The sequence below is a fragment of the Dreissena polymorpha genome, chromosome 16, assembly GCF_020536995.1.
Source record: "Dreissena polymorpha isolate Duluth1 chromosome 16, UMN_Dpol_1.0, whole genome shotgun sequence".
Classification (NCBI taxonomy): domain Eukaryota; kingdom Metazoa; phylum Mollusca; class Bivalvia; order Myida; family Dreissenidae; genus Dreissena; species Dreissena polymorpha.
Genome location: NC_068370.1, coordinates 49,261,505 through 49,364,539, shown reverse-complemented (window position 1 = coordinate 49,364,539; position 103,035 = coordinate 49,261,505). Strand labels below are relative to the sequence as shown.

Below are 103,035 nucleotides of genomic sequence, written 5' to 3'. Positions count from 1 at the left end.
GAATTACATGTGTATCGTGTTATTTCTTGGAATTTGACACAGCGTTTGTAAAAATAATTGCGATATATGTACATTTCCAGAAAGGAAATTCATTTCTGCGTTTAATAAGACCAAGTTCATGGAAATCGCTGAACAATTGATGATGTAATGGCTGTTCAAAGCGATGCTCCCTTTATTCGGGTCATTTTGAGTTGAATACCTTGTTATATACATGTATATAGATTTGATAGTGAGAAATATGTTTTCAGAGATATCGATTTTTCGCTTTAATTTGATAATTTTTCATAAAAAATGATGTTTTCACTAATTAATATCATAGCCACACGCTAACCACATGTGTATTGGACAACTTCAATTGAGTTGTTTTTTTAGACAATCCCCACATTCCTGAATATGGGTCACCACATGTCCGTTATTCACTAAATCCCGAGTTGCAGCTTTCATTCTTATTTTATATGGTACGCATCACTTTGGTTTCTGAGCGTTCTTACTTTTGTTAAGGACACATAATACTAAACTATTACATCAATGAACATTATGTTTACCAAACAAAATCTCCAAAATTCAAGAAACCATTCGTCTGCACTTTTCCTGTCGTCACAAAAACGGTGCGTACATAACGTAACATTGTTTTGCTTTCGAAAAAAGAAACAGTTGTAAACATTGACACACGTCAACAAAAACATTAATCGACTTGACAATGATAGGCTTTTTGTATTCAATTCATATAAAACTATAAATCTTAACATAAATAAAAGTATTTTGCAAGAAACGTTTAACCTATCCGTTACTCACTAAAATCCGCTATACACCAATCGACTGTATCGCTTTCCGTATATTTCATTTTAGTGAGCTGAGGTGTGAAAAATACATGAAACATTCCGTTTAATAACCTTCGCGCTTGGGTGTCAAGAAAAAAATCATGTTCATACATTTACCACTCAACTTCGAACGTAAATGTTAATATTTGACAATATACCGAAATTAAGTTTAAAAAACGCCGTCTGAGTTGGGTTTTTTTTCGAAAGTTTTCATGTTCATGATATTGATAATATGATTTGAGTGCTTTGGGAACATTACCTATGCGTTTGAAAATCGGGATTGATGTGTCAATAAACCCCAATTTGGGGAAATAGTGTTACTAAAAATTAAAGAATTTCTTGCTAATGTTATTCAATCGAAACGAGTATGAAAACAAATCAGGAGAAATATTAATTTAACTTAAAAAGTATTCTTTACACTGAAATCTCTTTATTTATTAACTTTCAAAACTGAAACTCTCAATTAGGGATTCTTGGACTAGAGTGGTAAAACAGGTATGCTGTGCCATTGGGAATGCATAAAATGAAAGCTGTCAGTGAAGTTATATGTCATTTTTTTGTGATATGTAAATTTTCTAGAGATTTATTGTTTATTCCAAACTCAAGTGTTACGAAAATAGTTTTATCTAAATATGATCAAGATTTCATGTTGTATAACTTACATGATTTTTTTAAGTAATGCTTAAAACCTGCCTTTTTATGTTTTTGCAGCTGTATCTCAAGGGCTGTTTAACCTGTTTTACCTCAAATACGAGAAAGATGCAAAGTTACAGAGTTCAGAATATTGGTTTGCTCATATTACATTATTTCTGTTGTAATTAAGCTTATATATCATTGTTTAAAGTGTTTTTACTCACAGGATTACGCAAACCAGTAGCATATAAGATATATCATTTAATCTGATTCAATTTAAATTAAAATGCTAACTTTTCAATAGCTGCTTGCAATGTTGAAATAGTAAATGGACATCGACCCTGTTGTAAATTGTATTTTGTAGGATATATATACAATGTTATACAACTTTCGACAACTAGTATGTTTTATATTACATAATTTTCATAAATAAAAACATCGTGTATGATTGTTTATGAAATAGGTCCCTGATTTAGAGTTGCAGTGACACAAAAGCTATTCCCATCGAGAATTAACGGTAGTACTAGAAAACAGACTTGAGTACTGAATTGTCACCTGCTCTGTCTTAAACATGCAATTCTGAAAAGTACAGCACTATTTTGGATTTAGGATTTGACACGATTTGCCATTTCAACCAATATGTAATTAAACGAGTTCAGGAAAAAAGTAAGTGAGCATTTGGACGAGTTTATTAAGTCATGATATGAAATGACACCGTGTGTAAGAATTTTTTAATCATACCAATACATCGATACCTGTCTGATATGACGCGGCCTGATATATTTTTTTTATCCTACAGCTAAATGATTTTATAGAACAAATACGACTCATAAAGAAAAGATAAGGTTTTCTCCACGGTTATTTTTAGATAAGGTTTATTCCACAGTTATTTTTAGAACATAGGGACTTCTTTTTTGGCCTTTCACCCCTGATTGCGTCATTCAGGTTATTGGGTACGCAGTCGTTGGACGAGTTAACGAGTGTGTGTGTTTGCGATGGATTATTAAGAGGATAAAACACGACTGAGCCGGGCCGAGCAGTGATAATCGGCCCGCAAGAAGCATAACGGCCCGAGGGCTTTAGCGACCTGGGGCAGATTACCACTGCCCGGCCTGGCTCAGTCGGGTATTTAACGTCTATAATATATATCTTACTTTTATACTACATTAAAGATGGGCACAGGTTTAGAGTCATACAATCATACTATTTTGGTCCTTTACTAAAATTTATGAAGAACCAGCTTTGCGTACTTATATTTTCATTGAATTGATTACGCAATTTATGACGTATCTCATGTGGCGTAATTTAAATGACGAAACAAGCTAGACACTTTGGTTTTAAGAACAACAACAATTCGGACTTGGAAGGTTTTTATTTAACCGTTAAATATTTTTAAGCATCGAACGATTAGTGTGTGTGTTTACGATGGATTATGAATGTGAATAACAGTGTTTGGATATAAAACTGGAATCAAATTGGTGAGACTGCATTTTCGATTTCGTTAAAATGTCGAATGTACTCGAATAACGCGATGTTTTGTTGAACAATTGATGGATTAAATTTTAGAAGAGTATCAGTGAATTGTTCTTTAACTGTTCGAAGGAAATCGATGTTGAGTTAAAAGGGTAATTTCTTTGATGAATAATTCGTTCCTTTGTCAGTCGATCAAAGAATGTCTATTCACAAAGAATTGCCTGTTTGCATCCAGTGTTTTAAAATGGAAAAGATGGATGGCGATGATGAAATGTGTCCAGAAATTTAATTCGTCATGGAAGCAAATTAAACTTTACGAAAATAAACATGGTTAGAAGATCAACACAACTTCACGTAGGTTTCTACACATTTTGTAAATTTCAAAATGGCAGCCATTTTTGTTTTCGGTATTTAACAGTGATGAAACCAGAATTGTAGTTTGAACACAACCATCTGTGTTCTACTTGAATGTGTAACATTTGGAACGCTGCTTAAATTTGAATCGAGGCGTATAGCGATATTTTGTCTCGTTACTCTTCTTTTGCGTGGAATTCTTAAGGACTATTTCGAGTTCCGTGAACGGGAAAGATCACAATTAATATTACTACGCAATGTAAGATTCAGCTATCATAATGTGTTTTTGCTTATATTTTATAAATTAAAGACTACTATTTTTATTGCATCAGAAATAAATTAAAATAACAAAAAATTGTAGGATAAAAAGAATACTATGTTAGTGTGATTGTGTACTTAAATATGACATTAATGATTTCTGCAGTGAAATAACAGCAGTGGAAATAAACAAATCACAGGTGAAAATAACACATTTTCGGAACTACTTTTTCTATTTTTAGATTATATGACCTAATCAAACATATATTTTTTTATGATCACGACTGAATTAAAATCGATATTTCATCGAATCTTACAAATTTTCTTTCTATTTTATGCATTTTTTCACTGTTTATTGACATTGTAAAAGAGTTTAACTGGAGAATTTCGCTAGAATAATGGCGTCAATTTGTGTATTGGAATGTATTGAGACACGCCACGGGAGAAAGGGTAACTTTTCAGCGAAAGGAAAACAGCTGGTAATTACTTTCTTGAAAAAGGGGCATTAAAGAAACAGAAAATTTGTTCATGTCAGTGTAAAATCGTTTGTTATTTCACGAGTGATCATAGAAAAATAATATTTGTTTTGATTACTCGTGAAATAACAGACGATCTTACAATGACATGAACATATATCCTCCATATATTTTGTACGTCAACGTCATGATAAAAATAAAAAGTTGTTTACATGATGGCATGACGTCACTTGACGTTGCAAATTCATGTCCACACAATAACGTAACGCGTTTAGTAAGTAAAACAAAAAACAGATACTGATAAAAGTATGATTGCATTACATAGAATACAAGATAAATTAGAATCCTTCTTATAAGGATGTTCCTCATTCCAGCCTCATATGACTAGTTATTAAACGGATACAAAAGTATAATAATACTTCACTCAACGAATAAATAAGTCATCCCCCCACCCCCCACCAGCACCAATAAATTGACTGCTTACGAACCTCTCCATTATTATGTACAAACATTAAGATACTAGATCACAACGGCACGATGTCGTTACTGCACTCCGGGCGTCACTCTTGTATGGCCTCTACAAATTACCAGCAGCAAACTGAAGTTTGATTCGATCAAGACTGCTCTAGGTCGTTTTATAACACGAAAACGCATGTCAGGCGACATTAACGCGTGCAGATTTCGAGAAAATCAATGCGCTGATTTTGTTTTGTTACTCTCACGTCCTTCCCAAAGCATCTGAACACCAATAAAGCAACGAGCCTTTGCCTATTAAATTGACGGCGGATATGTGATCACATTTGTTTTGTCTGCTGTTGTTGCTTTTGTGTTTACATGTGTATATCGATGATATTGTTTTTCGAAGTCATTACACCATTTCGTACTTACGACATTTGCGTCACTGGAATTATTGGACTTATATATGTGCCCGCCCTTGCAGGAACTACATGTGTGGCCTTTCTTTAATTAAGGTATTGTGTTTATAAAAAATAAATTCATTTAATATCACCAAACATTAATATCCATTCCCCCCCCCCCCCTCACTTGTCGAATGCGTTTTTTTAGGGGCGAGACACGAATTGGTCACACCATGATTTGACGTTGTTATCGTGTCGTAGGTAGCCCAGACATGGACGTCAGGTCAGTAGAATGCCTTCCATCAGCCCCGCTCAACAAGTCCATATAGACGCGACCATGAGGCATTCATCTGAGGCGACCAATCCAACGAAGGGCCTCCCACGACAATCAAGCGATTGACTATAGCGCGTTGAAGTTCCATGACAATCAAGCGGTTGACTATAGCGCGTTTAAGTTTCATGACAATCAAGCGGTTGACTATAGCGCGTTTAAGGACTTTTGTGACGGGGCTTCTTGACGGCTTTCCTAACGTTTGATGTCTCGGGAAGATGTCGAGTTTATTCTTGTGGCATGCATGGGGAGTCCATGCTTCCCTACAGTTGTTTAATGTGAGTGGAGACAATTTGCAGATAGGACTAATGACGAAGAAATGCCCTTTAACTTTAAGGTTGAAAGGCGTTTCGTGGATGGTTATTTTTCAACTTTGTTTTATGGTCTGTGTCATGCCGTTTACTCTCTTTTGTAGATATGTATTCCAATACAGTACTCCTCGCAAAATTAGGGCAGATGACTTAATAAGCTTAAAGATAGCTGAGGCCGTCTTTCGTGTGGGTCGTCAAGGCTGAACTCTCGGCAAACAACATTTCACATATCTACCGGTACTCATATATATTATATGTACGCGGAGGCGGGAGATGTAGAACGACTTTCCATCAGTCCTGATTTGAACGTAGATTCCTCTGCAGGTCTTGAATGCGTTCTAAAGAAGCATTTATACGACTACAGTCGAAACTGACCTAACGGCCACCTGAATTTACCGGTCACCTGCAGACAACGGTCAGTCTGGAATCCCCCGACGAAAAACACTCTATATTACACTTGAATTTAACGGCCACCTAGTCATTACGGCCAACGGCCACTATATTCCACTCCGAAATTCATGTTTGACCTGAAATCAACGGTCACGCGTCAGTCGTCTCGAGTCGCGAAAATTCAAAACACAGCACATCATTTGTCTGTCTAATTTTGCGGTTAAAGCGTCTGAAAGCGGTAATTGTCTTTTGATATTATAAAAGCGGCCCGCTGAGAGTAAACAAATAATAAGGAGTTGAGGAGGTTTCTTTTCCAGGGATAATTGTGGGGGTATCTTCAAAAGAAAATATGTCAGAGTTTGTGACACGTTTAAAGTAATTAACGCTAATTAAATGACCGCTAATTAGTACATTGTTCTTACAACATTGAGTATCGATTTAAAAATATTCAAAAGAAAATATGTCAGAGTTTTTGACACGTTTAAAGTAATTATCACTAATAAAATGACCGCTTATTAGTACATTGTACTTACAACATTGAGTATCGATTTTAAAATAGCATTTGTGGATCATTCTTTAGAAGAGCTTTCTAGCGTACACAATATTTGTTATGTTGTACGTCAACGTCACGTGACAAGCTTTATTTACTGAATGATCGAGATGCATGAGTAAACAATTATACTAGCGTTGATAAAGTCATTGCTTAGTTTAATAACAATATGAAATTATATCAATCTATAAGATATTATTCTGTATTATTCATGTAAGTAATTCTGTTATTATGCTTAGTTAACGGCAAGGACTGACATGTATGTATGTCAAATGTGATCGGAGCAAAGACACAGCAATGGTTTATCCCGCTGCCTACAAAGGTCACTGATTTTGTTCCTGTTAAAGATAATTATTATTATTATACCGGATTTATATAGCGCCCTTTTCATGCAAGAGTGGACGTTCAAAGGCGTTCAAAGGTGCTTTACATAAGACCAGTTGACGTATCGCAGATACGAATACATTTTGCAAAACTTTTTCAAAAGAAATTGATCAAAACTACTCAATTATACTATAATACTACTCTATGATACTATAAGTACTACGTAAAAACATGCACAGTAACCCTAGATTAGATTAGATCAACAAGACACTATAAAACTACCCTATGTGTATAGCTATAAGACAATTAATGAAACCATAAAATCTTAAACATTAAGTACTACGTAAAACAACAAAAAACATGCACAGTAACCATAGATTTGAAAGATCGGCAAGACAAACCACAGACAAAACAGAGACAGAGACAATGGTTACGTCAGGATCCCATTACCACGAGTCCACAACCCCCCAAAGGAATAATTATGCTTCCTTTAAAAGGGTAAATTCAAGTTCATGCTGATTGAGACAAGGGTAACGTCAGGATACCATTACCACGAGTCCACAAACCCTCAAAGGAAAAATTATGCTTCCTTTAAAAGGGTAAATTCAAGTTCATGATGATTGAGATTTTATATAATGAATTGAATAAACCACTGCTTATATTGCATAAGATTAAAGGAAGAGGTGAGTTTTCAGTGCCTTTTTGAATGAATTCAGTGTTAAAGAACCTCGAATGTTTGATGGAAGTGAGTTCCAGAGTTTGGGAACAGCGTACATGAAACTTCGCTCCCCGTATGATACGGATTTAATCTTCGTTGGAATCACTATATGAAGTCGCTTCGTTCTTTGATCTTAAGTTTCGCCTTGGTTCGTAAACTTCATGTAGGTTTTTCAAATATACAGGCGATTGTCCATTTAAGGCGTTGAAAGCATTGGTAATTATTTTGAAGTGGAATCTTGGGAGCTGGGAGCCAGTGTAATTCTTTTAGGATCGGTGTTATGTGACTATAGCGGGATGTTCTTGTGATAACACGCGCCGCAGTGTTTTGAACATTTTGTAGTTTCTTGATAGCTGATGTTTGTGTTCCGTAAAGCAGTGCATTGCAATAGTCTAGCCGAGACGTGACAAGTGAATTGACCAATGATTTTGTGGCAATTGGTGTAAGATATTGCCTGATGTGACATATTTGACTAAACTGACCGAAACATGATCTACTTATAGCATTAATATGGTGTTCCATGTTCATTCTTGAATCAAACCAAGCACCGAGATTTCGAACGTATTGCGATAGTTTAATTGTCGAGTCCCCCTACTTTAATAGTTTACTCATTTACGTACTTGGCGTTGTTTTGACTGTATTGTTTTAATGAAAATTCAATACTGCTCCAGCAGCTGGAGTTTCACTTCTTTATATTGAAAGTACTATGACCTCGGTTTTGTCGGTGTTAAGTTTGAGCATATTTGTATTCATCCACGAGATGATATCGTGGAGGCACTTTTCAACTCGATTTAGTGTTTCGTCTTGGGCTGCTCCATCGGTGGGTTCAAAGGAAAGGTAGAGCTGCGAGTCATCGGCGTAGAGGTGATGCCCGCGTCCATGTTTTTGCAAATTTCCCTAACAGTTTTAGTATACATGTTATAAAATTTTGGGCCTAACACAGATACCTGCGGTACGCTGAAGATCAGCAGCACTGGTTCTGATACCTTGCCTTCAATGCTCATCGTTTGGAAGCGGTCAGATAGGTAGGAAGCTACCCACTGTAGTGTTTTTTCAGCAAAGCCAAACTGCTGTTCGAGGCGGTTTAAAAGGGTTATGTGGTCGATGGTGTCGAAAAAGGCAGAGAGATCCAGCATAACAAAGACAGTGACCTTTTTCTTAACTAATGATTGTAGGACATCGTTTTGAACTTTTAATATAGCTGTCTCTGTTGAGTGCAACTTCCTGAATGCAGACTGGTTTTCTTCATTTAAATTGTATTCTGTCAAATGTTCATCTATTCTTTTGCTGACAAGCAAAGGTGTTTTTTTTTATAAAGGTCTTATACGTGATGTTTTAAAGGATCTTGGCACACTTGCTGTTTCCATCGAAAGATTGATGATTTTTGTCAGTATTGGTAGCATTTCAGTTTTGCATTCTTTCAGGAGCCAAGTTGGAATAGGGTCAAGCTCGCAAGATTTATTTGGGGACTGCATAATGCTTTTTTCAACTTTTTCCTCAGTTGTCGGACGGAAATGTGTCAAACTGCATGTTTCTGCTGTAGGGTTATTATCATTACTCTGTTTTGAATTTGCTTGAGATGGGGAATGTTCAGGCATATATTTTCTGATACCTTCAACTTGATTTATGAAAAAAAATATTGAAATCTTGTGCTAACTCATCGGATGTTTTGCCAGACGGGAGAGCTATTTCAGATGGGCCATCTAGTAAGCGTTTTGTGATTTTGTGCATGGTCTTTTGATCACGGCCACAGGATGTAACTTTATCTGAATAAAAATCTACGCGTGCTTGTTTCAACATTTTGTTCTTTTTGGCGTAGTGGTTTCTATAAATTTCATGATCAATAGTGAGTCTCGATTTTAGCCATTTTCTTTCCAAATTTCGTTTGATATGTTTAGCGTCATGAAGCTCATCTGTGTACCACGGGCAAGTCGGCCGCAAGGTTATAGATTTGGTTCTTAGTGGAGCATGTGTGTCAACCAAAGATGAAAGTTTAGTATCATAAGTTTTGACAAGGGTTTCAGGGTCATGTATATTTTCAAATTGTATTTCTGACTCTGTGATATCCTGTTTAAATGTTTCAATATTGATCTCTCGTAGTTTCCGAAAGGTTACAGTATTTCTTACCGGAGCTGGTTTTGATGCTTTTGCATTAAAGATGACGGCATAATGGTCTTTCGAAATGTTTCCTGAGCCGACTGAAAGTCCAGGATCGGTAACAATACGTTGGATACCGTATCCACAGTGTCCCTGGTGATCACAACGTCCAGAGTGTGTCCTCGTACGTGTGTTGGCTCTTTTACATGCTGCATCATACCAAAAGAATGGAGTATGTTATTGAATTTTAGAGTATCTTTATCAGACGGATCGTCAAGGTGGAAATTCAGATCGCCGGTCAAAATGATGTTTTTATCTGTTGTTGCATATTTTGATAAAAACTGGGACCATTCCTCCTCTAAGAAAGTACTTGATTTCAAGCCATTGTCGTTTGATTGAGGTGGTCTGAAGATTATAGCCAATCGTAGAGAGTAGTCTTTAATCTGTACACTACAGTCCATGTGTTCAAAGGTAGTTAATTGTTTGTCTTTAGTTGAAGTCAAGACTTTTATTTCAATGCTAGTCTTGGTTATTAGAGCAACTCCGCCCCTACGGCGACCACTGGGACGTGGTACATGTTTTATTTGGTAGCCTTTAGATAAGAGCTCGGTAAAGCAGGTTTTATCTGTCGATGTGCCAAGCCAGATTTATGTTATAGCAACAAGATCAAACTCATTAGTTGATATAAAATAGTTGAGAGACAGGGTCTTGTTTTTTACAGATCTATGATTTATGTTGCATATTTTGATGTTTTTCTGCCCGCTAACGGTGAATGTAGTTTCAATTTTGACTTTTATAAGGTTATCATGAATGGTCGTCTTTACCATGGTAGGTACTTTCTCGCAAACGACGTGGTAATGGTAACATGCCATGGAAATCACGCCTGTAATCCCGACTCGTACTTATCAGGTCAAACATACATAGGTAAGCGGTCGCGTCATTGCGATTTGTCTTACGCTTTGTATATGCCACGACTATGAGTATGAAACTTGGAATACAGCGGCACCTGTTGCAATGGCTGCGATGTCGTTTGATTTAAAGGGACCTTTAATGTTTTGGTAAATAGACCAAGTGGGCAAAAAAAAAGATACATATATATTCGTTTATAGCTATGATATTTGCGAGGAAACAGTAATACTGACATTTACCATGCTCTAAAATATCCATTATATGCAGCTTTTGACGATTTAAATACCTAAACATAATACAGCGTTACAAACACGAAACGATTGAATAATTTGGAGAGACGTGTTGTTATCGTTATATTTTGTGACACTACGAGGATTGCTGATATGAAGTATAAAATACACCACTCACATCATGAGCAGGGTTTGTCGAGGTGTTTACGCGCTAGACATTTACTCCTAGGGTCAGCGGTTTGAGCCCATTTGAGAATTCGCTTTTATTTATTTCTTTACTATTATTCTTGTGTTTTTAACTGGAGTTATTTAGTTCTTATGCTTACATTTAACAATTAAAAGCATTTAATGACACACTTTAATACATGCCCAAATCTGTGAAAAGGTTCCTTTAAGGCAAAGTTACAATGTTTTCGTCTTGCAAGTTTTCAATCGGGAACCCTCGGACAATTCCGCCATAAATGCGATCGGTGTGGTGTAGCCACTTTCCGAAGCGTTCCGATTGGCAAGTTTTATGTAAATTGCCTTGTTATCATCCTAGACGACGAATGTGTTCAGACAGGCACTGGAAAAGTTTTCCCGTTGTGTCCGAGCTAAATCAAACCAAACAATATCCGGTATATATTTATTGTCACAGAATAACTGTTCAAACTAATCAACTGTACAACGATATTCATTTAAGACTTTATATAAATTAAATCTGTATGGAACAGTCGATGCAAACAATCTGCTGTATACGATAATGTTATACATACACGAGTCTATAGTGCTTTCTTTTTAAAACAATTAATTCCACTGAAGTTTACATTTGGCATTTGTTGATAAAAATTGCTATAACTCGTGCTTGTACTCAGCCAGAAGGTATTATTGATATTATGAGTAAGCTACTATTATAAAGGTAAATATGGAAGAACGGTAATTCATACCAAAAAAGTAATACGTATCATGATGGCTTACTTCCCCTTGGTTATTTCCAGTAATCACTGCCGCCAACAAAAAAGTTTGTTCGGAAAGATTTTTGCGGTGACCACTTCGTGGATACCCATGTGTGTACACCAGCTTAATTTATACCGTGAATGTTGTTGAGGACGGTAATTTGATATTTGGAATTCTTAGAACTAGTAAGAATTATGGCTTTATGATATAGCGGAATGCCCACTCATATTTAACTGGCTCATGTAACAAGGAACGAGGGCCCCAGTTCTATTTAACCTGATACATACTCGTGAATATGTTAGAGGGTCTACATAGCCCTGTAACAAAATCTCTACCGCAATGTAATAGCGTATCCAGTCCTGTGAAACAGCATCTCCACTCATATGTTACATGATACCCAATGATATACTATAGCGTGCAACGGAATTTCAACGGCAACGGAATTTCATTTATCCTACAGCTAAATGATTTTATAGAACAAATACGACTCATAAAGAAAAGAAAAGGTTTTCTCCACACTTTTTTTTAGATCAGGTTTCAGCCCCACTTATTTTTAGAACATTACGTAGGGACGAGTTTTTTTTGGCCTTTCATCCCTGACCGTCATTTAGGTCATTGGGTACGCAGTCGTTTAACGAGTTTACGAGTGTGTGTGTGTGTTTACGATGGATTACTATAATATTATGAATGTGAAAAACACAGTGTTTGGATATAAAACTGGAATGAAACTGGTGAGACTGCATTTTCGATTTAGTTAAAATGTCGAATGTACTCGAATAACGCGATGTTTTGTTGAACAATTGATGGATTAAATTTAAGAAAATTGTCAGTGAATTGTTCTTTAACTTTTCGAAGGAAATCGATGTCGAATTAAAATGGTAATTTCTTTGATGGTTTAGTCGTTCCTTTGTCAGTCGATCAAAGAATGTCTATCCACAAAGAATTGCCTGCTTACATCCAGTGCTTTAAAATGGAAAAGATGGATGGCGATGAAGAAATTTGTCTAGAATTTTAACTCGTCATGGAAGCAAATTAAAAATTACGAAAATAAACACGGACGTGGTTATAAAACAACTTCGGTGAGTAGAACAATAATTTTATGTAAGTAAGTATAAAGTGTGTAAAAAGAAGAGTTGTTTAAAAACTAAAATTAACAATATCGGCGGGAACAAATGCTGAATCATGCTTCACGTAGCCACGGTATGTGTCTACATATTTTGTAAATTTCAAAATTGCGGGAGCCATGTTTGTTTTTTGGTTTTTTACAGTGGTGAAACAAGTATTGTAGTTTGAACACAACCGTCTGTGTTCTACTTGAATGTGTAACATTTGGAACGCTGATTAAATTTGAATAGAGGCGTATAGCGATATTTTGTCTCGTTACTTTTCTTTTGCGTGGAATTCTTAAGGACTATTTCGATTTCCGTAAACAGGAAAGATCACAATAAATATTACTACACAATGTAAGATTCAGATAATTTCATGTGTTTTTGCTTTTATTTTTGGAAAAAATTAAATAAAACAATATTGTAGGATAAATAGAATACTATGTTAGTGTGATTGTGTACTTAAATTTATCCCACTCGTGTCAGAAAGGCTTACAAGGCTCGGCAAGTCTCGCCCTGTAAACCTTTCTTCACTCGTGGGATAAATTTAAGTACACACTCACACTAACATAGTATTCTCTATATCCTGAGTAACGGCCGGGATCGACATCCATGTAAAAAATGTTAGCAAGCAGGCTACCAGATCACAAGACATATACCGGCATGCTCAACGATATTCATTCCCATGCAAAAGGATCACCGACGTGTATGTATCGGGATCTCCACTTGGTTATGCTTCATGGTCTCGTCCCATGTAGGAAACATGATGTTTGCTAATTTGTAACAGGGCCATCAATTATGTATAACTGGATTTCATGACTTCATTCATTTCACATTTGAACAACGATGTCCACTCCTTTGTCACATGATGTCCATTTCAATGCCAAAGGATCTACTCTCCAATTACATCATTTCAACTCCTATGTAACCGGATATCCAACCATGTGAAACGGAATCGTCACTCATACGTGACATTGTCACTCCTGTTTATCTACATCTCCACTCCTATGGTAGATGCTCCGCACAGCCTTGTAACATGAGATCTTTAACGTGCACTGATTTATCAAAAAGCAGCATCACTCATTTATAAGTATGATATTAACCCATTTAAGCCTAGTGGACTCTCCCATCCTTCTAATTTGGGTCAATTTATTTCCAAATCCCATCTGGGTCTATGCTGTTTGCCAATGCCTTTTTTCTAGACGCTAGGCATAAATGGGTTAATATCGCTCATATACACGATTCAATTCCCATTGTACAGTAAGGCCAGTCATAGGAAGCCGCACACGGATGTCCACAAATGTGTAATATGATCTCAACTCTTATATATGAAAGGACCAGAATCTTCACTTGTTTGTTCTTTGCAACAGAAAATGAATAAAATATGCGACATAATGTGCACTCCTTATGATAAGGGATCACCACCCGAATGTCACAGATTCTCAACTACCATGTTTAAGGATTTTTACTCCTAAATAACAGTATATGTTTCGGCGCGATCACCGCCACTTTATCCAAAATGATCTCCACTCGTAGGTATCGTAACCTCAACGTATATGCTACCTGATCTCAACTCCTTTATGCAACAGGTAACAATAACTGTGTCATTACTTGAAACTTGTGTAAAGGAATCTTTGAAACGGGATCTCCTCTGCTCTGCAACAGGATATCCAACACGTTTTAACACTGCAACTCCTATTAAACTGGAAAGTCTATATTATTTTTGCCAAGGGAGGTCTATCTGGCAAGTTTCATTTACTGGGTTATTTGAGTTATCTCCATTGCATTTTACCGCAGCTACAGACCACTGGATTAAAATAGGTTACGTCAAGCACTTGATCAGCCGTTTGGAAATTACTAAAAATGTTATTCTCTCGATAGAAGTGTTAATGTGTATCAGCTCTGGTCGTATTACTATTTTGAAACGTCTTCCTCCCTAGAAAATGGGACAAATTGTACTGTTCAAACATACGTCTAGCTTATTTTTCTGTAGACAAAGAAAAAGTATGGTTGTTAACCCTTTCCACTTAGATCTTGACGCATTGGTAGTCACATAGGAAGTTAATTTCTATAATAAAAAAACTTTCTTACTAAATTCAAGTTTTAAAGGCTTCATTCACAACCCTTAGATACTGATGAGCAGCAAACAGCATAGCACCTGAACAGACTGCGAGTTACTCGCAGGCTGTTCTGGTTTATGATGTTTGCAGATAACCATTTTCACTTTGCTTCTGAGAGGGAAATGGTTAATGTGTCTAGTAAACAGTTCGAAGAAACAATTCCCATCGCTAAGCTTTGTTAAATAAAGATCTGATGTTCATTGCTAATTAATCCATTAACATTTATTTGCCTGCCCATCGTTCACAGCACAGAGTGAATTGGCAGATAAACGACAATTAAACTGCGATTAATATTGCTTACGATTATCCCTTGAATACCATCTGAAGGAAATAAACAACACATTTACATCACAAAGTGTATTTACGTCCCTCATACCAGATTTGGCTGAAATGTTCACAAATAATTTCGTCGAATAAAACTGCGAATGATATGAGTAGCTGAAATGTCCTCAAATAATTTCTCTAAATAAAACTGCGAAATTGTGCGCGTATAATGAACAAAAATAGCTTCCACTGATCACAACTGCTAATAAGCCTTTCTTTTTCAGAGTCGGATGTTGCATGAACAAATCGCCGTGTGATTGTGCTTACATTTTAGAATTAATAGTCGTCTAAAGAAATCGCTTTTCTTTTGCAATGTAGCAATAATCTAAACTATTTCCTTCCAGAGAGCGCTTAAAATCGCGACTAATCGATTAATAAATTGCATCCAGGCGAGCAAATCAAGCAGTGCCCTGGGCCAGTAATGCTTTTAGACGGGACTCCGACAAATTATTCACTACTGATCGAGCGTGCCGTGATATACCGATAGAGCTGAATCAAGAGGAACATTGACACAAAAATTACAATCCCCCAAAACGCTGAAATTAATTTACTAATTGCAAATAAATGGTGTCGTGCTTAAACCACTCGGATTGCTTTATAGAAGTCGGGATAATTTGCGTTGCCGTCACCTGATGTGAATTTCTGAGAATTACAGGAAGTGCAGAACAATATGTTTACGATATCAAAGATCACCGCTTTTTTGTTTACTTCTGTGGCTATTTCTTCCATGGTGCCTCGTGGAATCGAAAAGTCCTGGGAACACGTATGACAAAATGGCCATGCTGTATGTACACCAAAAATACGATGACACAAATAACGAATTTATATAATTACATTAATCGACCAACATGCAAACGATTTTGAAGCGTAAGTTAATATTAAAATATTTCACTGTTTGCCAAACAAATAGTTCGCGGGCTACACTACATTCCGATTTGTCGGCGATGATGAAACGTACTTTCCGTGACTTGGAAAATGACATTATTTTGTTTCTGTGTTTAATTTGATTTTCGACGTTTTCAACAACATTTCAGTCCTTCCAGTTTAGAACCTTTCAATGTGCACGGGAGAGATAATTTACCAGTACTAAGTGCACATATGTATGCCAATAAATAAGACGCGTTCTGAGAAAACTGGGCATAATGCATGTGCAGTCTGCACAGGCTAATCAGGGACAACACTTTCCGCTTTTATGACATTTTTCGTTTAAATGAAGTCTCTTCTTAGCAAAAATCCAATTTAGGCGGAAAGTGTCGTCCCTGATTAGCCTGTGCGGACTGCACATGCTAATCTGGGTCGACACTTTACGCACATGCATGCTGTCCAGTTTTCTCAGAAAAAAAGGCTCAAATGACTACTGCCTTAGAATCGGAGGTAAGAACCCTACTTAAATCAGAGATAAAAGAAGAATGACCGTAGAAAGGATTTTTTACCAATCCGTACACGACTTGTGTGGGCGGGGCGGGGATCGAACCCGGGATCCTCGGCTTTGTAGTCGTGCGCTGTACAAACTGTGCTAGCCTTCATCAAATGTATTTACATGTTCGTAGAAGCTTTAATATTTTGAATAGACATTCATCCTAGTACTTAAAATATCGACAACAAGGTATTTGGGTCATGTATTTTAAGGGTAAAGTGAAGGATACACTTTTTTCTCTCTCCAATTTATATAACAAAACAATGCAATATCTGTATACTTTTACTAATTTTGATTGATGATTATCTCCATACAAACATGGTTTTATTGAGTGGGTAATCATAATCAGGGGTGTCATTTTGCTTACGAACATTGTTTAACTGACTTGGTAAGCAGGAGTGTCATTTTGGTTCTTGAAGCGGTGTGTGTCATGGGTATGTTCTTTAGTAATCACGTAAAATCACAAAGGTATTAAAGTTGTGACGGTAAGTGAAATACGTGTTATTGTAATAACTGAGAAACAAAGAAATATTGTTATGACGTTAGAAACATTGGAACTATGGGCATGACGTTGTAAATCATAGCAAATAAAGTAATGACGTTGTATTTAATAACTATAGTCATGAATTTGCCCGACATAGGTACGACAGTAATAACATTTTGACATAGGTACGGTTGTAATGACGTTGTGTGACAATGGTACTATAGTAATTACGCTGTGTGACATTGTTACTATAGTCATTACGTGTGACAAAGGTACTTTATTCATAAGGTTGTGTTACATAGGTTCTATAGTCATGACTTTGTGTGACATAGGTACTATAGAAATGATATTGTGTGACATAGCTATTATAGCAATGACGTTTTGAAACAAAAGTACTATAGTCATGACGTTGTGTGACAAAGGTAGCATACAAATGACACTGAGTGACATAGGTACTATAGTAATGACGTTGTGTGGCATATGTTTTATTGTAATGACGTTGTGTGACATAGGTACTAGAGTCATGACGTTGTGTGGCATAGATACGATAGTCATGACGTTGTGTTACATAGGTACAGAGTCATGATGTTTTGTGACATAGGTACGATCGCCTTGACGTTGTGTGATTTAGGTACTATAGTCATGACGTTTTGTGACATAGGTACTATTGAAATGACACTGAGTGACATAGGTATTATAGTAATGACGTTGTGTGACATAGGTACTATAGAAATTACACTGAGTGACATAGGAATTATAGTAATGACGTTGTGTGACATAGGTACTATAGTCATGACGTTTTGTGACATAGGTACTGTAGTCATGACGTTTTGTGACATAGGTACTATAGTCATGACGTTTTGTGACATAGGTACTATAGAAATGACACTGAGTGACAACGGTACTATAGTTATTACGTTGTGTGACATAGGTATTATAGTCATGACGTTTAGTGACATAGGTAGCATAGAAATTACACTGAGTGACATAGGTACTATAGTAATGACGTTGTGTAACATAGGTACTATAGTCATGACGTTGTGTGACATAGGTACTAGAGTGATGAAGTTGTCCGACATAGGTACTATATAAAAGTGTTCTGTGACAAAAGGCATGGCGTTGAGTGGCATTTGTACTTTATTCATAAGGTTGTGTGACAAAGGTACTATAGTAATGACTTTGTGTGACATAGGTACTGTAGAAATGAAATTGTGTGAGATAGCTATTATAACCATGACGTTTATAACATAGGTACAATAGTCATGACATTGTGTGACATAGGTACCATAGGAATGACAATGAGTGTCGTATGTACTATAGTCATGGCGTTGAAAAACGTAGGTACTATCGTCATGACGTTGTGTGACATAGGTACCATAGGAATGACACTGAGTGACATCGGTACTAAAGAAATGACACTGAGTGTCGTAGGTACTACATGTATAGTCATGACGTTGTCTGACAAATGTACTCAAGTAATGAGGTTGTGTGACATAGGTACCATAGAAATTACACTGAGTGACGTAGTTACTATAGTCATGATGTTGTGTTACATATGTACTAAAGTAATGACGTTGTAAGACATAGGTACTATATTCATGGCGTTATGATAGATAGGAACTATAGAAATGACAGGGAGTGAAATAGGTACTATAGTTATTACTTTGTGTGGCATAGGTACTTTAGTTATGACGTTGTGTGACATAGGTACTTTAGAAATGACACTGGGTGACATTGGAACTATAGATAGTTATTACGTTGTGTGACAATGGTACTTTTGTAATGACGTTGTGAGACATAAGTATCATGTAAATGACAGTAATGAACATAGGTACTAAAGTGACATTAGTACTATCGTTATTACATTGTGTGGCAAAGGTACTATAGTCATGATGTTGTGTGACATAGGTACTATAGTCATGACGTTGTGTGACATAGGTACCATAGAAATGACACTGAGTGTTATAGGTACTACATGTATAGTCATGACGTTGTCTGACAAAGGTACTCAAGTAACGACGTTGTGTGACATAGGTACCATAGAAATTACACTGAGTGACATAGGTACTATAGTCATGATGTTGTGTTACATATGTACTAAAGTAATGACGTTGTGTGACATAGGTACTATAGTCATGACGTTGTGTGACATAGGTACTATAGAAATGACACTTGGTGTCATAGGTACTTTAGTAATGACGTTGTATGACATATGTACTATTGTAATGACGTAGTGTGACAAAGAGGCGTTGTTTGACATAGGTACTGTCGTCATGACGTTGTGTGACATAGGTACTCAAGTAATTACGTTGTGTGAAAAAAAAACTATAGTCACAACGTTGCTTAGCAAAGGTACACTAGTAATAACGTTATATGATAAAGGTACCATTAAATGACACTGAGTGCCATAGGTATTATAGTAATGATGTTATATGACATAGCTACCATAGAAATGACACTGAGTAACATAGGTACATTAGTTATTGCGTTATTTGATATAGGTACTATAGAAATGACGTTGCGTGACATATGTTATATTGTAATGACGTTAAGTGGCAATGATACTATAGTCATGACGTGTGTGACAAAGGTACCATAGAAATGACACTGAGTGACATAGGTATTATAGAAATGACGTTGCGTGACATAGGTATTATAGTAATGACGTTTTGTGACATAGGTACTATAGAAATGACACTGAGTGACATAGGTATTATAGTAATGACGTTGTGTGACATACTATAGTCATTACGTTTTGTGACATAGGTACTATAGTCATGACGTTTTGTGACAAAGGTACTATAGTCATGACGTTTTGTGACATAGGTACTATAGAAATGACACAGTGGTATAGGTATTATAGTAATGACCTTGTGTGACATAGGTACTATAAAAATGACACTGAGTGACATTGGAACTATAGTAATTACGTTATGTGACATTGGTACTTTTGTAATGACGTTGTGAGACATAGGTATCATGTAAATGACACTTATGAACATAGGTACTAAAGTGACATTAGTACTATCGTTATTACATTGTGTGGCATAGGTACTATAGTCATGATATTGTGTGACATAGTTACTATAGTCATGACGTTGTGTGACATAGGTACCATAGAACTGACACTGAGTGTCGTAGGTACTACATGTATAGTCATGACGTTGTCTGACAAAGGTACTCAAGTAACGACGTTGTGTGACATAGGTACCATAGAAATTACACTGAGTGACATAGGTACTATAGTCATGATGTTGTGTTACATATGTACTAAAGTAATGACGTTGTAAGACATAGGTACTATAGTCATGACTTTATGATAGATAGGTACTATAGGAACGACACGGAGTGAAATAGGTACTAAAGATATTACGTAGTGTGACATTGGTACTTTTGTAATTACGATGTGTGACATCGGTATCATGTAAATGACACTAATGAACATAGGTACTAAAGTGACATTAGTACTATCGTTATTACATTGTGTGACATAGGTACTACAGTCATGACGTTGTGTGACATAGGTACTATAGAAATGACACTGAGTGTCGTAGGTACTACATGTATAGTCATGACGTTGTCTGACAAAGGTACTCAAGTAACGACGTTGTGTGACATAGGTACCATAGAAATTACACTGAGTGACATAGGTACTATAGTCATGATGTTGTGTTACATATGTACTAAAGTAATTACGTTGTGAGACATAGGTACTATAGTCACGACGTTATGATAGATAGGTACTATATAAATGACACGGAGTGAAATAGGTACTATAGTTATAACGTTGTGTGGCTTAGGTACTTTAGGTATGACGTTGTGTGACATAAATACTATAAAAATGACACTACTGACTGACATTGGAACTATAGTAATTACGTTGTGTGACATTGGTACTTTTGTAATGAGGTTGTGTGACATCGGTATCATGTAAATGACACTAATGAACATAGGTACTCAAGTGACATTGGTACTATCGTTATTACATTGTGTGGCATAGGTACTATAGTCATGACGTTGTGTGACATAGGTACTATAATCATGACGTTGTGTGACATAGGTACTATAGAAATGACACTGAGTGACATAGGTACTTTAGTAATGACGTTGTGTGACATATGTACTATTGTTATGACGTAGTGTAACAAAGAGGCGTTGTTTGATATAGGTACTGTCGTCATGACGTTGTGTGACATCGGTACTCAAGTAATTGCGTTGTGTGAAAAAAAACTATAGTCACAACGTTGCTTAGCAAAGGTACAATAGTAATAACGTTATATGATAAAGGTACCATTAAATGACACTGAGTGGCATAGGTATTATAGTAATGACGTTGTGTGAAAAAGGTACTATAGAAATGACACTGAGTGACATAGGTATTATAGAAATGACACTGAGTGACATAGGTATTATGGTAATGACGTTGTGTGACAAAGGTACTATAATCATGACGTTTTGTGACATAGGTACTATAGTCATGACGTTTTGTGACATAGGTACTATAGAAATGACACTGAGTGACAAAGGTACTATAGTTATAACGTTGTGTGACATAGGTATTATAGTCATGACGTTTTGTGACATAGGTAGCATAGAAATTACACTGAGTGACATAGGTACTATAGTAATGACGTTGTGTGACATAGGTACTACAGAAATGTCGTTGTAAAACATACGTACTTTAGTAATGACGTTGTGTGACAGAGGTACTATAGCAATGACGTTGGGTGACATAGGTTCTATTGTAATGACGTCGCGTGACATCGATACTTATCATCGACTTTGTGTGACATAACTTATATGTCCACTTGGGCTTTTTGGCCCTCCGGATGAATTGTTTAATAAATATGTTGTTGTATGACAATGCTGTGCACATTGACCGTTCACAGGCAGTGGTCCCAGCTTTATTCTCATATGTGTTAATGTTGTTTTGTATTGTGCTGTTGTGTGTTTTGGCAATTGGTCACTTGCCTTAAATAAAAGACCAACTAATAGTATATAATGAGAATGCAATGCTGCTCCAGCAGCTGGAATTTCACTTCTTTATATAGGTACTATAGTCATAGCATTGAGTGACATAGGCATAGTAGAAATAAAGTTTATATAATTAATATAGCCACAACCAAGCATGACAAAGTACCCATATTAATAACGCTATATGACATCGGTACTATGGTATGAACTAGAAATTATCTTGTTTGAAATGGGATCGATGTTTAGTTTTACCTTAATTAAATCTTATGCGAAATAATAGTATATTACAAACTATTATTAACTACAATTGACATCAATCTACGAAATATGAATCCAATTCATACACTGCTCTTTTTTCTATTGTATCACGTATTTGATCTATTTTTTGTGATACTTGTATGTAAATTCCAACAGATTTCAAATTCATCTATCAATTTTCGTGAATGTTGTGGTTGTAAGTAAAGTGGTATACATTCTGGTATATATTGATTATGAAACTATATCTTACAGATGTAAGTAGAACGTGTGCAGCCTTTGATTTCTCAGCAATAAAAATGGAATTGTCGCTTAAGATGTAATGCGGCGCAATACAGAATCCGTTACAGATTTAAAAGCCATTAAGAGTCGATGCGTTTGCAAATTTACTGCTAAGGCATATTTGAAACGGTATCTGATATTTAATACATAATATTTAATACACATTTCATATTGAGTGGGTTAGAATGAAATTTTTTAATTAACATTTAATAATCTACACTGCGCTTGATTCTTTTATGTCATTGGACGGCAGCGTAGCCCAATCCGAGCTTATTTCTGCGGCAGTTAATACGCTACTTTCCGCGAGTGATTCATATTAGACTCAAGGATCAAAAAGGATTATAGCGGGAAATTAGCACCGAATAACAGGAAAATTCTCTAATAAACTTGTTGACAAAGCATCCATTATTAATGCCACGGCGCCATCGTACGACATACAGCAGGACAGACCCATTTGCGGCATAATTTACGGCAATGTCCCAGAATTCTCTGCGGGGATGCAAGTAAGCTTCTGTCCGAAATCAGAGCTATTTACGGATTTTAGTAGCGCAAGTCGAAAAGCTGGCAAACATTATTCTCGCAATTCTCAGTAGGACAACGTCCACAAATCGGCCTAACTCTCTCAGCTTTAGACGCGACCGAGAACATTACTTTGAGAGTCTTGTGGTGGTATTTGTAATATTGATCCTTCCAGTAGATTTATGTTCCTAATAAAACCCCACAACCCGCAACAATGTCCGTTTGCTTTTGTAGAGTCGAAACTATTTCTTAAAAAACAACGTTTCTTTGAAGTCCAGAGTCTTCTGTGGACAAAAGGCATATCATATACGTATAAAAACTGTGAAATGTTGATACTAATCGCTAAATCATGATCTACAATAAAATCTGCTTCTCCATGCATCTTTTAAACGCATTCTAGAGTCAGGATAAGCAGTGTACATGTGGTTGAGGTGCACAAATGAAAAGCGAATGGCGCTTTCACTCAAGTTTGCTCAATTTCATGAATCGACACAAGCACGTTGCAAACTTAAATAAAATACCAAAGACCCTTTTTATTTGGAATTCATAAGGCTGTTACTTTAAGGCTCGACGGTATTTCCCCTTTATTACAGGCAGTTATTTAAACTCTAAACGTTCCATGTTTCCGTTAGATAAATCCAGAAACGATTGTATATTGATAAACGCCTGAACAGTAAATGTATATAATTAAAAAAATAATATATTATCGATCGTTCCTCTATTTTGATTCGAACAGATCTTTTTTAAATCGCCATCAGAGATTTTGTTCATATCGACAGTCACGTAATCGATAATGCGCTTACGTGGACCGGTTCTGCATGCATATTTCATTCATAACAAATTAACTACTACTGATTTACTAGTACTGATACAGCTTTGCCCGCGCGCGTTAAGTGCATGTAGGAACAACTTTTTAAAATGACAACAATTAATATTCAGCGCTTGTAAAATGGAAACAGTTGTTTAGCAACCATTTTATGAATTTGTATTAAAATATTATCTTATTTTTTTTAATGTATCACTGGTATTGCTATTTTAATGGAACGATTATCTTCTGTTAAATACACGTACAACTTATTAATATAATATAAAATCCATAATTTTCTTGAACAACTCATACGTGTTATATTAAAATGTCAAATACTTGCAAGTTTGATAATTTCACAATCGTATTGCATCACGTCAGAGCGTATCGATTCTTGATAAACTACGGTCATGGATCACCGCGAACTTTATAGGGAATCCGATCATGATGATCGTGTTGGATCGAGACCCAATCATGGATTCATTCGGAACGTTCCAAAAGGAACGTTTAGAAACGCACCTGTACTGGAGATCACGCCGTTTCAAATCGTATTATCTGTAATTGCTACATTGCGAAAAGATTGCAACATGTAACACAATAGACGTATCATTACGTCTGGTCACACATGATGACACATCGCATCATATCAAAGCCTTTATTTTCAGAGAAAGTCCGCGATCTGTTGTGCAAAGCATAAATGACACTTATAAAATTCAGGTATAAATATACAGAAGTTTTCCAGAACCTTGTATATTAGATTGATTTCAAATATTCATAAAAGCACAACGTTTCCGCACTACATCGTCTCCGGTTTCACGTCAGGGAAATGGCTAGTCATCTTTTTAATATAAAGTCAACAATCTTTCAAGTATTATCTTTTCATATTCAGCAATAATCTAAAGTTCTGAAAGGTTTTAATTGATGGAAAAGACATTTTTTCTATCATTTATCGCCCATTATTGTAACTCAGCCGAGATCGGTTTACCCGGGGAATTCATCGCTGAAGTAGTCACGCTAGCCGATAGCTTAATCAAGCGCCGCTTATTTCACCTGGGATGATGCTTGAATTGTTGTCCTCATCAAAGAACAGTCCTCGAACAAAAATTGCTACAAAATTGAAACAAATATACTAATGGCTTCCAAGATTTTCCCGGCCGATAATTCATTATCCGGTAAAACAAGCATGCCACAGTCGGTGCCATCGTATTGAATTGTTCGTGATAATCGCAAAATGATTTCCAGCATCATTAAAGCGGACGATAAAGTATAATTATTTCAAAGTGAATACGGACACGAAGCCTTCGAAGGATTCCGCTTTCAATTCGGCCACGTGGCAATGTCGTCTGCTTCTCAGGTAAATCGGCGGGGTGACACGAAAATGTCGTCTGTTGTATACACGCGGAGCGTCCGGGGGGACGTGCGGGTGGGGTGGGGACTGTGGGTCGGGGTTGATTGATTAGAAATAATACCATCATAAAAAAAAAATAAAATAATCAGTAAGATTACAACACTCAGTTTCGTTTCTGTCTTTGTATTTCTTTGTTGAACTTTATTGTTCTTAAAATGGTTGGGTTACCGTATTAATGAAATTTCAATTAACACTTAATTGACTAACAAACATGCGCACAGAGCTGTATTAATTGTTTAACTGTTTAATCGATTTTAAAACCGACTAGATATTGAGGTAAAACAAAGAGCGAAACACTTTAAGCATACCGTAAATGTTTAAACCTTAATATCTAACTAAAATCTATATAAAAAAATAATTACACGTATGGAATTATGTTCTTTTGAGGGTAGATGGATTTGTTCGGTACACGTTTGGCAAGTTCGAATAAAATCAGTTATACTGCATCTGAACTAAAATGTCATGACAAATAAAGTCGATGGTCTCGCATTACTTATGTCCAAGCAATAGCGTTATGATGACTATTATTTCACTTCGCTCTAGAAACAAACAATATATACTTAATAGTATTATGTATCTATCTAATTATATTGTAGACATGAAAATTTTCTTGTTCATTGGTAAAGATTTTCAAATGATATTTCTTACACATGTAGACATGAGCAATAATTTTTTTACACGCGTGTTCTATGACATCTCATAAAATACCGGGAAAAGCATTATAAAAAAGTTAAAAACCTTGTTGAGAAATATACATATTTAACTTTCCTTTATATCAACATACAGTATGTCCACGAGCAAAGACGCCACATGAGTGGGGACTACCGAACGCAGGCGCCTGCTATGACGTCATGAAGCTGCAAGATGTGGCCCCTGGCAGGGTTGGATTGGTGGGGATATCTGGGCATGCGTGTGTTTGCAGTGGATCCTATATGCGTGTGTTTGCAGTGGATCCTTTATGCGTGGGTTTGCAGTGGATCCTTTATGAGTGAGTTTAAAGTGGATCCTGTGTGCGTGTGTTTGCAGTGGATCCTTTATGCGTGGGTTTGCAGTGGATTCTTTATGCGTGGGTTTGCAGTGGATTATTAATGCCTGTGTTTGCAGTGGATCCTATATCCGTGGGTTTGCAGTGGATCCTTTATGTGTGTGATTTAAGTGGATCCTTTATCCGTGGATTTGCATAGGATCCTTTTTGTGTGTTTGCAGTGGATCGTTTATGCGTGTGCTTGCAGTGGATGCTTTATGCGTAGGTTTGCAGTGGATCCTTTATGCGTGTGTTTGCAGTGGATCATTTATGCCTGTGTTTGCAGTGGATCCTTTATCCGTGGATTTGCAGTAGATCCTTTATCCGTGGGTTTGCAGTGGATCCTTTATGCGTGTATTTGCAGTGGATCCTTTATCCGTGGATTTGCAGTGGATCCTTTATGCGTGTGTTTGCAGTGGATCCTCTATACGTGTGTTTGCAGTAGATCCTTTATCCGTGGGTTTGCATTGGATCCTCTATGCGTGTATTTACAGTTGATCCTTTATCCGTGGAATTTCAGTGGATCCTTTATGCGTGTGTTTGCAATGGATCCTCTATGCGTGTGTTTGCATTGGATCCTTCATCTGTTGGTTTGCAGTGGATCCTTTATGCGTGTGTTTGCAGTGGATCCTTGATGCGTGTGTTTGCAGTGGATCCTTTAAGCGTGTGTTTGCAGTGGATCCTTAATCCATAGGTTTGCAGTGGATCCTTTATCCATGGGTTTGCAGTGGATTGTTTATGCGTGTTTTTCCAGTGGATTTTTATGCGTGTGTTTGCAGTGGATCCTTTATGCGTGTGTTTGCAGTGGATCCTTTATGCGTGTGTTTTCAGTGGATCCTGTATGCGTGTGTTTGCAGTGGATCCTTTATGCGTGCGTTTGCAGTGGATCATTTATGTGTGTGTTTACAGTGGATCCTATATGCAAGTGTTTGCAGTGGATCTTTTATGCGTGTGTTTGCAATGGATCCTATGTGTTTTTTTGGATTAAGATGTCGTTTTTACAATTTAATCGCGCCCTGTGAAAACAGGGCTTAATGCATGTTCGTAAAGTATCGTCCCAGATTCACCTGTGTAGTCCGCACAGGCTAACCAGGGACGACACTTTCCTCTCTCTTTTACTAGATTTTTGTAGAGAAGAGTCTTCTTTTAAACGTTAAATCTTATAAAAGCGGAAAGTGTCGTCCCTGTAGCCTGTGCGGACTTCACGGGTTAATCTGGGACGATACTTTAAGCACATGCATCAATACCCGATTTCCCAGAGCGGGCCCAATTGTTTGAGAACAATTCGTGTAGGATTTGCATGATCGGAGTGAACGTTCCCACCAGGCTCCTAATAACAAACACTAAATTTCCTGTTAAACCTATTTGTGCTCCTCGTGCGGATCGAGCCATGTACCTTCCGGTCGCAATGCGGACACCCTTATCATCATGCCATGTATTCGTGTATGGTGGACGAACCAGTTATCGAACACCTAAGAAATTACGTTAAATTTCCTTAAAATTGAAACACTAAAAATGACAAAAACATTTTGTTTTAACAAATGACTAACAGTTCAATCATTGAATGATTTATCTGTAAAGTTTTCCAGCAAACTTCCTTCAAGAATTTATAACAATGATTCCCTGGTTATTGTCAACTCTAGCAGACAAAAAAAATGGCGGCCGATGTAAATATGACCTATTACCCGACACTTCATAAATACTACTCCAGTATATACAAAGTCACATGACTATCACGTGACCCGGACTCGGCGAAAAAATCTGCGTCTGCTTCAATCAAAATTGCAAACGGAAATATGCTTTTTGTTGTGAAAATGTACGTTTTAATAAATGCATTCAAAAAGTAATAGCAAAAAACACATAAAACGGCGTAAATAACAATAAATGCATCCCTTTAACCTGTTTTTGGCGCATTTGTTTCAAGCTAAGTAGGCAAGTAGGTCATGGACTTCATGTGCGACCATTTGTTTATTAATGTGACGTCATGCGCACTTTTGCTCATGTGCATACAGAACCATAACGAAACGTCCGATAATAGGGGCTGTTCGATAACAGGTACTTACACGATACTGTGACATAACTGTCAGATGTTTTCTCAATAAGCGATTTTCCAAAGGTGATTTACTTACCACCAGAATTCTTCCCATTTTTCGCAGTTTCTACGAAAATCAGTTAATACTTTGTATAGGTGTGTACAAACTGTTGTGTGGGAAAATCAGATATCAACACCTACCCATCCAGATGTAGCATCATGTTACAAAACCACCCGGGATACTTCTCACGTCACCATGGAAACGGAACGCAAAATTATCGTCCGCGAATGATATTTAATCAAGAAAAGCAAAGCACCAGGGAAAATCAAGCTTAAAATCGATGGCTTATACCTGGTACCTATAATTTGTCGCTACCGCTAATTACCCCGGTAAAATGAGCCGCTATTTGTCCTTTAAGGCACGCGGCACATGTGGCCAGGATAATTAGAAACTAAGGAAAAGTGCGTCCGCACCCTGTGAAGAGGGTTTTGATAAAACAACCGGGTCCAGTTTCTGGAATACTAGAATCGCAAAGAGTGACATATTTTATGTTCATGCCAGGTAGCTGATTTAACTTTGTTGTTATGCTAGCGCACGATAGCGTATACATGGACGACGAGACAAATGTTCTGATGAACCATCTGAACCCTCTATTTCTATTATTTGCCGAGTTTTTGATAGGAAGGTGATCGGCACGCTTTTCTATTTAACCCATTTATGCCTAACGTCTAGAAAAAAAGGCCTTGGCAAACAGCGTAGACCCAGATGAGACGCCGCATGATATTCTAAATTTAGAAATAAATATACTAGACATCCCTAATTTTGGAAATAAATTAATCCAATTTAGAAGGATGGGAGAGTCCGCTAGGCATAAATGGGTTAACATCAGCTGCTGGGAGGTAAACGGCCTTAGAACTAGCAGCGTGCGACACTCCAACCTCGAAATTTCCGCTCCAAATGCTGACGCACTCACTAGAAATCGCCGATGGACCCTTACTATTTTTCTGACATGATCCACGGCTATGGGCCTCGCTATGGAAAAACAGGGCTTAATACATGTGCGTAATGTGTCGTCCCATATTAGCCTGTACAGTCCGCACAGGCTAAAAAGTACGAAACCCTAAGCTTTAATGATATTATTAGTTTAAAGGAGTTCTCTTCTTAGCGAAAATTCAGTTTTAGGCGTAAAGTGCCGTCTTTGATTATTCTGTGCAGATTTACCGCAAGTGCATTAAGCCCGTTTTTCACAGAGTTTGGTTCATATTTACTAACAATAGGTAGTTATTTATAATCCCTAATGATCATGGAATGTTTGCATGAAAATCTCGAAATATTATGCCATACAAAACCACACGTTTAAAGCCATGTAACTGGCAGGTTTAATTACAGCATAAGCAAATGCGAAGTCATCAATGTTCTATCAAGTCAGATAAAGAACATAATTGCAGGATCTGTGTCTGTTAATTTGGAATGTGTATTGTTCGATCAAATGCTTACACATTTAATCATTAAATAATTGCTTATTGGAAGATATTTTTATCATAAATGTTCTCTTGTTTCTTACGGATTGTTAAACAAACTTATATACTTGCTTATTAAAAAATCATTTTAATGCATCTTTGGTTCCAATAAAAACCGCTAAACGTTGTTCCAATAGTTAGCGGATGAATTTTGTTTTCCCGGTAATTACAATGGAAAAAAATCCTGGGCCATGTTTTGATCGAAATAAGTTTCGATGTCGCGTTGTACCGGTATTGGCAGATACACACGATTTTGATTTTTTACAAGATAAACTTCGTGTGTTACATTTTAAAGCACATGTAAAGACGGACGTACAGGATGTGAATTGCGATATTATTTTAATAAAGCGTTCGAGGTTCTCTCTCTCAGGTCGATTAATGTGAATAGAAACTACCACCGGAAGAAGTAAATGACCGGTCTTTGCATGCAGTTATTCTGTACTCGTACAATTGTGCCCGTCAAAAAAGTAATCAGGCCAAATGATTACCGGTATTTCATAAGTCACGAAGTTTAGCAACTAATCTTGTTACAGTATCGGACCGCAGCTCTACACCTTTCACACATCCTGACACGAGGCGTTGAAATCCGAGGCAGCTGCGAGGGGACAACGTGGACGACAAGCGCCCCGATATTGAGCGGCGAGCTTCACACCTCGAGCGCGGTGCGTGCGTCAGCGGCTCACGGGTTTCTCGGGACTCGATAATGATGACTATCACACCCGATGCCGATGGCAGCTGAAAGCACGGATGAGGCTTCCCGTCGCTGCCTATCCGGTGTGATGTTTCGCAAATTGTCATTTCAACAGGCCCTTGGTTGTTCCGTGGCTACCCGCGTCCAACAGGTCCTGTGTAAATTTAAAAATAATGAAAATGAGTTTACATTCTCGTTGTTGTTATAAATGTTGTTGTTTTTGTCGTTGTTGGTGGTGGTGTTGTTGTCATCGTCGTTGTTGTTGATGTTGTTAAATCATTTAATGGGAGAGAACAAATATTACAGGATGATGTGTCAAAAAGAACAGGATTGGACAATTTAAAAATACTAATTTCTTTATATTGAATATTCCGAAGAAAAAGAAATGACTTGTTTTAATAGCCTGACACAGAAATCGCACAATTCTGTTTTTTCCGGTTTAAAATTAAGTAATTGACACGCATATGTCGAAGGCACACAAATAATGTTTAAGAACCAAACTTGATTTTACCATACTCGAACATTCTATTTCATACTTTTACAATTAAATCTACATAATCTTTTAACATTATCATCCAAGTTTCTTTAGCTTGCAAGGCGACCGCGACAATAAGCATGTGTTAGTGCCAACTTGAAAATCGTTCCAAAAATAAACATATTTTCCTTAAACAATTATCAAATCAACTAGATCACCTTTAATAAGCATGTTTTCGATGACGCATTTTTCGCATTCGACAGTTTGTTAATAAAACAGTGGGTGGATTGTTAGAATGAAGAAGAAGAACTGTTTTGAACTCAGAAATAGTTTTCCCTTTCCTATAATAACCTATGTGTTAATCAATGACTGGGCTATTGTCCTACGTTTGTTTCCATATCATTTTAACTGCAATACATTATCTGAAAATATGCGAGCAAAATAACGTAGTTCGAAGTATATGGAAGTTTCGTTTATGTTTGCAACATGTTCGTATCGATGCATTTTGACTGACTTTCTGTAACTCATATCGTGATTTTTAGTAGCGGCAGATTTAATGATCAATTAAATCGGAACGACTGCGACTGTAAAGTCAGGGCCCTTGATTAAGGATCAACTTCTTTTTATCGCCTATGTTTGTACCTTTCAACTCTGTTTACTCATATTTTTTAAACGACATGATGTACTACGTATTATTTTATGTATTCGAATTACAATTTCTAGTATATGACACATATACTAGTGAATGGATCTAGCGACGTCATTTTCCGATAACCCGCTGGAACTCACGAGTGACACTCGACAATTACCTCCCCTTTTGCACCGGTATATGCAAATCGGATATCGGAAAATGAATATTCAGAAGGTGCTTCGAATGGGACAAACACCGGCGACAATTCTGATTGGCTCGCTGCCATTGTCATTGTCCCGGTAACGCAAAATGCTGACAAACCGGGCGAGGCACTTGATAGAGCTCTGTATCACCAAGGCGACTTGAAGCGGCTTTTGCTGCGAACTATCCGGTTACAATTTGTATCCAGTGACAATCGGCTTGGTGACAGAGATTTCTCGTCAAGTTTGGCCCATGTACAATAGTCGCAGAAATGGGATTTCCGAAGAAGGAATTGTTCATGTAGATGATTTAGTGCTTTATTATAGTATAGTTATACGAATTTAAGAAATTGTATAATTACGGTCTCAACCGACAAGTGGATCTGCAAATCTGCCAGTTGTTAATGTTTTCGAAAACGAAAATTATAAAAGTTGTTATTTATATCGATTTAAACTATACGTATATGTTCTAATCACTCCAAATACACGAAGTAGTGCATCAGATCTTTGAGAGAAGTGAGATTCAATCGATTAAAATTGTGATTGCTCAACTATGATGTCAATCGAGAAACTCCCGAGTCCGTACCCCGGGTCCGAGTCACCAAGGGACGCAATATCGCAGGAGGGCCGGCAACTCATGTACGAGACCTTCCAAAACTGGGCGCTGAAGACATACGGTGACAGCGGAAAGACGAAGACGGTGACGCGCCGGAAGTACGAGCGGGTCATGCGCATTCTCACCGGGGAAGAGGAGCCGAGCACGGAAAACTCGAAGTTCCGGTTTTGGGTCAAAGCTAAGGGATTCAAACTGGGCCCCGGAAGTATTGACGGTCGGATACAAAACGTGCTATACGTGCCGGTGAAGTCACAGGTAGGTTATCTAGCGGGAAATTAACCCATTTATGTCTAGTGGACTCTCCCATCCTTCTAAATTGGATCAATTTATTTCAAAAATTAGGGATGTCTAGTATATCTATATCTATATTTAGAATATTTCTTACAGAAATTCCTTTAAGCAAACAGCGCATCATGCGGCGTCTCTTCTGGGTCTACGCTGTTTGCCAAGGCCTTTTCTCTAGACGCTAGGCATAAATGGGTTAAACCGCAGTGTCAGTTTGATGTGTACCGGGTATTTCAATTTGTAATGGAGTTGGGCGGGGTCCAAATATGCTGTAGTAGGTGGAATTGTTATAGTATATAGGGCGGCTGGTCATTAAAAGCGGAACGACGTCGTAATACTATCAGAGAAACTGGCGTTAAATTGTTTAAAGTTATGGAAATGTTTTTAAAAATTGACTGCCTCAAATCATGCTTACATCGTCGATATTTGCCTATGCTTTATTACACAAGTGGTGTCGCTTGTGTTGCGATAATCTCGCTCGTAAAAATAGACATCATCGTTAAATATATCCAAAAGTATAACAATATTCGAATTTGGAAAATGAAATATTCTTATCCGAAAATTTTATTTACAATAAGTTCTGGCTTTAAACATAAATGTTTTTTAAAAATAGGAACGTTCCCGTTTAGACCATGTCATTGAACGGAACTAGAATAGACAACTGATACTTTTTATAAGTTAACATGAACTTTTTCCAGACTTTGTATCGTTTATCTTTTTGGAATATCCATTGTCATCATATATCAATTTCATAAATGTCTTTCAAATCGAAAACAAGTATACAATGTAGGTACTAGTTTGAGCTCAGTGGTCGAGTTTTGCTGAAAAAGAATTTCTGCTTCGTTTCGAATTGAGCCTCGTTCTGGGAAAATCGGGCTTATTGCATTTGCGTAAAGGTCGTCCCATGTTGGCCTGTGCAGACTAGAAAGGCGAATCAGTGACGACAATTTCCGCTAAGACTGTATTTTCGTTTAGAAGAGGCTTCCTCTTAACGAAACATTTCATAAAAGCGGAGTATCGTCACTAATTAGCCTGCGTCGACTGCATTAAGTCCCATTTTCCCAGAGCGCGGCTCAACTGGATGGATAACTTTTTTTATCTATTCCGAAAGATAATAATAATAAATACAATAGTTATTTACGCATATGCTGTGATTTTCACGAATTTTAATATCGACGTTGTTACTATTGATATAGTGACAGAAACCACTGCGTTTATGTTATTCTTTATTTAATGCTTAAGCATTTTATATGTGAATATTACAAATATGGTTTTCAAAAATGTCTTCTAAAAAAGGGCGCTGTGGCGTGATGTATATGGTGTCCGCCTAGCGACCGGGAGGTCACGGGTTCGACCCCCACTGTGGGAGCGTTCTTTAAATCTCTCACATAGACACCACCTACGGGTTCTAGTCCCAGGAAACGGACTCGAGAGCGTTTCAAATAAGCTGTAAGCTTTCTATGCAAACCAGCAACAATTAAAAAATTACCCGAAAGAAAGTTGTCTTGCTGTTAACATGCGCCTTATACGGAATTTATCGCAGAACACAGTCATTTTAAAAATGGAACGCGATTTTCTGCACAAAGAATAGATCTGAGCGCGGTTGTTTCAAACTTGCGGCAAGTTAAAGAAACAGTCTGTTTACTTCACATCCAAATACAATTTAATTTAAAAGCAATGTTATTATCAAACATTTTCAAACATTTAAGCAAACAAATTGTTTGCAATTAACACATGTACATGTATTAAAGGGTTAACAATAAAGTCGCATTACACAAAAATTAACTGCTATTCAACATAACTGGTCATTAAAGTTTTGCAAAACCAGGTCCTAATCTATAAATCCAAAGAACGTCATTGCAAGTAAGAGCTGACGAAACAAGTTTTACTGCATCGGGTCTCGAACCACGACCACATTTCCAAAATGCCTTTGAACAAAGATGCATATTTTACCTTCGAATCTTACGGGGTTGAACAAAACATACTTAACCCTTTGCATGCTGGGTAATTTGTCGTCTGCTAAAATGTCGTCTGCTAAATTTATAAAATAAGCATTTCTTCATTTTTTTTCAAAGAATACTATCAGAATAGCAAACAGTTTGGATCCAGATGAGACGCCACGTTCTGTGGCGTCTCATCTGGATCCAAACTGTTTGCAAAGGCCTTTAAAATTCGGTTCCCGCACTGAAAGGGTTAAGACCAAACGCCTGTATTTAACGAATTCGGACGTTCAAACTATGAACTCTTTGCTGAGCACGGCTTTACAAGTTATTTAATAACTATATACATGTTTGTTTAATGATTTAGTTTAGCAATCCTTGAATGTGATCTTTACACATAAAATTGTTTAGGATTATGTTGCTCAACATAATGTTGTGCATATAACCGAAACCACTATTAATTCTGTCTTTAACACATCTACGTCAATGTTTTTCATAAAATAATGTTTTTCTTATAAATGCATCTCGAACAATAATTTATAACGATTCTCTCTGTAGCATTTATTTTATTTGTCTGCTCAATGAAGTTAATCCGTGACATGTAAAGTCCTTGATCGGTTTTAAACGTCAATACTGTTTTAATAAAAAAACGCGTGAGTATTTTAAGTAAGCCATTGTTGTAGAGACTATTGGTTTCGCATGGCGAAGTCTCCACTCCCACACCCCTCTCTGATAAGTTACCAACAGACTTTGTTGTCACAATAGGTGTTGTGTAATCGGATATAAAATGCGCTCTATTGTTACGTATTTCCAAAAACAAGTGCGCTACTCCGGGAAGGCACTTTGTTGTCATCCATAAATTTGGTATCGCACGATAAAGTAAGTTCAATGATTTGGTGTAAGGTATTATAACTCCCACGTGTGTTGCAGTAGTTCATCATCATGATTTGCAACCTAAGTAACCTTGATCCGATTCAACCAAGCGAGGTCTTCATATAAAAAGTAAACGCTCTACGCCCCTTTGTTTATGGTGAAGCCATACTAAACAGCTTAAGTTGTTGTTATGTGATGGTGCTTACAAAGAATACGGATACAGAAGATTAAAATGTACAGTCCCTCTGTCTGTTATCTTTTATAATTCGTGGATATAACATCGGTTTGTTTTTTAACTACAGCAGCCGCGGTCAATATATGTTTTTCTTGATATCGAAATTATATGACAAAAGCAGGAGATATAGAAATTGAATTTCACATATTTTGACCGTAAGTCAAAGTTTATTGCGTTATAAGTTTAGCCCTTGAACCCATACAAATACATGTCTGAACGAAGTTTTAATCATTTTACCAATAAATCACCAAACAAATCTATTAACGCATTAACAGTTCTGAACGATTCAACAAACAATAATTCGCTGTTCTTTAAAATCATACCTGGGACACATTAAAGCAATAAACGAACACGTATACCTACGATGGTCTTTCAAGTCACAAACTTTACATTCTTACGCTTACTCTAAAACGATAAATTCCTATGTTGGTTTTGCTTTATAAACGGTACATTCCTTTCTAGCCCTGGCTTATCAAGTAAAACTGAACATTCGTACGCTTGTCTTTACGGACAGTATGATACCACGCATGTCTTTCAAGTCACGAAGAATGCATTCCTACGCATGTCTTCATCAACGGTACATTTTTACGCGGTCTTTCAATTTATTAACGTTACATTCCTACGCTGGTCTTTCAAGGCATAAACGGTACATTCATAAGCTGGTATTTCTATGGTACATTCATACGATGGCCTTTCAAGTCACAAACGATTCGTTCCAACGCTGGTCTTTTAAGTCATAATAGGTACATTTTAGCGCTGTTTTGTTTTCCAAGTAAAACAGCCCATTCATACGATGGTCTTCAGGCCCGTAGCCAGGGTTTTGAAAAGAGGGGTGCGAATTTTCCCACCAACGATTGTTATTGAGCAACGAAGTGGCGAAGGGGGTAGATGCGGGAGAAGCTGTCCCCTTCCTGCAATCTGGGGGTTTGAAGGTCCTCCCCCTAGACAATTTTGACAATGAAACTTAAAATCCTGCATTATGGTGTCTTATTATATGTATTTAGAGACTGAAGTTAAAGAGCATTTTTATATGAAATTTCACTTTCATTGACCATACTCAGTGGCTGATAAAAATAATAATGGGTGCGAACGCACCCAACGCACCCCCCCCCCCCCTGGCTACGGGTATGGTCTTTCTAGACATAAACTCTACAATCCTAGGCTGCCATTCCAAATAATAAACACTACATTTTTCTAATGTTATTTCATGTCATACTCAGAATATACTTATTATCTTATTTTAAGTCATAATCGGTACATTACTACTCGTGTCTTTCAAGTCATAAACGGTATATCCCTTTGATGTTATTTCAAAACATAAACGGTACATAACTACGCGTGTCTTTCAAATCATAAGCGGTAATTTTATGATTTTCTTTAACGCAATAAATAGTGCATACTAGCGCGTGTCTTTCAATGCATAAACGGTCCATTCCTATCATGCTTTTTCAAGCCAACCACGGTACATTCCTACGTTGCTCTTTTTCGAATCAAACGTTGCCTTTTGCCACTGTCAAGTCATGAACGGAACAATTGCATGCATGTATTTATTTGTTTTTATGATAATTCTGAAACTTTTCTGTCACTAATTGCATGTTTGTTTCTAAACAATAAACTATTAGATGCAAACCACGCATTCCATTAATTGTTCAACGTGCATAGCAAATCTAATTGTTTGTTGCGTCACGTTCATTGAGAACGTTACATTTCTGCACATTTCTCGTTTCCCCATATCGACGCATTCCTGTGACGTTCTGTTCAGCAGAGAATGACTTTTTCCTGAGCATGTATTTTATAATGTTAACCGTTAATTTTTCACAAACGGAAAATTACGGTGAATTCCTCTAAATTCTTAAACGGTGCACTCTTTGAACTCATTCACGGTACATTTCTTTACCCTTTGCATGCTGGGAAATTTGTCGTCTGCTAAAATGTCGTCTGCTGAATTTCTAAAATTAGCATTTTCTTTGATTTTTTTTTCAAAGAATACTATCAGAATAGCAAACAGTTTGGATCCTGATGAGACGCCACGTTCTGTGGCGTCTCATCTGGATCCAAACTGTTTGCAAAGGCCTTCAAAATTCGGTTCCAGCACTGAAAGAGTTAAGCTTTTCGTTCAACAACAATCTTCACCATATTGTAGAAATCAAGGGGAACATATGACATTATAAAAGGCTTACTTTTTAAACTCTTTTGTTCCCAAAATTCCATACAAAGAGACATTGGCGTTAACGCATTTGGAGCCATGTCCCCGATTTAATTAGCCGCAAACGTGATTCGTCGACCGCAAACATTTCAATTTAGAGAATACTAGTCAAATTAATTGGAAAAAAGTTTCGTTGAATATTATTTAAAAATTAGTACACAATTTGAATTACTTTTAACATGTTTTTATAAACTTAAAAAAACAACAACATGAAACCAATGTACATGTGTGAGTAAACATTTCGTAAGTACCCCGGTAGGTAATTGAAGCGAAGTTCCTTTCCTAGTTTGCCCGTCATAACTCTCGCCCATGCATCTTATCCACTGATATTGTGTCCTTAAGCTTTTTTCATGAAAATGCAACGCGGGTCATCTCCGGGGAGCGTCGCGGGAAAGCTTTGATAAACCGGGCGGATTTTGGACGGAATTTTGCAAGTGAAGCATCGATTTTGGATTCTCCTGGCGCGCCAAATCGGATAAAACGCTGGATTTGCCCCGTATATTACTAACGACATGGTCCCTGGGACCTATTTTCACGCTGGTATTGGCAGGAATGTACGGATCACGTCTGCACCTTCTCACCGTGTCGCGAACTGGTGTTTTATTCAATTTGTGTGGCAAAATAACACAATCTCGGGAAATTTGTGAACCGCGGGGGATGTCTCTTTTTGCGCGTGGATCGTTCGAAGCAGGACGAATCCCCACCACGGTGATATTAGGATGAATTAGCCCGAAACTTGTGGAACTTCTCAGTCGCTGAAAGGCCTACACAAGAAACGCTAATAAGAAAATGCGAGAAGTCTCTGCCCCGGGGCTCCGGCGCTGTCTAAATTATCGGCACAATACAGAACATTCTGGAACCGACCCTCAGGGAAATCCCAACATTCACAGACCGGAGCGTGCTATCGAACAAAATAATAATTCGTAGGAAAATATCACGCGAGTTTTTGACTGCACTCTCACAAATTCAGTGAACAATATGAATAGAAATTGTTGCCTTTGCATAAGAAACCCGCGTGTAAACCTCGATAACGCTACGAAAGTGCGAAATATTCACAACTTTTAGTTATTATTGTACTACTACAGTACTACTCCTACTACTACAACCCCTCCTCCTCCTACTACTACTACAACTTCTACTACTGCTACTACTACTACAACTTCTACTACTACTACTACTACTACTACTACTACTACTACTACTACTACTACTACTACTACTACTACTACTACTACAACTTCTACTCCTACTACTACCACTACTACTACTACTACTACTACTACTACTACTACTACTACTACTACTACTACTACTACTACTACCACTACTACTACTACTACTACTACTACTACTACTACTACTACTACTACTACTACTACTACTACTACTATTACTACTACTACTACTACTACTACTACTACTACTACTACTACTACTACAACTTCTACTCCTCCTCCTCCTCCTCCTCCTCCTCCTCCTCCTCCTACTACTACTACTACTACTACTACCAACAGCTACTACTTCTTTTATTTTCTAGTTTACATTATCCCGTATCCTACAACAATATCGTCGGTCGACGGCATCGACGGTCGGCCCGCATCTAGCGCCGAAGACACAAAGTCTTGGCGACATAATTAAATCCACTATCTCGATTCCGGCGACACTTCAGACTGCCTGCGGAAAATGTCCCATTAGCAGACGACTGATCATCCTTTCGTGAAGTTCCCAGGCTTAACACTTTCTGAAGCCCGACAAAGTCTCGCGGTAATAGAGTGTGATTTCTTAGGTTTCTCAGCCCACTGTCTTGAAAATGGATAGGCACTTAGTCAATGTGCTATTACTTGACGCTGATTTGGTTTTCGGCTCCGCTTTCTGTCCGGTTCATTTTGGGGTTTTATCGCCAAATTGCGCGAATCGAACGACTCCAGTTTACGAAGAGTGCTCGATTTTTTCTCTGTCTCAAAATAGTAATCGGCTTGCTGCTGGAATTGATTTACAGATTTGGATTGGTGTTTTTAATACGTGTTGTATTATGTTCGAAGCATGAAAGATCCCTGAATAATGGTCTCTGGAATAGGGGTAAACTATTTTTTAGCGCAACGTCTGAACTTATTTGTGTAATACTCAAAGTGAAATAAAACTGTATGTTCTATAAAAAGTATGCCGCGTACACTATTGTAAATTATATCAAACAAAATATCTAAATGTCCCAAAGTAATACATTAAAACTCAATGCAGTTTCTACAAAGTACGTTCCTAAAAAGCCAATCTCATTTTTATTAATCTGCAATTTAATTGTTCACTTGTATTTCACATATTAACCCTATTTGTTCGATAGAAAACACACGACTGTTTCCATCTGTTTAACTTTTTGAACGTCCACTTATCTTCAAAAATTATCGCTTTTCTTTTCAAAATAAAAGAAATGGTATACGTAGGATTCGCATATCACTGACGTTCATCCTTTGTCATGTTAGAAATTCGCAATCACACATTGGAAAAATATTTTTCCCGTTTTTTTCATAATCAACTAAGGTAAATGACTTCTATGCTAATTAGAACGCATGGTTTCATCGTCGTTCCTTATGCAGCGTTGTGTAAAAAACTCCAAGACAGAGTTGAAAAGGATTCCCCCTTGCCAGCCAACTGATCCGAATAACGCGGCGCTGGGAGGATAATTACGCGGTAATGGCCGGAAGCGCATGCGTCCATAGACCGGAAGTTATCTGATGGCATCATTTAGGAACTGTCCCATTAAGCGAGGTCCCGCTTGAGAACAAATTGCACGAGAGAGCTCGCGCTGTGCGTCTGAAAACGTGAAAATCAATACCCGCGGTGACAATCTTGGATCTTGATTCGGATTCAATTTTATCTCTCGATTTCTCTCCATTTTAAAATGATGGTAAGGCTTCTCTTGTGTTGTTGCTTTTGTTGTTTTTTAAGTATATGGGTTTGGTTGTGGTGGTGGTGACAGCGGCGATGGTGTTCATAAGGGTGTTAGTACTTTCCTTAACCCAGTTAAGCCAAATTGACTCTCCCATTCTTCTAAATTGGATTAATTTATTTCCAAAATTAGGGATGTCTTTTATATTTAGTTCTTTATTTAGAATATTTCTTACAGAAATTCCTTTAAGCAAACAGCGCAGACCCTGATGAGACGCCGCATCATGCGGCGTCTCTTCTGGGTCTGCGCTGTTTGCCAAGGCCTTTTTTTCTAGACGTTAGGCATAAATGGATTAATATGCACAAGAGCAGCACTGATTTGACTCTTCTTCGATATAGTACTACTGTAGTATTATATTACAGACTTCCATCGACCTTCTTTTCTGATCATGTGTGCGAGTACTAACTCCTCACTATTACAGAAAATATCGTTTAAAATGTCTTACAGATAATGAAAGGGTTCTAAAGCGATAAATTGAATCACATCATAAATACATGCTTTCAATATAATATTTTGCTGTGAGAACTCAAATTGACCTTTTACGTTTCAATTGGGTTATATTCAGGATTCAAAAGCAAAAGCGCGATGTTTTAAGCGGCTATGCCTTATATACTCAAGAATGCAAAATACGTATGTTAAATTATCATGATCTTCTTATAAAAATATTATTATATGTCATGAATGTTTAATACTAAGAAAGAGCATTTGAGTCGCGTTCTGAGAAAACTGTGCATAATGCATGTGCGTAAAGTGTCGTCCCAGATTAGCCTGTGCAGTCCGCACAGGCTATTCAGGGACGACACTTTCCGCCTAAACTTGATTTTCGGTAAGGAGGGACTTCATTGAAACTAAAAATACAAAAAAAAGCGGAAAGTGTTGTCCCTGATAAGCCTGTGCGGACTGCACAGGCTAATCTGGGACGACACTTTACGTACATGCATTAAGCACAGTTTTCTCAGAACGCGGCTCAATTTCTGTTTACCACGCGGTCTCCAATAACCAACCTGAGCTGTATTAATAAAAAAAATACAGGGATGCTTAGAGTACAAACGACAATTATCATTAAGTATACTTTATAATAAATGCTATGATAATACATCTACAAATGTTGGCGATTGAGCAGAAATTTCTGTTATTGGAAATCTTCTTGATTTTCATGAAGTTGTACATACGTTCAAATAGCATCTAAGCAAAATATAATGAACTACAATTTGTAAGATTCAAGTGCCCACGGCTTTTAATACAATTTCTTCTGTTTTTACAAGTATTTATGTTTAGAGATAAGTACATTATATAAAGACATTAACCCACCCACCGCACCGATTTCGACTTTGAATACCGTACAATATAATGTATTGAACATTGACATTTGCCTTTTTCATCCGTATCCATTGTGTGCGAGAATTGGTATATACGATCCGAGAACATGATATGTAAAGTTACGTCGGAACCAGAAATTTCACCTGATTACCTGGGAAAAGACCTGAGAATGTTGAAAATTCCGATACCGTATATTTCGTTACTATGGCGACGTAAACAAGTCTTAAAATCATATTCCCTGTAAGGCACTATCGGAGCGGTTCGATTAGAACCATGCACGAATTTCTGTCCGCTGACTAGCAGCTGATTTTTATAATCAGAAAATTATTAGTTCGTTTATAGTTTCCCCTGGAAGGATACTTTCATTAGAAGATATGCTGGAATTGATTATTAATTTCAAACGACGCTCCGTCGGGAACCATGAAAAACCAAAGACTACTTTGAAACAATATTGAGATTTGGTGATAAGTCTTCAGTGAACTAAATAGATTTGTGTTAAGCAATTGTTGCCAATGAATTAAAGCCCATTGTAACGTCGGTCTCCGCATGCCGCTGTTACCTGAGTGTCCGGGCGCAACTGATACGGCGCTCGCTTATATCAACAGATAAAATGTCGCGTGAGAGCAAAACGATATAAGGTTTTAATTTTACGACGCTTCCGCTTGGGAAAATAGTTCTAAGGGGAATCGCTTTCACTCATTAATTTTGAGTGAATAACCTTTGTATGTTTTCATCTTGTTGTTTCCAGTATCGAAGTAGAGTGAAGATTCCATTTTCCACAATATCCCTTATTGTCTATTGTGTCAATGTTACCGTTCATAGTCCTCAATGGAAATCAATTTGCCTCTTGTTTTACTGTTCGCGTTTCTAAGGCGTTTTATATAAGAGGTATCATATTACATAAAAGGTTAACATTAAATATGTGTCCCAGTATGTAATAGAAAAAACTGCATGTCAGGGCAGCGACTCTCTTTCTGCAAAGTTCTCAAAATCGTGTTAATTTTTAAAGACCAACAAGTATTTACTTCGTTTTCCAACGGCATATTCATATACATGTACATGTTTGTAAGTTTTTACGTATTGTTCATGCGTTCAAGATTAATGATCTAATTGCAAGACAGTTTCTCTCTCGTATCAAAACCAACTTAAACAACGATATTACGGAAATGCATCTTTACAGAAGCGCGTCTGTTAGTCTCTGTCAAACCGGTGGTAAACAAATCTCCATTTCCCTTTTAATATTCTTAGAGCCTTTCATCACGTCTTAATAAATCGAAAAACGCCGTAGTTTACGAGACCGTTTTTTTCATAGTCATCGGCGACGGACGCTCCGTTTCACCTCTGATTACCTAGTGCTCAGGTGCGCTATCACGTCGGCTTGAGTTACACCGTGTTATTTGCTTTATAATAACCCCACCACGGCGGATCTCCTTCGTGTGGGATTGGAACTGGAATATTGGGCCCGGTATTGATGAGATCAAATTCCTCGTAAACCTTTCTACACCGCGGGATACTGAAGAGAAAATGTATGAAAGAGAAAAACTGTTTCCATGGCGACCAAGTGTTTAGTTGTCGTTTTGTGTCCGTTAGTTGTGCAATGAAATTCGTAATGACGACATAGTTTGCTTGGTTTTCGATTTGTCTTGTCAAATGTTACTCAAACCTCATAAAGCAGTTGGATGGTTAAGTTTTTAACTAATTCGGTTCCAAACAACATATTCATTTGGTTTTATTTAAGTTTTTGGACGACTTGCCCTTTGCTGTCATGAAAATAAGATACGTTCTCTCAACCATCGCAAAAATTATAATGTGTATGCGTATGTACACAACACCGCATGTTTTTTGCTATATAACAACCCGAATTCATGCGGGTTCTTGATTGAATGTTTTAAAAAAGAAATTAATGAATTACAGTATTACACACGTATACTGCGGTTCATATTCAATACAAATACTTACAATTAGTTCACACGGAATTTCTAGTTTATTGTAATCTGTAATGCGAATCATAATCTTAGCATCTCACAGTGAGTCAATCCGATTAAAAAAAAAACATGTTCGTTCTCCATTTTCGACTTAAGTTGCGACAACTTTTTTTCAAGACATCAACAACCAACCGCATGGTTATAGCAAACTAAATAACCGCATGGTTAATTCCAACTAGATAAACGCATGGTAACATCTAAAGAGATAACCACATGCTTACATCAAATCCAACTAGATAACCGCAAGGTTACACCCAACCAAACTAGAAAACCGCATGACTACATCAGTCGAGAAAATGGCATGGTTACACCAAACGAAATAACATCATGGTTTCAACCAAAGCAACAAGAGAGCGGCTAGATTACATTCAATCAACTAGGTAACCGCAAGGTTACATCCTATTCAACTAGATAACCGCATGGTTACATCAATCGAGATAATCGCGTAGTTACATTCAACCAGCTTACCGTACGGCTACATCCCACTAATAATCAGCGTTCATTTCTCCAGGATTGAATATGTGAATCTGTTTACATTACGAGATGACGCAGCATTGCCGTTAATGACCTCCTCGTATAGGGTAACATATTTATAGATGTTAACATACAATTTTGCAAACAAATATTTGTTTGTTATAGTCCGTTAAAAAATACATACATAGAACAATGCCTTGATCTGAAGTGAAAAAGCTGGATGTTGCTCCCTAACCCCTCACCCTGATGGAATGGTAAACACAAAATAGGAGTTTAAAAGTTAATATACGATAATAAGACAATGGTTTAAAACCTTAAACAATCACACGAAGCAATTCATGTGATTTATCAAATTTCTATAAAATGTCTCAGCGAATAGGCCTTGTTGCCCATGATATGTGTTTCCAGATCTTTCCCAACTGTTCTTTCACTGTATCCGGCCAGCTCAACGCCAGACAAGCGTGCGCTTTCGTGCAGTCTGTTCTGAAGATGACCGAGCTAAAAAAATATGCATTTCAACTCCTTAACATTATCGTAGGATAATATGAAGTTCAGAAATAAGTAGTTGTTTTGGAAAAATATGGACTTTCACAAACAATAAAAATGCATATATTTGTTTACAGAGACATTAGCTTGAATACGATTTTATATTCTGTGGAAATAATAACGTTATATACCGTAACGTTTTATGGCATGTAGTCATATCGGACTACAATTTATTCTTCTTACGTCTCACACCGGGTTATGGTTAATAACACCATTAAGCAACCAATTAACAAAAGAACTTCAAAACTTCATGATTTATGAAAATGACTGCGCAATTAACGAAGCGTACATTGGATAACGGATACCTTGTAATAAGGAGTTTTAATGAAGATCAAAAATCAGTAATTCATGTTGCAAACTTAGCAAATGTCTCATTTATAACGTCCTGGACGATCGCAAGAAAACGGTTTCTTAGATCGCCTGTATTGATCGTCAGGAATCGAATTCATTAGCGAACTAATAAGATTTGCATTTCAACGTCTGAAGTGGTGTTGATCAGCAAAAGTGTAATTGAAAAAGTTTGTACTTATAAAACATTTTACATTCCTTTTACCGCTATGGTCGAATCTTTCAACGTAACTTTATTGATTCACCAAGACAGTCGGATATTGTCTTTAGAAGCGGATGAACATTTAAAAAAGTTTACTGCATTCTATATAACAGTGTTTTCGTTCTGATCGCTAATTGCTCGCACAGCAATGGGTTGTGTTGAATTAATGGCCCCGTACATCAAAGAATTACAAACATCCTAATTAGACGATTTGGCGATGCAAACAGACCGGAGAAGTCACGCAAATTGTGAAGTTACATAACTAAGACTCTTGGTTCATCAAAGCCGCTCAATATAGCTCGGATGTTGAGTTGCAAATTTGACAAGTATGTTGTTTGTTTTTTTTTATATATATTTTTTAATCTGCAGCATCTGCATTATCATTTAATTCATTTGAGTTGGGCATTTTTAATGCAATTAAGTTGCTACATGACATGCTGAAGGCTGATCGTTTAAATAGAAAACGTAATGCTGTTTTCAGGATTTCAATGAGTACTTCTATTCACGGCCCTTAATCACGGGCGCCACCTCTTTTTTTGCGATGCATTAATAAATGGGCCAATGCTACTTCCGAGGTGGCGCTATTGCCAGCAAGAGGCATGTCAAACTTAAACAAGAGTCATACCACATGTAGTATTCAATAGTATATGCAGTGTATTGCACTTGTATGGTAGTTGCAATTTCAGAAGATGTTTATGTTTATGAACACTTGTATACAGCACTGTCGCTCGGTCAGAAGGAACACAATATTCATCACATTTAACCCGCGACATGCGAAAATAGGGCGTATGCTTGATTCGCGAATTGTAGCTCCAGAAATGCTCGCAGAGTATAATCAGGAGTAACTTTGTCCGCTCATAAGACCACGACACTTTACGTGACTACACAGCGGACGACGTAGCTCCTGGACAGGTGACTGCGCGATCTGATAGGGTGAGCTGGGGCTACGCTGGTCGCATGTGACATAAGAACCATTTGCGCATTACGCGGGTGATTAAAACTGTAACCTTTGACATGTGTTGTGCTAGATGCCCAGAATTAGGCATAAAGTAAATAAGTTTAGTACTGGTTCTAAGCTATACAAGTGCTCGTCATGTGCAATGACCTAAATTTTAATATAGCATTGTTAAATACTACGTATTGATAACAAAAGTTTTATTTAACTGCGTAGTTAAGCTACTACCAATTGCAGGTATTGTTTGCAATCCTCACAATTTTGTAGACACTGCTTGCGATCACTACTGGACCTTACTCAATGTTTCAGAAGACACTTACAAGTTAGTTTTTCAACGGCAAGGTCGTTCTGTCATTTTTTATTTCGGAGTTTTAATACACAACTATTACCTGGAAATAATTTCCTGAACAATTCACAAAATTAATTGTAAGCAAAAATTATATAACAAGCAAATACAAATAAGTGAAAAATATTATGTTCTGAAAGCTTTATAATAATAATAATAATAATAATAATAATAATAATAATACGGGCAAAAGCCCGCGAAGCGGGCGTTGACCGTTCATACGTATGGAAATCTAGACCATGAAATTACATAAGAATACCATATAGGGATGCGTCTCAAAAAAATTTGCCACGCGACATATATTTTCGCGATGCTATTTATGACCTTGAACAAATTCAAAAGTACTTTGACATATGCATAATCACATGTAAATACATACTTCAGGAAAATCAATGACATCATATTTGTGTAGCCGTTCCAGAATTAAGTCATTAATCAATTATCTCCCCTGAATACTCATCTTTAGCCGAAGACTGGTTCACTACATAGAGTTACAGTCTTTACCAAACACAATTTAGGTGAACATGACACGTCTTTAATATATTGCCGAATCTCAGATTTCTGTCGAATTTATTTGCTTTGATCTTTTCGATATCTTATTGTTATTATTTTCATGACAAATCACAAACGCTTGTTAAAAAAATATTTGTTTTAAACATTATAGTTGGCATCTCTATTCTTCCAGTATTCTCGCGGTATTTCAATAACGACACCCTACTGTTTATTTGTCAGAATTTGTGACGCATTTTCCATTCGCTCTCAGAAAGAAGTTTTACGTGTGATCATGAGCAATATTCTGGTAAGTTGTCGTTGTTATCCACCAGAAACACATTTATTCACAAAATTTAAAGATATTCCTATCTAACTTTTTAGTCGTTTAGCTTTAATTTTTAACGTATGAACACCTCGTCTGCTCGCACTTTACCGATATTCCGAAAGGTTACATATCACTATGATTAGTTTAGGCCTAAAACCACAAAATCCGATACCGTTGGATTTTCGTACCACAATCTTACGTAAAAAATCTTCCAGATTCGAAATCAACAAAAACAAGACATTTATAAATGGTCTGCATTATTGATCAAATTTTAAGATATTTGTTGGTTTTCCGTTTTAAGAAGCTGTTCTGCGAAGACAAGAGCTGGGCATCATACAAGCCATTCTATCCAGCAAAACTGACAGGAGGGATTCCCTAACTATCAAAATTTCCAAGCTATACACACAGTTATTATCTGTGGTGATCTTTATTGGTTCTGTTGGTTTACTTGGATGGAACATGTGGGAACTTTTATAGAACTTTGAAAACTCTATATACGTCTATCTATAAACAAAAATCAGCTATGGTATAATAAGATCAGATGTGCAAACAATGTCAAAGGGTTGTTAAATTAACAATTTGAAGGCAATAATGCTGAAAAAATATTAAACTTCCCATGCAAATTTTGTCTGTATATCGACAAGTGCCTGCCTATAAATGTCAAACTAGTAATACAACACTTACCACAAGTATGTAAAAGCACTAAGTACCTGTGAGCATTTTTAGTAAGATAGTGTAATTCTAAACAGTAGCAAATAGCTTAGTTTATGCATAATGCAATTAATATGATTTCCGTTCTATTGTGTAATTACTAAATTGGTTGTTACTTGTTAATCCATGATAAATGTTTTATGGCTAGTAAAACCAGCAATGTTAATTTTGTAAAAGATAATACAATAACACCACTTTGTAATTTCATATACTAGTACGTAAATATTCTTGTACTATAGGTTGATGACAGTGTTTTAGTATTACTTATTTTGTAACTATTATTTTATGTGCAAATAAATGATGTGAAGTGTTTTGTATCTCCACACAATACCACATACCACTTTATATATGTACTGTGTTATGTGTTATTTGAATGTTTAAATAAAAAAGTATGGATGATATAACATGATGCATTCTAATATTTGCATTCAAATTGTAACTATAGAGCAAAGTGTATGCAGTTTAGACTGTGATTTTAGAATTGCTACAAAATGGCTAGTTTTTTTAGTGGCGACAAAATTTAAACTATTCAACAAAAGTTTGCGAAAAAAAATTTAGAAACCTGCAAGATACCTGTATTTATTAAATATTTTAATTGCGAAACAAGTATGTTGTTATGCTTTTACACATAATTATAAATTGATAATAAATAAGAAGACAATTAGTGGTGTTCACGTTTCCCAACAGTAGAAATCATTCTTTTGATGAAGTCAGTGATATACAGACGAACGCTCCAGGTATGGCTTTCAATACGTAGTGTGTGTTATTTGACAGTGTAAAACTTTTAGGATAAAAAAATCCTGTTAAATTTGTCAATCAAAATTGATTTGACACATCACATGATTTTGATTATGTTAAATCAGTGTACTGTATGCTAAATGCAACTGCTTTAGCAAGCTGTCAAGTTGAATTGAGACATTTGATGAAACAAACTGTTTCCTGGGTAGGACCAGTACTTAGTGTCTATATGACGTACCATGACGTCGAAAGTCTACAAGACCTACTAGGTAGAACGAGAAATGTACTTCGACGTACAATTTTCACCGACCCTTGAGTGTTAGCTAATCAGAAGACACCTTAAATCTGTTGCTTTTAGAGATATTTGACATTGAACAATATTATTATTATTATTTATACCTAATTATGCGACTATCGACCGCTTACTCATAGTCTTAGATATTGTGCGTATTTATTAAACATAATTATTATTATAATTTATACCAAATTATGCGACTATCGACCGCTAACTCATAGATATTATGCGTATTTATTGACCTGGCGTGGCGGAATTAACCTCTGACTTATGCAAGTTATGGTTATCACAAAATACGACCAACGGAGAGGTTATTATACATTATTTATCCCGTTAATGCTTGGTAACTGTTTGGTTACCGTTGGGAATTTCCTACACAGTAATGCGCTGGACGGTCGTGATACTCCGACCCGCATGATCAATAAATAATCACAATATGCTGAATAATTTTAATTTTAAAAAGGTAACAATTGAATCTTATTCAAATTTTTTATAATCTATTTCAATGCATTAAATACTCGAAACTTCTATGTGTTTTTTTTGCCATTCTGATATTTTTATTCATTTTGTCCTCAATTAAAAAAGAGATTTTAAACATTTATTATAAATAAATCTGAAGGAAAAGCGGCTCAAGAGACTAGTGTTTTGATTGGCTGTTCAGAAAATGTGTACGTCGAAGTACAAACATGTATGTCGAAGTACAAATTGTACTTTGACGTACAAATATATACTATAGTATGTCTTTAGTGTTATCTTAAGAATGCTCCCACTTAAGGGATAAATACAGAGACCTCCCAGTGACTAAGCCAGTTAGCAGACACCCCATCCACTAAACCACAGACACCGAACCAGCTATAAATTCCTGTGGCTAGAAAACAAAAAAAAATAAGATGCTAGATCTTTAAGCTTGGAACATGTAACTCGTTTTAAGATTGATTTTTTGGGATGCATTACTTAATTATTGCAACAATTATAATATTTTGAACACAATCATGTCCATATATTTATTAAAAATACATGGTTATCAAAAAAACTTTAAAAGCTTTTGCCCGTAAATTAGATAGCACCTATAATCATATTAATACATGTAATGATATCCTTTTTTTAAGAAGGATACATTAAGATACACGCATCATAAGAAGCAACTTAGAAAAACATGTTTGCACAATAGATATCTTATTTACAATATGTATAACAAACAAAAGCAACACTAATACCTTTTAACATAGTATTTCAGTTAATACCACCACCTGAAATTTTATTAAACCCAATGTAATATAAATCAAATACATTCCTTGATGGTAAATTAATTCAGCATGTTCTTTGGTCCATTTAATCTTACTCATAAAAATGAATGTATTCACATGCAACGTTTAAACATACAAATCAATGAAAAATAAAGGGAATGAACTAAAAAAAGTGTTAATGATATACAACGACAACAACAACAACGATAGCAATAACAACACCGAACAATTGTACTGAACTGAGATATAGTTTGCATTCACTTTTGAATGAGTGAATTGAATTTGAAGAGCACATTGTATAAGGCTTATTGTTTTCATGATATGTTTGCTATAATCTGTGCAAGACGATTTTATGTATTTATTATGTAGTTTTAAATCTTTTGAAAGCGTTATCTTTTTAGGCAAATTTCGCAGCTTATGTCTTTAATTATTTTAAAATGATATTATTATCCTTCGTATATTCACTGCACGGGACATTAAGGTTTTATATAATTAAATGCAACGTATTCTGCTCGACTTTTATACATTTCTTGCATTTTTTTCTGCAATCATTGTCATATACACTTGTGAAGAGTAAAGAGGCATGCATCCTTAACACTTAAATGTGTAAAGTGAACTTTATTTTAAACTGGGTATGATTGATCAAACAAGATTATAATAGCACCAAAATCCCCATATGCTCAAAACTTCATTAGTAAGTTGGACGTGCTTAATCACGCAATATAAAATGACGTCTTTTATTCACAATTGCGAAAACCGTTGTTTTCGAAAAATATTGTCCTACCAAGTTTCTTCCCACAAAGCAAAAAGTGTACTTTGAGTAGTTGATCAGTCAAGGAGCGCCTGTCGCAGAACGTTACGTCACGTCTGTCAACGACATGTCGTGTATCTGACATGTCGCAGGCAAGTTACCTTGTGTGCATCACATTTGAGCCGGTAAATAACGAGTCTTGTACCGCCCGTGAGGAATGTGAAGTATACGACAGTATACATGATGTCAGCGTATGAATCATTCAATTATTTGTCAATTACATTTTATTGTCCGACAGTATTAGCAGACTTTCTGATCCCAATGCGCCATAATGGCATACGCCTAATGTTTTTGTGTGAAGATATTTCTTGTTGTTTTTCTCTAAGCACGTATTTCTTAAAAATATATATATTAAGGGCTTGTTTTAAGATAGTAATTTAAAAATATCAATTGTACTGTTTTGGTGATCGTCTGATCCACATAAATCTGCTGACAAGGAGTGAATTCTAAGGTCATTATTTCTGCAAAATTTATATTTGTAAGCAAACAATAAAGAAATTTAAAACGCAGAACTTGTAAGTGTATGTTTTCGCACATTGAAGGGACGTGTTCAGATATTTTCGTGCTTTTCAAAAATATTTGTTTACTTATCTTGACTTATTATAAAAACTTTAAATATTATAATAAATAAAAAGTAGTGTCTTCCGCGGGTTTCTAACCCGAGACCTCTTAAAGTAAATGCTCAAACACTACTCATGCGCCACTCAGGCCTTTGATTTGTGCGAAACATTAACGCTATATAGTACTTAACGTATTTTCCAAATTATCAAGGAAAAACGTTACAAACGCTTTATAATTTTACTTATTTCGAATGATGATCAACCTTGAATGAAACGATATTTCTCACATTTTTTTCTTCGTTAGGAGTGTAATTTTGCTTACCTCAACATAATGTGTACATTCTTATGTGAATCTATGAGAATTGTTTTCAAAATCGTCATCTTACCAAACGGTAAACAAGCCCTTAACAAGAAGGACTGGAATTTTAATGCGAAAAACTGTCGGCCTAAGGTTACACCTCATTGGCTGATGCCAAACATTGCGTAAATATCGATATAGGACGGTGCATTGTCGTTTACTTGCACTTTATATTACAATATATTCACTTTTCTTAACTCCGATCAGTGAACCAAGAGGTACAGAGCAATAAGAATGAAAACAAATTCGAATCTACAAAAGATCGCGGCCAAAATGAGACCACCGGTCACATCGGTCAATTTACAAATGACAGGAACGTCTTGCGAATCCCACTGCGAAATCGATAAATGGTTGGCCTAAATCCTGAAAATGTCTGTCCTGTCTGAGACCGCAGTGTGAGTGACGGCCCGTGTCAACCTCTGCCTGAGTGTTCTTGACAGAACGTGTCCGGCGCGAATTGCAGGCCCGTTACGGCTTTTGATGGCTTAGGATGGGAGGAACGCTTGGATTTAGCAAGCGTCAGTGCCATTTGTTCTGATTGTCATGAAAGCTGGGATAATTCGAGCGCTCGGATGATTTCCACAATTTGATAGGCTATTTCCGTCGATCTGACATGGTACAGAACGGCTTAAGTGGCTCAGGACTCGCGTTTTGTCCACTGCTAACAAAATGAATTCGGTCGCCAATTTCTTTCTTCGAAATCTATACGCAAAGCCGACTTTACGGAACCGGATTATCGTTGCAGCTGGGAAAATGCCCGTCGGAATTTGTATAAAACATGGTCAGATATTCGCATTAGTCTTATAATGTGTGGTAACCTGCGTTTTGTGTAATCGCTACATATTCTCAGAACTTCATCATTAAAATAGACTATAGCATTTGTATAATTGGCATGCAACGTTTATTTAATGTTTAAGGCCTGTCCATAGTTTAACATGTATTTAGTCGCTCTTTAAAGAGGCTACATTATATTTTTCAGATTAAATATGAACAACCTAATTAACTCCGGAAACAATATGTCCTTGTTGTAGAACAACAACACAAAATGAACAATGGTTCAAATTACGTTGGCTTCACTAGGGATCGAACCTCGAAAAATGTTTCGAAAACGACTTTGGTATATAACAACTTTGTATCTGTATTAATAGCATGTTTTCTCCAAAACGTTTTTGTGCTTTTTTCGTTGTTTTTCTGGGAGCTATGTGTAACCCATTAATAAGGCGCATCATTTCAACGAACCCAGATCTTACGGGAACATTCTTGGAGCCGGGTTCTTTAAAAGATCCAGCACTGGGTGTGATCCACAATCATCCGCGAGTTGCCCGAGTACAGATCTCGAACGAACGATATTGATCAAGCGACTGTAACAAATACCGCTAGTGTAAAAACGTTAAAAAAATGTAACTCAATAGATGACGTCCCTGCAACAGATTAAACCCTTGCAAACATTATTTGAATGCAAACTAGTCTATAAATAATGTATTCCACTTTATAGTATATCCCCTGGAGATCAGAGGTCAAGCCGTTATGGCTCATGTTACGTAGTACTGAGATGATCATTTTTAACCCGGATTCCCATCCTACATGTCGGGCGCTTGTCAGGAAATTCGGGCGACACCCTTCGATTAACCCATTTACGCCTAGCGTCTAGAAAAAAAAGGCATTGGCAAACAGCGTAGACCCAGATGAGACGCCGCATAATGCGGCGTCTCAGCAGGGTCTGCGCTGCTTGCTTAAGGGAATTTCTGTAAGAAATATTATAAATATAGAAATAAATATACTAGACATCCCTTATTTTGGAAATAAATTGATCCGATTTAGAAGGATTGGGACAGTCCACTAGGCATAAGTGGGTTAACTATAGCTGATTACAATCCGCCATATCAGAACCGGTCCCATGCGAGACTTGGGCCTTCGTATGTGAAATTCCTTAACGCTAGGCCACGGAAGTGACAAACTAGCCCTGCCTGTTAGATACATTAACGATATGGCTATCCGACTACCCTTAAGCGAGATATGATAGGAGTTACCGTAGACATGAGTATTATATGAATTGCCTGGATATAATAATATTAAACGGCATTTTTTTGGCATCTCACATACAATTATTTATGTAATCCACATATTTTGATTACGATATCAAAAATATCACGTACATACTCCACAATGATCAAAGCATGTATTTTAATGCTAAAATTATGTAACTATTTTATAAATCTAAATTATACGTATTAAGTTTAAAAAAGAACATTTTATAAGAAAGTTTACTTATTGCAAGCGGCCGGTTCTTATTTCCGATGTTTGCTCACCCACATTAAAAAAAATCGAATTTCTAGGCAAGGGAACACACAACAAAAATCACTTTATCATAATCGTCCTTCCCGGACAGCAGACATTGACAGGAACGCGAAAGAGCTCTTTGTGCCAGCCGACGTTGCAACGAACCCGGAGCGCTTGAAGGATTGATGTACGGTCGAATCACGTGCTAGCCTCGTTGTGACATCGGCTTTGAGTATCCGAGTTTTGCTCGGGAACTCTGTGCCACGCACGCAAGTCGCTGGAGATGTATATCGCTCGCATAAGACCGTACGGAAACATTTACTCGAGTCCTATTAAACAGACATGATGCTGATACCGGGTTTTAATCAGATATTCGGTCCATGTGTAGAATTAATGTCGGTTACTAACCCGTGCAGGTAAGTTCTGTTTATCAAACAACAAATGATACAGTGCTTGAAGGTAATCTTTAATTACTCTGACATTTATTATTACAATGTAACTTCGAACCCACCTCGGATGCGTTTACTTTACTTAAGATTATGAAAACGCAAGATTGGTCAAAGTTAATGTCTTTATGACTTGAAATACAAGTTTAAACGTGCGTTGTATTTAATTGGAATAACAAACACTCTTACAAAAAATAATTTATAATTGGAACTTACTCGTGGACTTTGCTAATAAAATGCTTCAAATACGTTAAGTTTCTGGTTAAGTTCGTATCTGCTTACTAATGTACCACCCTACCTATAACTAATATGTTATTCAGTCAATAGCTTTTGGCATTATATTTATACATGTTGGTTTTTTCTTTTTCAATTTAATGTTATGATCGCCAATAACAACGATTTGCAGTTTCGATGCGTGACGAAATACACATATCAAATTATCGATCACATACATGGCAGTTATTTGCACCGAAAATCCACTTTGTTGCAACATATTCGTTTTTTGAAACTTTAAATATTCTGATGATATAATCTGTTCGGCGCGCACGACTATTTCAAAGGATTAAAGCGAAAATACAGTGCAAATGGAAAGAATCCACTTAGCGATAAAAATTGCTTATAATTTTCAGACCATTATCAAGAAATAATAAACGTCATATTTCCAATTACTTGACCGCACGGCAAATCCAATGATGTTCCAACGTCAATTTGAATCTACCATTAGTTGTTAGGTTCGCTTTGATATTAACAAACATCGTGTAAACTAGCTAGAGAAAATATCTAATTTCAAACATAATTTTCTCAGAAAGACGCCATTCTCTGTCACACCTGAGTATTAGCTTCATTTCAGGTATTAGACGGATTTAATCTAATATGGTCCCGAATAATGGCGGCGTTTCTCCTGGCCTACTAATTACCAATCTATCTTGGCTTATGCTCAGCTAATTGGTTGTCCGGGAGCGCTCGCCGCTCTCGTGCAGTCTCTCCGTAGTTAGCGTTCGGGCGACTAATTGCCTGATAATGGAACTTATTTGTCGGGGTAATTGGGCTGACGGAATTGTAGGATGCCAGCAAATAGGAGACAGGGAGATGAAAGGACCTGTAATCCCGGGGGTCCTTGCCAAATTAGGTTATAAAGTTACAAGTCAGACAGGTGAAATGACGCGTTTGAAAGTTTTGTCACGGATAATTTCTTAAATAACTTTCAGGAGAATTCATCTGATCTTTAATGGTACCACTAATGGGAAGCGCATCATAAACAATATGTCTTGTCTATCATAGCGTATATAGTATTTTATTAATATTTCTAGTTTTTACCTTCAAGAATACGAATTGAACAAATGATGTCGGCTGTCATTGAAAATCGTGGTTTGAACGTGAAGTAATCAGAACTTGGAAATCAATACTGTCTAAAAAAACAATTGACGAAGTACCTGTTTAAAAACGTATTCATAGCTTTTCCACAGACACGCATAATGAATGTGGTTCTTGTTGAAATACCTAGATTTTGCCAGCTTAATTTTACGCATGCATTTAAACAAATAATAAAATTGAACTTTCAATTATGTATTAAAACGTCGTATCAGGCTTCCCCTTCGTTTCAGAAGTCCACAGTGTCCTTGCATGACCACGAATAAATGGTTTGCGCCCAAATCACATTACATGTGTAAATGATTTCGGTAGTTCGACAGCTGCAAATCTTACTGGCCATGTGTAGACTTGATCAACAATTTCAAAAAAGCTCCTTCTCGAATTCCCAAATGTTCGTGATTGCTCATTTTGGTTTAGTCATTCCGTTTTATGAGAATAGCATGGCAAATAATGGACAAAATTTGTCTTTATTCCTATCCCAGGATAATTCGAAACTATAAAGAAGTCACCCGATTCCAATAAAAGCAAATATTTTTCGCGTTTTCCATTTCGTTGGAAATAATTAAACTACTAGTGCGACAGGACTTTTTCTATCTGGGATAACGAAGAAATCCGAGTTGTCCGCAAAGTGTGAATGGTTGTACTAATAACGACAAAACTGTCAAATTTGACAAAATAACTTTCAATCATTAAAACAAGTATCTGTTGTTAAGTATCTATGCAGAGCTTACGATATGACGGACATTGAAAATCGTGGTTTGAACGTGAAGTAATCAGAATATAATATGAACATTGGTTCATTTCGTATTAAAGCACAATTTAAGTTACCGCGCGGTCGTTATGACGTTATTTCAATAAAACACACATTATTTTGAAAATCAATACATTTAATAATATATACTTATCCTTAAAGTTTGAACCAAATACATATTTAGAATGGTGAGTATATATAAGGCTTAAGATACGCAAATAAGTTTCGAAAAAATAATTACTACAATGTCCGCACAGGCCAATCAGGGACAACATTTTACGCTTAAATTAGAAATTCGGTAAAAAAAGGACTTACTTTAAGCGAAAAATACCATAAAAGCGGAAAGTGTCGTCCATGATTATCCTGTGCGGATAATCTGGGTCGACACTTTAGGCACATGCAGTATGCCCAGTTTTCTCAGAACAAGATACAGTGTATCATGATATTCCCCCACAAAGTTAATCATAGCGCCTTAACATTATAAATGCTTATTTAGTTGTGGCCGAAGTCTTCCGCAATGCCTGAAAAACGCGTTTTCATGCTAATAATCTGCTAACGTTTATCAATAAACGTCAATAATCATGTTGGAAACTTCTCAAAAGTAAATATGCACGATATGAAGATTTAAATATAACTTAAGTCATAAAATAATATAATTTGTACCTTGTGTTAACATTAACCGTTGATACGTCGAAAAATGTTGCCGATTTTATAAAATGATCAAAAACGCAAGGTTAACCTAAAGCTGTCATAAATATTACCGAAATCTCTTACGATGTATCTTCCAAATTTTAATAAAAGGCGCTTGAAATGCAATAAATCAATCCGTTTTCTCTGTTTTAACTTTATCAATGTGCTTGAGTTTAAATAGTTCGAAACTTGAAAGTGCCGGTCGTTTTTTGCAATTATAAAGACCACAAAAACGCATCCCAACAGCAAAATGAACAAAATGTACAAAATAACAAATTTACCACCAATCGCTCAATCAATGTAAATTCAGAGCTTTCCCATCTCGGATATCCCCAGACTCCGATTATAAGCCAAATTTAATTACGGCGGAGTATTAGGGATCGGCTCACGTTATTCTCGCAAATTCTCGGCAAATGAGGCGAATTTCAATGCGCGAATGAAACCAGTCATGTTTTCTTACGACTTCCAAGTTTCTTCGGCATTCCCGGAAGATCAAGCGCGCATACTTACAGAGGGCGTCGGTGAGTTTCTTTCGGACAATCAGTCAGAGTCACTCATCCTGGGATCAGTGGTCTGAATAGCTCTGTTCTATATATTATGATTGACGGAACATCTGGCTGTTTCAATTGAACAAAACTCCATTATTGCGCAATATACAATGGTACATATTATAAATGCATTTATAAGAATGGATTTATTTTAAAATGCACGTACATCTGTTAATAATTTAACGCAATAAATATATTTAACATAACGCTTACCAGATTTTCGTTTCTAAAACCTCGCCGGATGAACTTTCTTTATTGCGGCATCAACAATGTATATCTATTAACTTTGCAGTTGCAATAATTGAAATGTTAAACGGTGCATACAATACTTTGCTTTTACATGTTTCATTCGTGACCATTTTAACTTCAGTGTAGTCTTGATAAAACAATCAAAAATACCCATCGAAAGTGTACACTTTATTTATCCAATATTCGCACTTAAATACAACTCACGGGTAAGTTCTAAGGCTTATGAACATTTTAAACACTGGTCCCCGGCTTTTTCTCTCCACAGGGCGAAGCGATCGGTCCAGGGGAGAGCACTCTGCCAGCCAGCATTTCCCGCGAGTACAAGCGCGTGGCGATAGTGGACGACTTCTTCGACATCATTTATGGCGTGCACGTGGAAATGGACGGCAGGGGAGGTAAACACGCCGGCCAGAAGCGGACATATCGAGCGGTAGGTAACACGTTAGCACCGTGCTGTTTAATCACTATTAAAATGTATTTTATTGTTTTAAAAACGTCTTTTTTATCAAGCCAATGTGGATAAGAAAAGGGATCTTAATATTCACTTCGGGTAAAATCCATTTTATAAGAGACTTTAATTTGTCAAAAAAGTTGGCAGCAAATGAGAAAAATGCATGGTTACATAATTTTGCAATCAAAAGCGATTGCTTTAATTTAAAACAAATATGTACTCATTGTTGAAGTAAAAATATAAATAAAAGCAGTATTACGTGCATCACTATGTTTCATCTAAGAGATTCTATTCATTTTGCAAATTATTTTAATGGGCATCAACAGATAGCGGAGACGTACTCATTTTTACCCCGAGAGGCAGTAACGAGGTTTCTGATGTCGTGCTCCGACTGTCAGAAGCGAATGCACATCGGCGCGGACACGCCCACAAAAGCCGGCGTCAACAACAACAATAACAACGAAGATAAAACCCCATCGCGCCTTATCAGCTCTCCTAGCGGACATCCCAATATCACAGACTTCAGGTAGATGTCAAGATTTACTTTAAAAATCTGGTAAATGCACAAACACTTATGAAAAGTTTCTCAATGCTCGTTTCAAATATTTAAAACTCGCGTTTAATTATGAGTTATTGAGAATGAGTGAGGGATATACACTTTATTGACTGATGATTGATGGATATGTATCTACTAAGTGATTGATTACGAGCCGGACTCATCTTTCGACAATTGATCTGAAGAACATGTGAGGCCAATCGGCCTTAGATGACATATGTCTCTCTAGCTTCGGGATAAAAATCTGAACTATGCATCTAACTGTACGTGATATTATTTTATTCCACACAAAGCGTTCCTTAAAAAAGGGAAATTGTACTCATACAGCGCCATCTAACGGAGCACACGTAGCACGTGATCTTTTTATTTCATTTTTATTTAATAACCTTAATACATTATGTATGCTAGAGATTTTACCCCCTGATTACAACCAGCACCATGTTTGTACATCTGTTGTAAGACAAGAACTAAATACCTTTTTCTTGATATATGACAACCAAACACTTTTCCGAAAGACAAGTTTCTTATACCACCTGCTTCGTCATGTAGCCGTCAATCGATGTTCCCACGTCGTAATAGCTATAATTTATTGTGAAAACAATTAATTGCAAACATTATATTCAGAGTAACTTCTTGACCCCTTAACTTAAGACATTGACTGTAATCCTCGTGGAAATGAATTTCGGTCACTCGGTGTCGTCGGTGCTAATCAGTCAATACATGTTCGTGAGGAAATGTAGTGTTAAAGGTTAAAATTGGAAAGTGCTGTTCGCGCTCAGCCGCGTGTCATATTGCATCGGTCAGCGAATCAAAACTTATTAACATAAAGTTATTTCTGAAATCCTTGACATTTTATCAATTATTCTTCCTGTTTAATATAAACTGATTCACTAAAAAGCTGGTTGAAAAATTAATATACAACCATCCACCACATCAGACTTAGAGCTATCTCGTTCATGTAAAGAGTTTTTGACGATGCTGGAACAGCATCGTCCAAGGTATGATAACCATCAAAAAAAAAATCACAATGGCGACGTATGTAAATGACCGAGCCAGTCCGATTGAGATAACTCGATTTTTCAGTTACTTCCCTTTTGCATTCGCCACTGCGTAGGAGATTGCTCGTCATTGATAACATTCTCCTAGCAGAGTTGTCGTTCGTGTTTCAACATTCAACAATGGCCGCCCCCACGAGAGTCTCGATTCAAAACTTTCTTACTGCATAAATTGGCTTGTTTCGCTATTTAGAAGCTGTCATTTAGGATATATGAATTATTTATTCACTAAATCTCCGCTTATGACAACAATAGTTGGAATTCGAAGGATATATACTCGATGTGAATGAAGGACTTTCTGGATCGAAACAGCTTGACACGGCAAAACTGGCATACTTGAATTTTTAGTTATCAATATAAGTCACATTGTGCTTTATAAATTGTATGCGAGCATTTTGCGACTTATTGAATGACTATGATACCCGATATCAACATTTCATCGGGGATTTGCAGATCGCCAAGCTGTCCTGAAATTCAACATTGATTTCAAACTCTTTACTGGTTTGTACTCTTTCTTAGTGTTAGTACTTTTTATCATTTTAAAGGGGCCTTTTCACAGATTTTGGCATTTTTTAACTTATTCATTAAATGCTTTATATCGATAAATGTAAACATTGGATCGTAAAAGCTCCAGTAAAAAATCAAGAATACAATTAAAAAAAGGAAAAGAACATTGCCCGGACCAGGTTTCGAACCAGTGACCCCTGGAGTCCTGCCAGAGTCCTGAAGTAAAAACGCTTTAACCTACTGAGCTATTCCGCCAAGTACACATACATGACGTATTTTATACCTTATATAAGCAATCTTCGTAGTTTCACAAAATTTAACGACAAAAACAGAACTCTCCAAATTATTCAATCGTTTCGCGTTGCAACGCTTTATAATTTTTAGGTTTTAAAATCGCCAAAAGATGCATATAATGGCTATATTAGACCATGGTAAATGTCCAGTATTACTGTTTCCTCACAAATATCATAACTAAAACGAAAATTTGCGAATCTGAAACAACTTTTTTCAATTTTGTCAATTTACCAAAGCGTGAAAAGATCCCTTTAAAGTTAAATGAACTGTGTCACAGTAAAAGAGACATTAAGGCGATTGTGGCCAGTTTGGATCTAGATCAGCCTGCAGTCGCTTGAAAGCTGTTTGCTTAAAAGCGTTTTTCTGACAATAACAAATAATTTAATTGGATACTGATTTGACTGCGCTTTTCCTGTGACCTGGCTCAAATAATAGAATTGTTATTAATCGAATTATTTATTTCGAACATTAATCAATTGTTTTTCTTGTCCCTCGGGATCAATGACTCCAGCAGTTTCCTGTTGAGAATTGAATACTGCTAAAGGCGATGCTAGGGGGCGTGAGAGATGATGCACCCTCCAGTATCGCTCGATTGTTCATTGTCGGCTCGGGTACTACGTACATGTACCCCGGGTACTCTTACGTATACTAACATGTTTAACCCTAAATCAGTCGTTGTCGACTATTTTTGTAATAATTATATATACTCATTTATGTCAATTTTCTGTAGAATGGCCTCTATATTATCGGAACACATACTGAAAAAAGCATGTTGATGCAGTGTTTTTTTAAGAGAAGTGTGTTTAAGATAATCGGTTGCGCGTTTTACGACATCGGATTTTGGGCGCGAATACAACTCGGGTACAGTCTAATATGGACCGAGTACAATTACGTGTATTTACCGTACCTGGGGTACATGTAAGTATACTTAGAGTACCCAGGGTACATGTAAGTATACTTAAGAGTATCCGGGGTACATGTAAGTAGTACCAGAGCCGACAATGACCAATCAAGCTCCATTATCCCTCATGAACCGACTCAAAAAACCGAGTCGGCAATATTTGACTTAATTTTTGGTTTGGTTGCTCTCGAGGGATCGAAAATTTCAGAATCTTCCTAAAAGCCCTACGGGTTTGATCCCCAGAAGCGACATTGAAAACTAGCATACTTTGTTATCTAAAAGGCTGCTAAACCTGATATACAATGATAATGTGAATTTTCTCTCACATGATGTTCATCAGTCATATAATATAAAAACTTACAGCAGTAATAAACAACTGGACAATAATTAATAAACGCATCTTTCATTTGTCTTTGACACTTTGATTTTGACATGGCCTAGATTTAAATATGTGACTGGACTTTACCAGCACTCTTGTAACAGAGCTAAAGTTTAAATGTACCATTGAAGATCACCTAAATCAAGATTTGCTATTATAGACGTGTGGAAAGTTTTAAGGGTGTGACAAGTAAGCAAAAATTGGTCATTACCCAGAGGCCACAACTGATCTATGACTGTATTAAAACAAGAAATATCAGTGCCTGATTTAGATTTCCTTAGTTCAATAAAAACTAATTTCATAAGCCTGGTAACAGTTTAACGGTCATGCTACCAATGTGTCACACCAGGGCCTTGAATTTGAAATCTAGGACATGCATGGTCATTTCTTCATGAAATCAGGACACAAAATTGTATTTTAAGTCCTTAATTGACCTGGCTATAGTTCTCAGATTATTATAAGCTCAATCAGTATATTTATATCATTATTTATGCTTTGTGTATTGTAAACATATACACAATCATGCAGTTACATGATAGCAATAAATAATATCAAAGCTACCCATACTATAAAGGTCATTGACAAAGCCTATGGTCAAAATGTGAAAACATGGAGTGTAATCGCCCTCTCGTGCCAGCAAAAACAACACGTTGACAGGTTGTCATTTTTGACAGTTTTACTTTCACTTTCATTTTGTAATATCAAACTATTAACAATTATGTGGCTTATGTGGCTGAGAAAAATATCGTCATTGCTTTTTATGCCCCCGGTAGGGTGGCCTATATCAGTTGAACTGTAAGTCAGTCAGTCAGTCAGTGTGTCAGTCTGTCCGTCCGTCCGAAAATTTTAATGGCCATAACTTTTTTAATATTGAACATAGCAACTTGATATTTGGCATACATGTGCATCTCATGGAGCTGCACATTTTCAGTTGTGAAAGGTGAAGGTGAAGGTCATCCTTCAAGGTCAAATGTCAAATATAAAGCGTCTGTCTGTCTGTCCGAAAACTTTAACATTGGTCATAACTTTTTCAATATTGGCGTGCATGCGTATCTCATAGAGCTGCACATATTGATTGATGAAAGGTCAAGGTCATCCTTCAAGGTCAAGGTCAAAGGTCAAATTTTGCAATATTAAAGATAGCAACTCCATATTCGGCATGCATGTGTATGTCATGGAGCTGCACATTTTGAGTGGTGAAAGGTCAAGGTCATCCTTCAAGGTCAAAGGTAAAATATATGGCTTCAAAGCTGCGCAACAGGGGGCATTGTGTTTCACAAACACAGCTCTTGTTTAATATATTTTCTGCACATTTCTTCAAAAAACTTACATCAATACACGATTTTCTTCGTTAATTCAATCATGCTTGACAGACTTGTGTACATATTTCGCTTACATTTTGACGCGCGTAGGTAGGACCGCATTACCGCTTCCGAAATGTGTATTCATACTATTGCCTTCGAGGAACTTATCTGATGTTTGACGGAAAGGGCCGAAAATGTGCGAGTGTGGGTCAAGTTCCCCACAGGTACTACTTTCCCGTTCCCCCAATTTTTATCCGTACCTAAAAATTTTCGTACCCAATTTTTTTTTCGTACCCAATTTTTTTTTCGTACCCAATTTTTTTTTCATTCCCAATTTGTTGTTCGTACCCAAAGTTTTTTCGGTCCCAATTTTTTTTGTTCCCAAATATTTTTTCGTACCCAAATTTGTTTTCATACCCAAATTTTTTTCGCAAAATTTTTGTACCAAATTTTTTTTTCGTACCAACATACACAATTGTGGTGATTGTGGTAATGTAGATAAACTTAACTTGATGCTTTTATATCCATCCTCTCAAAAGCATCGTCACACCAGTACTGTCAGTACTTTGATTTTTATTATCGCACGCCCCTGTGTAACCTTGACCGTTGATCTCCTTATCTGAATGTAGATCAAGAAAACACTATGGTCACTGTTCTTTTTGTTTGGTAAAACTACCTTAAAAACTCGAAAATACTAATAAGTAAATAGTTGACATAACGACGACGGTAACTCGGAAACACGACCGTGCGGCGTTTATAGCACATAAGTATGAGTCATTTTATCATCGTAATATTGTATTGTTGTTTGATCATCATCATATTGTCGCCTCAGCATCGTGCTATTGTTTCTTTATCGTCATCACATGGCCGTAATTTCGCTTTATCGTCATCATGATGTAGTGCTGTGACGTTTTCGTCATCGAACTCTCGACTTTCGACATAAAAATCAAACAATTCATATGCGATAACAAGAACGTTATTATCTGCAGCGCAGTCTAAAAAAGCAGGCCAATTTTTCCCGAGCAATTGTATAAACAAATCTCTTCTTCAACGACGAGTTATTCACTCAATGATGCCCATGTACGATGATTTCCCTTTTCTTTTTTCCAGTATGCCGATAACTCTAACGTACATGAATCAAATGAGAGCCAACGGTTACTTATCTTCACATTACGACTACGAGGTTGGTGGAGTTGCCGTGTTGGTATTGTGAGTTGTGTTGTGATTTGTAGTCCACGCCCCCCCCCCCCTTAAAAACATATCTATATATGTACATATATTATATAAGCCGCGCTATGTGAACATGCAAAATGTGCAGTCCGCACAGGATAATCAGGCACGACACTTTCCGCATAAACTTGATTTTTGCTTAAAAAAAATACTTTCTTGAAGCCGAAAAGATCATAAAAGCGGAAAGTGTCGTCCCTGATTAGCCTGTGCGGACTGCACAGGCTAATCTGGGATGGCAATTTACGCACATGTATTAAACCCCCTTTTCACAGAGCACGACTCATATAATAAGTAAATAAAAAGCATATACTGGTGTGAAAATTTAGATTGTTCACTCTTCACATTTGTATTATTCGCATCGCATCCGTTTTGCTGTTATACAAACTAATACTTGTGTCATAGATCGCAATGCACATCCGGTCAAATTAAGCGCACCGCATTCGAACACGTATGATGTAATATTATATATTGTTCCATTCCATTTCGTTCTATAATATTATGAAATGTATAATTCATAATTTAAAAACGTTAACACCAACATTTCACAGTCATCGCCAATCACGCGAATCACGTAAATGCATTTTATATTCAGATTGTAAACAGACATTTTCTTTACAAATACATACACTTGTTGTAAAGAGAACTTGCACTCCAGCTGGTCACTATCAATTCTCTTATTTGTCAATTTAGTGCACTCTGTTATTTTAGTTATTTTCAAACAAATATTATTATATTCACCAATTACATGTACAATGCTGTAATATTATTAATACGGCAGATGCTAAGTCGTTGCGCACAGTAATAGCAGTAACATGTGTCACAAGTAGTCATAGCAGTTGATTTGCTGCAGAGAAACTAAATCGGCCCTTTATACCAAAATTAGTTTTCTATGTCGAAGCAGGCGAAATAACTCATGCGAACAGAAGAGTTTTTGGTTTCTGTTTTACCTCCCTTACTGAAACGTAATTCGCGCTATCACGTATTTGAAATAACTAACTATATAAGTCGTGTTCTGAGAAAACTGGGCATAATGCATGTGCGTAAAGTGTCGTCCCAGATTAGCGTGTGTAATCCTCACAGGCTAATCAGGGAGGATACTTTCCGCTTTTATAAAAAATTTCGTTTAAATGTCTCTTCTTAGCAAAAATCCAATTTAGACGGAAAGTGTCGCCCCTGATTAGCCTGCGCGGACTGCACAGGCTAATCTGGGACGACACTTTATGCACATGCATTATGCCCAGTTTTCTCAGAACAAGGCTCATTTAGTGTACTAAGCTTTGTGAAGCTATTACACTTTCAAACATGTTTATTACTTCCCGTTCCCTATTCATTCAAAATTGCACTCACGTGCCAATTGTTCTGGTGTACAATTAAATTCAGAATCTTCTGTCGAAACTTATGTGTACATGTAATTATCAATATTTTCCCCGTGGCGAACATCGGACGGATCCAGGGATTTCGTCAACTTGTACCTTTTTTCTACCTCATTCATAGTCTTTGTCTCACCGTTGAAAACCGGTATGCGCCTGTAACAATTTGCCCAGCAAACTAAACTATGGGAACAGGATTCAAACTGCGATCAAAGCCTTAACATCTAGTTCCGGAATAATTCAAAATGTAAAATGCCCCTTCGTCAGTCTCAAGTCCATGTTTGTCTACCGCAGATCGCCCTTTCCCATATGGCGAAAAGCTTTGAAATGTGCTTCATTTTTGCAAAGACATAAAGTGTATAGTTTATGTGCCAAACGTATTACTTTGAATAAATCAGGAACAAAGTAAATACTAACTCTCTCGCTCAATGACTTACTTTTGTATACACTATTTCACTCACTCACTCACTCACTCAATCAATCAGTCACTATTTTACTCACTCACTCAATCACGCACACTACTAAAACTAGTCCTCATTACATGACCAAGAATCGTTCACTTTTAAAGTAATCGCTGATGTATTCTTGAATTGGTCCCTTGCCTAGATTATTGAACCAGGGACCTATACACATTTTTGTTTGTATAGGTCCCTGATTGAACTAAACGATTCCAGACGCACACTCATGTTCTCCTTACCCTTGCCTCATTCCATCCCTTACACACTGACTCACTCACTAAAAGATTGTATTACAAATGTTCACGTGACGGTACATGTAGGCCTTTATCAAGTTATCAAGTCACACAAACACATGTTGATTACATTAGAATATATTCTGAAAACGAACTTAACTCATAAAAGGTGTATTGACTAAAGAATTATCAATCAACGTTTACGTTTATTCATATTTCGTTCCACTGAACCGTGGTACAAATATAAGTACCGTAACCTCTCCGTAACGAAGACAAAATAGTTGGTTTCAATCATCATCACTGTTTGAAAACGACAATGGTCGGAACACGATTAAGAAGCGATGTATAAATACGATAGTTAACGTTTAATTACATAATAAAAGAAATAACAAAAAAACATCAGGTGAATTTGAAAATCTGACCGACGTTCCTACTGTCACACCCCCCCCCCCCACTTCCCATCCTACCTTCACCGATTTTCTTTCAATCTGGCATAGCTACCTGAGCCTTGAAGCTGTGAAATCGATAAACAAATTCGGCTGCGGAGCCAGGTTTTCATATTGTTATTCCTCACAGTCTCTCCTATTACCTTCCGCTAAAATCGATACATAAATTTGGTGACAAGAGGCGTACTTGATTCAGCGTGATTCAGGTTCTCTCAAGCGGTCGCGGCTCGTTTTGTCTACCTGGCTAAAATCGATTATAAAATTTCGGTGGCTGCTTTTATCATTTAGAATGCCTCGCAATCGATCGGTGTCGCGAGCCGAGATCGTGCCTGATAATGCTTTGGTACCTGACGTTTTAGAATTTAATGCTCTTACCATTGCGAGAAGATTTCGAAATCGATACCGGCACCTTATTTCTCGGTGATGGGTGTATCTGTCTAAAATAGAACTTTTCTGAGGCATCATGAGTCGAACAAAGCCACAAGGTTTTACAAAGGAAGAAAAGACACCTTTGCTAATTAGAAAGATATTTTTACGGCTAATTCCATCCCTAATTTCTATAGGATAAGTTATTATATGAAACCTTTCAAATAATGACATTTATTAAAAACAGTTAACTGTGAATACCGGACGACGTACATTTTCTTAGTAATTTGCTTGACGTTCATGATTATCTTGAATCATAATTACGTTTGTAACATATTGTTACATATACATTCATGTATTGGTTTTTATATTAAACTATGACTTGCGTTCATCTGTGCAGTTTCAAAACCAATAAATAGTGCAACGAAGACCAACTGCAATAAAAATATATCATTCATATACTTCTTTATTAAAAACCCGTACCCTGAATACATCGTTATTAAATGACCATGTGCATATTTTCGTTAGTTGAATTTCGATATAGTAAACCGATTCTCTTTGAATTGACACTGTGTGCAAATAAATCAAGGATAAACACGCATCATCATAAACATTTGAGAAAACGCTTACACTTTCTTCAAGCGTGTATATGAATAACCAAAGAAGTATGGTAGTATAACCCTTTGCATGCTGGGAAATTTGTCTTCTGCTTAAATGTCGTCTGCTGAATTTCTAAAATTAGAATTTTCTGCGATTTTATTTCAAAGAACGCTATCAGAATAGCAAACAGTTTGGATCCTGATCAGACGCCACGTTTTGTGGCGTCTGATCAGGATCCGAACTGTTTGCAAAGGCCTTTAAAATTCGGTTCCACCACTGAGAGAGGTAAAAAAGTTTTCCGGTCGATGTAATGCCCGGTCGTGTTAAGCTCTCGTGTGACAGTCGACCAATCCACCGGTATTGGCTCATGTATGAAATAAATACTAACCATTCCCGGGAGCTCGTTCCTACGCTACTTCTGTGATGTCCACCGACCTTAAACATGAAACACGATTTTCACTCTTTAGCGTAACACACATTATAATTCAAAAATGAAAAAGGGCTGCAATCACATAGAGCGGGTGCGTGTATTACCGATTGTGCAATTATGTAGCTATGCATAAAATTTTGTCTATTTTTTTACTTATTTATATCACTTTCACCTTAATGAGATGTTATTAAGTTGTGTTTATTTTACCAACAAAACACACATTCGACGGTAGACCTACGCCATTAAACTATTCAGCAATCTGTTACAAAAATAATGTAGCCATCTTTGTAAGGGCTATGATTCACGCTTGAAAAAAGCATACTGATTGCATGCCTGTATTTATGCGCTGTTGTGAACCATTTCAACTGCCACCTCTTTTTCTTGCCTGGTGGATGCATAAGGCCAAAGCACAACTAAAATCGAAGGTTTGTGTCCATTAACATGATCCCAATGAATGTATGTTATAAAGTTGTTTATGCAAAAGTGGAAAAAAAGTATCTTAGGTCCATTACTTGACTTTGAAAACAATAAAACAATCAGAATTAAACAGTTGTGCCACAAACTTAGCCCATTGTCTATGCCGTTGCAAAGCGACAAAAACGTCCTCGTCCTGGTTGACCTGCTGTCCAGATAACTCTTCATGACTTAAGCCATTTATGCCTAGCGTCTAGAAAAAAGGCATTGGCAAACAGCGCAGACCCAGATGAGACGCCGCATGATGCGGCGTCGCATCAGGGTCTGTGCTGTTTGCTTAAAGGGATTCTTGTAAGAAATATTCTAAATATAGAAATAAAAATAATAGAAATCCCTAATTTTGGAAACAAATATATCCAATTTAGAAGAATGTGAGAGTCCACTAGGCATAAATGGGTTAAAGTGGTTTTTATTGTTTAGAGAAATAGTTCACCAGTTGTTTTCTGCACATAAAACTTTTAACAATAGAACGTTGGCCAATAGTTGCATAAATTATGCTTCACGTATGGCACGAATTATATATTCTGTGGAAGTAGATTTGGAGATTTGGTTGATCTGATATATATCGAGATGGTGTTCCCATAGTTAAAGCGGTGACATGTTTCGCGAGGAATATACATTTAGTTCAATAGTTGTCGTCTGCCCATAAGGCGTTTAACCGTAGACGGTTTCTGGAACGTCGGCCATTAGTTATGTAAATTATGACTCGAATTTGGCACGTATTATTTTCCCTGTGGAAGCAGTGCTTTATAATATATGCAACGAGCGGTATGCCAAAACTAAATAACACGAGACAAAAGCGCGAAAAACACATTAGTCACCCTCTGAATATTGTTTGTTCATTTCAGTTTTCGGGAGTTGCTAGATCTTAGTGTAATGCGTATATAACATACATCATAAAAAGATCCTTGTTTTTTTAGACTGACAAAATTGGGAAATACCGATGTATAAGACTTCATATAAAGTGTATACATGTATGTCTTTGGCAGGCAGAAATGTCGATGGGTGGTCGTCGTCTCTAATAAAAAGCGTATTTCGAGATTCTTTTTAATGAAGTAAAATAAAATCAGATTGTTCATGATCCCTAATCAGCGCTTCATTTAAGATGTGAATTGTTCAAAGATTTCATGAATTTCCTCGATTTCAGAAGCGCAAAATAAATCACCATTTTAAAGCCCCCCAAAACGACCTCCTGTCAAAAAGGTCGATTGCTGACAGTTGTCCACTATACCTTAAGAATTTATTTTGTTTTGTTTGTCAACATTAATGATGAGATTTCACAGTCGCGTTTCAGTAACAACGTTAGATTGGAAGCAACATAGCTACCCCCAGCCAATCAGCCAGTGAACGGAATCACGATGAAACCCACTCACTCTTACGCCCGTGTCTCATATCTCGCATACAAGTGTCAAACACTAATAGGGACAATAATTTACCGCATTGTTTGCAATTCTGTTCAAAATTACACCGCTATCGACCTCGTTCTGGTCTGCAGTTGTCAGCCGCTCGATTTTTCGGCTGCTGAGACAGGCTGGTCACATGGTCAGATTTACCGATTCGCTCAACAGCTTGCTCGCACCCATATTCGGCGTTTTATGATCCAGATTATTAGTTCGTCTGTGTATCGACAGGGGAAAACACGGAGCGGTTCCGAGTGGCATTTTTCAATGGCAGTCGGCTGTACCGCTTACGATATTAAACCAATAGTGGATATGATAATTACTATCAAAAACTGACAGGTGATAAAGGGCGTTGGAAGAGGAACACTGTTTGATTTAATTATAATGGAACTGTTTGAAAAAAGTTAAAAGCGGCTTCTAAAGACGAACTCTTGAATATTGTGAAGGGTGGTACCAGCTCTCTAAGAGCCTCAAACATTTAAGGAAACTCTTGAAATAATTTATTAATATTTGGATCTTACATCCATACCTAGCTGTGTCAATGATTCTGTCAGAGGACACAATGCCGAACACGGATAAAGAGAAATTAAACACGGACAAGGCTGTACACGAGGTTAAGGTAGTCTATTATTTACTTGATAATTTTTGACAATCATCAATCATCTATTTAGAGTGCGTACTTGTGCGCATGTCATAACTTTTTCAACAAAATATGTAAAGTATAGGATCAATTTAACAAGTCATGACACCAGAGTTTACATCCTCCGTATGTTTGACTGGTTTATTGACTTTTGTGGATTTATTATAATGATTCTGTTTTAAACGTGTAACCAATTTATTGCGCGGAAGCTGTTCCCCTATGGTGTCGTCTCGTAAATGCTTGAAATTGGCGTCTGCTGAAAAGTGTCCTCTGCCGCAGAAACGTGTTGCGCACATGTTAGCGACGTTATAAAGCTTCGACTTCATTTGGTGCTTTTCGCTAGCTATTTTTTAGGATTGCTCTTTTGACAGAGGTATAAATCTGAATTTATATTTCTAAAGCTGTAAGACTGCATGCACATTTTTGGCAAGAGGAACACGAGTAAACTTCTGCCAAGTTTTTTTGACAAAGTGGTAAGTTACTTACCTTATATTATTGAAATGCTTGTATTTTTTTTAAAGTAATTCGACGATAAAACTGATTTTAAAAAAACAATTGAATAAAATCTAATTATACAAACATTATCTGTTAATGTACTTATTGTTCTCGGTACAATGAACGCATTTGCAATACACGCTCTTCGCTTATCAGACTCAATGCATGTATGATTGTTTTTTAATCGTATTATAAATGTGTGATTGCTGGAACAAGTATATAAGCCGTAATATTCATGTACTTAATTATAATTTATGGCATGACACGATATTCGTGCTAATAACAATCGAACAAGGAGAGCAAAAAGCCAATACAGCCAACATATCAACAATTTCAACAAGAATAAGGGTTTTAATAAGCGCTGTATATAATGAGTATAAACCATTTTCGTTTCATCCTGAAAAAAACTGGTTTTAGCCGTTCAAAAAAAGCATGTAAAATATGGCTCAGTGTTATTGAATGTATGTTTATCGGCAAACAGACAGTACTGAAAGGTTAACATAAATAACGATTATATATATATATTATATATGTGCGATCTCGGAATGTAAAATAATTATGGCAAAAAAAGTTCGAGTACACTTAAGTCTTGTAAATTATTATATGTAATGCTTGTATTTGATAAATCGCCATTTGATAAGCTTGTTATGTAGTGCATATATTTCATGCGTTTTTATTAGAATTTTAAAATTGCATGTACGTGTAGTTGTACATGCATGTAAACTGCGTTGCAAGTAAGAACAATTCATATGTTAATATTGTACAAACATCTGTTAAGCAAATACATTCAACATATGTACCACCATGCTTTTATCGGGCACAACACTTATAGAATAACAGTGTTTTCAATTCGTACATAGATTAGCACAATTCATATACCGAACGGTGCACTTGCATGCATATACCAGCACATTGCTTATTGATATAGTTATTACGTTGTTCAACTTCGGCAACTTCCGTGACAGGATGCATGTATATTTATTGTCAGATGCATGGATGCAGTAGGAGCAAAACGCAACGATTATTGTGAACTAAACTCACACATGTCCAAAAGAAACCCGAATTTATTGAAAACAATTGTTTTCTTAATCATCAGTGACTGGTTTGTTTTAAAGTCAATACAGTCCTAAGTGTTTGCATCACGATAAACAAATGGAACTGTTGGAGTTTACATTATCAAAACAAAAATTATTAATAGTTTAGTATGCTTCATAATTATTGTTTTTTTAAGAATTTGCTGATTAAACCCGAGATTAGATTTCTCTGCTAAAACTTAACTCTAAAAACTCAATTTCAACAAAGGGAGATCGGTTAGTGGTGCCTATAACAAATGTTTTCTTTAATACCACCCGCCCACCCCTCCCTCTCCAGATTTACAGAAAAACTCAAGGCCATCGCCAATATTTAGATTTTTTTTTTAATATACAGCTACAAGTAATGGCCTTGAAGATAGTAAAATTTAAATGATTCAAGCTTTAAGTAAAAAATATATGTTTGATTGGTCTTCGCATAATGCAATATCGGCTGAAAGAGATCTCATCAACTTCAAAACACACGTACAAACTTCCGTTGTTGCTCTGAATATTTATCAGGGAATCGTGATACGGTAAGTATATGTAGTTAGAACTACATGTATAAACACACATTTAAAGCCGATTTGTTGCAAGATGTAAAGCCCAATTAAAACCACATTTCCTGTTTTTAAAATGATTTTAAAACTTGAAGAATCATTTAAAAGTGCGCTGCACATGAGTTCGAAGCTGGCCACTTGATAACTTACTGCTAATTAAACAAATGGATATCTTTGTCTTTCATAACATTTTAACAAAGTCACGATTTTTCGCTAATAACGCGAGCACAATTAATTAAAGCCGTTCAGGGCGCACAGTGACATAACGCGGAAGATGGCAACTATTGTCTTAAAACAATCGACGCAATAAGTCGCTCCACTTGACCTTCAAAATGTTTCTTAAGTAATTTTCCTTGTTCACACTCCTCGTTCTTTGTGGGAGAGGTGCAAAGGAGGCTCGAAATTTAAGTGAACTTTGTTATCTTGATGTCGTTTTGGTGTTTTGAAAGACATCCTTGCGTGTTCAAAATCGTGTGTTCATTTATCTTAAGAGGGTAATGCATCAATTTTAAATAAGTTGTCTTTATTTTTACGGTGAAGGTTTTTTATGGTTCTTGATAGTAGGCTTAATGTAGGTGGGGATTCTGATGGTGCTGGTGATGGTGTTGGTGATGATGATGGAGGTGGTGATAGTAATTGTGATGGTGGTGATGATGCTGGTGGTGATGATGGTGATGTTAATGATGATGACAATGATGATGATGACGATGATGATGGTGGTGGTGATGCTGATGATGATGATGATGATGATGATGATGATGATGATGATGATGATGATGATGATGATGATGATGATGATGATGATGATGATGATGATGATGATGATGATGATGATGCTGATGATACCAGTAGTAGTAACTTAGTCGAACAAACAAGTTTGTTGCTGTTACTGTTGTACGTGTAATTTCGTTCGCTTCTATATGATTGTTGATGTCGTTTCATTTCACCTTTGTTACATTTAACTTAAGTGGAACTATATACTCAATTGTTGACAAATATGAGCTAGTATTCGTGCTGAAACCGGAGCTCAATATGTCATACATGTTTCTAATGAAAACGTATCTCAATAATCTGTAAGTGCTGTGAGCGAAACGGTTTTAATAATTCAGATCTGTTTTCAAACCGCCGCCGTTTTTATTCTTCAAACTTTACTGAGGCGACAGCCATTTTGGATCATTTCTCCAGGTATCAACCTGCGAGACTGGATATCGATTTTCCTTTGTCACAAGTGCTGCTGATTACCTGAAATGGGGAACACGTCAAATTGATTCGCCCCTCGAGCATTCTGCACTCATATCTGCGACAGCTGGCCAAATTTCGAGCTTTGTTTGCCTGTCGCATTTATCAACTATCGACAAAATAATAAACCCTCGCGAAGTTTATTGTCGACTATATTAAGAATACCTGTGTGAGACCGACGCCCGTTTTTATTAATAAGTACGGTGGCATAGAGGTGACATTTTTTATTGCACTCTTCTTTTTTATATATCGTTCCCACGACATACTCCCTCTAAGGAACGACTAGAGGTCGCCGTGGCGTAGTGGATATGGTGTCCGCCTAGCGACCGTGAGGTCAATGGTTCGATCCCCACTGTGGGAGCGTTCTTTAGATTTCACCCATAGACACCAAGTACTGGTTCTAGTCCCAGGAAACGGACTCGATAGTGTTTCAAATAAGCATTTAGGCTGTCTGTGCAATCGAGCTAATATAAATAGGTTTAAACTAAGGAACGACTTACAAACTGCAAAACTAAATAAAAGATGATGCAATGAAAATAAGAGCGGTGCAGAAATTAAGGAGGGTTGCATTAAACAAAAGAGGAGAGACGACTTACTAATTCGTGGGACCGAGATAGAAAAAAGTCGAATGCAAAACTAAATAAAAGAGCGGTGCAGTAAATGATTTGTTTTCTCGTCTTATTTATTTTTCTCGACTTTTATATTTGGTTTTCTAGACTTTTATATTAGTGCTTTCTCGCCTTTTTTGTTTTCCTTTTTTATAGTTCAAAATGAGCGGATAATACACATATTCAAATTTTTAAAGGAACAACCTTCAGAGTCCCATTGGTCGACCAATCAGAATCTTGATTGTTTTGCACTCCTCTTTTTTCCTATCTCGTTTCCTCGACTTAGTAAGTCGTTCTCACGACATAACTAACCCGTTCTTTCATCTGTCTTTAATGCACCCCTAATTTTCTGTGAGGGGTGCAATTTAATAAACGAGGAGTGAATGTCAACGCTATGCCACCGTATATAACCGTCTTTAAATTCGACTGCTGTTTAATGTATTATTTCTTTGTTTTAATGAAGTTCACCCTATGGATAAGTAATAAGCTACAACTTATAAATCCGCGCAGTATTTTTCTTTCTCTTCTATTTCTGTTTCGTTGCCGTTATCTTCTTCGTCATCTTCTTCATATATATCGTCATCACGTTTAAGCAAGAATTTATTTCGATTCGTAAATGCGCTCAAAACAATCCGAAACCATAAAATGTACCATGAACACTGTTCCAGGTGTAAGGCACGATTCATTAACCATCAGTCGCTAGGTAACGCACAGGCACGGGAATATGTATTTTAAAATTCAATATTTCGACTTGATGAGATCATTTCAGACTTCAGTCAGATAGTCGTCATAGCGGTATAAAATATATTTAGTAACTTATTACCACGCATCACAAGTACTGATTCATGTAAGAGGGGAACAAGTTTTTCTAGCCCATTGCACTTCAGTTTGCTAAAAGTTAGTTGTTCCCTTTTAATTTTAAATTTAAATCAGTCGTTCCGTACTTGTAAAACTGAACAGAAAATTAATAATGTAACATTGTAATTATGGTATGTGTGTGATACATTATTTTAGTGTGTTTATATATTTCAAATTACTGAATTGATTTACCGATAAATTAGAAACAATAATACACTAAGTAACTGATACAAATATACCATAATTGTACGTTTAGAGTCGTTTTCCACTCCAATGGCACAGAAAGACTTACAGATGATATAAATCAATATTTAAATTCGTCTTGCTATCATCTAAATTGTCCTTGAGGTGCCGTCGATCGATAGGGGAACGCCGTGTCGTCTCTCGTGCGAACAGGCTCACGGACAACGGAATCTCCGGAAAAAAAACGAGAAAATAAAACAGCCTCTGATTGATGGTTTTTATGCTCAAGTGTCGCCTATGGTTTCTATGCTCAAGTGTCGCCTATGGTTTCTATGCTTAAGTGTCGCCTATGGTTTCTATGCTCTAGTGTCGTCTATGGTTTCTATGCTCAAGTGTCGCCTATGGTTTCTATGCTCAAGTGTCGCCTATGGTTTCTATGCTCAAGTGTCGCCTATGGTTTCTTTTATGATTGATGGTTTTTATGCTCAAGAGTCGCATATGGTTTTTATGCTCAAGTGTCGCTTATGGTTTCTTTTATGATTGATGGTTTTTATGCTCAAGTGTCGCATATGGTTTTTATGCTCAAGTGTCGCATATGGTTTCTATGCTCAAGTGTCGCATATGGTTTTTATGCTCAAGTGTCGCATATGGTTTCTTTTATGATTGATGGTTTTTATGCTCAAGTGTCGCATATGTTTTTTATGCTCAAGTGTCGCATATGGTTTTTATGCTCAAGTGTCGCATATGGTTTTTATGCTCAAGTGTCGCCTATGGTTTTTATGCTCAAGTGTCGCATATGGTTTTTATGCTCAAGTGTCGCCTATGGTTTTTATGCTCAAGTGTCGCATATGGTTTTTATGCTCAAGTGTCGCATATGGTTTTTATGCTCAAGTGTCGCATATGGTTTCTTTTATCGCACAGGATCGGTCAATCTGTTGAAGGCAATTTTAGGTTATTTACGGACAAATATCGGTCATGTTCAATGCAAATCGGTCGGTTACGGCCGATATCCTCAGATTAACCCATTCATGCATAGTGGACTCTCCCATCCTTCTAAATTTGATCAATTTATTTCCAAAATAAGGGATGTCAAGTATATTTATTTCTATATTTAGAATATTTCTTACAGAAATCCCTTTAAGCAAACAGTGAAGACCCTGATGAGACGCCGCATCATGCGGCGTCTCATCTGGGTCTACGCTGTTTGCCAAGGCCTTTTTTCTAGACGCTAGGCATAAATGGGTTAAGAAAACATCAGTTATTGACTCGCTTTCGGATTATTGCGGTTCAGTTCGGTTGTTACCGCTCTTGTTTGGACAACACTGGGCATCAACGGACAATACCTCTCCTTTTTTTCACCACGTGCACAATAAAAGCTATTTTGTAATTTTACATAATTTTGAAATGCAGCAAAGATTGCTTAATGTAAATGGTCTAGTAAAAACCCATTGTCTAACAATAGTTTTTCGCCTGATCAGTTTAAAAACTGATCTACATCTATTTTGCTACGGACTTTCAATGGGGTTAACTTAGAACAATCGGTTTTTGTGTACTGCCAACGGAAGTTAAATAAAGAGTTCTGAATAAAGACACAACAAATTGTTGCATCCATAATTGATCCCGTCGAAAAAAAATTAAAAGTAACGCCCAGAATGACGCCAATGTTCGTTCTTGGCAAAGCTCTTTAAAGAAATCGTAACTTAAAGTTGGACTTGAGATCAAACTTAAGATAAAACTTATATGACAATCCAAAGTTTTCTGCTTACAAAAGATTAAATATTTATTTTATCAAAATGTATTTTGTATGAAATATTTTGATGTTTAAAGACCTAAGCATTTTAAAAGGAATTTCTATTATTTTTGTTTTACCAACGAAACGTTGTAAACACGGACCAGGGGCGGGAAATTGAAGTCTAACGTTTGACCAAATAACGTGCACGTGAAATTTACGTTAATTTCAGAACAGCGTGTCCAGCGTCAAAAGCGAGATGAGTACCGAGCCTAGCTCGTCTCCGCCCCGGGAACAGCCGAGTCCGAAACCGGAAATTAAATCAGGTACGTGACCAATCAACACACTCGAGTGAGTTTTCGTTCATCGTCGGTTCTTACTGGTTTCAACACATTTCCGTTAACGTGAATGTTACAGATTTCATTTACCGCAATCTTTAAATAATAACTCACATATAACAATGATATTATTGTATGACTGAGAGACACCATTTACTAACATGGTTATGGCTTGAACAAGTTGCTTAACCTGTCAGCTTGCAAGATATTCCTACCAGAATAGAAACATTCAAAGTACTAACAAGACCATTTGTAAAGAAACTAAATGTGTATAGTGTCTACATGTACTTCAGAAAAGTGTTGGCTATATCAGACAGATGTTAAGCGATACCAAAGATACCAAAATCCTGTGTTGTCCTGTGCATTTGATTTGTTCCAATACTTATCTCTGAGGATATGCCGTTCATATTCCCCTTCGAAGTATATAAATGATGCCAACTCTCCAGGCAAAATAATATGGTTCTATTGGTCATTTTCGACTCGGGTATTACTTAAAAGTACCCCCAGTACTCTTAAGCATACTACAATGTACCCCGCAAAATATACTAAAATCTACCCAGAAATACAAGCGCTAAATTGGACGTTGTCGGCTCTTTTTTGCAAATAAATTAGGTTCATGTGTATATCCATAATCTGCAAAATGACCTCTATATTATTAAAACTCATATTCGAAAGGCATGTTTAGGTAGGATTTGCTCGAAGAGATTTTTGGTTCGGGATGTTTTACGACATCGGATTTTGGGCGGGAATAAAATTTGGGTACAGTCTAAAATTGGCCGGGTGTCTTTAAGCGTCTTTTTCCTGACCAGGGATAAATTGTAGTATACTAAAAAGTACCCGGGATACTTTTAAGTTCCCGAGCCGACAATGACAAATTGAGTCATACTATGCAACATGTGCATTTTGCCACTGCGGATCGCATTATTTTGACAACAAGAATCCGGGTCGTAAGTACAGCCGCCGTATGTTTCCCATGTAAAGTGACAGTCGGAAAAAAATTGTATTAAATAAGGCTTCTGCTGCAAGTCTAGAGCGTCTGTTTACGGTGATTTGGGGAGCGACAACACGTGGTTTGGAAAGAAACAGAGCAGCGCAGGCATCGTCGTTATTCCGAGACCGTTTATTGATTTGCCAAAACCAGAGAGTTCCCCGGCTTTTCAGAGATTTCATCACGTGGCTCTTTTAGTTTATAAGCCGCTTAACAAGTGGTGTCTTATGTGGAAGTGACTTCAAGAATCCGCAGACTGGTTGCTTGCCATTTTCTCGGAGGCAGAATTATAATGCGCTTCACAAAGCTTTTGAAAAGGTCGCTAAGAGTGGATTTGGAAAATTTATAATTCCGCGTAACGCTTTCTATCGTTAGTCCTAATAGCGAGGAAAGGAGACGTTTGTGTCCAAACGTATTAAACTTTGATACTTACTTTATTTGTTGAAATCAAAGGCGAAAATTTGCGAATTTGTGTGCACTTATAGATGAGTATAGTTTTCAAATACTTTTTGAATTCTAATAAACTTAATGAACCTACATTCGCCATGTAATGACCCAATTTCTATTTAAAAACATAAAAATTAACTTCGCTTGATGAACTTGATAACTAGTATACAAATGTATACAGAGCACGTTTATAACTATTGTTCGGAAAAAAGATCTGAGAGCAAAACCATCCCGCCATTGCATTTGTCGGAGATTTGGCATAAAAGAAAGTAGTTTATATTGTTACGGTTGCGACATGTAATCAACTTCTAGTGACAGAGGTTGTTTTGTCGCGGTTCGAATAAGAACTGAATGTGTTCAAAAAGCTCGAGCGCGGATTGTAAAATCGGGTGGAAGCCGGCAAAAGTCTGTCTGCGAACGTTTTGTGCAAGGTCAAGGACGATCTCTCGTTTTTACTGAACGGTCGAATTTTGGATACACTTAGCGAAGATGCTAAAAGAATTTCATTAAAAAATATTGCAACTTTATCAGTCGTCGGTTGTACGCTTAATAATTAGTAATCGAATTGTAGCCAAGTATGCATTTAAATCCTTGTCTTATGCATACTTATGTGACGTTGGAAGAAGCTGTTCTTTTCTCATTATGATTTAGATGAAGAATTTCGTGGAGTTTATTAAATATGTCCTCCTAAATGATCAGTGCGCGGGATTATATAACGTTTACCGTCTTAAAAACCTATATATCGGTACTGCGTATTGACTTTCTTCATGCGATTAAATTGCAAGCATTTCCATATGACAGAATTCCCCGATGCCGCTCGTGCTTTGCGGCTTAGGTCAATAAAAACAATCAAAAGTCAAACTATCTATAAATTATAAGCACATTTCACGACGCGGAAATATCTTTAAAACCATCTTAGAACTCGATTGTATCAAAAGGAGACATTTCTCTCCGTTTAAGCTATCTAGGGGACACAAACTTAATTGCCCGGTAACTATCGAAAATCAATACCCCACCTCTTCCCGTGAGATACACGCCTTTTGTTTGCCGACGCATTTCTGGTGCTCGCCTTACTCCAAATCAAAGTGGCGACGAATCTGATGTACCTTTTCTCGTGCATCGATCCGTCACCCCTCGATTGCGCCCACTGTCCCCCCCCCCCCTTCAAGTACGCACCTTGGCTTTTGTCGGCAGCGACACTGCTAAACATGTTGCCCGATCTTACCGGGGAAAATAAGACGTCATTATTGGTGAATTAAGAGGCGTTTTATGTGACCGCGGGGAAGTTGATAAACTTTCTATTTTTCTCGGGTTTTATTTTTTGTGACAGAATAATACTTGAACATTGAAGAGGTAGTAAGTTGTTTTAACCATGTAAGATATACAATCTTAACATCTGGTAATTTGTTCACATGCATCGAGTTTAAAGCGTAAATGTTATCTATATTATGCAATATTGCTGAAATTGTGAATGCGAATAAGCATGACACAATTGGTACTGTTTTGCGCTAATATGTTAAAATCATTTACGGTAAACGCAAACGCTTGCCCTCTTCTTTTACATGCATTGCAGTTTGTTGACAATGCTGCACCGTTTGTCCTAATATCAGTACATTATTTGTTTACACAATCAAAATGCATATTTATCATTGTATACATGGGGATTACTATTATAGCTCGAAAGGTTGTGCTACATTTATCTTGATCGACAATTTGCGTTTTGTTCCTGAAAGTACGTATTTTTTTAGGAGCTTCTAGAAAGTTCTAGGATCCAAAGTGTCAATTTTAAAAGACAATTGTTGATATACCAGAGTTATCATCGCTTAAATCGGTCCCGGATTTGATTGTTTATTATTCTCTTGTTTTTGCAAGAAGCGCTTGATATTAACATTACGAATTTGAAGTTTCGTTTGTAGCAAGTATTCGACTAAGTTTGCCCCTGGAAGTAAATTGCTGAAACTGTATTTAATTTAAAGGTAGTAAAAATGTGTTCATCTTTCACACAAACATTTCATTTGCAAAATAGTCAGTTTACAGATTAATGTCTTGAAAAAGAAAAAATGTCAAACACTTTGTAAAAATGAAAAAGTAGCACAGATCATTAATATTTATGTTTTCAATGTTTGGAAGAAAAAAATGCATCGGTCATGTTAGAACTGAGACTTGCCTTCGGGAAACGGGTTTAATACATGTGGGTAAATTTTCGTCCCATATTAGCCAGTGTAGTCTGCACAAACTTATCAGGGACATCCCTTTTCGCACAGCCTGGATGTTTGTGTAGAAGAGACTACCTTAAAACGAACATTCTATAAAAGTGGGACGCCACTTTACGCACATGCTTTAAGTCCGGTATTCCCAGAGCGAGGCTCATGTGCCTATATTAATGTTTGAAAGAAATGACTACATCAGTCTAAACGTGTGCAAGATTATCATACGTAGTATAAGAATTGTATTGCCACATAAGTCATGCCAAGCACAGTGCTTCAGCTAGGATTTGAAAAAGGCAGGGGGTGGGCAATTTTGTCAAAAGGGCACTTTCGAGCGCGCGGTCGCGTCTGGAATGCTCCCTGTTGCATATTAATTTTTATGTTATTAATAATTGTAGAATATCTTATTTTAATTATTATAAAACCATGCAAATAAAATGTCTACAATGAGTAATTAATAAATTACAATGTATCAAGAGATTTATAAATTATAATGTCTTAAAAAATAAAATTAAAAATATAAAAGGGCAGGGCAGGGCGGGGCATCGGAAGAGCAGGGCGGGGCATCGGAAGGGCAGGCCGGGGCTTCGGAAGGGCAAAGCGGGGCGCCCTTCCATTTAGCTGGAGCACTGCGCGCAGTAAAACTAATTCAAATCCGTCATTCAAAAGTGTGAACTTCTTTCAACAGTTACTAAGTACATTAAGTTAATGATCCCTTAACTTTAAGTATTCCACAGAGATGCCACTTAAGAAATCGTAAAGTTATCAAATTTTAAGTACCTTGTTGCCTTTTAATTACTAGTGTCATCTACCTTTTAAGCGTATTTACAGCTATTTTGTAATACTGAATAATCGTTAAAATCAAGGGTAGAACAACAATGAATTAGTTAATCTCGCAAAGTAAGCAGTGAGTCAAGTACATTTTCAAGCAAAAACGAAGCACAGTTGGCACAACGAGGAAATACTGATAATATAGAAATTAGCATCCAAAGGACATTTACATTAACAACGGATTCCGTATTAGTGAATACTGTTCATACTCAACAGAAAACAACACATAAAGACCATTGTCTGGTCTGGTCGGAGAGCTTTGTCGGTGGAAGTAAAAGCTTCTGGCATGGCTTCCCAGGCTGGACAGGTTGAAGGGTAGAGGGACGAATATCAGCCACCTCCTCCCATCGAGGCTATGAGGTACGAGAAGGATTACTGAGATAGAAAAAACAAGGGAAGGAGACGCTATAAAACCTTGGTCGACACGGCTGCTATGACAAGGAGAACGGATGCACTGGGCAAAAGTGCGCTTAATGACGTTACAATTATTTCCACTCCAATAATGGAGTGATCGACACGAAGAAAATACAGTTCACACTCACAATCAAGTGATAGCAATACATGCATGCAATAAATAACCAGTAAGATAGTTGTATTCCGGTAGCTGGCACAATAAAATAGAAAAGATAGTTTAAGTTAATCACTTACCGTACTATAGCTTTCATGAATAAATCAATCCACAATAACTGCTTATTTACAGATCCGCTTGCGCTTAAGAACGGAATCCACAGCCCGGTTCCTAAACCGGAAACCCCCAAACCTTCGCTAGCGGAGGATCTGTTCCCCATGGGCATTACCGGGACCCCCAACTCATTGTCCCCGATCCACGAGGGCAAAGGTCGGAAGCGACGTCATAGCGACGACGACAGTCTAGAGGTAGCCTATAAAGCACAGGGAATAACTTACGTAGATTACTATCTTCGTATTTATGTACGACGATCAATGCTCTTCTGGAATAATTGTTCAGTAGGTATGCTTGTAAAATAAATTAGTTAAAATGTTATTTAATAACTACTTTAGTGACGAGAGAAAATAAGTCAGCGAGTATCATGTTAGACTGATTTAACATGTAAATAGTGTAGACCCTTACGAGGGCATTTTTTCACACATACACGAGAGTGCCGATGAAACTTCTTCACTTGTAATAGCCCGTACGCATATTGATGCCTATACCCTACATGATCTTCAACTCTTCATACCCATCGCTGTAGTTTTTTTGTCCAATTATAAACGTTTTCAATATATATTTGAGTCGCGGTATGATTTAACGGGGTTAAATGCATACGACACTTTCCGCCTAAACTGAATTATCGCCAATATTAGTCCTACCTTTAAACGAGAAATTCAAGAAAAATGGGAGGTGTCGTCACTGATTAGCCTGTGCGAACTACACAGGCTAATCTGGGACGACACGTTACGCACATGCATTAAGACCCGATTTCTCAGAGCGAGGCTCATATCTTTCCATTTTTGTTGCAGACGTCATCCAAGGCGAGCGAGACGGGTACAAACGACGATTCCCTTGCCAAGGACGACGACGACAATGACGATGACGACGACGAGGATAAAGTGCCGCCGGGATCTAACATTGATCCGGAGAGACTGAAAGCCTTTAACGTAAGTTGTGCTCGTAATTTTTCGTCAGTTATGTTCGTCGATTTTCGCTGTTTTTTTTTAGAAAATGCATAACAGTGCGCCAATCAAATCGTTCACTCTTGAAAATGTAACAATTTTCTTCATGTGTGGTAAAAATATATTTCTGAGATCATCGGCCTCAACAGCCTCCAGTCAATTACTAACGATCTTAATATATCAAGTCATAAGAGTTGAATTAGAATACAAGCGCGAGTGGCGCTAGTTAACGAATTAAAAAAATAAAGGTAAATTGGGTAGTTCGTCGTTTATTATCCGATGAACATCGATTTTTCGAAAAATATCTTGTAAATCGAAATGTCAGTGTAAACATTATTTTGGGATGTTTCAAATGAGCGCATTTTAATTGCACTACCTGTTTGTGACTGTATTTACAATTGCAACTGTCAGCTTTTGCCATATTTACTAGTATCTTATTGTTTTAACTGAAAAAGATTCCAAGACCTAATATTATTTTTTCCTTTTTTTTCGAAAAACTCCGTACACACCATGAATATCTTCGTAGCTAGTAAAACTAGTACTTTTCCGTGCAAATAATTATGTTTTTATTTAATCTAAATAGTTTTTGTTTTGGGGGAACGTTTTTAAAAATTAAATGTTAACCTATACCGGTATACTACGATTTCTGTCCCGTATACTATGATTTCTGTTTTCATAGCTGGTGGTTACAGATGGTACTGCAATTATTGAACACGGATTTATAATAGAGCGAAAGTTAACGATTTGATAATACCGACATCTATCTCTTCATTGCAGATGTTTTGCCGCCTTTTCGTGGACGAGAATCTAGACCGATCCGTTCCGATCTCGAAGCAGCCGAAAGACAAAGTGCAGGCAATTTTGGACGCTTGCGATCGGCAGTTTCCGGAATTTCACGAACGCGCTCGGAAAACGTATTCGAACCTACCTGAAGTCGTGTCGCCGGAATGAGAAGATCCAAAGAGAACGGCTGGGAACCAGTAAGTAGTCTGAAAATATTGCTACTATATGCTTGGTTTTGACTAATGATGATGATGATGATGATGATGATGATGACGATGATGATGACGATGATGATGATGATGATGATGATGATGATGATGATGATGATGATGATGACGACGACGTTTATGATGATGATAATGATGATGATGATGATGATGATGCCGATGACGATGACGACGATGATGAGGAGGAGGAGGATGCGGATGATGATGATGATGATGATGATGATGATGATGATGATGATGATGACGGCGCGACAAGACTTTGCTAAAAACTTCTTAATTTTTGATTTGATTTGTGTCATTTGCAATTTTTGACATGCGCAAATATTCAACTGTAACACGTGTTTAATTTAATGCGACAACTAGTTTAATTGATGTGCAAAACAAACATTTCAAAAGTTGTATGCCTTAGTGACAAGACTTCAAAATTAGCCTCTTCGTCCAATTGCACAACTGACGACATTTAATAGAGCTTCACAATTAACGAGTTTTACATGGATAAGAAGGAACAATTAGAATATGAAGTGATCGATCATTTCGCCAAAATCTTTGTTTGACAAGCAGAATTAAATATTTTTACATTACAATTACCATGTTGTGCGAGTGACTTAAATTCAAATCGTGTGTTCTGATCCGCATTGTGTTTTTGTGCAATTGAGATCAGATCTCCGTTTAAAAAAAATAACGCCGTACGGCAAAGTGTCAGTTAATGGTGAGCGAATATATGTCCTGTGTATGGAAATTTTGACCAGTTCGAGAAAGCTTTCCAGAGCCGCCAGTTTCGAAGATGCATATTTATTCAACTTCTGATCTATATAAAATGTTATGGACATGTGTAACGCAAATAAAAACCGTTTTCGCCGTCCAAGTCTTTTTTTAAGGTTGCTCTCAATCGTCACTCCATGTTTAAAAGGTGTCAGATGTATGGGGTGCTTTTTTGGATAGTGGTGGTGTAAAAAAAAACCGTTTGATGAAACAGACTATAATTCATTTAAAGACCCACATGTGTGTGCCCTTCATTAAAATAAGAACACAACCAAATCGATCTACCGCTATTTCAAAATATTTATTCGTTTGTTTGTTTTTCAAGTTGCGACCTACCCCTCCACACCTTACATCAGCGGCTGCCGAAAGCTACCTCGCACAGGCATTGCGAAAACGAGAGCATCAACGCCAAGCGCATGCGCATGGGATTGGAACCACTTCCGGTCAGTAATTTCGTTTGACATTTCTGCATATCAGTGCTGCGATCATGGTGACGTAAACACACATGATTTATCATACATTCATAATATTGCCTTCATGTTTACAAAAATGTTTTTTTAAAACACGTGCAAACGGATTTAAACCTCCTAAAAAGGAATTTCCATGCAATAGTGTTTCTGTTTTGCGGAGCTTTTTACAATAACGTAGCACGGCTCGCGAAACACAAAATACAACCGGCAACTTTATCCTCTCTTGCAGGCGAGTGCAATGCCAATCACTCATCATCCGCCAGTCCTCGCAGCGCCCTCTACCCGCCTGTCACAAGGGGGCGGCGTCCCCTGCCCAATCGTCGCCGCCGCCACCGAAATCCGAGTCCAAGGAGAGCATGCACTCTAGAGAATCCGGCCAGTCAGCGCTCGCCACAAATGCGCCTGCTTCCGGCCACATTACGGACCGCCACACGCCAGTGTCCACGTCAAATGTAGATTTCATCCGCCATCCACCTCCACCGACGGCCTTTAGACCGCCACACGATTTCCCGCCATTTTTCGCCAACGGAAATAGCCTGTTCCGTCCGGGATTTTCAGGGTACCAACATCCGGCCCATCATCACCCGTCGGTACTGCACAGCCCGATCCAGCCTTCCGGCCTACAGAACGGTAGACTGATGTTATAAGCGTTTTGTCCCAATTAAGTGTGAAAGAGTGAACTGCCGCTGGAATTATAATTAACTACAAGCTTAGTATATATTAATTATCTGTCCGTCCAATCATAATTTTCTGGCTTCTTTATGCTTATATGGTAGCATATGAGAAATCTTATTTAAAACTGTGTCTTTTCCAGGTCCTACAGATCTAAGCATGAAAAAACAATCCTCGAAAAACCAGCTTAACCCAAGCGAAGTGGCAACAATCAAGCAGCTTATTTCCGGTTACAGAGAGTCGGCAGCGTTCCTGTATCGCTCCGCGGACGAATTGGAACAATTGCTGCTTCAGCAAAACTGAGTTTTTGAATGGCAACAACGTCAAATATAAATTCGGAGGCAGTAATTTCAAGAGAAATAATCGCATTTCGGTTTTTGGAATTTCACATTGAAATTCATGTTTTGCGGGACTACTTTGTTATGGGCATGTGCAACTGCGCACGCGCGGTGATGAAGATGCGTGCGCATGGGTGTAGATAGAAGTGTTTTATTATATTACTGAAGTACTATTTTTGTTATTGAAATATTTTGAATTACATGTTATTGGGAAAAAAAACTATGTTGTGCCTAATGTATTGTTTAGAGGTGATTTTCTTCAAATATAGATTTATGATATATTTGTGCTGTATCCTAGAGCAACTGAGAGATAACGGCATGTGTGATGTTTGTTGAATGCGAAACTGAATGTAAACCACTAGGTTGTATGTTTATATGTTGTTGAACGGAGGGAGATTCGTACAAATTAGTTTCGCCGCAATTTTATTAACGTATTTCCAATCCTTAGTTTTCTATAAAAGAGAAAAATACATTTACACAGTTTTATTATCATCTTATACGCATGTATAGAAAAGCGACTGAATTGCTTTAACGTGTTTATTTTAAGTGCATGTGTAAAGCTTTGGTAACTTTTGAATGCCATTTATATGATACAGTCAACTTGTCTACAGATTTCCCCAAAACTAAACTGAATTTGATCGTTGTATTTTACCTTAATAATTAATGCCATATGATAGTACGCCGTAAATGAAAATGCGTCCGCTCCAACGCTTGCTTTTAATTATTTATATTAAATGTGTAACGATTTGCCGGTTTATTTTGCGTAAGTGGGTTTATTCGTTAATGATTCTAAATAACATGCGAGCATCGGTGTCATATGCGCTTTAGTGTTAACATAAAGTGCTTATACGAAAGCACTGCCAGTTATTTATTTTTTAAATAAGGAAAACTGTTCTCATAAATGTTATACAGGTCATAAAAAATCGCATTCAATGCAGTATATATCGACACACTAACACAAAAATACAAACATGTTTCAAGTTTACACGCGCCAAGATATTTATCGAGCAGCCTAAATTGAAAGCCAGTTGGGATTATCAGCTGGTACCCTAATCCATTTAGTAAGATAACGAGAATCCGAAGACTTGTTCTGTTATGTTCAACTTCTCGAATTTTTAAGTGTTATGTTTAATTATACTTTGTAATTTATTGATTTTGTTTTAAATATAAGCATGTACATTTCGCCATGTTTTATTCGTTTATAAAGCTGTGCTTACACTGTTTATAATATGTATATGCCCAGTCTGATTAAAGTGCAATGACTCAAAGAATACTGAGATGTAAATAATATTTCGTTCTTTATGCTCAGGTTTTGTCTGACTCATTTCATGTATGATGTATTGTATCGTTTTTTGCGGATTTCCCATTTATTGTCACGAATGAATCCTTATGATTAACTTGTTACAAATATGATACCCGATTTTAATAGCTCTCCAATGTCTAGTCACGCGTTTTTGACGCTTAGTCAGATATAGGTCATATACAGGTGTATTTTAATTATTTGCATTGTATTTATGTTATTATTTATTACTTAAGGGCAATTTATTTTACAAATATTGTTCGTGCATTTTTGCGAATAGTCCAGCTGTTAAAAAATATTTACACTTGTCGATGAAATATAAGTAAGAGAAGGCCTTTAATAGTCGAACCTTATGTTTTGGGCAATTTATTGTTGAATATAGCTATTCGAAGACGAATTCGATATTACCGTTTTATATTGTATTCTTTATAAAATTCTTAAAACGCAATCTCATATATTTAGTGTATTGAGTTCTACTCATTTAAGAAAGTCGTGTTATTTCATAAAGTATATAATAAATTAGAAATGAATATTAGTAAGATAGTTTTATTTTAACACCATCCAACTCACTTCGTGTGCAATATACATTGCTTCGTATAATTTATTCGTGTTCTTAGTTATGATTTTAAAGTTGTTGTACACATTATATTTACATGTAAATCTATTTTCTGTACGCGGATACTTTTCAATGAAAATTACGATGTCCTTTAAATACATAATTGAGTCGCGTTTGAAAAGAGGTACTCTTTTATTATTATTAAATTCTTAAGCTGGAAATAAAATGTTAACTCTCATTGTTGTAGTCTTTTTAATAAAAAATGAATATTTGTGTACCGGTTTATCTGACCTGTTGGGGCAAACGTTAAAAATAACACCAATGTACACCTAAGTACAAGTATTAGCACCATATTGATGGCAATGTTCTATGATGGATTTGGATTTGAATAAACAGACAAATCTTACACAAACGGCATAAACCTTATCAGCACGTGAGTAACAGAAACAATGCCGATATCGCTTCTCTACATTTTTTGCGCCAAATACCGGTTGAGACCAGGCGCATGCTCAATTGTACATGCCGTTGACGTTATGGCGTTCTTATGTCAAAAGAGCTGAAGCCCTTGTGCTAATACTGCCGCAAGTGTTCCAGTATGGACCCTTGGACACTATAGCCGTTAAAAAAATCTTATTAAGTCCGCGAAGAAACAATGCTTTAACTATTAAAGGGAGAGAACGTATATGCACTACCATTAGAAGAAAAAAAAAGTTACTGAACCTGAATACTAGTATGATCTTACGGTAAATTGATATTACGATGACACCATATTATTATCAGAAAGATAAAATATGAGTGCATTTGTATCTACCGGTAGTTAACGCGTGAGTTTGCATCATGTGACAAAATCTTATAAATATTAAAGCACATGGTTAACATAACTGCGTTTAAATACCTCAAATGCTTTTTTTTCTTTACACTCGGAATAGTTTATGAGGAAGAGATATATTCACTGTAGTAAACCATATAAAGTAGTAACATCATGTAGTAATGTGCAAACTGAAAGTAGAAAAGCTGACGAAAACATAAATAGAAGTAATATTGTTTTCATTTATAGTTTTAACGGAATTGAACAAACTTGTTAATTTTAAACAATGGATTTAAAAAGGAAAGCGTCAATGGTTACGCCATTCTCCACCAGAAAGGGTCAGAAAGTACTGACGATGCTGAAAAAGAACCTATTGGTGCTTCTCCTCATAGTGGCGCTTGCATTAGGGCTAGGACTAGGGGCCGGCCTGCGGACTAGGGAACCCAGATTCTCCAAACGGGAAATCATGTACCTCCGGTTCCCGGGCGACATACTGATGAACATGCTCACGTTTCTTATCGTTCCCCTCGTGATCTCGAGCCTCGTTTCCGGGCTCGCGTCCCTGGACACTCGGACTTCCGGTAGGATTGGTCTGCGCGCCATCGTGTATTACCTGACGACAACCTTGATGGCCGTGGTACTCGGCATCGTGTTGACCGGTAAACATTAGATATGTAATAATATTATGACGCAATAAGTTTTCGGGCTCGCGATTAAGTAGTAAACTAACAATCCAAGTTATAATTATGTAAACAGCGAAAAATACACAAGTATTTTTTGTTAGACGTTCAACATAACGCTCAGGGCCAGTATTCACCAAACAATTCTTAGACTTAAGTCTAAGAATAAAGAAAATTCTTTAAGTTAGAATATTCAATAATTTCTTTAATTTTGAATCAAACTCTGCAGTAAACACCTCTTTCTATATTATTCTTCATATAGAACATTTTGTTAATGACATAATCACCAGTGGAGGCCTGTATATATTCAAACACTGAACACATTTTTCTTGGTTCTAAGTCTATTCTTTATTCTTAAGTCAAAGAATCGGTTGGTGAATACGGGCCCAGGCCTACACTGCAGATCGAAACGAAACAAAGTTTTATTTGTGTCGTTGACGACTATAACTCACTGTCTACCGCAGTGAGTATCCAACCCGGAATCAGGGGCGGCAAGTCGGAAGTTCCAACGGACACTACTAGCAGAGTCGTAAACACAGCGGACACATTCCTAGATCTGATCAGGTCCGTAGAGTAAAACTCGAGCCACCATGATTAACTCCGGTCGTTTATTTTGATGTTTTGTATTTGTAAAATATAATAACACTGAAATGTATAATTTTAAGGTCTTTTACCCATAAATTGAACAAAGAGGAGTGAAATTAATATACCGTATACACTTAATAGTTAGCAAACATAACCTATACGTAGACGTTTATTTGTCTTTATGGGGTTCATTAAATGTAGTAAGGTGAGCTAACGCGGAGATAATATTTAAAAAACAAGAGATCATACTTGCCGGTTCTGAGCGGTTATAATTGTAAGAAAATGCAAGTGACATTTATGTTTGTTGATTAACAAGCATTTATGAAACAGCCATTAACTCTTCTTCTTTTTTAAATCATCAGGCAAAGTTTCCCGGACAACCTTGTCGAGATGTGCTTCAAAAAGGTAAACGACCTTTGTGGGAGCCAACAGAATATATTCTGTTCCCAATGCTTTATGCTAATTCAAGTTCACTTTTGAGTGAACGTTTGTTCAACCTTTGGTAGATTACCAAAACAAATAAAAAATATTGAGAATTCACTGATGTGTGGTTTCAAACAAAAAGAAGCAGAAAATAAACGGAAATATTGGAACCTTCAAAGATTGTATGAATAAACGTGTGTCCCTTTTTCAGCCAGTAACATTACAGATACCTCGAAATTCGTCGTCAGATGAGAACGGAACACTTTCGCCAACAACATCAAATGATAAAAACTCAGGTAAATATAGTTGCCATTATTAATTTAAACTGAGTGTTAATATTGGTTAATCTAAAACTGAAAACTTTAACAAAAACATAATTTTATGAGAAAAAAAATCAAAGCACAATGTTGTCATATACAGCTTATTAAACTTTTTATAAATTCATGTATAGGCAAATATGGTTAAAATGCACGATTTGTATTATTATATATTTAATAAAGGTTAATTTTGTATCGAAAGGCTTAGTCATATTTGCGCAAAAAAGAAACTTCTGACCAGAACCATTTCTGACAGCAGACATATTTGTTGTCTCAACACGGATCTTGAGAACGATCCCTCGATGGAGGTCGAACCCGCCAGACATTATCAACTACAACATTAAATCAAACGCACAATGACCATACCTGACTGGTGTTTGGTGTCCGGTGAAATTCTGAAACGGAATTGACCTTTTAATGGGGCCTTTTCACAGATTTTGACAGATATTGAACTTAAATCCTTTATATTGATAAATGTTAACATTGGATCTAAAAAGCTCCAGTAAAAAACACGAATTAAATTAAAGAAAGAAAAAAGGTACCCTCAACTGGGCTCGAACCACTGACCCCTGGATTAAAAGTATATTGCTTAGGCCAGCATTTTTTTATTTATTTTTTTACGGGAAATTTTTCAAAAAAATTGAGTCGGGGGGGGGGGATAAATAAAAATAAAATCATGAAAAGTGAGCAGTCTACCAAAAAAAAATTTAACATGAAGCCAATTTAACCTTATGTATATTGCATTAACCTTTTAGTGTTTTATATATCTTATTACACTGTTGTAGAAGCTTTTTATAATAATAGTAAACATATTTTTATATATATTTATATGTAAAAGCACCTTTCGCATGTATTATACTATATTGCTTCAATAGAGACCATTAACCACGCCAGGTGTGTAGTGTATTATAGTGATCGTTAAACTTTTGTTGAGTGTTAATCATATGTATGTTTATAACAAACATAGCATGCATTTGACTTAAATAAAAAAGAATTGAAAACTTTTTAAATTGTTTAATAGCTTTAAATAACAACCAACTTTGTAACTTTCATCCATGGGTGGAATATGCACACTAAAAAATACTATTTAATATACAACATACTTGCTTTATATCATGATAATTTGTATCAATCATGTGAAAAAAAGAGCCACATAACAGGAAATTGGACCTTAGGGCGATTGCGACCATTTTGGCTCCAAAAGAGCAGTCTGATCAGGATCCAAACTGTTCAACATAATTGTCATTCAGTCAGTACTTCTAAAGATGTTAAGCGAACACTTTGGATCCTGATCAGACTGCGCTTGAATTGATCTTGATTCAAACTTTGTGTAGTGAAAGTTCTAGTACATAAAATGTGAATATTTCATTTAAGAAACCGTGAGTTATAGACTTATAAAAACATGTGCTGCATTTCATTTAATATTCAGAGAGAGTTATAGTGTATATATATATGTGAAGTGAACACAAGAGGCATGACTACAATATTTGGTGTGTAACATCGTTATGAGGTTCTCTTTGAAGTTTGTTCAAATCATGCAGAAAATTTGCCCTACCTAGGGGTTACTGTTTTGCTTATAAATATAAATAATATAATCATTCTCTGAAACCGCAAGGCCCTATGGTTTGTTGCGTTGCATGCCAACCATATAGTGGTTCTTTGCTAAGTTTCCTCAAAGCATGTCTCCGTGGTCAAAACTGTTTGCGCTTCAGGGGTCAACTGATTTATATAGATTAATGTCTTTGATAATCCCTAACAACACAGACACCGCAAGGGTCAGGGGTTCAATATTTGGTGTGTAACATGTTAGTGTTTTCTTCTTCTAGGTGTGATCAAATCATACATTTGGAGTTAAAAATAACCCGTTCTTGTTTCACATGCTTAATATTTACTTATATAATAAAGAGTTAAACAATATTATTCTCTCAAAACGCATGGGTTAGGTGATAATTATTTTGTATGTGACATTTTATGGCGGTAATCTTCGTAGGTTTTGTATCATGTCCATTGGCTTCACATTAGTCCCAACAAAATATTGAGGTAAAAGACACAATATACCTAGAAACCTAGATTTATTTCATTGAGCATTTTCTTAAGTGAAAGCCGTATAAAGAATTAAATAGTACATGTAGCAAGGATTTAAATTGTTCTAGTAGATTACTCTGCTGACTGTATATAACTTACTCGCAAGATTAATGATATAAAGAACACAACTTTTGAACTATGTAATTGTAAATTTTAAAATAGTATTTTATTTTTAAAATTTCGTAAAAGACTCACAGTATTGTTAAAATAAAATGGTGTCAACTTTTGCGCATATTATTTTGTTTCTCTCTTATTCACTGTTTAAGTTCAAATGAAAATTTCTATGGAATGTGTTGTCTGAATTATTTTAAGGAGAAACAGCAATAACATGTTTTGGATATATAATACACAGAGAGAGCTATATAAATATGAAGATAATAATAACCCTTGGAACAAATACATAGAGCCGACTGAGCACATTTATCAAAAGAGCCTGAGGTGTGATAAATTTATTTGCATTCCTTGCAGTACAAATCTTGCAGTATGAAAACATTATTTACAGTTGATAGAACATCATATTTCGGCTAAATAATAACTCATTTTTGAAAAAAATGTCAAAAAAAATAAAATAAATAGAACTTTCTTGTGACTTTGACGGACATACGAACATCGGGACCCAATGTTATTTTCTTCAGAAGCTGTGTTGCATACTTTTTTTTCTAAATAAAGAATATATATGGGTGGGTGGGGACTGGGATTATTGATGCAAGTACCCGTGGTCCAGTCCTCATGTTCATTATAAAGACCCGTAAAGTAGTACTTCTTGGACATTTTCGGGATGTTGATTTTTATCTAAATTTTTTTTACAGGATATGCATTTTAATAAATACGCATATTTATTAAACCTACCCAAAACTTTTTAACACACCGAAAGTTATAGATGGTGACACCTCTGCATCATCTGCAAAAACTCATTATTATTTTGAATTTCGTATCACATAATATGGGCATGATGTCAACAATGGTGTTCTGAAGATTATCTTTACTAATTGAAATTGTTTCTGCTCCGTTTTTAATTAATTTAATTTTAAAATATGCTACATTTGTCTTGTTGATGTTAATGTCCGCCATTTCGGAAATGCAATATGAAAATCATTTGTTAAATACTCACCGATTGGCTAATAGCGTGTGGTATTGGCTGCAATAGCCAATGAAAATCGCTGACGCTTTACAAGTCGAATTGGCACAACGAAACAACCCACATTATAAACAAATTTTGAACAACACTTTCGGCAATCTGCGCAATTTTTTTCTAGTTTTGGATAAAATACTAGGTCGGCGGGTGAAAAGTAAATTAAAAAAAACGAAAGTGACTTTTATTTTTATTTGTATTTTTCGAAAAATAGGGTCGGTCGCTCCCGTAAAACAGATAATAAAGAAATGCTGGCCTTAGACCACTCGGCCATCCGTGCTCATACAAAGAGTGATGTATTTTACATTTTATATACGCAATCAAAAATCTAAAGACAACACCAGAACTCCCCAAATTATTCAATCGTTTCGCGTTGCAACGCTTTATAATTTTCAGGTCTTTAAATCGTCAAAAAAACGCATATTAAAGGGATATTTTAGAGCATGGTAAATGTTAACTTCATTATTACTGTTTCCGCACAAAGATCATAACTACAACGAAAATATGCGAATCTGAAACATTTGTTAATTTTGCCAGTCTACCAAAATGTGAAAAGGCCCCTTTAACGTTATAAGACTAAATCTGCGAAATGACCTCATCTTTTCACGCATTGAAATTATGATTCCCGCGTTATTTTCAACTATTCTTTAAAAGGTTAAAAGTGTGGTGTTTTTCTCAATTTCACATCAACACACAGGAGACAATAAACATATGTTCATCGATACGGCGTTTTTGTCTCCCTTTCTATTGACCTTAAAACATGTTATCCGTCCGGGATGTTTATTCAGATGCAGCAAACCAAACTATTTACGATCCTTTGGTAACGAAGGTGGACGGGATGAATGTCTTGGGTATGGTAGTGTTTTCCATCATATTTGGAATCGTTGTCGGCCGGATGGGCGACCGTGGACGACCTATAGCTGAACTCTTTGCATCTCTCTGCGAGGCGACAATGCAGCTGGTCAACTTAGTCATCTGGTAGGCACCGTTGCTGCGGTCCGGTTTTCACATTTATTGGCATTATGAAAACGTATTGTAAGCACCATTGTTTCAATCATAAGACAAAAGTGCAAAACACGTTTTTATTTCAATTTAATTGGTACAATATCCATGCAAAATCTGTGAACTTAATTTTGCGCATTAAACATGATTGTTGTTGATTGTTTTACGGAATTGTGTTTCTCTTTTAAACGAAAGAGCATCATTTGAAATGCCCACTCTTCTATAATGTTTCGCGAATATTAGGATTGTTATCAGCTATTCAGGACAATGCACGTGGTTTGCAGGTATTCGCCAGTAGGCATCATGTTCTTGATCTCCGCCAAGGTGGTCGAGATAGATGACCTTGACCGGACCTTCCGGCAGCTCGGATACTACTTCCTGACAGTCATGGCCGGGCTCGCGCTGCACGCCTTTGTCACACTTCCTCTCGTGTACTTCCTAGTTGTGCGAAGAAACCCCTTCCGGTACCTCGTGCGGCTCGTGGAACCGCTGCTTACCGCACTAGCAACGTCGTCAAGGTTACGAAGTATTTCTACTTGCAAATAAAAATGGTTGCCTACGTTCATGTTTAAATCTCGCCATCTTGTTTATGGGTGCGGATATAGTGTCCGCCTAGTATTCTGAAGATTTCGAGTTCGTTCCCCACTCGGAAAACAGTATCAAGATTTCCCACAAAGACACCAAACTAACACATACAAAATCGTAATTTTCTGTAAACTGAGGTATCAATCAATAGTATGTATGCGCTACCGGTAGTTTAAAACAAAACAAATTGTAGGACAAACATGTCAGTAGCGCCAGTACGACATGACTACAAGAAATCGCAGTGTCCGGCTCTTTTTTAATAATACACCTTTTCGTTTTCGTCAACAGTTCGGCAACGATGCCAGTTACAATGCGGTGTCTTGAAGAAAATCTCGGTATCGACAAGCGAGTCGTCAAGTTCGTTATTCCCGTTGGGGCCACAGTGAACATGGATGGAACAGCCTTGTATGAGGCCGTGGCTGTTCTTTTTATTGGTCAAATGCGGGGCGCAGACTTGAACTTTGGCAATATTGTTACTATTAGGTATAAACTAAAATAATGAATAAAATATCATAAAGTAAGCACTTAAATACATTTAATTAAAATTAAAAAAAAATCCGCCTTAATATCAGAACATTCTCGATTTTGTCAATATGTTTTAATAAGTAATATTTGACTTGTGATTAACTAATTACTTGCATAGTCCATATAATGTGTACAATATACAAGTATCCCAAATTGAAAATGGATACAAGGATTTTGTCAAACTTCCGGTACGGAAGTTTGACAAAATCCTTGTGTCCATTTAGACTAAGAAAGTAAGTCATTCGGACGATCGCTTCAGCAAGCATAGTGTGTGTTAATAAAACTGAACTAGAAAATGTGTTTCAATGACCGTGAACTTCCTAGCGTTTAACTTCACCAATTGGTTGTCAAAGCGGCGAATCAGCATATTTGCAAAGGAAGGCGATTGGCTTGTTGACGTTTTTTTGTCATTCCCATATTCAGTCTGACGGCCACAGCGGCCGCCATCGGTGCTGCCGGCGTTCCTCAGGCCGGACTCGTTACCATGGTGATCGTTCTGTCGGCTGTCGGCTTTCCGTCGGATGACGTTGCCCTCATCCTAGCGGTGGATTGGCTCTTGTAAGAATTGAGATTGTATATAAAAAATGATTGTGTGTGCTATTTCTTGTATCCGTTTGAGTGTATTTATCTTTAACCCATTTATGCCTAGTGGACTCTCCCATCCTTTTAAATTGGATCAATTTATTTCCCAAATTAGGGATGTGTAGTATATTTATTTCTATATTTAGAATATTTTTACAGAAATTCATTTAAGCAAACAGCGCAAACCCTGATGAGACGCCGCATCATACGGCGTCTCATCTGGGTCTACGCTGTTTGCCAAGGCCTTTTTTTCTATACGCTAGGCATAAATGGGTTAATGCAATGTTTCAAATAGATCCAGATGGGTATAAATTTGTATTTGTACAAAATAATACATGAGTTTACACGTTTTGCATAAATAGCTTTTTAGGCATGATTTTGTTTTTCATGAATACCTTATATTACTTTGGAAAATAACGCATGCCCTTGCATGTGATGAGCTTTATTTGCCTAATCGTCAAAGTGAAGTTAGTTTTCATATTCAATAACGTTTGCGTATGTTTGATACTGTGCGTTTAAAGTAATGAACACATAGAGGCAAAAAGGCATGCTGCGACTTTAATTCAATATCCTCATCATTTTTACCCGCGAAACTTCGTAATTGTGGTGTACGGAATACCGTTAGGGCCATCGTGGTTACACATTAAAATCAAGAGGGCGACAATGCGATAGTGCGATAGTATGTTGACGACAATGCTATAGTTCGATGGCGACAATGCGACAACGCGATATTGTCGCACTGTCGTCATCGTATTATCGCATTGTCGCCATCGTACTATCGGATCGTACTCTGTCATCGTATTATCGCATTGTCGCCATCGTACTATCGCACTGTCGCCATCGCATTGTCGCACCGTCGTCATCGTACTATCGCATTGTCGCCATCGTACTATCGCACTATCGCAATGTCTCCCTCTGGACTTTAATGTGTAACCACGATGGCACTTACGGTATTCCGTAGTGGTGCGATTTAAAACTAATGTACTATACACGGCATACAAACTCACACAAACATGAATAGCACTAGTTTTACCGGATTGAAGCGGTGAATGCAAAGAATTTAGGGCTCAAACAGATTTGCTTCAAACCTCGCACTTGGCCCAGAATTAAATTGAATTCATATAACATGAAGTGTAAATAAAAAATACAGCAAAGCATCAAATTAAAAAGAAATAAAAGGAAATATATTTCAATTTAAAGACCAGTTTACACCTCAACGGTTTGATACAACCCAAAAAAACGGAATAGTTACTTTGCGGGGCACAATGAAATGAAACCAATACACGTATAAACAATATCTCGTCTTTGATTTTAACAGATGCTTAAGAAAATCATATACTTTAATATTCATATCTTACCGAATAGTGAATATAGCTTTAGTTCAAATAAAAAGGTCTTTATTTTTGTTAACCCAGAGACCGTTTTCGGACGGCGGTCAACGTGTTGGGAGATATGTTTGGTGCCGGCATAGTCCACCATCTCTCGAAGAGAGACCTGGAAACCAACCACGACGTTCCGGGAGGTAGCGGAGACTCTTCCCATGACGTCAGCGAGTCACACCCGCTTCTCTCTGACGGAAGCGATCGAAGAAGATATAGATCGTCTGAAGAATCGAACACCGCTGTCGGGGAACACCAGTCGGAAATTTGAGACATGGACGTCAGAACCCTCTTCCTCCTAATCCTCCTCCTCATCCTCCCCATCATCATCATCATCATCATCATCATCATCATTCCCATTTCGAATCCAGGCGACATAAGGTTGTTTTTTTTAACTATTTTTCTTAATATAAAAATTAGGTAAGTCTATTAAAAAAAGACTTGGAAGCACACGGGTTCAAATCCCGGCGACATAAGAGTTTTGGTTTCAACCTTTTTTTCTTAATATAAAAATTAGTTCAGACTTTTAAAAACAATTAAGACTTGGAAGAACACGGGTTCGAATACCGGCGACATAAGGGTTTTGTTTTCAACCTTTTTTCTTTCTATAAAATTAGTTAAGCATTTTAAAAATATAAAAGTTTTGGAAGCAATCACGGTTAATGACATTTGAAAAATACCAAAATCTGTGAAAAATTCTCTTAAACACGCGAATGGGAACGAGATTTTTATTTAATTATCGTAGTTCCACAACTTGCTTAAAAGATGACATTAAGTCAACAAATATGTTCCTAACATTTTAGCTAACTTTTTGCAAACTTAGTTATGTGCTTGTAACAAGGTGAATCTCGTCGTATTCAATGTTGTGATAACATACTTTTTCAATGTACAGTCAGTCACCCAGTTTAGAATCACCTGGCAAAAAACGTTAATTCGTTTGGCCACAATAATTTATTTCGGGATTTAGTGTCAATGTGAGAAGATGTAAACATATAAGTTAACATTTATTTTGTATGATAACAGGTTAGGCAAGACGGCATATGCAGTTTTTTGTCAAAAATAGCCAATTTAATTTCACCCTTCGGAAAATTATTAAAAAATCATTCAACTTACAAAATTAGTATTTCAAAACATTGTCATGGCATTTGTTTTCAATCAGCAAAAAGTTTATTTGAAAATAATAAAGCCTTCTATAGCCATATGCACATTTAACAACATAACTCACTCAATCAGTTCCGGTTAACTTTTTGCCGCATTTATCTCCCCTGTAAGCATAATACAAAAGCTTTCTTGCTAAAACTTTGTTAATTGATTCATTTACCTAATGTATACCTTAGACACTTATTATTTTGTTTTTATTGGGGCATTATTGAAAATTAAATACAAATTAATCGGAACTGCTGATTATCCGGAACTGGTTGACACACTGTATTTAATAATGGGGTAAGTTACTTTAAAATAGTTTTAACGGATAAATGTCTTGTTTCTTGCAGAAGACTGGCGAGTGCTGTAATATCGTTAAACTTTGTGACGGCAAACATATACCTTGCGATTTTGTGTGGCAATATTGGGTGTCAAATCAAAGTATTTTGATAGTAATCTGCAAATTATGTTGCACATAATTTGAAATTACATGTATTTGAATAATTTACATAAATATGAAAAACTTAGAATGTGCGCTCCAAAATACAGCGTGACTGTAATTTTTTGCGTAAGTAACTCTGTCGGTAAATATAACAACAACAACAACAACAACAGCAACAACAAATTGTTCCTTTTTGCCATTGTGTACACACCGGCCATACTGACAATAACGTAGTGACGTCACCATCTATGTATAGAATGCCTTTCTGCTTAAATGAAAATGACGCGATCGTAACAGTATAATGAGAAGTTACGAACAAAACAAGAAAAACTAAGATATAATTTTGACCATATGTTCCAAATGAAAGGTCGTTCAGTCTCGTAAATAATAATGATGTAATGATGTTAATTACCACCTAGTACAAATATATCAAAGGGCCCTATGCTAGTTATGAGAAATACATACTACATCATAATTTCAATAAACAAACAACGAACAGATCTGTATGAAAATATTATTTTTTCCTTAAAATTAAACCAAGATTCTACCACAGTCGCACACGCATGCACATTAGAATGAGAAGGGAGCTTACCGTGGGTTATTACCCCGATATACCAACGGTTGTTTAAAGTGAAGTCAATTTGATTGTCCGCGTACTGTTTATGAATGAAGACGACGTCATTTGAATTTCATTGTTGTAGTGACGTCACGTTTTCGCGGAAAAGTGGACGACGTTCGGTTAATATAATTCGCATTTATAACCTTTAATACACGGATAACTTATTAATGAAATCGTGTTAGAATCGAAATAATCGACGGTTAACCGTTGGTTATTGCGGTAATAACCAATGGTATGTCGTTCCGATGCTTTTAATCA

General features: G+C 36.8%; 2 protein-coding genes across 4 annotated transcripts; both read left to right on the top strand.

Moving 5' to 3' along the window:
* The first annotated feature begins 32,492 nt into the window (after positions 1 to 32,492).
* Positions 32,493 to 90,743, top strand: LOC127861837 (nucleolar protein 4-like). Its single transcript, XM_052400517.1, is given in 15 exon segments — positions 32,493 to 32,807; positions 59,349 to 59,513; positions 59,861 to 60,060; positions 70,986 to 71,010; positions 72,094 to 72,156; positions 79,152 to 79,245; positions 84,431 to 84,606; positions 85,210 to 85,347; positions 86,140 to 86,271; positions 86,273 to 86,311; positions 86,313 to 86,342; positions 87,460 to 87,519; positions 87,521 to 87,581; positions 87,839 to 88,234; positions 88,419 to 90,743. Coding segments are annotated over 15 exon segments (2,055 nt in total). The 3' UTR covers positions 88,580 to 90,743.
* Positions 90,744 to 91,249: 506 nt separating this feature from the next.
* On the top strand, positions 91,250 to 102,658 carry LOC127861614 (excitatory amino acid transporter 3-like). Of its 3 annotated transcripts, none has more exons than XM_052400268.1 (10): positions 91,250 to 91,937; positions 92,318 to 92,522; positions 92,906 to 92,948; positions 93,178 to 93,262; positions 97,289 to 97,478; positions 97,787 to 98,020; positions 98,376 to 98,570; positions 99,036 to 99,170; positions 100,610 to 100,853; positions 102,067 to 102,658. In XM_052400268.1, exons 1-9 carry the CDS (start codon positions 91,565 to 91,567, stop codon positions 100,842 to 100,844), a joined length of 1,695 nt encoding a protein of 564 aa, XP_052256228.1. In that variant the 5' UTR covers positions 91,250 to 91,564; the 3' UTR covers positions 100,845 to 100,853; positions 102,067 to 102,658. The 3 variants fall into 3 exon arrangements, 2 of the variants coding, with proteins under 2 accessions (XP_052256228.1, XP_052256229.1); XR_008040295.1 differs by having other exon boundaries at positions 91,251 to 91,937; positions 100,610 to 100,954; XM_052400269.1 differs by having other exon boundaries at positions 91,253 to 91,937; positions 92,423 to 92,522; positions 100,610 to 102,658.
* The last annotated feature ends 377 nt before the right edge of the window (positions 102,659 to 103,035 follow it).

What these genes read in the sequence shown, in the direction of transcription:
- LOC127861614 (XM_052400268.1), top strand. Translation starts at nt 91,565, where the DNA reads ATGGATTTAAAAAGGAAAGCGTCAATGGTTACGCCATTCTCCACCAGA. An exon ending in ACTCGGCATCGTGTTGACCG is followed by an intron (nt 91,938 to 92,317) that starts GTAAACATTAGA and finishes TTTATTCTTAAG; the next exon opens with TCAAAGAATCGGTTGGTGAA. An exon ending in CTAGCGGTGGATTGGCTCTT is followed by an intron (nt 99,171 to 100,609) that starts GTAAGAATTGAG and finishes TTGTTAACCCAG; the next exon opens with AGACCGTTTTCGGACGGCGG.